Consider the following 144179-nt stretch of genomic DNA (forward strand, 5'->3'; position numbering starts at 1 on the left):
TAGGGTAGTGGGAGGTGGTTCTTACCCACTGCTCTGAGTGCAGTGGCTCCTCTAGGATGACTCCGGATATGGTGTCTTCACAGGGGCAGACCAGCTAGGTGTCAGCCCCAGCAAAAGGGCGGACATCTGCTTTCTATCTTGATGTGTATAAACTATAAGCAGAGTTTCAAGTGACTGTATGAACTATGGTTTGGTTCCCCCTTAAGCAGTCACAAAGACTTGAATTATATGGTAGTTGCATGATTAAGAAGCTGTCAAATAGGCTTCTATAGCAGCTGCACCAGTTTAAATTCTACTAACAACGTATGAGTCCTCAGTTTTCCCCACATTCTTCATTTCCCTTTTCAGGAACCCAAGCATGTGGTGTATCCTTGATGTTCTCCCTTCCATTTGCTAATGGCTAATGATGTTCAATGTCTTTTCATGTGCTTTGGCTGTTTGTAATTCTTTTTTGAAGAAATGACTATCCTTGGCCTGCTTTAATATTTATTATTGCCAAGTTTTGACAGTTCTGCATATATTCTGAATATTAGATCCTTATCAGATAAATGATTTGTGTATTTTTTCACATTCTATGGGTTTTCACTTTGACAGTCTTTTAATACACATTGATGACTTTCTTTGGATTTAACTATGAATTGTAATTTGCCCATTTGTGGAGAGCGCATAGTGCTGCGCCTTTAAGATGGCACTGGTCTCTGCCTTCCGCCACCTGCTGGCGAGGACTCTTAGGAGTAAACAACTCCTTATATGGCAGTGGCAGTTGATCTGGCTTGTCTCCGTGTGTGTGTGTGTGTGTGTGTGTGTGTGTGTGTGTGTGTGTGTGTGTTGGCTAGTCCTAGAGTACTTAAGCCTGGGAGAGCTTTCCCCCAGGGGTCGTCAGTTAGAAGATTGTTCAAAGGTCCTGAATAAACTGCTTGGAGAAGAGCTCGTGGTTGCGTCTTCCTTGCTGGTCGAGGGTGGACGCTACACCCATTTTTTGTCCTTTGTTGTTTTTGGTGTCAAGGATGCTGCCTCATCCAAGGGCATGAACACACACTTACCTTTCTTTTAGGTACTGCATAGTTTTAGAATTTACATTTAGGTCTTTGACCACTTTTGAGTAATGCTTGTGTAGGGTGTGAGGCAAGGTCTTATCTTAGTGTATTTATAACACAATGCCCAAGATCCAGAAGTTTAAAAATAGAAATTCTAATTTCTCATCATTCTGGAGGCTCTAAAAGCACAAATTTAAGATGCCAGAAGGATTACCATCTCTTTTTAAGGGAATGCTGTCATCTGGAATGGCTGCTGTGGCTTCACAAGGAACAGAAGAGTAGAGAGAACTCTTCAGTTCAAGCCATTTGAGAAAGGTGCTAGTCAATTCCCCACTGATGAAGAGAGAGAGCTTTTTTGACTGAGTTACCTTCCCTAACCCATAAATCAACGTAACTATGAGCATTAAGTTTCAGCATGGATTTGGAGGATTCCAAAGTTTTCTTTTTATGTCAGTGTCCTACTGTCCTAGGATTGTCTGATAAACAGACAGTTCTTTTGGTTACTCAGTGATTTGAGCATTCACGTGAAAAGTCAACTCAAGGAAGCATTTCTGGATTCCTATTGGCGAGTGTCATCTCCCATATGTTGAAGAGCATTTTACTAATCACACACGTGTTTATTACCTCCCTAGTTCAACATTAGGAGCTGTATTCCTTCATTTTATCATTCTGAACCCAACATTAGGCAGACTCTTAAAGAATGTTCACCACACAAATGAAATTAACCAGGATAAGAATAAAATCCACAAGAGTGGTGACTGGTGCCTTTAACTACAGAGTACTTCACCGTCTGAGGTGCCTCTGAAATTCTGCATGCCTTCTCTATCAGTAATAGTAACTAATGATTCTGATACCTACTGGGCACAGAACTGCCACCTTAAAGTAGAATGGGTAAGCCATGAACCCAGACAGTTATAAGTGAAAGCAGTAATTACACCTGGGCACATGTATGAAATGGAAACTTAAGAGTTCTTTGGAAAGTCAGTTGGATGTTTTTTTTTGCTGGGGCAAACACATGAAGGAACATTTAACTGAAGTGGACACAGGTGAAAGACTAAGGCAGACTTGTAAAGGAATATTTAGCTGAAGCAGACACAGGTGAAAGGATGTACTGCTAAAGCAAGCATGTGAAAGGACACATGATGGATTCTTTGCTAACCACACATGTACTGGTCCACCATACATTGTGTAGCTGAGTTGCATTTGTTGGGACTCCATAGAGAGAAATGCACCAAAAATCTTCTGGTGGTAGGCTGCAGTTTCTTGCTGCTTCTGAGGACTCAGGCTGATTGGTAGAGTGATGTCAGCTGAGACAGACGCAAATGCTGAGGCAAGACTCACGCTGAGGCATGCATAGAGAACACATGATGTTTGGAAGGTATAAACAGGACGGTGACGGAGGCTGAGCTAGGCTTGCTTATAGAGCCAGCTGTGCAACACTTATGTGTCTCATGTCTTCAGTTCGTTGAGAGAGGCACAGATGAAAACTTCTGGCATTCCTCCTACTGACTTGTGCCAAGGCTGAGGCCTGGCTGTCTCTGCTAGGTCATGTCACCACTGTGGCTAACCCAACTCTACTGAACTCAAAGGTTTTTGTTTTTCTTTTTTGAAGAGGAAAAAGAACTTGAATTGTACTAATGATATGGTTTGGGGTTATTTTCTCTGAAAGACTAAGCTATTCTGTGAAATCTCTGAGGCCTACGATTATTTGTATGTGTACATGTGACTGGGAGTAAATGACATAAGATCTTTTGTCTCTCACTTTGACTTTCATCTTGTTAACTGGTTTCTTTTGCCAAAGACAGATTACTTCAAAGACTATTTAAAATAACACATCATTATTTTTAAAGGCTTCTTTTCTTAATTATTTGCAATGCAAATAGTCCATAGGTCTCAGTGTAATGTTTCAACTGCATAATGGGAAGTTGGTATTATTTTAAAGTCTCTTGTAACAGATACTTAATATCTTTACTGTCAGTGGAAAGAACGGTATATTTTCAAATGCTCTGAAATCACCAAAAGGGACACACCCATCATACCACTAGAAAGTATGGCTTCGAAGAAAATAAAGAAAATAAACAAAACACAACAAGCAAGAGTGCCAAGATCTTCTCCAACCACAATTACTTTTAATCTATGAAATAGTTTCCTTACAAATTAAGTAGTTTTTAGGAGTGACATTTACTATTGATGTGATGTTTGTTAACATGACTGTACTCAGAAAGGAAGTTGGGCTTGTTATTTTTCCAGAAATTGCACAAAGTACCATCATTAAGAAAAGGAGGAGAAAGATTTGTACCCATCTTTTTGGGGCATGTACGGTGAGAGTGAGGTCTCACAGTTGGAGAATCTGTGGATGTTGTTGGAAGAGCCTGAGATGCTCTCTAGCAAGCGGGTAATCCCTCTTCCTCGAACATTGCTGTTAGGGCCCGAAATTTTCACCCCAGATGGATAATAACCTAAGGTAGTGAAAAGACAATAAAACAGACACGGTGATTTTACATGTGTATTGTAATGAGGCACCTTAGTTAACTGGAAGTTATGTATGTATGAAGTGGTATACATACCACTGTAGGACTCTCACTAAGCCACAATTAAAAGATCATGGGCAAAAGGCAAATAAGTGGGTGAAGAAAAATGTTTCTTTTTGTTTTTAAGGCAAGAAACCCCAAGTTCTTTAGGTACCACTGGACATAATGTCATTTAACTGGCTTTTAAAATTTCTCATCTCCCCAAAAGACATATATCACATTGAAACTATCAAACTGTAGTTACTACAAGAAAAACAGAGTTTCTTAGAAATGTCCTGCTTAGAAATCTGAGGAATGCTACATTCCACTCGGGTCAAAAAAAATACATTCATAGTGTTTTAACTGTTGTTTCAAACAAAATACTCAATTCAACAAACTCCCTATATCCTCATGGCCATCCAGAAACATCCTGGGATCTCTGTAAAGTTTAAGGCATAACCCATTTTTACAAACTAAAGGTACTCACCAGTAGATGTGTTTGATCTTTGTTCCTGATTGTAAGAGTTGAAATGACAGAATCCTGGACTCTCAACTCTTAGCTTCTGTAAAGGAACCAGAAAATACCAGAAAAAGTGTTTACTCTTAAACAATTATTAGATGGCCTACTTTAATTCCAGATTACTAAAAATGCAAACATTAAGTATTCCCACAATATTTATCCATGTTTTCTGTAAGGGAGGGACAGGATGGACTCTGGGGACCTCAGAGTCACAGGTTTAAAAGTTTATTTTTTAAAAAATACTAGATTATGGCATTTTTTTTTTTGATACAAGTGAACAGGGCTGGCAAAATGGGCAAAGTGCTTGTGACAAGCTTGATGACCTGAGTTTGCTCCTGGAACCTACATGGTAGGAGGAGACAACCAACTCCTAACAAGTTCTCTGACCTTTACATGCCTACAGACACAGACTCCCTCCCCCATACATACATACACAGACACACACACACACACACACACACACACACACACACACACACACACAGAGAGAGAGAGAGAGAGAGAGAGAGAGAGAGAGAGAGAAAGACAGAGAGAGAGACAGAGAGAGAGACAGAGAGACAGAGACAGAAATGTAAAAAGAATGATTCAGAATAGAGAGAGCCCTGAAGATTCCTGAAAGTAAAATCCAGCAGTCATGTCTTTGGTCAGTGAAAGAACAAGGCCAATATACAAATTTTAAATAGGAATAGAGAACATTTGTTCATTAACATCAGTAAAAGCAGAGAATACAGTAGAAGCAGATGGGTGGGTGAAGTTGTAGGAATATAGAAAATCTTTCTGTGACTGATTCTGCTTTCCTGGAGAAGTAGAAATATCAATATTAGTTACTGCAAGGGTCGGGGGAAGGTGACAGAAGTTGGGAGAGAAATTGGAGTAGAAAAATGATGACAGCCAGGCAATGACAATGAGTTGATGAAGCTGATGGTAAAAGAAGTCTAGGGGGCTGGAGAGATGGCTCAGTGGTTAAGAGCACTGACTGCTCTTCCAGAGGTCCTGAGTTCAAATCCCAGCAACCACATGGTGGCTCACAACCATCTGTAATGAGATCTGATGCCCTCTTCTGGTGTGTCTGAAGACAGCTACAGGGTATTCATATATAATAAATAAATAAATCTTAAAAAAAAGAAGTCTAGAAAGATTACTCATTATGATGGTATTGAAGTTTCCCTTCCCTTTCTTTCACCTTCTCCCCACACCTCTGTGTGTATGTGTGTGCACTCGAGCCTGCTCATGTGTGTGCATGTGTGTAATGACTAAATCCAGAGACTTGTACATATTATGCAAGTACATCCTATCCCTTATTTAAGTCTGAGACCAAACAGTCTCAACTCAGCTGCCTAGGCTACCCTTAAAATTGCTATGCATCCCAGCCTGGCCCTGAACTTGTGATCTTTTTTCCCTAGCCTCCAGAGTGGCTGGGATTATAGTTATTTACTATCATACCTGGCAGCATAGTAGTTCATTCATTTCAATTCACAACTGTAAGGAGTACAGTAGGTGAAGAGCTAGATTTAATGAGGATTAGTCTGTCAACCAAGTATGCTGAGGACATGAGGATTAATGGAGTTTAGATAAAGCAGTAGAAAACAGACTAAAACTGAGGTGGTAAAAAGAAAATACGAACAAGAGGCCACAACTGGAAACATGCAAATGGTGCCCCTGGGGTTGTTCAATGCAGTAGCTCTGTAAGGGAGTATAAAAGAGAGAAGCTACAGGTGAGTGAACTATAGGTCAAACAACTGCTGGTACTGGGTTGCTCAAGGAGGACTGTGGAAGTCACAAGAGGCCATTTTGAGACTGGGAACAGCAGATGATCCTGGGTACAGGATATAATCACGGGAGTATGGACTTACATGGTATGAGATGGGAGGAGAGTAAGAAACTGAAACAACAGGGAGCTGGATTACTTAGTAGAATGTGAAAATAATTTGTTTTTATGGGAAAACTACCTGCGCCTTTGGTTCAATGTCACTCCAATGAGGAGTCACAACTGAAGTGCCTACTGATTCCCCAGCTGAGTTACCAGGGACTGCTGCCTGGATGGCATGAATTTCAAAACTTGGGAATTTCAGGAAGAAGGAAGGTCTGAGGAAATGAAGACACTACCTTGACAACAAGATAGGAAAATATATCTTCACTTGAAAATGACAAGAGAAAAACTGCCTAGAATCAAACTAGAAGGAAAAAAAAAACCCAGATTTTCCACTAAAGAAGTTAAATACATCTGAGGTTTTGTGACAACTGAGGTTTCCTTACCTGGTACCGCCCTGCATCCAACACAACCATTTTGGGTGTCACACTGTTGCTGGCCTCATAGTCTTGCAGTGGTACATGAGCTCCAGTGAGCTGGATTCCAAACAGAGTGGCTAGAGAATTACTGATGCAGTACCTTTAAAAATGAAGACAGATCTCACTAGAGCAATTTTATTTGGTACACTCTAAAAACATTCAGGTTAAATTTTCCAATAAAGAAAGCATCTCAGAGGTATTATTCTAATTTGAAGAAAAGTCTAAAGACTGAGAGAGAAGAAGTGGGAACAGGCAGCATTCAAACCATGAACATTATTACTGGTAAGCAATCTCCTAATGACTAGATAAAGTTTCGGGTTTCCTACAGGGTATGGGAATGAGGGTGAGGATCAGTAGAATTCTCCAATGTTTGAAGACAGAAGCAGAAATAAAACAACCACAATCCTCAGAGCTGAAAAGCATTTGCAGGGAAAGGTGCTGCCAGAGCACCCTGAGACTTGGAGCTTGTCCTAGTGGCAACGTGATACAGCCTGCAGTCACCTGAGAAGAAAGCCTAGATCCAGGAATTGCCTAGTTACAGGTCTGTGGGCACTGTCTTTGTTGCTAATCAACCCAGAGAGCTACATGCAGTTGGCAACGCCAGCCCTAGGCTTCATAAGAAACCTAGTTAAACTGAGCCATCAAGTAGCACTCCCCCACGGCTCCTGTTTCCTGCCTGAGTTCCTGCCCTGACGTCCTCTCAGTGATGGGACTGCGACCTAGAAGTGTAAGCCAAAGAAATTCTTTTCTCCCTTAAGTTACTTTTAGTTATAGTGCTTATCTCACCATCAGAAAACAAACTGGGACAGGGCTGTAGGTGCTGCCACTCTGTAACAAGAACAATGGCTTACAGTTTTAGGGCACCATCACAAGAAAGTGATATCCTTTTTTTTTTAAAAAAGAATTATTTATTTTATGTATATGAGTACACTATTGCTCTCTTCAGACACACCAGAAGATGGCATCAGATCCCATTACAGGTGTTGTGAGCCACCATGTGGTTGCTGGGAATTGAAGTCAGAACCTCTGGAAGAGCAGTCAGTGCTCTTAACCGCTGAGCCATCTCTCCAGCCCAGAAAGTGATACCCTTAATGTTAGCAGGGAACTGCCTCTCCGTAAGGGGCCCAAAAAGGAAAAAAATCTCAGTAAATACCTCTGAAGTGTCATCCAAATTGTTCAGTAAGCAAATGATGTGGACAGAACAGTAAAAGTAACAACAACAACAACAACAACAACAAACAAAATCACCTTTGGTTTTTTTGGACTTCAGTAAGGAAGGTGAACAGACTCTTGGCTGACAAACAAGAGCAACACAGCATGCAGAAAGGACTCCTGCAGAAGACACACAGAACTCCTCCCCATACTTACGCGATTTTCTTGCAAACAGCTAAAGCACAGAAGAGAATATCATTTTCTTCATGCCACTTGCACCTGTACGAGAAGAAGGACTTTAATATACTAATAAGTGGTCGAGGACAGTGTGTATTAGTCTGGATTCCATACCCAGCACAAGGAGAAAACCTGCACTACTTGAAGTAGCTAAGCCAAATTAACTGTTTAAGGGTTTTTTTTTTAAATATGCTAGATTTCCAACTCAACTAGTTGAAATAGTCTAATAAAAAACCTTGATACTATTACTCAAAATTTCTTATACCTTTCACAGTTATTTATTGTTTGTGCTTATTTATTATTGTACTTATTCAATATTGAGTATGCTTATGTGGAGGTCAAAGGGCAACTTGCAGAGTTGGTTTTCTTCCTCTGCCACATGGGTTTCCAGGATCAAACTCTGATGGGCAAGCAACTTTACCCACTCAGCTATCTCAGTGGTCCTCAAAGATTAATACAGATATTAAAGGGTTGTATGTTATCTCCTCCAGTGAAAATTCTTAATGTGAAAACTACACATAATCATATAATTAAATTTTACCTTAAAATGAGAGTTCTAGAAGCATAGTAGTAACTAAAGTTAACACAGTCACTAAACATGGATTGCACACATGTTACCAATAATCTAGGCATGAAGGACACAGAACCGAATGAAATCATCTCCGAACACTTTCTTTGTAGTGGTGACAGAGGATCAAAAGACAAATAGGCATACTTAAAAAGTTCTAAAGAACTATGGCACTGATATGAAGCAGTAGCCACAGTGTGGAAGGGAGTGACCAGCAATGGCCTTGAAAAAGTGATATTTGAATGGAGACAAGAGGAAACCTTAGAGAAGAAATGACCAAAGTCAGACAAATGAGTCAATCCAGAACTACAACCACGGGAACATGCTTGTGTTTTCCTATCTTCTACTAAGACTCAGAATGGTATTGTTAACAATACAAAGCTTGCCTAAACTTAGCAAGAATCGTCATTTGAAACCACAAAAAATGCTATTCAATAACTATAAAAAGTTATTTGTGCCAAGTGAGTTAACTGTAGACTATCTAAAATCAATCTAAAAACTCCTTCTGTATTTCTAAAGACTAGTGATACAATAAATGTGACTCATAAAGCTCTTAATTAAAGATTTAAGAACAAAACTAAGTTTGTAAATAACCATAGAGAATTAGTAAGTGTTACTTTTGGTTATTAGTTTTGCTCCTTGTCTAAATTTCAAGTCACAAGGACCAACCCAGATACATGCTTTCTATTACAGGTCAGATCTGAGATACATTCAGGGGGTGAGGGAAATGTCTCAGAGTTAAGAACAAAATGTTCTTCCAAAGAACAAGCTCAGCTTCTGGCACTCATGTTAGACAGCTTACAACTGCCTACAATTCATCTCCAGGGGGGTCTGAGGCCCTCTGAATGTACAAGCACCCACGTGCACAAACACACAGACACAGATGCATACTTACTTAAATATACTCAAGTATTAAATAATATACAAAAACTTAAAAACCTCAAACCCCAAAAAATGTTTCTAAATCTATGGTTATCCTACTTAAAGTGGTTCTGTTTAATCTGTTTTTACTCACTTATTAATCTTTTTCCACTAAACCATAACAAAACTCTTAAAAACTAGTCTTTTGTAGTTAAAAGAAAAAATACCCTGTACAAAGCTGTCAAAAACCAGATCTGGTTTGCGTTGTTTTAAAAATTATGTTAATTATTTGTATACCAATGTAAGGGAGTGTAGGTACCTGTGGAGCACAGAGGGTAGACTCTCTGGGATAGTAGTTACAGGCAGTGTGAGGTGCCCAACATGGGTTCTGGAATGTGAACTCTGGTCCTCTGGAAGAGCACTATACACCATCCCTAGGTGCCTTGTATACTGGTATCAATTTACTACTGTGTACTCTTTCAAGCTTCTGATGCTGCCTTACCCACATATACACAGTATGAAGTTATTTATACTCCTTTCTATTTCATAAAGTCCTGATGACTGCTTCTGCCCCTATTTCAGATTACACTCTTCCTTCCAAGGAAAACTGTTAGAACTCACATCATCCTACAGTTCTTTAGGGTCTAGTGAGACTCACTCATTGGCCGCTCTTACAGTCCATGTACACCCTTATTCCAGAATCACAACTGAGGCTGCTTTCTAATGGAAATTTCTTCTACTCAGCTTGTATCACTGTCCACAGAAATTCTGTTTCCAAAAATATTCAGATAAAATATTTACCCCATAAAGTATTTCATGGTTTTAAAACCCTTACAATGAAGTAATTCGAAGTTAACTTGTCCCTAGTCTGATCAAACATCACTCTTTGAAAGCTTTTTAAGGTTTCTTAGAAGTCCCTTTATGTAAGAGTCTAGTATCTTCACATATCTCACTGCTGTTATTGGAAAGGAGACTGAGGTTAAGAATTATGTCACACTTGCCCACATTCCTCACAGAACCTAGTGTCTCATGTATTATACAAGATCTGCTAAAATTTTTGTTAAATAAAAAAAAGCTCATTTAATTGAACTAAGGATGAAATTGTAAAGTGATGTCACAATATAAAACCTCACCTCTTAAAACTACTATTGCCAGGGCTTTAAGCTGGAGAATTAAATACATGCATACATTAATTTCTTGTCCCCTAAGTCTTTTGAAAATCACAGTCAACTAGATGCATACAGCAAAGAAGTACAACAGGCTTCTCTATAACAGATCGCTTAACAACACTGTAGGAATAAATGAGGAATGGTGGTTCAAGACACTGCCTTTGTGACCCACAGAATAGGCACAGAAAGATCTACCTGAAGATTTGCCTATCAGAACTTTCCAGTGTATACATACACAGACAAACTAAGAAAGGGATGCTGCAGGTTAGGAGACTGAATTTCTGTTCAAACAGCTGTCACTTCTCTAATGCCACACAAGGGAACAGGTTGACTGCTCTTCAATTCAGGATTCTGCCTCCAGCTTACCAAGCTCCTTTGTTGGTTTCCCCTCTGCAAAGTCTGACTAGCTGGTAGTTCCCACTAAACAAGATGGGTCATTTACTTGGTTTTGGAGTCTCATTTCTAAATATAAACATAACTAAGGAGAACCAGGCATTAAAAGAAAGCCTGCAGCATGAAGGCGGCCATAGAATTTACGTTTCCAAACCAAGGAATAAAAGATAAACCACGGAACAAAAGTGAGGAAACAGCTCATGGTGGACTGTGAAGTTACTGCATGCAGCATGGCATTCACCTCACCAGTCTTCATCATGGACACTGACAATGACTGTAATTTGTGTAACATAGCAACTGTAGGCTGATGTGCTGACATATCCAAACCCACAGCTCTGCCAAGCTTTATTACAGTAATGACAGAGCCTATTAATAAAGGTTCTGCATTGAGTCTCCTTGCTCAGCCTCTGTAAGTGATCTCATCCACACACTGTGGGCTCATCAGATGCTTCACCAGGCTCTCAGAATATTTTAAACTTTATTCTTCATGCTTTGTCATTCAGTTACTGAATCTTAAGCAAGATCTTAAGCAAGGTTTACTGCTTTTTACAAATCTAAAACAACCTACTCCTGTCTCTACTGTCACCATACTAGTCCCAAGTCATTTATTGCCAGCTCATCCAATAATCATAGGCGCCACACTTTCTTATCTCCTTTCAATATATCTATAAAAAACCTTAGAGAGCTAATCAGTTTTCTTTCCTACTTGGTAAAATTACTATTTCTAACAAGCCTCTCTTGGTTTTATCTTCTTCTGCTTCATCTCTTACCTTTCATATTACAATAGTCTTCTTGACCATTAATTTTATAGTCTCCCTTTCCATACACTTCTCATTTGATTTCTTTAGCATTTATTACAGCTAAAATGTTAATTTTCTTAAAATTACATATTGCATGTATCTTTCCTATGTTAGCTTCAGGAAGGCAGGGGTACATTAATTTTGCTATGTGCAGGAAATATGTGCAGTGAGTTTTGTTTTGATGGGGTTCTGGCTGGCCTAAACTCTCTACATAGATTAGGATAGCCTTATACTTTTAACAATTCTCCTGCCTCTGACTCTGCGTGCTGGTGTTAGAGGTATGTGTCATTATGCCTGAGTCAGTATTTGCTGATTAAATAATGGCTGTGCTGCAGGCCACAGACCTTGTATGTTAACCCAAAGACAATTTGACAAGAAACATTAGAACAGGACAGTTATTAAAATTTAAACATTTGAGCCTCTAAAATAGTATGCTTCTTACTACCTTATTACTTAAGTACTAAACTGCATTAATATAAAACCTACCCAGTTTTCCTAGACTTTAAGATAATATGTTATCAGCCATTTACTACTACCTCTTTTAGTAGGTACTTAAAAGCAGTGTTTAAAATTAGTCCTCTGACCTCTATTAATAGTTTATAACTAGCCTCTACAGTTTATTAACCGTACACTCCCTCAAACTCTTACTACTTTTGAAGTGCTCAGTGACAGGTACAGGCATACGGTTACAGCTTTCTCACTACGCTGGCTGCAGTACATGCCATCAGTCTCTCTGAACCAACCCTCTAGCACAGGCCTCCAAAAATGCCTTACAGTAAAGCTATCTTAAATATTGTTGAACCTGTATTTACTAACTGAACTGTATTTCTTCTATTATAAAGACTGTAACTGATGCTGGAATTCATCTTACACAGAAAGATAGTATACAGTTGACATTAAAGTATATGGGATAATTACCATGGTCTAAACTTATACAATATATTTAATTTTTTTGAAAAAAAGTTTTGTATTTTGATCAGTATTTAAGAATTTTAGAAAATATTTTGTCTCTGAAAACTTTTTATTGATCTCTTCTGGTAAGGTGAAAAGGCCAGAACAGAAATATGCACCAAAGGTCAGCTGTTTGGAAAAAAATCCCAGACAACAAAAGGAATCCTTTTTAAAACAAAGTGCTATTTTATCAATATTATAAGTGGCACAGAGGATAATACTGAAAATAAATATAGACACCAGATACTCCTGGATGTAGTTTTAGAAATACTTTGGCCAGTAACTGAAGTAACTGTATTGAGCCTATCCTAACATCACTTACAACATTTTACAGATCAACAAGAACAACAATGACAAAAATCAGTAAACAAGATTCTACACTAACAGTACAGAGGACAGGATACTAAAAATCCTATTATAAAGAGAAAGCTTTATATTGCAATGGAGAAATTTATCAGTCTCTCATTTCAAGTCTTTATCTCAACTGTGGAGTTCAGAAAAGGCTGTAAAGGAAGAGAGAAAAAGGAAACAAGAGTACCTGAGACTAAATTTAAAACCATCCTCACAAAGAGAAAGACCACTCTAGATAAAAACTGACCTAGAGACTTGGAAAAGCAAAGCCCTTGTCTATTAAGAAAGCACCTGTGTAGGGAGCCCTTAGATTGATGGTGATGGGGATCCGAAGGAATAAACTTAAGATCCTGTATGACTAAATAAAAATGGAAAATCAGCTACCTTCCACCAGTCATTTGTTAGTGAGCCTGTATGGTGGTTGCTACACTGACAGAAGAGGGAGCTCTTGAACTGAACTTGCATTCTGTCCAGACAGCTACCCAAGAGACAAAGGAAATAGCAGGCCTCATCCACATAAAGAGATTAGAACATAAAGAAAATAAGAAGACATTGGTAAATTCCAAAAAGCCATGGAAATTCTAACATAACATTCCACATGGAATTAAATGTTCTCACACAAGCATGTGAGGACATGAAAACATACTCTGAATAAGAAAAATTCAGAGATTTTAGAACAATTTTAAAAGTGAGAAATAGAGTTGACTAGACTCAGAAAACAAAACAGGAAAAAAATCGTAAGTAGATTACAAACTGCCCAAAGAAAGAGATTCATCTTAAAAGAGAAACTAGAAACCAGAAAACTGCCATGAGAATAAAAGAGTAAAAAGAGAAAGTAACTAAAGTGAAAGATACTATAGTAGCATGTATTATATAGATTTCCTTAACAGAAATTAAGAGTTGAAGAAAAATTTCTACCTGAGAAAAAGCTCCAAAAACAGATGCCAATTTTTGCATACTGAAATGGTTTATCAGACATCTCATAAAATGGACCTTAAACAACAAACCAAGAGGAGCTACTAATATGAAAGATGGCAAAACAGTAAAGTCTTTAAAGTCTCTAAGCTAAAACATCCAAATAGCTAAAGCTAAGAAAACTATAAGCTTTGCAAAAAGAATATACAACACAATGGAGTTATATTTTCTTAGGAATTCATGGACACAAAGTGTGACTAGAAATCTTAACCATGCCCCCCCAAAAAAACTCAAAAAAACCAAAAACAACAACAACAACAACAAAAACCTAGGAAACACCTTTTAAGTCTCCCTTCAACTTATTATACACCAAGATTCACTGAACTTTTTTATGTACAGACACCTTTTAAAAGCAACAGCTTAATGGACATATAATTCCAATTAGATGCTCTATCAAGAAGACAAAGAGGTAACTGAAGATTAAGAAACTCTGCAGACAAGGTACCACATGTGTTTACTCCCAACACTCAGGACAGTGAGGCAGAATGACTATAGTGAACAAGCACAAGCAGTCACTGTAGATAAGATGGCTCCTGCCAAGGCTCAAGTGACACCGAAGGTCCTCAGCTTAGTGGTTCCTGGGAGGTGATAGATTTATATGGGAAGCAAGGTATAAGGTGTGGTAGTGTATTCTTTTAATTCCAGCCCTCAGAGGCAGAGGCAGGTGGATCTCATGTTTATGGACAAACTGTTCAACAAGTAAGGGACAGTATGATTTCCATATGAGACCTTATGTTAAAAAGGAGGGTGAGTGGGAGGCCTTCAGGTAGTTGAGGGTAGTGCCTGTTAAAACAACTGTTTAACACCAGTCCCCTCCTCTTTAACTTCCCAGTGTTGAGTAGTGCAGTTTGCTTTACCACACACACTCCCATCGCAAGGCACTGCATGAACAGTCACAAAAACAAAAGATCCAACTGATCATAGACTTGAGTCTTCAAAATTGAAACCATCCCTTTTCTTTCTATGGGCTGAAAATCTTGGGTGTTACAATAATAGAAAACTGACTAGTTAACAATCAGTGTAGACCTTGTGGATAGATTCAAATCCTACAACCTCAAAGAGAATAGAATATTCTCATGTGTTCACAGGACAGTTTGTAAAATTGATTATATACTATTATCAAAAAAACATAAATATAAATAATTACCACACTGTTTTTTATATAACAACATAGTTTGGTCTTAATGCAAAGATCTGTAATCTATGAAAAGAAACAGAATCTAGAAAGGCCTTTAATCTATTCATTTAGAAAGCTTACATTTACTTTATTAGATTTATTAGAGAATGAATTAAACAGTACCTATTCAAAATGACATTTCATAATCTGTAGAATGTCACAAAACACTGAAAGTTTAGAAATAAAACTTTTGAGGCTTCCTTCCTTGCAGCTATCTCAAAACATTTAAAAATCTATTTCATCCTATATACTTCCCCCCAAATATACAAATTACCAAAAATACACTGTTAGAATTATGAAGTTTAATTAAACCAGTTTCCATCGAAGAAATAAAAAGAATTCCCCGTCATCAATGTACCAATATTAGACATACAAACCTGTGTGAGAAACATGACACACCTCAACATTATAAAGAGTCAGTTTTCCCCCAAGTTAATTTCTAAACCTTTGTAGGGTTTCAGTTAAATGAGTGACACTTTTGAATATGCATTCTTAGAAAAATGCTAGTGCTTTATACATCCAAAGGCTAATTAAACCAACAAAATGGAGGTGGGACCAACACGGGATATAAACAAGGACTATTGTAAAGGAATGAAAGAAATAACCCAAGTAACTCTGAGAAAATTCCTGTGAATCTATCCTCAGACTAACATCATCCCAGAAATGAGTTCTGAACTGTCATGGTTCCACTAACATTGAAACTTCTGTCAGTGCATCCCAAGACTCAAAACCAGTAAGACATACATACTCAACAGATTTCTCATTCTCAGTGCCGTCTGCCACGGAAAGGAACAAGGGTCTAAGCAACAAGGGTCTAGCAGACAAACCGCTAATCCAAGGGATGAATGGAGCTCTGAAAGATAAAGCTGGAATGTACTAGGAAGCAAAACGCACTCAAGTGACCAGACACTGTGAAAGGACAGAGACCACTGCCTGAAGGAACCTCTTCAGACCACACACGCTATCAGAGTCCAAAACAAATACAGAGTATATACCTCACTGAGTAACACCAGATCACAAGTCTATACTCACATAACAAAGTAAAAATAGAAGAAAAGCCTTTGTTATACAATTCTAACTAAGAAATATTGAATGGACAATGAAAAACCAGTACTTCAAAAGCATGGGAGGGAGGAACACTTACAACTAAATCATCACTGGATGCCAGAACTAGTATTTGACAATTTAAGGAATTTCATTACTCTGCAAAAATACTTTAACTTACTTTTGTCTGGAGACTGAACCTTGGCCTTATAGTATCTAGGTAGCCCTCTAGCTGAGCTCATGTCAACCCATTACGAGGCAGGAACATCAAAGTGACTGATCAAAGGGGACTTCAATAGATCTAAGGCAATTGACTAAGCTGTCAATCAGGAATGGGACAAACTGATGTATGTACAAGTGTGACATATGAAGATGATGTAGCATTTTTTGTGGTATTCCTCCGAAAATGTGTAACCTTAACCTACTCATTAGGAAACATAAGCCGACTCAAACAGAGAAACATTTTATAAAATAATTAGACTTCATTTTTCTTCAAAGAAATGTCAAGATCCTAAGAGACTAAGGGCCCCAGAAGTGGTAGTACATGCCTGTAACACCAGCATTTGGGAGGCTGAAGCAGTAGGATCATGAAGTCCAGGTCAGCCCTAGTTAACACACAGGCACATACATGACCAACAAGTGTTCCAGATGAAAGTACTTGTAAGAGACATGAAGACCATACAATATATGATTCAGGACTGGACTTTACATACTGTTTTATCTGTAAACACATCATGGAAGGACTGGCAACCTATGAACTTCAGCTTAGATAATAGAACTTTGTGTCAATGGCAATATTCTGACTTTGGTAATCATACTACTGTAAGAGAAATGTTAATTCTTAGGGAATATTGGCATACTTAGACACAAAGAAGCAGACTGACTTTAATTTATTCTCAAGTGGCTTAGAAAAAGTGTGTATGTATTTAGAGACAAATCATTATGAAAATGTTAATATGTTAATTAAAGAAACCAAGAGAGTACTGTGTTTATTTTTTATCTTTTTTTTTAGTAAATCTAGGATTATTTCAAAATAAACATTTTTTCAAGTTTACTTATGTATCTTTGTATAAATTATACATGTGATGAAAACAATTTAATAAAACTAAAGTCAAAATAAATCTAAAAGCATTCTTTCATTAGTAGAGAAATTCTAACTGGCAAAACTAGTCAGGTTATTTGACAGTATTTTTTTTGTTTTCAGTATAAAACTGCAATGTTATCTTTCTATCAATTATTGTATGCTAATATTAAAAACAACATCTAAAAATAAGTTTTCCTAGGCTGGAGAGCTGCTCAGTAGTAAAGAGCACCTCTAGAGGCCCTGGGTTTGGTTCCCAGCAACAGTAGACGACCTAACACCTTTGTCTGGCCTCCAGGATTATCAGGAACTCATTTCATGTGCACACAGGCAAACACTCATACACATAAAAATAGTTTTAGACATTTACCAGATTTAACTAAAAAGTACTTCACAAGAGGAAAACAAAACCACAAAACCTAAAACCTAGTCAAAGCCTATTTTCTCAGAATGTAGTTCAGAAAAGGTATCAACATTAGCAAATTACAAAATCATTATCAATACCTGGTGTTGCTAGAATAGTCCCACATGGCCACATCTAGGAGGCTTCGAACCCAGGTCTTAGAGGGCTCCTTGAGGAATTTTTGCTGGTAGATTCCCACTACAAGGTCCTCTACAGTGAGAAGTTCTAGATCTTGCCTTATTTCTTCCATTGGTGAAGAGAAAAATACAATTAGTGAATTTGGGCATTCAGAACACATACATCAAAACAAAAGTATGTATTGTACTTCCTGCAATGAGCCCGATTCCACTTACCTGATGCCCTCTCCATACGCTTCAAACACCAGTTGACTCTGGCTCTATCATCAGACTGCAGAAAAAAAAAATCATTGTTATTTTTCATCTATTTTGGATTATTTTAATTAAGAGTACTTTCAAATTAAGGTGTGTGTAGGACAGACACTAACTGAAAACTATTAAAAATAGCATATATTTGAAAACCCTGTTATTAACTGGCTATATATATGCATACATATATACACACACACACATAGTAACATATATATGTTAATACAGTTTATGAAAAGTCAAATGAGACTTAAGAGTAGGCCAATCAAGAGCTCAATGTTCACATCATGTGATCTGGTCATGGGAATACAATGTGCAGCAAAGTTTAGGACCCAATTCTTGACCACTATCCTAGAGAATTTAGATAAAGCAAAGTCTTTTCTAAATATCTCAAAAGGAGTAAAAGTACGTGACAAAGATAGCTTTGAATAGAAAGTAATCTTGTGTGGCATGTAATCTTCTATGTATACAGAATAGAGTATCCATTTGTTAAACAAAAAAAAAGATATGGCAGGTATTTCAAAAGGGATTTGAAAAAAATAATATACTCAGCTTTTGTAGCCTCCAAAACTTAGGAATTTAAAGGCTATACTAATTTCACAGAAATTAATTCAGTATGTTTTAAAACATACAACAGAAAACTGAAATTCTTTTGGTATCTTTTTAAATCTTTTGGTGTCTAAAAGAGTAATCTTAAAAGAACTTCTTACTGGATATTATTACCTTGCAGTAAATAGGTGGCCAGTTCCCTGGGTTTGGATGAATAAATTTATAGAGGTTTTGTAACACTGTTGCTTGGTCGTGCCCGAATTCAAAGTTTGAAATAGGAATCTTGTGACTAGAATCACCTGAGAGAAATAAAGAGGTGGAAGGTCAACACCTGAGCTACAGAAGACAAGTGCTACCAGTAAGTGTGGGAATAGCATTACAGGTGGAGAGCAGTGGGTAATTCACATGCAAGCATTTGTGCCAAGCTGGTTCTCATTTGATACTTTATACACTTTCAACAAACATGATCACTCTAGAAGGTGGGAAATACATACATAACCACAGAGACTCCCAGAAATAATCAACAATGGAGTCACTTGAACCCATGTTTCTTAGTGACCAAGTCTACAGTGTTTGTATTGTTCCCATGATGCCTTTCAAAAAAATTTTTTTTTGTTAAATAAGGCTGGAGGACTTCATAGTGTAACTTTATTTTCATGTGTGTATACATGTATATGTGTATTTGTGTATATGGATGTTTGCAGGAATTGGGGTGGTGCAACAGGACATGCGTGCACATGCATGTGGAGACCTGAGAGTGCTATCAGGAATCATATTTGATCTCTTCCCCCTTACTAAGGCACAGGGGCTTTCACTCAAAGCCAGAACTTGCTGGTATGGTTTGTCTCTGTCTGAGGCTAGAATCGCTGGCACCAGCCATTTAGGTAAGTTCTGTGGATCTAAACTCCACCCCCTCACATTTGTGCCACAAGCACTTTAACCAGTGAGCAATTTCTCTAGCCTTTTTTACCCATAAAAACTGTTTATAATGTGTTATAAGCATATGCACATGCCATAGCATGCATGTGAGAGTTCACAGGACAACTTACAGAAGCTGATTCCTTACCATATGGATTCCAGGATTAAACTCAAGTATTCAGGCTTAAGCAACAAGTGCCATTATCTCATGAACTATATTGCTGGCCTATGACTGCTTTTTAAAAAATGGTGTATGGGCTTGGAGAGAAGGCTAAGTGGTTAGTAGCACTGGCTGCTCTCTAGAGGACCCAGGTTCTAATATCCCATCATCCATACAGTGGCTAACAACTATTTTTTACTCTAGTTCAGGGGTGGCATGTATGTAATGCACAAACATACATCAGAAAAACACTCATCCACATTAAAAATAGTAAATAATTTTTTAAAGACAGTATGAACTCGCTGCCTCCAGAAAAAAAAATAGAACATGTAATTAAGATGAAGTCTCTCACAAAAAAACATGACTTTGAAGATATTAGCAGTATATACATGTACAGCAGTTAAAACTTATTGATAAAAGATTAAGAAATTAGGAAGTTTCTAAAAGGCTACTTTTAGATCACTTGTTAATGCTAGAGGCAGCTAAATGGCCAAACAACATTCTTAGAACCTATGATTAGAATACCTAAGTCCACTAAGTGCATCCAAAAACAAAAATAAATAAATAAATAAATAAACAAATAAAAGCAAACATTACTTCCTGAAGGAAGGCCTAAGTTACTCTGAAAGTCCTTCTTTTCAAACAGTCTTTGTGAAAAAGCAGGTACACAAAAACAGAAAGGAGACCCAAAACCAAAATTCACAGAAAGGTACCAAAAGTTTCTTTGGTGTGGAAGCTACTGGGTTCAACAAGTGGAATTCTATTTCAACGTACTATAGAGACCAAGGCAATAATGAGGAATTAGGAGCCTGGAATCTTGGAAAGGAAGAAATACAAAGAACTGAAGAAGAAAATATTTAAAACATGAGAAATTACAGAATTTTTAGCAGACTCAGTAAAACTTTTAGATGCTTTTGTTCTACTTGTGTAAATAAAATGTTAAGCTTGGTGATGCTTCTCTGTTATCTCAGAGCTGGGAAGAGTGAGGCATGAAGATCAAGAGTTGAAGGCCAGGATTCAGAAAGTTCCTCTTTTGAGGACAGACTGGTTTAGAGATACTATATAAAAATATTAATAAAATGTACTGTCTTCTGACTTCCACTGCTTATGCTATAAATTTTATGTATACTCCTTTGGTGGTGGTCTGTCCACCCTCTCTCTTTTTATTAAAGAGCTGAGATGAATTACTTGGAAAGGTTGAAGAATAATTTTAAATTATCTCAATCTCTGACCATGCATTAAGTTAATCTTTGATGTTCAATGACTCTAGTTTTCTGCCAGACACAACCATAAACATTCTTTGGATTAATAGTAATATGATCACACACACACACACACACACACACACACACAGAAGGAGGTAGGGGATTGTCTGATAAACACAATAACCAAGAAACTATGAAAAGATAATTATAATACAATTACTGAACACAAGACTGTAAAACAACTAGGTCGCTTCTGTTCGAAGAAATAACAACTTCATTAAATACCTTCTGTAGAACCAGAAACCAAAACTTAAAAAAGGAAAACATATCCCAACCCATTTCTATCATCTTTCATTATAGAAAGTAACCCTGGCAACCAAATAAGACATCAACAGCATCATAAATGTACAGACCCCAAGACAAAGCATGGGAAAGCCAAACTCAACAATTCAGAGACCAATAGTTACCATGTTGAGTTTGTTCTAGAATGCAAAAACAAGTTTTTTCGGCTTATTTGGTTTATTTTTATTTTATTTATTTTATTTTTATTTTATTTTTTGGAGACAGGTTTCTCTGTTGTAGCCTTGGTTATCTTGGAACTCACTGCAGACTAAGCTTGCTTTGAAATCAGAGATCCTTCTGTTTCTGCCTTTGTCTCTGTGTTGAGATTAAAGGCATGAGCCACCAATGCCCAGGATACAAAACAGTTTAACAGTTGGTAAGACTAAGTTGGTAAGTAGCTAATGAATACACACTGGAGCCTTAGAAAGAGCATCCTTATTAAAATATTCATCTGTAATCAAACTAAAAACAGAAGGAATTCTTCACTCTGATAAAAGTGTGCACAGCAAGAATAAGGGCAGTTAGGGAAGAAGAAACTACAGCGAATTAATTGTTGGTGAAACACTACAAACTAGAGATCACAGTCTTCATACTAAGGCAAAACTAAGTAAAAAATCAGAAGACAATCAAACAGCACTTACAAGACAACAAAAAAAGTGGCATGGTGACATAGGCACTTGGGAGGCAAAGGGATTGTCCCAGATATAATGAACCTGTTCTAAATAAGAAATTCTAGGCTAGCCAAGGTGAGACCCCCATCTTAAAAAAAGATCATCAACAATAACCTGATTAATGAAATTATAGACCTGAAGAAACAAGTAGCTCCATGTTCACTGATGGAAAGGCAACATTACGAAGACATCTATTTACCCCCAAATGACCTAAATACTTACAGATAATCCCCATCTATCAACAAGGCTTTTTGTTTGGTGTATGAAAAACTGATTCCAAATTGTAGATGAAAAACATGGGTCAAAAATATAGCTATGATATTTCACAAGGTCAGGGGAGCTATCTAAACATTTCAAACTATTATGCCTAATTAAGAACAGTCAAGGCAACCCCCTCAAAAAACCCAAATCCCATCAGACCAATACAAGAAAACAAGCAGAAGTATGATCTAATCTAAGATTAGATAAGTTGGAGAAAATTAGGTTGTTGACTATATGATGTCAACAACTGGCTATCTGCAGGAGCAAACAATGAAATTAAAGTGCATTTCTCAATTCCAGGTGGAGCAACAACCACCAGATAGAACAAAGCAAACTCTGCAAAGCTCAGAGTAGATGACTAGCCTTCAGGCAGCAAGAGCTGTTTAGATTCACAGTTGATAAAAACTGAGTGGCCGGCTAACTCAAACCCAACCCGCTTACTGAAGGGCACCACCCAGGGCTAGAGATGCAGCTCAACGATGGAGTAAGGCTTAGCATGTGCGAGACCTAGGGTTCAGCACCTTGTACTGAAACTTAACAAAGGCCTCACAGACAGTGGACAATGCAAGGCTCAAGCTGAGAAAAAGCATTTCACACAATTTAACAAACAGAAAGTTCTATAATAAACACATAGAATGTAAGAAAAAAATATTAGTTAAAGATAATGTACTTAAAATTAAGTAAGAAATGCTAATACATATTTATAAAAACAAAATTAAACATAAACTAAAATGTACATATACATAGTAAAACTATTCAGAAAATATTAACACAAAATTTCTAACACTTCTCTCATAAAGACTTTTGTGTGAGAGGGAAGACTGCCAATGGCAATTGTAATGTACTGTTTTTAGCTGACTAGTGGGTACACTGCAGCTCATTAACAGTGTACAATGTAAGCCACGATGCATTTTTTTGGATGGAGATGCATTTGAAAGCTGATGGACCTTTCATATAGAAATCTACAATATGGACTCAAAGCTTCGCTTCTTTTAAAGCAGAACTTCTCTAAAGAAAAATCATTAACTAGTAAAATAAACAGAAGTGGAGATCCTCTCACTCAAGGGAGGAAGGAGAGTCAAGACCTTAGTCCCCAGCTCATACAGAACCTGAAGCACCTCTTTGTGAGGAACCTAAGTGGGAAGGGGTTGTCACTGGAAATGCATACTAAAATGCCTTTCAATCCTGAGACATTTTACTACTCCAACATGGTAAACTATAATCCCATGAAGTAGTCTTCATTTCACTTACACTACCTGAAAGACCAGGCAGCCATGTCTCTGAAATATTTGTTTAGGAAGAAGGTACAAGTGATTCCTGTGGATCACGCTCAGGCCCATCATCTTTGGTGGCAAGCACTTTTACCCAGTGAGCCATCTTGCTAGCCCTGAGAAATCTATGTGCATGTTTGTTGGCTTCTACTTAAATAGAGCACATATCAATATATAAATCTAGCTTAGTAGATTATTCTATGAACCCCAGTCTTCAAATCAGTACACTACATTAGCACAGGCATTTTTAGGTACTATGTCAACACAGCTGTCACTCTAACCATCATTTATCCTATTTAATTGGCACATTTCCCAGGGTTATTTAATTGGCAACTTGAGACAGGCTTAAATTGGCAAGCTCCAAACATTTAAGTTTGTCTGAATGAGAAACACTATGCTGTTTCAATTATCTGGAATAATAAATTAAGAAGTCATTCCCAGCTGTGGCTACAGCTCAGCAGCAGGACCTGCCAAAGTTGATCCTCAGCATGAAAAAAAAAAAAAAAATGTTCCCGGCCTTTAATAAGATATAGATAAGAGAGGCAACTTTTAAAAAGCAAGGTGTTTGCTAATTTGCTTAATGTGAAAATACTGCAAAACATGCAATTAAATAAAATATCTCAAGGTCTGATCATAAAAATAGCAAAGAAATGGTAACAGTGACGATTTCAATAAATGACTGGAAACACAGCAGGAAGGCAATGCATGTATTCAGATGATGAACCAACTGAAATCATATTTTCAAGTTAAAACATGAAAATGAAACCTGAAACTAGATTTCACAAAAAGTGTTAGAGGCTTTTGTTGAGGTTTAAGTCTTGCTCTGTGGCAAAGGCTGGCAGTGAACTCTCTATATCCCATGCTAGCCTCAAGTTGTAGAAGGTCCTCCTGCCTTAAGTCTTAAGTTCTGGAATTACAAGTATAAGCTACTGGACCTGGCTTCATTCATGGGTCTTAAAGACTTATTTTCATTTACATCTTTGTGTTTTGTGTATAGTATGTCTATGAACAGAGTGCAGGTACCTATAGAGGCCTGAAGATCCCCTGAATTAGACAGCTGTGACCATCCTGATGTGGATGCTGCAAACTGAATCCCCATCTTCTGTGAAGTACTCTTAACTGCTGAGCCACCTTTCTCTCTAGCTCCTCCATTTGTTTTTAACTACCATCTACTCACTAGCACAATGGCCTCAAATAACTTAACTTCTGAGAGAGATTTTAAAATGTTTCTGGATGACAGCTTTTTCTATTTCAAAATATATGAGGAGGCATAACTTAAAAAAAAAAAAAAAGAAAAATCTCAAACTCCTTAGTCCACAGTTTCCAACTTTGGTTCCAGGGCAAACAACAGATCTATACCTTTTTTGTTTGTTTGTTTTTTAAATATTATAACCAGACAAATGCAAAATATAATGGGATAATACAAAATATTTGTATTAAAAACAGCATTATAGGGTCAGAGACAGCTCAACAGATAGGTAAAACATTAGCCTTGTAATCCTGATAACCTGAGTTCAGTTCTTAAAACTCGTATTGTTAAACAAACAAACAAACAAACAAACAAACAAAAAACCCCTGGATGTGGCAGTGAGCATCTGTAATCTTAGCACACCTATCTCAAGATGGGAGACAGAGGCAACTGAGAAGCTCATGACCCAACCAGTCTGCTTCACAAGGTGGGGCAACAAACTGACTTCCCAGAGCTGTCCTCTGATCCGTCCGAGTGCATGGGGTGAGGGCATGGTCATGTGTACACACACGCATGTGCTCTCTCTCTCCCAGTTATAGTAGGCTTGACAAACATTTCTATTTCTAATACTTCTACAGGCTAGTTGACCACATTTTAAAGTTAAACTGTACAAGCAGGAATTAAATGGTTCCTTAAACAATATATTGAATGAATCTCAATTTAATGTAAAACTAATGATTTTCATTTTAGTCAAACAGGAAACTGCTTAAAACCTTGTTTCTAGTAATAGTTGAACTCCAATCTTAGATAAATTTAGTCATAGTCAAACTTTTTGGTTACAAAATACTTAAAAGCTTGATTTTTTTTCACCCAAACCTCAAAACTCCTCAAAGTTCCACTCTGAACTTTTCCAAGTATGGATTCTAAAAAACAAAAACGTTTTAAAATAGACATTGCTCATAAGTCTGGATCACCTGAAACTTCTTATGACTTTCCTAAGAGCCTGGCCACTATACCAACAGCTGACCTTGGAAACCCATGGATTTATTAACATTAGGAAAATACAATCATATTACCTTGGAAAGAGAGTTCATGCACAAATACAAGTCAGAAAAACATTAAAAGTTTTGGGCTGGAAGTCCAGCTGTGGCATTGACTGTCTAGCATGTGTGAGGCCCCAGTTCAGTCCCCAATACCACGAGTGTGCATGTGTAGGCTAAAAGTTTTAAAGATCACTCTACCTATCATTCCCTGTAGCTTACATTTCCCAAGTTAATGGAGTAAGTCTTAACAGGGCTCCATACACCCAGTCCTTCTTACTCCAATTTCTTTATACTTACTTGCAGCCTGGCAATGGAATCGAAATCCTCGTGGAATTTCACCTGTAACACAAAGCACTTTATTGAGAAACAGAAATCTGAAGTTGCCTTACTTGTGCTGCAGTAATGTGTCATATGATGAACAAGTTTCAATGTGGGTTATTTTTATTACCTTAAGATATAAAACTAAAACTCATACTGCCCTTTCCTGGTTTTTATTTTCTTTCTTTTTGTCTTGGTGGTGGTTGTTCAAATCAAACATATGATAATTAACAATTTTTATGTATTTTTCAAGCTACTTTTCACAGCAAGTTATTCCTTCCAGGAAAATTATACTAGAGAAAGAAAATTCATGGCAAAGAACTTCTATAGCCAGGATCCAATGGATGGCTCTGAGGGTGGTGGGACATGATATTGCAAGCGTACACAAATTTTTCAGAATGTTGACATTTTATCTTTTCAGTGTTTCACAATACACACACAAAATCTAAAAACTGTATGGCTTGCCCTAAGCAGCAGTGTCCACAAGAATAACATGATTAACTCGGCTGTCCCCTGAGAGTGATCATGTCCAAATTAATGTTAAAGATTTTTCCTCTCTTGATATATTTGCATTTGCTCTCTTGACTTTAAGGGTATTAACTGCTCTCTGTCCTTTGGGAATTGACTAGATTCTATTCTTTGTATCTATTTTGCTTTTCACTTGTTTCTTGAGACAGGGTATAACTGTGTAGGCTAAATCTTCTTGCCTTAGCCCCTGAAAGAGTGCTGAGGTCACAGGTTTGAGTCTCCTCTGGGCTGTTGTTTTGCTTTTAGTGGAACTGAATAGTGGAAAGGAAGTGACTAAGGATGTTTAGCGTACTGGTCTACCTCCATACTGTCTCAATAATTACTAATACTTTACAAATGAGCTAGTTGGTTCGGAAAGGTATTTTCAAGGTTACAAAACAGTATCAGCTTCAAACTAAAGACTACTGAGGTGAGGGATGGGACATCGGAAAGAAAAAGGAGGCACAAAGCAGAAAAATCCCAAGGCCATGGGTAAATGAATGGCAGGTTGTGCATTTTTGAGGTATCCTATCTTCTGAATTCTAATGTTCACTTAAGAGGAAAAGCATCAATCAAACAACATAGTTGGGACTTAAGCATTATGTCTATGCACTCTTTAAGAACTCACTAGCTCTTAAGAAAAACTACTATAAAGCCAGTTTTAAAAACTCATATACTTTTAGAATCTCTCAAATGCTGGCTACTTACCTGGATGGATAAAGCTGTGGAAATCTGCCATAATACCTTCCTGGAGGGAGTATTTAACACAGCCAATTTCACAAGGGAGGAAGCGCTGTTCACAATGAGGAGGTAGCTCACCATGACTAAAAATGTTCAGAAAATAAAAAATGCCTCCAAGGAGAGCTGAAAAACAAAACAAACAGAACCCTAAAACTTTTAGAACTGCTTTTGTGCAGGTATGTATTCTGTGTTTGCTAGTCAATTATAAAAGAGAAAACTCAATTATACCAGGTAAGTAAAAAACTTTGCAATCACATTTACCAAGAATTTAAGTAGTAACCATTCTTTATGTAAAGCAATAAAATTACTCAGTCTTGCAACAGCCTTTCCATGATTCAGCTATAGATTAGAATTAATTTCAGCAAAGATGTAAGTTGTGACATATGCAACAAACAGGTTTGGGAAATAAAGTCCAACAGAACAAATGAAGTAGAACTGTAGCTATTAGTTCTCTGCCTTTGTACTTTCTGTTACTATACAGAAGACCACCTATAATAGAAGAGAAATATGTGGGGCTAGCATTGGCCACTTAAGACCAATGTTAAAAGTTTGTGTTCAACAAACGCAGAACACAATAAAACCAGCTGGAAGGAATAGATAAGGCCCTTTATTAGCTACATTTTCCTCTAAAGTAGTGCAATAATTTATCCTTGCTTCATATCTGCCCACCCCAGTATATTTTAAAATTCCTTATTCTTAACTGGCAAATAATAATAGCAGATCTTGGGCTTCAATGTAATTATAAATTGTGTAATGATTAAAAGTCAAGCTAGCTAACATATTCATCAATCCATAACCTCGTGTTTTTGTAGTCCAACATTTAGAATCTACTCTTACCAGGCTGGGAAACAGGTGAAAAGCCTTATCCTTCTTGTCTACCTCTATAACCTAAGCGTGGGAGCTACAAAGAAATCTAATGTTTAATAATGTATGAAGTGGTAGAAACCATGAGAGAATTTTGTTACAAAAACCTTTCCAGTATTATTTCAACAAATGCAAATTAGTTCAGCCGACATTACATTAGTGCTAGTATATTTAAACCCGTAGAGTCAATGATTCTGAAATGTAGGATCAAATGAACAGAACACATTTTGGGGGTAACATGTACTTGCATGGGTTTGTCCTTGACTGAGGCTATCAGAAGCCAATCTCTAGTGTCATAGTCTCTAGAAGCTGTCCATGTTTCTTTCTTTTTTTTTTAAATAATTTATTTTTTCTCAAATTGTAATTCATTCACACAGGGGTTATAAACACATAAAGGCAGGATGTGGAGAAGGGGAAGACACTGGAGTGTGGGTGTTGAGGGGGAATACAGATATCTTCAGAACCGGGTATCGGCTGGGTGAAGGTTCAGGGGACAGGTCACTATGACTCTGCCTATGACTCACTTGTCCTTATCTAAGTTGGTATTGTCTGCCAAGGCTACCTATTTACAAGGTCTATGACTACTCAGGCTTGTAAATTTCCACAAAAGCTGCCTGTTTACAACAGCTTATAGCCATCTGTTTCAATGTTTTTCCACTGAGACCCAAGACTTGGTGTTAGTATACATGTATGGCAGGCCTATTGCTGATTTTAGGCCTATGGCTGATTTTAGGCCTTCAGTGTGTAAGCAGGGCTGCCCCTGACATCTCCTCCCTTCTCTAAGTATAGAAGGGCTGTGGCAATTCTAATCTTTCGAAGGCAGGGATAGAGGCCTGACCTCCAGTAATTGAAGGGGACCTTGTAATGGCTCCGGTCGCCCTGTCGTCCAGTGAGGCATGAGGGCCATACCCATCCCGATGTCTTTTTCCTGGAGAGGGGATACTTTTGACTTCAACCCCTATGCACTCAGGCTTGTCCCTCAGGGAACCCAGAGAGATATTTTTATCTTTTATTTATATTCCCTTGCAGTGCTTAGCCTCCCAGCCTAAGCAAGAATTCAGATCTTCTGTCAGAGGGGGTTCTGGGTGGCCCTCTCTGTTTGGTCTAGGGGCGGAAGTCCCCTCTTTTAGGTTGGGTAGAGATAGGTTTTGGGAATACCCTGTATAAAGTAACAACCTCATCTTGAGTCTCATGGTCCTCCATAGCTAACTTATGATAATGTATCTGAGTAGGTTTTGCTACCAAATAATTTATCTGTTGTTTCGAAGAGTTAGTCAGCCTATTTGAGGCCCAGGGACCAGCAGAAAAAAGCAAAAAGAACTCAAATAATGGTCCCAAGATGGGAGGAAATAGGGTTGACAACCTTGGAGAGGCTGAAAACCAATTCTTGTACCAGCATTCATCTGTCTCTCTCTCTCTGATTTTTCTTAGGGTCTTCTCTGACCTCTTTCATGCTCTCTTTAACCCTCCCTGTCTTGTCTATGTAAAGGAGACCTTCTTCTTTAAGGGCTGTACACAGCCTTTTCTATTGTAATAGTGATGGATCTTCCTTGGGGATTTGAGGTCTCCATCTCCCAGCACAGGATTATAAACTGGCACTACCACCACTTTTTATACAGGTACTGATTCTTACCACTTCATGGCAAACACTATTTCCATCTTTCCATACCATACAAAACTTTTTTTTTTAATTGCCCAATATGCCATCCAAATTTGAGCGAAGTACTTTAAGGAATACTCTACCTTGATCACTTTTTATAGATAAATTTGACATATCAGGGGGAGAAATACTTGGTTTTGGTACAAGCATGCCTGGCCTCCTCAGTGGTGTAGATACGAGTTTCTGAAAGTAAGAGAATCACTAATCAAACACTTTTGAACAGAGCTATTGCTAGATTCTTTACTTCCCATATTTAAATTTAACAAAGTAACCTCAAAATAGCCTGTGGACTATGTCAGCAGTCCCTCAAGGCTAATGAAAACATTATCAGTAAACACCAGCAGACCACAGCAGTCTATGAGAAGGTAGGTGTAAATAAACAACTACAGCTGAAAGCCATTTGCTCATTCTCCATCATCTCACTTCCCCCAGTCATTAACTACCAAACACCAGGCTGGTGCTCAAAAGAATAAAGAAAACAGAACAAAATCCTAAAGCCTATAATGTTTGTGCCTTCAACTATCACAAAACACACACACAAATATATATACACTTAAGTTTTGTGGAGAATTTTTTCTTCAAATTTTCATTCTTTTTCTTTCTTTTTTTTTTTTTTTTGTGTGCAGACAGGTGCTTGGCTGAACGTGTATGTGTCACATGTGTGCAGCACCAGTGGAAGCCAGAGGAGGGCATCAGAATTCATGGGGACTGGAGTTACAGATGGCTGTGAGTCACCATGTAGGTGCACTGACTTACGGTAAACTGGGTCTTCTGGAAGAGTAGCCAGCACTTTTAGCCAATGAGCCATCACCAGTCCCTTGAGGAGATATGTTTTATAGAAAATTCTGATTAAGAAAAATCAAAGCTCACAAGCACAAAACCTCAAAAATCCACCTGACTTGAGGCATCAACTTAACACATAAATCTACCATACTTAAAAACAACTTGCCACAACTATTAAATTTCAATCCAATGTCACTAACTTAAGAATTAAATTCCAGTATGTACAAACAGAGAAAAACAGAAGAAAAAGACTTCGTTAATGACCTTGTAGTTAAGACTTAGTGGTTTACTCTCCCACCACTTGGGAATTTGCTTAACTTTTTTTTCCCTTTCTTTGTCTGTAGGATCTACAAATGTTAACCCAGGTCCTCACATTTTGTTATTCCAATCGTTAAAGCACTGTTAACAAGCTTGCTTCTAGGAATCATTTAAATAAAACCCAACTACTTTTAAGTACGCTGACTTTTTTTAAAAAGCCATCTAACCGTTAATAGTTGAAAGACACTCTTGGAGGTGGTTTAGTGCAAGTCCTGACCACCAAACCCTTTCCCCCCCACCCCCCGGGGTTTCTGCACTATCTGGAAGCTTCCCAAAGGTTCCTCCGGCTCCACTGTGGCTGGAGTCCAAGGGCGTGCGCGCAGGAGGTGGCTGCCCTTACCTGCTTCTCTGAAGGCCCAAAATCCTTTCCCTGGGCTGCTCTCCACTCTCGAGCCATTTCTGAGTATTTCTCCTTCTCATCCTCCCTCAGGAGCTTTGGGAGAAGAGGGAGACAAGAGAGGCAAGCGGTGAGGCGTCCGTTCCACGCCCCGGTTCTGGAAGGTTCTGTCGGTTGGTCTGGCCTTTGGGCCGTGTCCCCTCCACGGGCACCCGCAGGCCGGGTTCCCACCGCGCCCTCCCCGCTGCCCAACTGCCCGCAGCCTCACCGCCCAGTCGGCCGAGCAGTAGGGGATGGCGTCTGCCACGCGGGCCACCGGCAGGCCTCGCCGGCGCAGTTCGGGAATCTTCTCCTGTACGAAGAAATAGTAGGCATTGCGGCTGGCCCTGCGGTTGGGCATGGCGTCGTCGGGCCTCGACGCCCTCCAGAGACACAGCAAGCAGCCGGCGCCCTCGCCGGGCTCCCGCCCTTAGTAACCGAGCGGAGCCTGCGCGTGCTTTAGGCAGGCCCTTGGCCAATCAGGGCGCAGCGCGCAGCCGCATTGGTCCCCGCTGGGGGCGGGGACAGCCTGAAACTGGAAGATTCCACCTCGTGCGTGGGAGGGTGGAGGAGGCGGGGAGGGAGGAGGAGCGAGGACTAGGTAGGGAGAGTGCTGTGATTGGCTGACTCGCTTGCCTGGTAGGCGGGGATTGTCACGTGGTAGGTGTGGTGCCTTTTTTGTGTATATTGTTGCGTGGGTGTACCGGGTTAGTAGGAAGAGGACTCACAGGTGCTTTCGGTTCCTGGATGTTTCACAGCCAGAACTACCGAGCTTGTGCAAAGCACTGAGAGGGAAAAGGTGGGCACAGTAGGGTGTTTTCAAGACAACAACAATAACAACAACAAACCCAACGTATTTTAAAACTATTATTATTTGTTAGCACTTGGGGAGCTGAGGATAGAACCAGAGTCTCTAACATGCTAGGCTAGCCCTCTACCACGGAGCTATGTTCTCAGCTCCTTCCCCAATTTTTAAAGTACAATTTACAAGTAGACATAAGAAGAAAACATGAGAGGCTAAGATTTCAAAGAACATCCTTGAATAAGGTTTTATAGGCTTTCTCATAAGGTCTGGGTAATTTGGGGAGGGGTCAGTTTTATTAGTAGGTGGCATTTTTGGAGTAATTGTGAAATGCTTTTTTCCTCTTAGTTACTGCTGACTCGAGGTTGAGCCTGTGTATTTAGTAATAGAGTTCTTGTACTGGTTCAAATTGTGCTTTTTGATCTCACCTGGATTTTCTCGATGTACTTCCCAACAAAATACATTTGTGTATTTAACTTACTAAGTTTGTGTAAAAGTAGTTTTTTTTAAGGCAGTTGAAAATTCATTTAAAAATTTTTATCTTTTCAGATAACTGATCAGTTTTTCTCTCCCTCAGTGACACAGATATAGGCCAGATTAGAGCAAATTAAAAGTAGATAACAGGTTTATTAGGAGGCAGCTCTCCAGTGAGTTCACCAGATCTCACAGGTGGAGGTCAGTGAGGTTATGCATCCAGGCAAAAGCAAGGTTTGTTTGTTTGTTTGTTTGTTTGTTTTGTTTTAATGGGTCTTGGGCACGGGGTGATGACATGTGAGTGAGGAGCTGGTATTGTGCCCTTACATGGTCAAAAACTGAGCCCTTGGGCAGGCACTCATGGGTGGGTTGCTGGAACACAAAGGAAAGAGGCGTTTTCTCTCTGTGGGTGGAATTGGTGGAAGCCAGGTAGACAGGGTTTCCCAGCTTGTGAAGGGGCTTAGGAGGGGTTCCACCCTAACAATAGCCTCATTTTTAATGGTTTGCTAGTAATGTTGCTAAAATTTTCTGGTATCGAACCGGTCTAACGTTTATAGTATACTCACTTCTTGAACATGAAACGTTGCTGACACTTTTTTAAAAAAGTTCTTCTTTCTTAGTGGATAATGGATTATTTTTGTGGTGCTTCCTTTAGGGATCAGAGGAAGTTCTGAGTGAGTAGTGTCCCTAAAGAATGTGCTTCGTGGACATGGCAGGGTCATGTCCAAAGATTTACCGGCGACTGGCAAAGTTGTTACCTATATGGGCCAGGCTCAAGAGAAATGATAAAGCTTTCCTGGAGGGAATGAGAACGAATGTTTATGAAGAATTGATTACTCAGTATGAGCGATTACTGTGGCCCCTCGTGGATGTTTACAGTCTGAGACTGCTCACCTACACAGACCTCCTATGGAGACTTGCCTTCTTCTTACCTAATAGACACGTTGAGGTTCCAGATTGCCGAGGTTCTAGGTATCAGCAGGTTAGAAAACTCCCACCGGATCCCAGCTTCACTGTATGTCTGTGTATGCCTATTCTTTCTTTATTCCATCTCTGCCCGTGGTTAGGGAGGGTTCCAAGACTCAAGCCATACATGATCGGGCAGTTTCCTTACTAAATATTGGTATCAGGATTGTTACTGCCTCATAAAATGAATGCCCCTTTTCTCTTAGGATTGAATAAGAGATGGAAATTACTGAGTCTTTAAAAAGTTGGTAGATTTTCTTGTTTAAGCTCTGATACCAACAACCTTTGGAGGGCAGCAGGGGTTTGGGGAGCTGAACCTTGTCGATATCTGACATGGATTGTCTGCAGTTTTCTTCAGCCATATTCTTAGAGACCTATGTTACATTTGAGACTGCAAGTATATTGGTATAAAATTTTGTGAGGAGGAGAGGCTACTGACACGTTTATAAATATGGATGAGACAATTTCTTGACAGGATCTTCTTAAACTTAGCTGCTTGACTCACCAATTCCACTCTTTCCTGAGGGATGGACTTACATAGAGGCTTCTAGATGAATTTATAACAGTTCTATTCATAAAAGACCCAAAGCCATCAACAGGTGAACTGGTAAACTGTGGTATATAAAATGGTAGACCACTGGGGAATCCGAGAAGTTAACTGATTGTGACACTCTACATGAATCCTGAAATGTTGCTAAGTGGGAGAAAGCATGTGTAGAGATGTGCATTCTCTGTGACACAGTGGATACAACTCTTGAGACATGTAAGATCATAATTAGAGACGGCAGATGAGCAGTAGGAGCTAGAGGCCTGGAGGTAGGGAAAGAGTAGAAAACCATGGAAGTGGCGAACTATTTTGTGCTTTGTAGCAGTTACAGGCAGGGTGTGTCTAATTCATCAAATTATATTTTTAGACACACACTCTCAGAAGTTATCATTTTACGTGTATTGGTGTATTTCCTGCATGTATGTGTGTGCGCCACATGCATGCCTTAGAGGGCACTGGATCCTTTGGAACTAGAATTAACATGGTTGTAAACTGCCTTGTAGGTGCTGGGGACTGAACTTAGGTCCTTTGGGAAGAATAGTTGAAACTGCTAACCCCGAATCGTCTCTCCAGCCCCCAAATTGCATGCATTCTGTGTCATACAGTCTAATAAAATTTATTTTAAAGATTGGCATGAAAATAAATGTAACACTTGTTTATAATTTTAAAAAGAAAACATACCATCTCCTTTTTTCTTTCTAATATTATTTAAGGTGCACAAGGCTTTTCATTTTTTTCTTTCTTTCAAAAAGATTTATTTATTTATTTATTTAATGTCTATGAGTGCTCTGTTCTCATGTACACCAGAAGAGGGAATCAGATCCCATTACAGATGGCTGTGAGCCACCATGTGGTTGCTGGGAATTGAACGCAGGTCCTATGGAAGAACAACCAGTGCTCTTAACCACTGAGCCATCTCCCCAGCCCTCTTGCCCCTGCCCCAAGCCTTTTCTTAGTATTTGCTAAGCTGTTTTACTGATCATTTAAATAATCTGAGTTTTGGCTCTATTGAGAAGCTTTAACGTTTTTCTTTTCACCCCCTACTGCTTTAAATGCATTCGCCCTTTCTACTTCAGCCTGTTTTGCATTTCTTTTTCTAGTTTCTGGAATAAAGTATCTTATTCTTTTTAGTGTCTATTTTTATAGGTTTGCTTCTCTCGTTTCTGCTTTAGTTGGATTGATCAGTGTTTCTGGTCTATGTATTTCTCTGCTGACTTCAAAGTTGTCCATTTTGTTTTTCTTCATTCCTTAGACAGGGTGTGGGGATTGAGAGGACAATCAAGCATCAGTTCACCATGTGGGATCTGGAGATCACTGTACAAGCATCTTTAGCTGCTGAGCCATCTCTCCAGCCCTTCCTGAGAGATGGCTTACAGACCCCTTATGTGTGCCCAGTTGTTGAACAGAGCTGTTAACAGAGCAGCCTCACATTTGGTGACCCAGTGGACAGCCACCAAGGGACTCCCACTGCAAAGCGCATCCCAGATGGCTTGAGGAAACTACACTCCAGCTGCACCATGACTGCTGCTGCAGCCATAATTTCTGTTTCAGGAGGTCTCCAGTACAGCCACACCAGCTTACATTAGTAACAAGAACGTCAATCAACTGCAAGGAGGTGTCTCTTCCTGTAGCTGTTCTCACTTAAGATGGGAAGGTTATAGGTGACTCAGAATAAAAAAGCTGACGATTTGGTGCTTATGTAAGGTTTGTGATTGGTGCTTAGGTGGGGCTAGAAGCACATGTGAGGCTGTGATTGGCAGACTCATAATCTATGCATAGGTATGTTACATCTGTCACTGGTGGTATAAGCAGAATGATTTCCACACCTTTGAAGTTCATTTTGGAGGATTTTTCTCCCCAGGGCTGCAGCATTGAGCCCAATACAACATCTCTGAATGGCCTTCGGCTGACATGTAGTCTGTATTATTGGTATCATGGACTGAACAATCAGACTTAACAATAGCAACCACAGAAAAGAGGCAGTTAAGGGGCTCAGACAGCCACTGTGAACTGAGAGCCCTGGTATCCAAGCTCTGAGAGACATTATTGAGAGGCAGCTGAGAGTCCCAGACAGTCACCAAGAGCTGCAGCTACAGTAAGCTAATACTAGGAAGAATGTAAGAAATATTGTGGTAAAGTCTATGGAAGATGACAGTGCACTAAAGGTTAAGAAATCAAACTGTGACTCCAGCCTCTGAGTATTGGTCCTCTAGACCCAGAAAAGTGCTTCATTTGAGCACACCCAACAATAAGCCTTTGTCACTGAAAGCTTGGAGCCATAACCCTCTGGCTCAAGGCTTAGAGCTATCCCTCTCTGCATTAAAAGCCTAGTCTCTTATAAGCCTCCAGAACTCAGGGCCAGTAACATGAAGAGCACTGGTCCCTGCTCCTTGCAGTTGTATTTAGATAAAGCAAAAGAGCCCATAGCTGACCACTTGTGACAGTTTCAGGGTGCTGTGTGTGTGTGTGTGTGTGTGTGTGTGTGTGTGTGTGTGTTTAAACCAATGTTGATAAAGAACCAGCATACAACAAACAACATATCTGAGACATAAAGTTTGGTGAGTTTTGACATTTGTACACATGAGCATCTACATCTGCAAACAATATAAAGATAAAACAATATAAACATCCAGCCCCATTTTGTCATGGCTGCCGCATGCTGCACGGACCTCCCACAGTTCTCTACTCGTCCTTCCTTCTGCCTTTTTCTGTCTTGTCATGTGTACTTTTCTTCCATTGCTATGCCTGCATGTTCACTTGTATTTTCTATGTCGGATGTCAGTCCTACCAACATATTTCCACATCAGATTATTCTGTTTTTATCAGCAGGAGTTAATCGAATCTCTTAAAAATATCCTCTGTTTCTCTACTCAACAGAGCCAGCTGTTCTTTACTTTCCTCCACACTGAATTGAGCTATAATATATAGAAGTTAAAGTAACAACGTATTGTCCTTGTCTAAGCATTTTGTCACCTGAGTCATTTCTGGGTCTGTCTCAACAGGTGGATTATTATTATCTTATTATCATTATTATTATTATTGGTTAATGTCCTACGTCTTTGCTTGGTAATATCTGATCAGAGGCCAGTCATTTTACTTTGTTAAATGATGCATATTTTTATATTCTTGTGCTTTGCTCTAGGGCACGGCTCGTGACTTGGAAACAGTTAAGTGCTCCTTCTGCACCTTGCTCCTCTGCTTTGTTATTTGAGGGCAGAGCAACTGCTAAGACTAATTTTCCCCTCTACTGATGTGACACCCTTTCTGAGGACTCCACCTGATGGCCCATGCATGAATTTGGAGGCTTTTCCATTTTGGCTGACAAGAACACAGACTATTTCCAGCCCTGTGTGAATTCCAAGGATTGTTCCTTCTAATCCTTTCAAGTTGTTCTTTCCCTGGCACTGTGTAGTTTCCTCCCACACGGACGCTGATCAGTATTCAGCTACAGCTTCAAGGGAGATCCTCACCACAGCTCCAGAGAGCTTTTGGCTCGCTCTTTCTTCGTGCTGCTTCCTCTTTCCCGGTACTCTGCTGGCAAACTCTTCTTGCTCTGGCCAATCTGGACACTTGGCTCCTTTTTCTCAAGCCAAGGAGACTCTAAAGCCCCAAGTGCTTGCCCTTCTTGACACTGCAGCAATTGGTGTAGCCAGAGAGCTTTTTCTTTTCTGCTTTTTCAGGGGTAGCTCCCTTGGCTCCCTGATGTCCAGTGTCTGTGGTCATTATTCTATATATTTGACCAGGTGTTTAGTTGTTTCAGGCTGTTGAATAACTCTGTTTTCTGTTATTCCACCTTGATCCAAATGACTTTCTCTTATTTTAACTCTTAAAAAAATAACACTACACTCAACTATTGAATTTTTAGATAGATGGTCAGGACAGAGTATCCTGAAGAGTAGGTGAATTTTAAATGAGAAAAATAGAAAGGAACATGGAGAAAACAATTCCAGAAAAACAGAATGGGATACACAAAGGCTCAGATGATAACAATCTTACAGGTGAAAGCCTACTTTGTAGTAGTAGTATATGATTCTATTCAGGTAGAAAATGGTCTTTGTTGAGGTTGGAATAATGAAAGGGGACTTGGGTGTGGCCATTATAGGAATTCAAATTGTAATCTCAATAAAATGGTCATTTAAGGTTTTATTTTATGTTATTTTAATTGAACGAATGCATACATTTATTGTATACACACATGCTATTTTGATATATGTACACACCATGGAATGACTAAATTGAGCTAGATAACATATATATTACCTTGTGTACTTATTTTATTTTTTTTGTGGTCAGAACACCTTAAATCTCCTTTTAAAACTGCATCTATTTGTTTGGGATGGGGATGCACACACGCCATGGTGTGTAAGGGAAATCAGAGGACAACCTGTGGAAATCTATTCTCTCCTTTTACTATGTGAGTTCTGAGGGTCAGATGTAAGACTTCAGACTTGGTGGCAAAGCCTTTACCTGCTGGACCATCTCTGGACCAGAAACCTATTATTATCTAAATGCTTTTAAGAACACATCATGATATGATTGATAGCTTAAGGTCAATGTTACTGCTTTTTGGAGAATAAGTCAAGGTGGTAAGACTGAGGGCTTGTGAGGTGGCTCCTTGGTTAAAGATGCTAAGAAGCCCGACAACATGAGTTCAACTCATGGTAGAAAAGAACTGACTCTCACAAGTTGTTTTCTCATCTGCACACGTGCACCACGCCTCCGCCTCCTACCGACAAATATGTACAAAATGCAGTAAGAACTGACAGGGTCAGATCTGTTAAGAGGTTCATTCAAGAGTTAAGGGATAAGGGCTGTGGGTGTATCTGTGGTAGAGTGCTTGCCAGCATTCCTGGGGTCCCTAGTATCGCACAGTAAGGAAAGGGAGTCTACATGAATTCTATAGGAGGTGAGAGAATCACAAAGTCAAAGTCAACAACCTATTGAGACCTAAACTCAAAATACAAAACTTGAAATGGACTGGGGAATGTAGCTTAATGTTCTTGTTTAGCATGCTCAAGGCCTTAAGATCCTTAGGGTTCGATTCCCAGTACCTGGAGGACTTAAGAAAGGCTAGGTTGTAAGTGAACCTAGATGGTGGCCTAGGTTAGAAACACGCTGGCAGATATGGAAATCAAGGAACGGCTAGTGTTGTAGTACAGGGAAAAACAGAACTCATAGGTTGCATGTTAAAACAAGAGAAATGGTGTCACCTAAAGGTGTGTGAGGTGTCACGTGGCAAGTGGTGCTTTTACTATGTTCCAGAGGAGCTGGGGGTAGAGGAGAAAATGCTGATGCCAAGGAGGGCCCATATCCTCATATCTCTCACCCTCATTCTTTGATAATTATTTTTTATTTTTTTCATTCTTAAGTCCTAAATAAACACAACTTTACTTTTCAACCAGATCAAATTATGCTATTCAGAAATTTTAGAGGGTGACAGACTTCTGGAGATTAAAGGTACCATTTTGTATACATTAATTTCTAATGCCTATTCTATATTTGAATGAAGATATTAAGTGGCCAAGAGTCCATATAAGCTTGGAGGTCTGGCCTTGAGATAGAATTTGGAAAAAAGTCATGTAAAGAGGCTATTTAGTTCATGGGAATGGGTGAAGTAACCCAAGAAACTGAGGAACACGATCATTTAGAAGCCATAGAAATAAGACCAAGGTGACTAAGAAATAATATAGGAGAAGTGGAAAGAAAATGAGGAGAACTGAGAGATGAGTGATGCCAGCAGGCAACAGTTCATTTACTCAATACAGGTTTAAGAAGAGCCTCCTGAGTGCCCAGTTCTGTTAGAGGCAAAAGAATAGGTTAGATAAAACCAAGGGTCTAATGAGGGAAATAGGCAATAAAGAAATAAAAAGTTATTTTTCTAATTACACGTCAGAACATTATATTGGAAAAATCTGATGAAGAAAATCAGAATAAGGAAATAGTAATGGGCAGAGCCTGAAATTTAAGGTGGTCAGATAAGCCCCTGGATAAGACAATAAAACGTGAACAGACTGGAAGCAACTGGAAAGCCAAACCATGAAATTTCCAGACATCAGTGCAGGTAGGAGGAGCAGCAAGCACTCAGGTGAGATGGGAGTGTGGTGTTTGAACAACAGTAAAGCCACTCCTATAACCAGAATAAGGTGGCAGGTATGGACATAGGATAGTCAATGTGAGTGCCAAGCTGTGTAGGACTTATCCAAGGACGCTTTAAAGACTTAGATTCTAGTCAAGATGAGGGAAAGCCACTAAAGATTGACATAGAAGATATATATATATATATATATATATATATATATATATATATATATATGGAAGACATAATTTTCAGCTAACTGTGCTGAAAAGCACCCAAGAATGCTATAGTGGGTTTTTGAAAATGTGACTGAGTTTCCCCAATGCTGGTTTGTATTAAATGCCTAATATCGTTTGTACACAGCCTCCATCCTGTTTTGATAAAACAATGGCAGTTAATGTTCTTTGAAAGGTATTATATCGGCCTCTCCTAAAAAGTCCATGAGAGTTATTTCATATCTCCCTCACAACTGTAAGAGACAGATTCCTTGATTGGCCCTGTTTGTAGACCAGGATATTGGAGCATAGAGTAGAAAAATGACTTTCCTACACTGACGCTGCTCATGACCCTGAGATCTATGAGAACCTGAGACCCTTTAACACTTTTGGAACAACATGTTTAACACAGACCCTCTAAGATTTTTATGATCTGAAAATTTACAAAGCAAACCAGGAATTTCTGGGTTCCTTCTAGGTATTGCTGAATGTGTTTCTACATTTTGAGTAAATGAACCCCAACTGCCCAGTTCCTTCTACCCACCAAGTGTATATACCTTCAACCTTTTGTTGATTACATGGATTTTGCCTCTTGCATTGTCCAGCAATATTACTCTCAATTCCTATTCATGGTGTCCCATGGCCTACTTTGGATGATTTGTTCCTTCCTGGCCTCTTAAAATTAACACCTCCATGAAGAAGGCCTCTATCTATTTTTTTTCTCTCCTTAACTCATCCTATATTCTATGGCCAGAAACACAATTTGGTGAAACACAAGGCTGATGTTCCTTTTGTTAAAAGTTCTTATGAGTTCCTTTGCCTTGAAGTTCAGACCTGGAAACCCAGTTTCCGTTGTCTGATCTCAGTGTTATTGCCACGCTGCCCATTCAAGCACATCCTCTGGGAAGCAAGCCCCACTTTCACTTCTGTTTGCTGCTTATGTCTCTGCACCTCTGGCTTCCTTTCTGCCAGAAGAGATTCTTTTCCAGTGATGCTTAAGATTTAGATCAGGGGTTACCTCAATGAAAATATTTCTGAGTCACACAAATGATCCATTCCCCCTGTTTTTATTTTCACACCATACCTGATACATTCTTCAACATGGTTCCTGTCACACCATCGTCTTTGCCTCCCTCCCCACACACATGCCTGTGATGCATCTGTAAGTTCTTTGATGGGTTGTGACTCATTCATTCATCTTTGAATTCCTGTTCATCTTTACTCAATAAGTGAATGATTTTATGGCAGGGAGAAGAAGGTGAAAGGCAGGTGAGTATCCTGGAGCAGATGGTAATGAATATTGATTCCTTTCATGTGTAAGGCATCTAGAATTGGCAAGGAGGGGCACAGTGCATACACTTGTGTGAGATGTCTTTACTCCACAATTCCAATATGAAGGTCAAGGTGGATGCTCTCTAAAAGTGTCATTGAGAGTTCACTTGCCCTTTGCTCATTTGATCTACTTCCTTTCATGATGTTCAGTGTCTGTCTTTATGCTCCACCTCACCATCCCTGTGTGTGGGGAACAGAGGAAGCCCGGAGTGAATGTTGACATTGGCTTAGAGGGACAGCAAAGCCTTCCTCTGGTCCACATGTGGATATTAACGGTGTGTACAGAAAATGTCCCTCATAGCTGTCTCTTCCTGGCTATCTACAGCCTAAAAACCACTCCCCCACAGAGACTGCTCCTACAAAGTCTAGACCTTTTAGCCCAATCTCCTTTGTCTGATCTCAGCTTCCCTACAGCATTATTGCCCCTCTGCTCATGTGAACACGCCTGTGGGAAGCAAACTCCACTCTCACTTGTTAGGGCTAAAGCACATTTCTTGATCCAGCAGTAAGCCATAAGTCCTGCCTTCTTGTTTGTACTTAAGAACCCAGACCGTGTTCAACTGTATATAATAAGCATACCGAGCTTCCAGTGTGCTGAGGTTTTAATCAGACAGCCGAATCTAGCCCATCCAAGATTTCTGCCCATGTATGTCTGTGTGCTGTCTCTTTTCCATTCCCACACTAGTGCGGTCAGACCTTGGAGCTATGCTGGATGAGGCATCTACCCATATTCTTGGGAGTGAGGTCATCAGATAATGTATTTTTGTAGCTCCTGTCTAGCACTTGGGTTCTTTCTGTCTATGACTGGGACCAGAGAAAGCCTCTGAAAAAATGCTTAGGTCTCTGAGCAAGAACCTTTCACCCTGTCAAGGTCTAGTGCTCAAGGCACGTTGGGCTTGTGAAATTCAACAGGCCATATCCCCTTTCTTCTTTCTCTTTCAGGCTATCAGACATTGTTCCATCACTGGGATCAGAATTGCTCTGTTCCCCATTTTGGGAGTTGCCAGTGTTATTCAGGTTTCCAAAAGATGCTAATAATTGGAACAGAAACAGAAACACAAGCCAAAATCAGAATGAGGGCTCATAACAGAGAAATTGCCTTACTTCATCTCTGGCCCTGTAAATTACAAACAATTTATGGGCTGAAGTATTAGTCTGTAAGTGTTCCCAGGGCTTCAAATCTTCATAATTAACTTGATTAGTGGATCACAATTGAGACATAATGAGAGCAGGTGTACATTTGGGAGCTTTGTATCTGGCTAAAAATACAGGCCTGACAAAGCACCTGCCCCTCCCCTCTGCCTTTCTCCTTCCTCCAGGGAAGTCCCGGACACTGAATAAATTCGAGGAGGGGCATATGTTCAGTCAAAAACTTCCACATTGTAGAAATAACAGTGTTCAGAAAATTATAAAGAAGATACAAATGAATTAAAATATTACCTTGAGATTATCACTTTTGTTGTTTCATCTTTGTAAAACGTATCTTCCCCCATATTTGAGATCATACTGTTTTGTTCTTTTTTTTCCTGCACATTATTTTTGCTCAGGCCCTTCGGGGAAAGGCATTCAGAGAGCTAATTCAGGAGGAGGGTCTTCTGACCTCAGGTAGAGTACAAAGGTACCATTTAATTCAGCATCCCGTACCACCCAAAGTGTGAGCCTGAGGTAGCAGGCTCTAAGGTTAAACATAACACAAATGCATGAACTATAGCATATTCACCCAGTCTTTTGCTTATGATGTAATGGCCACAGTTCTTGGTAGTTGACAAGGAGGGCATCATGAACTTTGTGTTACAATACTTGTCTTTAAGACTTAAAAAAAAAAAAAAAACAAAGTATCCCTCTTTTACAAAAGAGCTTCCAGATTAAAAATGTGTCCATTTCTAGGAGAGTCCTTGGTTTAGATTTTTTTTTTTGAACTCAGAATTCGCTGGGGATGGTTTTGTCAGTATGAGGATGGGGAGGATAACAAACCCAATAGGTGGCACAAAGAAAAGAAGGAGGAACCAAACTTAGAATTTCTTTTTAAAATGGCATCTGCTTTAAAGTCCTACCTCATCTACTCTTCCGGGAACAAAGATCAGAAAGAGGTAGAAATATAATTTTTATCTGTGTACTTTAAAAAGACCCACGTTAACCAGGATTCATGTGCATGCGTGCCTGTGTGTCTGCAATGGAATCATGTTTTAAAGAGAGTTCAGCTGCATCGTATTTATAACTATGTGTTGCTCTCAGCTCCCAGCTCCCAGCATGGCTCCCTGTGGTGGCTCACGTCTCTATTCTGTGTCCTGGTTTCCGTTCTAAAGCGTGCAGCTTTGAAGGAAGTAGACTACTTGCCCATCCTTTCTCCCCACTAAACCCGATGCTAGTCATGACTTTCTGAGATTCCTTCTCTGGTCCAAGGTAGCATCTTTCTCTGACATGTTGGGATCATTGCAGGAGAAAGTGTGACATGCTGGGGAGCAGACCTCTCCCTTTCTTGTGATCAACCAATCTCTACCCAGAGAACTGCTCTGCCTGGCTAGTGTAAATGGACAGTGAGAATTTAGCCACATTACAGGCTTATTTGCAAATATTAACCACTTTCTAGGAAAATGAAAATAATATTACTTCTCAAAAACTAAACTTTATTGAAAGTACTTGAAGAAGGGATTAAAATGCAGATTTCCAGGTTGTATGATGATTTTGATTTCATTATTTTTAAGTGAACTTGGACTCTCCTTTTTAAACAGACACTGTACAGAAATTCTGCTGCTCCAGGTCCAAAAGAAAAACAAAGGCAATCAGATACTGGGGGTCCTGTATTTCACTGCCTACTATCAATATGACAAACCAATTCTGTTGTCTCAGAGTCCTTTGGGCTGCAGATTTTGGATCACCAGGGATAGCCTTAGTGTTTTCGTATTGACCACAGTGGTGTGCACAGGAGCACAGTGATGTGCATAGGAGCATAGTGGTGTGGATAGGAGAATTGTGGTGTGCATAGGAGCATAGTGGTATGCATAGGGACATAGTGATGTGCATAGGGGCATAGTGGTGTGCATAGGAGCATAGTGGTGTGTAATAGGGGCATAGTGGTGTGCATAGGGGCATAGTGGTGTGCATAGGGGCATAGTGGTGTGCATAGGGGCATAGTGGTGTGCATAGGGGCATAGTGGTGTGCATAGGGGCATAGTGGTGTGCATAGGAGCATAGTGGTGTGTAATAGGGGCATAGTGGTGTGCATAGGGGCATAGTGGTGTGCATAGGAGCATAGTGGTGTACATAGGAGCATAGTGGTGTGCATAGGGGCATAGTGGTGTGCATAGGGGCATAGTGGTGTGCATAGGGGCATAGTGGTGTGCATAGGAGCATAGTGGTGTGTAATAGGAGCATAGTGGTGTGTATAGGGACACAGTGATGTGCATTTAGGAGGGGCACATAGTTCAATTTAGAATGTAGCACAGAGTCCCACCCACTCAGGAACATAGGGGATAGACCACTTCATCTCTCTAGTTGTAAACACACAGTATGATAACATGCAGAACTGAAAAGAGTTCCTGGGATGAAAGGCAGGGGACCTGCATTCTATGATTCACTATGATACAATTCTTCTGCAAGACTCCTGATTCCTGTTGACTTACACATAACACACATTCGAAGGTCATGTTTCTGAACACTCACCTTTTAAATCAGCCCATCTCCCGTATCTCCCCTCCGTATAAACTTTCTCATATGTCTAAGTTTTGCACATGTACAAACATAGGCACACAGCAAATAGCAGAGCATGATACAAATACATCGCTATTTCAACACTGATGTAGACATGCTTTTTGTAGTGGAAAGCACTCATTTTGGAGCCAGATGGCCTGAGGTCAAATTCTAGCTCCACCATTTACTGTCTTCTTGATCTTAAAGGTATTAGTGACAAGAAATCTTGTAAAACACCCACAAACTTGCTTAGAATAAGAAACCGATGGACGTTAAGTACCATCTTAATTTTCTAATTTTCTGGGTGCTAAAGGATACAGTCTTCAAAGTTCTCTCATAGAGCGTATTACTTGGGGGCTCTTAATGGCATACAAATCACTCATTTAAATGAAATAAAAAGACCATCTGTGAAACGTAGAGTGGCTCTAAGGCTTACTAAATATGCTGAAGATCCAGATGCAGGAGACAACTGGGAAACTAGAGAGGCCACACCAGGACTGCAGCTCAGACCGCATCCCTGAGCAGTGCGGCCTCCTGACTTCCATCCACCACTCCTGGCCCTGTCCCCAGAAGCTGCTGCTACCTCTGGGCAACACTGGTTCTCCAGTGCCCCCGCCTCTTGCACTACTTGATCTAGATTCGGAAACCTACGGGTTAAGAGGTCACCCTGGCCATGCCGGGGCCAGGGGCCTACCCTCCAGCTTTGGTGGTCAGGAGGCGACTAGACTTTCTGGCTTCTGTATTTGTAACTATACAAATACACAAAAGGAACCCAGAAGGCAAGTCGTGGCAAAAGGCCACCATTGGGCCTCCTCCTTATTCCGCATGTGTCCCAGTGTATGTCACCTATGCTTTCACATGCATCAGTTCTTAGGGTGAGGGATTTCTGCTCCCGAGTTCACCCACAGTTTTTGGTGGGCGTTCTTTCTCCCTTCTTCTAGCTAGAACATGGATTCCTGCTTCTTTACCGCCACCAACCCTCAACAGCCCAAATCTTGTCCCATCTTTCAAGTGCTAACACACATGTCTCCTTTATTGTGGTCATCAGCCCCACCCCGGGACTAACTTGACTAACTTACTCTTTCCTGAGTCCACCCAGCCCCTTCCCTATCTCTCCTACGATGACACTGGCACATTTTTTTAAATTTTTTTTTTATTTTTATTTATTTATTTATTTTTACAATGAGTGTGCATTATGAAGATGCGGCTCCTCAAGGACAGGAAGTCTATACCATTACTCATCCTGTAGCCTTAGTTCTTAGAGCCCAGGAGAGCCTTAGTATGTATTTACTAACCCAAGCACTAGTTTCTCAGCGCTTTCTCAGTGTATTGTGAGTCCTTTCCAATAGACAGGAGACAGCTCCATTTTAAAAGTGGGCATAATCCATGGAAATGAGCTCTGCAAATGGCGGATGTATAGGTGTAGGCCATTTCAATCCCCCCCCCCCCTCTCTCTCTCTCTCTCTCTCTCTCTCTCTCTTATTGAAAACGCTTTTTCTGTTAAAAGGCCCTTAAGCCACGTGTTTTAACAGAAAAAAAAAAATGTTGCCTAGTGGGTTTCTCCCCTATGGATTCCAATTTGGCTGGGGCTTCTTGGTTCTTTGAATCAGATGCACCAGCCAGGGTACAACAAAAAAACAAAACAAACAAGCAAACAAAAACTACACAGGTCTAAGCCCCAGGAGAAGTTATGCCAAGTCCTTGTAGCCTTTCTGTTCCTGACACCCAGTACAGGTGCAAGGCTGCCAGGAGCATACGAAGATATCGAGTCCCATCCTGCGTGGTGGCCTGAGCAGAGGGTGGACCGCAGCCCCCGCCACATGGTCCGCCCTCGGGGGTGGACTTCGCTGCAAGGCGCTGACCTCCCAGCCCGGAAAGACTGGCACGTGACCGAGAAACTTTGGCGGGCGGCGGCAGCGCGGGCGGCGGCGCGGCGGTCGAGCTCCCCCGCGCGGCGAGCTCTGCTGCGGGGAGGCGCTCGCCCCGCGTCGCGCAGCCTGTGCGTGCGGGAACGGCCCCCGCAGCCCAAGCGGACCCTGGAGCCGGCGGCAGCGCGCCTATCGCAGGCGGCGGCGTCCAGCGCCCGGGGCCGGGCTGCGCGGCCAGCCCCGAGGGCTGCGGCGCCAGGGACGCGCGGGGCCCGCGCTCCACCGCCGCCTGCTGCCTCGAGGTCATCAGGATCCTAGAGTGCCAGCCTCTGCCCGCTTTCCCTACCCTGGATCTGGATGGGAAGTTGGGGAAGATGGATAGGGTCGTGTTGGGGTGGACCGCTGTCTTCTGGTTAACAGGTAAGAGTCCTTTGCTACAGAGACGGATAACTTTATATGTATTCCCACAGTGGTGGTGGTCCACTCCACCCTCGTTTTCCTCCCTTTTGACGGTGTTTAAGCTGCTTAGCCTGTGTGTGTGTGTGTGTGTGTGTGTGTGTGTGTGTGTGTGTGTTTGGATGATGGGGGAGGCAAGGGAGAATGCTCTATTGCAAAGGAACTGGATGGTGGAGATGCAGGTGTTTGACTCACTAGCGCTATGAGGCTGTTCTTAGGATGCATATTTCCCCTCCAGACAATGATTCTTCCTCCTTCTTTCTCTGAGTTTGTTAGGCTCTGAGTCCTGGGCAAAGCCTGGGGAAAGCTCAGAAGGGTTTGATTCATTAACAGCACTGGTTTTCTGGAGGCGGGGGGGCGGGGGGGGGGGGGGTTGGGGGGGGGTCTCCCCAGCTACTTCCCTAGAGGAGGAGGGAGACCCAGGGGCACACTCTGGGGCTCTCTGGCTGGAGGGGAAGGGGTTTGGGAAGATGAAGAACAGGCTTGATTGACCCTGGAATTTAAGGCCTGATCAGTCTTACTGGAGCCATTTGGAAGATAAAAGACAACCCTGTAATAGATCGACGCCCCTCCCCCCAACAAGGTTAATTTGTATGGAGGTTCAGAGGTAACTTCTGGCAGTGCCTCTGAGGCACCTCTTCTCCTTTTGTGAACTTTCTTCCCATCTTCTGGTGCTAGGAGAAGCCCTTGTTTGTAATACTGTTTACAATTTGGCAATTCTGGGTTAAGGAGCAAGTGGTCCTGGGGTGGCCACCTCAGATTCACAGAGTAGCCCCGCTGAAGGAAAAATGGGGCAGGGTGAGGAGGGTTTAGATGGCTGGGGGTGGGTCAGAGACAACCAAAGAGACAGTGGAGAAAACAGAGTTAGGTGTCAAAAGGTCATGCTGATAGTACCAGGTCACAGGCGGAAGAGAAGAGAGCAAATGGCTGCAGGAAGAAAAAAGTTTGTTTCCTCCGGAGCATCCACCAGCTCCATGGGGTGTGATGGGGTGGGGTAAGATCAAGACACTAGGAAAATGGGATCCAGCTTAAAATAGCCAAAGCAAATCACTGGAACGGGAGAAAAGACATGTAAGAAGGAAGAAAGGCAAATCCCCCCTCATTTTTTTACTCTCAGAACGAAATTATCAATTGCCTGAGTTCCTTCCCCATGGCAAATGATAGGCCCTGACTGCTCTTGCCCCCAGCTGGGATGAGGTGGGGGGGCACCCTCAGCAGAGTTAGCCTCTTATCTTGGCTGCTCTGAGTTCATCCCTCCCACATTATTCAAATATGAATCATCTAATTCCAGGGTTTGGCTGATCCACGCTTCTCCCTCCTCTGGCCTCCCGGTGCTTCCCACTGCCGCCCTCCCTCACAGATCCTAACTCTGAGTCGCCTCAGCTGCCATCTTCAAGGGGATGGCTTCTCTGAAGTCAGGCAGGCATCTTAGGAGGTCCAGGAGTCAGAGATGCTTTTCTCGTCGTCCCCCCGCCCCCCTTCATACTGGGTCTGCCCAAGAGGAGTACTCTGGGGACTCACAGAGAGTGGGAGAAGACCATGTGGGCTCTCTAGATGGCTAACAGTTTCTTATGAAATGGAAACCTATTAGTGGAGGGACCACAGGAAATCTAGTTCAGCCCCCCTTGGTTTATAGAAGCAGAGGTGCAGAGAAACAACGGTATGCATATTTGAGTCTGGGGTATCGCCTCAGCCCTCCCAGACCCCGGGCAGACTTCTGTGCGCCAGCTCCACCTGCTTCCCTGCGTTCTGGTGGGAGGCTCTGTTGCTTTATTTTTGTGTGGAGGGAGGGCTGCATTGTCTGTGCCTTCTGCCTTCTGCACCTGGAGAGCTGGCTCTGCCTGGAAACAGGCAACAGGTTACTTATCAGGGTGTCTCAGCTGTCAGATGCAGGGTGATGTTGACATGATGCCGTCGCCTGTGATGCCATGGACTACCCCCTGCCATGCCCTGTCCCCTCCTCCCTGCTGTCAGAGGGGCTGATGGACGAGGTGTCTCAGCCCCTGCAAAGTATGAGGGCGCGAACAATGGCTGCCAGGGAGGGGGGCCTGAGGAGAGAAGCATAGTCAAGGATGAGAGGGGTTTAGACACATTCCTCACACAGGAGCCATAACGAGGAAAGGTGAGACATTTCGGTCCAGCCCAATCAATGAGTTCTCTCCTGAGACAAGGTAAAAAAGGGGAGGGAGAGAGGGAAAAAAAAGCAGATTAAAAATGAGACAGAGCCAAGAACAAACCACATTCATTCTCTCCCTCCTTCTCTTCTCTCTCCCTCCTCCCCTCCCCTCCTCCCCTATTCTCCCCTTCTCCACCAGTCTACTCTCCTGTTTTGCATTAAGGCAGGCTGAGCAATTTCTCATCAACACTTGGGTTCTTCTCCTCAGGCTGTAACGGCTTCTTCCTTGTCTTTCCTTGCTGAAATCCAGTTCTTCTTCCTGCTACATATTTAGCCTCATGATTTCTCATTGTCAGTGTAGTGCTACTTCCTGCAAGAGATTGGTTTTGTTGTTGTTGTTTTGAACAAAACAAAATGCTTCCCAGCTGCTAGTTTAGCAACAGGTGCTCTCTAGCGATGAGACTTGAAGGAGGGCTCGTTCGGTCTTTGTTCCTGAGTATGGAGGACACTCAGGTTCGGCTTCCTCTGGCAGCAGAGGCTGTGAGAAACACCGTGGCTCTACTCTGAGAGAGTCCACTCCATGGACTAGCTATAAGTTTTCCTAGAGACCGTTGAGTGTCTCTGTGATGGAGACTCTTTGCTCCATCAGCTTCTCTGTGGGGACCCTTTCATTCACTTATCAACCCATTCTGAAGGCTTGTCCTCAACCCCTGTGGTTTCTAAAGGCAAGTGGTGAGGCTAAAGTAAGGACACACTCCTTACCCTCAGAGAGGGGTTAGTCTAGTTGACGATTCATGGTTAAAGGTTCTGTAAGAGCTGCATAGATGCTATGGCGCCTGGAATAGGTTATACTCTATCCAAAACGTGGGGCTCTAACCCAAACTGACTCTGAAATGAAGTTCCTGAAGAAGTTATGGCTAAATTGAGAATGTCTCCATGCAGTCAGGGAGACATTGCTGTGTCCTATGCACTGTGCTGGGGTTAATAAGAGTAAGATACAGCCTGTGCCTTCAAGGAGCTCGGTCTGGTGGCAGAGACACTGGTTGTGGGATTGTGGACAATAGTTTTAGCATTATACAAAAGCAGTAAGAGAAATTTTCCCTAAGTATTGTAAGATGACTCAGAAAATCTCCTTACCCAGTGTGGAGGAGGCAGGGAACTATTGGGGCATGGCTGTTACCTGGGCCACTTTGCTATCTGATGACCATGTAAGGATGGTGGTATGAACACTTACGGCGTTATTAATCCTGGGAAAGGAAGACTCTCTTCTAGAGATTGTTGGTACCTAACTTCCATCATCCCCTTTCATGCCTTGTATAGTGCTTACACTCCCTCCCTTCTACGTTCTGTCTTCTTCTCCAGAAGGGACGTTGTTTATACCAAAACTTCTTTCAATCTTTTATCATAGCCGTCTCTACACTCACCTTCCTCAGCCTGGGTGCTTCTCATTGGATTAGAAGACGATGGCTGTTTTATTACCCTTATCGCTGCCTACAGTTTGGACACATGAGTCTGCTGAGTGGCTGATTTACAAAGGTTTGAGTATTGTAAGCTCTGTGCTACTATATGTTAGTAGTTTTAGTCCAAGTACTTAGTGGTTGGTCTAATGTTAGTAGTCTTAGTATGGGAACTTGGTGGATGGAAAGATCCCTAACCTGGGAGTTGAAGGTTGGGTTCACGAACTAGCTCTTCCATAAAGAGCTGTGTAGCTGGGGGCAGATTTATATCTTGGTCTTCTAGTCTATTAGGTGGGTAGTTTCTAGGGTTGCTTTTGGCTGTGTGACTCTGAGCCTGAAGGTTTTTCTCCATTTAATTTTGATGACCTGCTAATACACCTGATAAAGGAAATTGAGTAAATCTCAAGTTTTCTTCAGTGTTTTCCATTCTAATTAATGTTTAGAATGAAAAAAAAAACCCACCAGATAGGAAGGATGATCTGTTGTTGAGATTTTCAGAAGAACAAATGATTAGCACTAAGCTTTTGGAAGTCAGGGTTAGGTGATCAGGTTAGGTAGGGTGACCAGGTGGCCTGAATCCAACCCAGCATGGCCTTGGCATATTCCTCCAATTTCCAGAACCCACTTATCTTTTGCCTCTTTTGGGCATTCATCCTTCCTATTCTTTAGTCAGAAGCATACAGAAAGGCAATGGCTTTTGATGGTTGTTCTTGGTATTTTTGTGCTATGACGTTTTCCTCTGTGTTGAGTGGATTTCATATACATTATCCCATTTGATCCTTATAAAATAAGGTCATTATTACCACTCAAGAAGCCCAAGGCTCAGAAGAAATAAAGGACTTATCTGTCCATGGGGTTTCATTGATTAAAAAAGTTCAGGAGAATTTTCAGAGCGTGTCACCACTTTAGCATAACTTGGTTGTTTCAAGTGCCAGGATCCAAGGGAAGCATTCTGTTTTAGTTTAGGTGGTTCAGACTGTAATTCTTGACTTTAGTGAATGTACGTGATGACTATTGTGGTGTCGTGGGTATCGAGGGTTAGAGTTTATGGAATTCATGGAAACAGTGCAGGGGAAAATGAGAGAGATTGGCTGTTGGTTTTCCTTAAATTAAGTCCTGAGGTGTGCGTGCAAGGGAGAGTGTATAGGGAACACTGCAGAAAGGCAGAGGCTGTGTCCTTGCGACAGAACAGACACTGCTGAGCGTTTGGGACTTGGTGTTAGTGCTCTTCACCAAGACTGTGCAAGATGTGGCTGTGCTCTATGCATGCTTAAGATTGTGGCTATGGAGATCGGTTTTTTGGCTCTCTGAAAATGAAAAGAAAGCATTTTGGATGACTGGAGTTCTTTGTGGGCCAAGAAACAAGAAAGAGCTCAGAAGAACATGCTACTTCCTCTGCTCTCCTTCTGTGTCTGGAGCTTACAGGATACAATGCTCTCCCTTAAATGCAGAGCGCTCACACTGTTACTCCTGTACCCAGCCTTTCCAAGGGAGGAGGGTCTGGGAAGGAATGCTTAATTGGCTATGACTCTCTGACCTTTAGGTATCTCATTAATATGGAGATCTGTCTTGAGGCTCCATGGCCTGTAGTCACACCCTCTACCTGTGAAGGGGCTAGTAGGGGCATTGCCCTATGTGACTGAAGGACACAAATCTATGGAGGGCTGTGCCCTGTGTCAGGAGGCTGGAGTCTGGGAGCCTTGTGAAACACATGCCATCCCTTAGGATCACCTGGGGTCTCTGGCAGTTTCTAGTCTGTGTTCAACCAGAAACCAGGCTGCCTTTCACGGCCCTACATAGAGTTATCACTAACTGATTTGGATTTAAATGCTAGCTTAGTATTTCATTTCATTTGACTTAGACATGCAAAGATCACTCATCTCACAGTGCTGGTTAAATAATTAAAATTAAATCATGTAAAAATTCTCAGAATGACGTTCAGCACATAGTAATAGCCCAGTACTTCTCACAAACCCAGCTAGTCATATTCATTAGCATTTTGATGAAGCATCAAGAAATAAACCCTGATAGCTCACTGTAGTTGATATTTACTTCTTAATCATGTCACATGGAAGCTGCAGCTAGCTGTGGGTAGCTGAATGTTGGTTTGGTGAACTTGACTCGCTACCAATTGTCCTTTACCAGTATGAAAGAACAGACACTAATTGGTTATGTTGTTTTTACAGCGATGGGCAAATGCTTGGAGGATTGGGTAGGAGTATAGAGACAGCGTGTAGAGCCAAAGCACACAAGTGCCTCTAAACTTCTACTTGGACTTGTCTTGTGACTTATCTGCTCATATTACACTAGGCAAAGGAAATCCTGTGGCCCAGTGTATAGTCTGTGGAGTTGGAATGGTACTCGTTCCTGGAGAGACCAATGCAAGATTGGAAAGGGAACGGACAATGAAATCCATTCCCTGGACTACTAACAACTGTAATCTTGTCCTTATGATGTAGCAGAATCTTTAGAAACCTGCAGAATGGAACAGTTGATAACAAAAGCTGCAGATGACTGAATAGGAAATTCTCATGCAAGGAGTTGTGATTCTGCTGTGTTCTGTGGTGAGAGCTGGAAGCAGCCTTTAGAGACAGTGATACTTGAGGAAGTCCTGAAGAATAAGTAGGAGTTAGAAGGGAAGGGAGCTATGGGGAGAAGGAATAAAGAAACGTGCAGAGGAAACAAGCTGTGTAAAGGCTGAGAACCAAGGAAGGACGTGATATGTTTTTGTAAACTACAAATATTTATCTGTGTTTCAAGCCATTTAGTGCTGCAGGAGCAAAGAAAAGAGAAGCCCCTTTGTTCTCCAGAAGGCTAACGGGAGTCTTGAAAGAAAGAGTCAGAGCCAGGGGCATGCCATGATCAAATGTGCATTTCAAAAAGAATATTTGTGCTCAAGGTGGTTAATAGATTAGATATCAGTAAGAAGCCTCGTAAGAGAAGATTTGGTGGGACCTGAACCTATATGATACAGTGAGATAAGAGACAGACATGGGGGCTGGAGAGCTGGCTTAGAGGTTAAAAGCACTGGCTGTTCTTCCAGAGGTCCTGAGTTCAATTCCCAGCAACCACATAGCTGTTCACAACCATTTAAAATGAGATTTGATGCCCTCTTCTGGTCTTCAAGCATACATGCAGACTGTATACATAATCAATCAATCAGAGAAGGAGGGACAGACTGACAGACAGACGTGGACAGACATGATGGTGGAAGTAGGATTGGCTGGATGCAGAGGTTGAGATGGAAGGAATGTTAAGGATGCATCTAGATTTCTAGCTTGGGATTTCTAGGAATCCATGGACATAAATTAATATGAAAAGAGAAACACATAAAGGAGGGGCATGGAAATTCCTCCATCTCTTTTTCCTAATTACATATAACCTGGGCTGCTATAATTAAGAAACCATAAACCATACTGTATTAGTTACTTTATGCAGTGCTCGATAAAATCAACTTATGGAAGAGCTTGTTCTGGCTCACAGTTCAAGGCTAGGGTTCACCATGGTAGAGTGATCTTGGTGGCGGGAGCCTGAGACACAGATCACATTGTATCTGCAGTCCGAAGCAGAAGCAGAGGGAGGTGAATGCTTGGCTCAGCACTTTCTCCTTTGCATGTAGTCTGGCACTCTAGCCCATGGCATGGTTCAGTCTACATGGTGGTTGGTTCTTCCCACCTCATTCAATGTCATTTGAGTAATTCATCCCAGACATGCTCAGAGTCTTACTTCCTCAGTAACTTTAGGTCTTAAAAAGTTGATAATCTTACACATCATACATAGTGACTAATATAAATTATTTTCTTTCTCATTACAGTTTGAATCTGTGAGGCTATAGCTACCATTTGTAACATGTGGCTCCTAGCTGTAGGCTCTTCTCAGCAGGAGGAACAAGGTAAACAGAGTTGAAGGCAAACAGCTTGTTGGCAGAAAGGTGACCTAGAAGCTGTACCCCTTGTTTCTCACTTCTTAAATGTAGTCACATGGCCATAGCTAGCTGCAAGAGAGTCCAGAAAATGTGTAGATCATAATAGTTTGTCTAGCCAAATGAAAACCTGGGAATTCCTGTTACTAAAAAGGAGGAAATGGTTGTGTCTCCCTCTTCAGCAGCCTGAGCTTGAATATGCTTATGTAACACCAAAACAGAGACTAGAGCTATGTATTTGGGCTTGGAGCTCAGGGGAGATCTAGACAGGAAATACAGACAAGTTTATAATGGTTGATAGGAACTTTCTTATATATTTCCTGGCTTGTCTAAATGGCGGAAGTCTGACCCATCTGAAAGAACCAGGATGGTTTCTAAGGTCCCTCTGCATTGCAGGATAAAGACTGACCCCTTTCAGCACTGCTTTGGTTCCACTGGACTAGTACACAAGCTAGCTAGACATCACCCATAATTCAGTTCAGACCTATGGATGATGACACAAGTCAGATAGTTATGTCTGTTTTTTATCTACATGGTGGTGGCAGAACAGGAAAGAGTGGTCCAGCTGGAGACCTAGGAATTATACTTAATGAGTGGCAGGCTCTGTGTGCACGAGCATCAGAGTTATTGGCTGCAAATAATAACTAGGCCATGAGCAAAGCCTACATGGGTGTCATTGACCACAGTCCTATCTGAAATGGGAACATGGTGCTGTACTTTGAGATTCTTAGAAGGAAAACATACTAGAATGCTAGCATTTTTTTAAAAAAGTCTTCAAATGGTCTATATGGTTACCCCAGATAATGGTCTAGTGTAGATGAAGGATTCAGGTACTGGAGCAGCAAAGAAGAGACCCTGGTGTTGGGGTTGGTTTTGTGGGCAGTGTACTCAGATGTTGAGTTCTATACTCCAAGATCAGGTTGCAGTCTAGTCATGTGTGGGAACAGGACCAAGGATGGGGAGGTAGTGGTAATGAGAGGTGATGGGGTCACACGATGAACCCTGGGAATCACACTCCTGAAACCAGCATCAGGGCACAGATCTGAGTTTATTGAGCAGTGCATAAGCTTATATGCAGTGTTTGAGCCAATCCAAGCCCCTACATCCTTGACCAACCATAATTCACCATACCATCATCATGCCCCAATGAAAGCCCTGCTGATGAGGTTACTCAGAAGTGTGTGTGGGAGGGGGAGTAAGGGGAGGGGAGCCATCTTAGATCTGATGCCATGTGTGACAGATCAGGACTCTTTGAGGAGTCACAGGAGCCTGTGGTCCTCACCCTCCCTCTCATATTTTTCCTTCACAAGGTTGACCTCCACATCCTCACAGACATGGGCATTGTATTGACCAATGTGCTGTAAGGAATGTTTCCCAATATCTCTGATTGGTAAATAAAAGGTAGAGCCTGTGACTGGGCAGGGGGAGAGGAAGATGGGACTTCCAGTGAGTAGGGGATCTCAGGTAGGGACCACAAGGGAGAAGGGACAAAGGAGAAGACAGTTGCCCTGAGAATACAGGTGGAACAAAGCAATACTGCTGGGATGTGGGATAGAATAGCTTAGACTCTGCCCAGTTTAGGCTTAGAGCTTGTTAATAAAGATATCAGGCTTCTGTTTTTATTTTTGTTTTTTACAAAAACAAAATTATACAGGCTAAAGTGGTTGTAGAAATGTCCTGCAGATTCCTGGGAACAAAAGGGGGCATAGTAACCCCCCCATAAATTACTACAATACCATGGTTCTAGCCAGTTTATGCATGGAAGAAATCTTTTTTCAAAGAATTTGATAAACTTGGAATCAATGCGTAATGTAGACAACCAAGCTCAGGAAATAGGCGAGTACTAAGATGATGTCTACTATTCTTAGTAAAGACTTTTATTTTTTAACCTTAGTTGATCAAGAAGATGGTTTCTACTTCTAGAAGAAAACTGTCAAGCTGCATTTTCTTTGTCTTTAAACCTTTCACCTATAGATGGACACTGGGCAAATGCTTTGCTCCCCCTGAATACTCAGGGATGCACAGTCTTTCTTTACTTGGTTGGACTATAGACTAACCCCACTGGAGGTATGTGCATACCTTCTATTCATTTGTCTACATTTAGAAAACCTGCCCATTAGTTGTCTCTAAAAATGTCTTGGGAGGTTGAGGCATGTTTAAAATGTGAAAACAGGTGATATATTTCTTACGTTTTAACTTGAAGGCAGCAGAAGGAAGGTTTGAATTACCATATTGAATAAAGACACACCTTAGTAATCTCTAGGGAATAAGAAATTTGTCAAATCTGCTCTGGAGACTTGCAGACCTAAGGGATGGGTAAGCTTGATACAAAGCTTCCAGATGCCTGTCTCCAAGGATACTTGTCTGTGACCTTAGCAGCAACTTTGCTTCTCTAAAGTGGGCGCGTGCTCATCCAGCTGCCTCTCAAAGATACTGGAGGAACGGCTGTCAACAAGTGGAGAGGAACTTGCTTTGTAAAGAAATGAAGGTGCTAAAATAAGAACATCCTTGCTTTAGAGACTGCTTGTGTTACGAGAACACAATTTGTCAGATGTAGAACCCTTCCCTCACATGAGAATTGGGGAAGGCAAATTGGGACCCTGATTCGCAGGCACTGTCTGTGCTTGGAGAGAACTTTCCCTAGTCTGAAAGTAAGCCAAGAGTACAGCCACTATTCTGAGCTGTCTCTGCTGGCTTCCTTCAGACAGCTCCCTAGATTTGAGCCAGAAAGCGTGCTCTGCACTGAGGCCCACCTGCTGTGAAGGCTACTCCGGACTCACAGGCTCTTTGTTGATTCACTCCACATTTTCTTAGACCTCAGCTACATCCTATGGCTTGGCTGGATGTTGGGGTTGTAGGCTCAAGGAAGTCCTGGCAACTGACCTCAGGCACCTTAGGGTAAAACAAATAAAGCAAGTTTAGATTAAATGTACCAAGATATGGAATTTGCCTTTTCTTTGTGTGACCAGTGCTTAATGAAGTGTTTTGAATAGCCTTTGACAGAATTAAAATACCCAAGGTCAATGTTTTCTGGAGCCCAGGGAGACAGAATATGGGAGAGAATAGTTAGTCTAGTACGATGACAGACATAGAAAACTACTTGTGGTCTTTGATAGCTATGTCGTGCTTCCTGCCTTCAGTGATTAACTTTTAAAAGGAGATCTGATCTTTACAGGTGTGCTCTGTAGCACACACACTGCCCTGCCTCCTTTCATTTATTTATTTGCTCTTTTCTCTGCCTTTCTTCAGTTTTCTGGAATACCTACCTTAGTTTGGAGGGTGGACCAGATTCTTTCTGTACTTCTTAAATGATTAAGAAAACTTCAAAACTCATGTTCAGTAAGTTGTCCTCAGTGCCTGAACTCAGAATATCAGCTTTCCTACTGTGTGCTAGCCAGTGACCATAGTCAGGACATCAGACTTCCCACTGTGGACCAGTGCCCAAGCTCAGCATGCCTGTCTTCCCACTGTGTGCCAGCAACTGATCTCAGAATGCCTGTCTTCCCACTGTGTGCCAGCAACTGATTTCAGAATGCCTGTGTGCCAGTACTTGTTTCTGTATTTGCCACACTTCTCCTCAGTGCTCCTCTCTGGCTCCTTTCAGCTATGTGTCCCTATAGAAAATGGATACACATGTACAATTGGAATGTATATGGGGCCAATCATAAATGAGATCTGCCTTTAAATCTTATTTTGTTTACGTGTGTGTGTGTCATGTGTATGTGGGTGCACCTAGAGGAAAAGGTGCATTGAGTCCTCCGGAGCTGGAGTTACAGGTGGTTGAGAGCTGCCCAGTGTGGGTATTGGGAACTGAATTTGAGTCCTTTGGAAGAGCAGCAAATGCTCTTAACTGTTGAGCCATCTCTCGAGACCCATGAATAAGATCTTATATCATGCCAAGGCTTTGGGATTAGGGAATTTTATCATGGAGAGAATGAGGAATGAATAGTCTTTAAAGCAAGAAACTGAACTGATTGGATGATAACAGGTTTAAAAAAGAATGCTCTAGAAAAAAATGTTGAGTATAGATTGGGCTAGAAGTGTGTGTGTGTGTGTGTGTGTGTGTGTGTGTGGTTACTCAGGACACAGTTCTCACACCCAGGTGGTTACACTAGCCATATAAAGTGATGGCTAAGAAGTTTGGAGCCAGTCAGCCTGGAACTCAGCATGACTGTTACCTGCTATGTTCATATGTTAGGCAGGGTATGCATATTCTTAGAGCATCAGTTTTCCATATGTAAAATAAGTGTGATTATAACCCCTAGTTTATAGGTTTTTAAAGAATTCATTAAAATGCCATAGGAGAGAGGCTTATCACATGTCATACAACTATCATCAGGAAGGATGAACTAGAAACCTGGTTATAGTGGGGACAGAGAAAATTCAAGTTAGGAGTCAAAGGCAGTGAGCAGATCACCACAGCTGAAGCACTGGCCTGAGGTATTCATTACTTTAGCCTCATGGTGACCACAGTACCAAACAAAAGCAACTTTAATGGAGGAAGGAAAAATTTATTCCCACTTATAATTTCAATATTGGCATGGAAGGGAGGGCATGGAAGGTGGATGTACCATCATGGTTTCTGATGTGACTCAACTATGCATGAGGAGATACAGGAAACATGCTTCCCTTTAGGAGAAGGATCTGCCGCTGGGGACTGGGAAAAGCCAGTTGAAGTTCTGGGCAGGGTGACCAGGCTGCAAATTAGCATCCCAAATTGGGAACAGTTTCTGTGTGAGGCAAACACAGGAAAAGAACAAGAGATGCTGTCAAGTGGGCACAAGAAATCCAGTCTCTCATCCTAGATATAAGGTTAGACGAGCAGTTCTAGACCCTCAACTTGTGAGGATGGGTTCTGATGAAAGGGGCCAGAGCAGCCTTGGAAATTGAATGCTACTTACCATCGGAATCCGACAAAGTGGAAACAGGGATTATCATTTTAGTGTTAAATCTTAGCAGTCGTGGTCCTCAAACGTCTGATAAATGGACAGTCAAAACTCCTGACCATGTCTTCTCAACCAACCCTGCTCTGTCCTCAGTACAGGGTCCCATTGCACCTGCATCTGTGCCCCTACAGTGGGCATGCATACACGCAGTGCGCATGCATACATACACACACACCACTCTCCATTCTGACTTCTAGTGAATTGGTAAGCATAGTGAGACACCGTCACTGTGGAACTCCTGACATATTCCAGCGTTCTTGTGCATTTTCTCTCTGTTCTTCCCTTTTCACAGCTAGCATCTCATGCCTGACTCTCTGCCCTTGCCTCGCTTGGGGACCACAGCTTCACAAGATACTTCTTGATAGTCACAGCAATACAAACAGCGGTTTCATATCTTCAGTGCTTAATATATATCAGCTGTTGCCATAAGTATTTAGGATAAAATGCCATCTATCCTTTAAACAACCCCGTAAGACTGTTACTATTATTATGGTTTTACTCAGGAGAAATCTGAAGTTCACAGAGTTGAGTAACTTGCCTACGGCCGTGTAGCTGGATTCTAATTTAGGACAGATTTCCAAATTCACGCCTTTAACCACCATGCTGTAAAAAGGGCAAACGTTTCAGAAAATGTATTTCTTATTCTTTGGAGCATGAGTTTATGTGTCTATCATGGAAGACGCTGAGAACTGACTAGCCTCTATTAATAATTGACTAAGAGACTTCAATGGCTTGCCTTCCTAAGGTGGCTAATCTCATTAACAGAACAAAGCTGATGACGAGGTTATACTCAGCAATTATCTGATGAACAAAAACTCAAATTTGACTCTCTCTTTAAAGAAAAAAGAGTAAATAAAGTTTGAAACCTCAAGAACGCTTTTATGTAGCACTCTTTCCCCTTGATGATTTTATTTACCCCAGAGAGGGTAGGAACTGAGATTTTCCCAAGTAGAGCCTCAGCAGGGCACAGGGCAGAGAGAACTGGCATGGTCAGGTGCACGATATGTCCTGGGAATAATGCCCATGCTTCATTACCCAAACACAGTCGTTATTAATTGAAAGCATTTCACCTCCCTGTTCACTTACGTCACCTGGAAGACTGGGATATGAGTAAAGATTTGAAGAATTACAGGGCTGAAAATTGGTTCTGTAACATTTAAGGAGTAACTGTAAAGTCGTGTACGTTTCTATTGCAGGTGTGTGAGTCACGGAGAATGGAATTAGCGACATCAACATTTGGGGTGGGAGACTGCAGCTGAGTTTCCCGACAGACTCATTTGCCCCTTGATGGGGCTGAGCTACAGAATATGGTTATTATCAAGCCTGGTGGTAGGAGATGGTCGCTGCGATGTAGTAGCTTCAGAAGGAGATGTGAGGACAAAGGTGAAAATGGTGGTGGGGTAGTGTGTTCATGTTGTGTTCCTGGGGGGGAAGAGCATTGATACGTACTGGGTAGGTGAGGAACATGGATCTCAGATTGCTACACAGACTTTAAGGCCTTGCCACTAGTATGCGTTGCCAGATGATATTCCAAGCCCTTCCTGTTCTGTGCCAATACTATTTTAATCTACTATGCAATCTATGACTCACCTACTACTTTCCTCTGCACAGCTCTTGAATCTCTCATACTAATAGTCCTATATTTGCTCATCCATCCCCTTAGTTATTCATGGGCAGCCTCCAAGCACTTGGCTGGTCCAAAACACTCTCTGTGTTCACTACCAAGTTCCATGGAATGCACGAATCATTTTCTCACAACAAGAAGGAGGACCTGTGTTTCTGACTGTGCCTTTCACGGAGGAGGGATGCTGCTCTGGAATCAGGAGATGTGTACACCTTGTCCTTGTCAAGGTTGCTTCAATAAAGAGGCACGTTTCTATGAGAACATGTTTGAGCTCTTGGCACCCTTTCTCACCTGTCTCAAGTCTATGCTGCCTTTTGAAAGCAAAACCTTCTGCCCCATGCTGGGTGAGGAGGAGCATGCTTTTAATTCCAGCACCCGGGAGCCAGAGGCAGGTGGATCTCTGAGTTTGAAGCCAGCCTAGTCTACAGAGTGAGTTCCAGGACAGCCAGGGTTACACAGAGAAACCCTTCCTCAAAAAACAAAACACAAACCAAACCAAACCAAACCAAACCAAACCAAAATAAACCAAAACAAGCCCAAAGCCTTCTGCTCCAAGCTACCTGAAGCCAACCTGGTGATTCTTGGAATCAGCTCGGAAGCTCTCCAATCTATCTTCTTGTTCCTTTCTCTGCCTCTCATCACAATTCTGCTTTTGCATCTCACAGACATCTCTAGGTAAGAAACTCTAGACTCTCCCATTTATGTAGGAAATTGTGTTTTCATTGCTTAGAACTTCTGGACTCTAACTGATGAGATCTCATGGACCTTTGTCTCTCAGACTCCCCTTAGTATCTCACTCATTGAAACCCCCCTGTTCTCCCTGATCACCAGATCTCAACTGGCTTCTCTTCTCATTTGGTTTTTAATTTCTTTTCTTCTTCCAGTTACTCTTAAAAGCTGTTCAACCTAGTCTACTGCTTTGGAGCTGAGGTCTCTCTTTCATAAAGAGGCTTCTTTGCTCCATTATTTCCTCCCCTTTGCTTGGTCATCATCTGGAAGGGAAGCCAATTTGTCTTGAAGTTATTCTTCCTGATTTCATCGTTTTTCTATCAAGTATTTGTTCATACCCATGGACTTCATAATCCAGACAATATATTATCATTTCCTGAAGTGGCATGAAAAGAAATACTCACAGAATTGTCACAATAACTGTTTGCAGGAGAATGCTAAGTATGTTGCTAACACAAAGAAAGAAGGGACACCCTGGTCAAAGAAGGCCTTAGAATTGGGTTTTGAAAGTTTTCCCAGGGAAGTGAAGCAAAGCATTCCAAAAAAAAAAAAAAAAAAGGGGGTCAGTGTGTAATAACCTAGAAATGTGGAATAACAGGGGTCACTCGGAGAAACTCTTAAGTTATTTGGTATTTGTTGAGCTTGGTGCTCAAATGGAGTCACTTCAAAGGGGTGAAGCTGAGGGCAAGAAGCTAGATGATGAACTATTAGAATATCTTGCTGAGGTCCCCTTTTGTGGATTCAAAGATGAAATTGAGCATCTCTTCCTCCAGGTGAGGTAGTACATTGTGGCTAGGTGACCACTGGGCAGAAAATGTCTATCTCTCTTGTAGACCTGTACCATTCTTGAGAGGACAGAACTTACAGGTTAGGACAGCTTAGTTCTGTCGAGACAGAATAAGCTAGTCCTTAATAATTCCTGTTTTTCAAACGTCTGTCAGATGATCCTGGGCTCTGAAGACTGATGCTCCAACTTCCCGACTTACTGGAGCTGTATGGGAAGGCAGCTGTCTCTACAACTTGTCTCAGTTCTGGAAGCTGAGTTAGGCTTCCTATAATTTCAGATTATATTGCTTGTTCTCAGATTTCTCACGGGGTTGAAAGACTACTTATAGTCTCATAGCCAACCCAGGCTATTTACCATTGAGAAAATATATTTGAGAAGATAGTTCTCAGATAGTATACAAGCTAAACCAGGACATAACATATGGATAAAAATAAGTCTTTTAAGTTTGGATAGGTGACAGAGTGTCCTATTTAATTGTCAAAGATGATGGACTGGATGTTAGGTGTATCTTTTACTTTTTAAATTACAAAATGGTAATAAAACATAAAAAACAAAAGCACAATGCGCACCATAAAATTGAAAAAAAAAAGAAAAAGAAAAGTGTCTCAGTTCATGACTTTTTTTGTTCTGTTACTTTAAGAAGTTCACGAGATTGTTACTAGGTAGGGACATGGAATGAGAGACAACCAAAAACAAAAAACAAAAACAAACAAACAAAAAAACCTCTTGCCAAATGTGATATGTGATGGTTAGTTTCAAATATGAACTTGGTGAGTCTAGAATGACTGGGGTTATAGCCTCTGGCCATGCCTGTGAGGCTTATGTGGATCATGTCAAGATGGGAAGACCTGCTCATGGTGGGTAGAATTCTTCCATGGGCTAGGAACCTGGACTGTCTAAAGGGAAGAACGTGAGCTATGCACATGTATTCATAACTGTTCCTTCACTGTGGGTTCAGTGTGACTCCCTGCCTCAAGCTCCCGCTGCTCTGTCTTCCTTATCATGATAGACTGTAACCTGGAACTGTGGGCCGGAATAAATGCAAGGACAAGGATGTCGGGAGGGAAGATGCTATTGTGTGGTGAGAGGTGGGGTCCATGGTATGGGTACTGCTCAGACACGTTCCTTCTGTTTTGCAGCCATGGTTGAAGGCCTTCAGGTCACAGTGCCTGACAAGAAGAAGGTGGCCATGCTCTTCCAGCCCACTGTGCTTCGCTGCCACTTCTCCACGTCCTCCCACCAGCCTGCGGTGGTGCAATGGAAGTTCAAATCCTACTGCCAGGATCGCATGGGAGAATCCTTGGGCATGTCTTCTCCCAGAGCCCAAGCTCTCAGCAAGAGGAACCTAGAATGGGACCCCTACTTGGATTGTTTAGACAGCAGAAGGACCGTCCGAGTGGTAGCTTCGAAACAGGGCTCGACTGTTACCTTGGGAGATTTCTACAGGGGCAGAGAGATCACGATAGTTCATGGTAATGATGCCTTTGTTCTGAATCTAGGGTGTGTGTGTGGGAGGTTCAGGGTTTTCCCAGACACAGGGAAAGTTTGTCTCTTATCTGTTTAGTTACTCAAGGAACTGATTTTGTGGGAGACGGGAGAAGCAAGAGCCCTGGCATTTTGCTCTGAATGATAGGGAGGGGGTATGGACAATATAGTACGTAGGAAACACAGACATAAGCTCTGGAGTAGGCTTTCAGAGCCTGGTCTCCAATCTCAGAGATTGTTGTCAGAACTGTTTGAAATGAGTTTTAGCAGAAGAACTCAAAGCAGACATTCTGTACCTCAATATTGCCCTTCCTGCCTCTTTACTGACCCTGAAAAGTGGACTTTCCTAAAAATCCCTTTTCCTAGAGAAGGGATTCATGGAAGCTACAGAGCCAGGAGGACCAATCAATTCCACCCTCTCTTCCACCCTTTCTCCAGCTCCCTAAAGCTTTAGATAAGAAAAGTCACATGTCTTTTGTAATGTGAGTCACAAGTCTCATGACCTATTTGATTACTAAATTATTTGAAGGAATCAATTTATTTCTAGGAACCCAGAATTATTTGGGAAATTACCCTGTACTTAGATGCTACTGTTCAAAGGCATCAACTATTCCTGCTAGAACTACATCTATTTGTGGCTGTACCCTAATTATTCTCTTGCCTTAAGGATGCTAGTTTGTATTATTTTGTTTGAAATGAACTTAGCATTTTCCAATCAGTATCTGGGCAAAGAAATAAAATTCCATAGATGTCCAGAAGGGTGGTCCTGTCCCAGGCCCCATTGTTCAATGCCTTCCTTCCAGAGGACAGAGGTTTAGGAGCAGGTCTTCCTTTTTCTGATAACAGATGCAGATCTTCAGATTGGAAAGCTCATGTGGGGAGACAGCGGGCTCTACTACTGTATCATCACCACCCCTGATGACCTGGAAGGCAAAAATGAGGACTCTGTGGAACTGCTGGTGTTGGGTGAGTGAAAACCAGGGGCAACGTTTTCATCTTAGGCTGCTTGCATCCTGTTCATTTTCTCTCTGCATGCATTAGCAGACTGCATACGTGATTTTTATCTTTCGTGTGTAGACAAGCCTGTTGTTGTAGAATATTCTCCTTCTAGGTTGTAGCTCTGCTCATCACGCCTTGCTTCTGGAAGGCTGTGGCTTTCTTTTGGAGCATTGTGAGAAGTGTTTCTGGTCTCCTGAGTGTCCCTACCTTTCCTACTTTCACCTTTATCCCCGATTTCCCTTACTCTTTCTTGTCTTTTTACATGGTAGCTAATTACGTGAGAGAAGACCCCTGGGGTCTTCCAAGACGTGTACACACCAGTGAGCTCTATCTCCTTTTAGCCTCTACTATCTTTCAAAGGCCTCTGGCATTTTCTTGAACAATTTGTCTTTACTTAAGATAATCACAAGCAAGGTGTCCGTAAGCCAGAGAGTCTAGTAATGAGATGCATCCAATGAGAAGCGCTGTTTGGAGGTGTGCTAAGTTTAACCGGAAGTGTCGGAGTTATTCTCAAGCAAATACTTGTAATTCTTACTAATATTAACTGATTCATAGCTGAAAACTCCTTGCTTTAGCCACTTTTCCTCTTGTGGACTGGAGGAATGTTCAGGGGAAATGATCTCTTTGAAAGCTGAGTGAATATTTTGTGTTTCATTAATGTTGGTTAGATAAACAAACAAACAAACAAACAAACAAACAGAAAACCCAAAAACCAATAACAACTTATATCAAACCAACACAGAAAACAAAAAAATGCCCTCTGTCAATTGTAAAGAAGAAATAATTGAGGATATACTCTCTAAACTGTTTTCAGAAGACATGGTGGTTTTGCGTTTGTTTTTCTTGTAGCCTCCAAAAGTGAGTTGATAGGGCACATCCTAGACTGCCTTGTTTGAAATGTAAATGAAGCTTAAGACTGATTTTTTTTTTATTTTTCCCTCTGTGAGAATCTCGATACCTAGGGATAAAGTGGCATTTTCTATTTAGAATTTTTAGGTTCTGTCATGACTTTGGCAAAGCAATAGCTCTCGTGCCTCAGTCTTAGAGTCTACAAACTGAACTAAGGTAATATTGCTCTTTCTTGTTAGAAGGCTGACTTACACATAATCGTTAGGGCCAACATAGGAACTAAACTGCTGTAGTTTGTAGAAAAGGCAGGGGATATGAATTATTCAACGGAAATTAAAGGTGTAAAAGACTTATTGACAATGTCAAGAACACAGAGAGAGAGACTTGAGCTCTGCTGTGGTTTCTTTTTAAATCAGACAGAATCTAAGAGATACATTTTCCCCTAATCTTAGAACTCTAATAGCCAAGTTTGCAGCAACAAGAAGTTTGTTTGAGCTTTCAGTTAGGTAATTGCGAGCACGGCTATTGGACCGAGGCAGCCATCTGCAGAGAAGTAATTGTGTGTGGAGGGTAAGAAACCACTTTAGATAATTTGGTCCCACCTCAGCAGACGGGGCTCGGGGAATGAATGGATGCAAAGTTTTGTTATCTGAGGATGTACTAAAGTACACATCCCTCTGGATCCAATCCAAGCTAACTGTGGGTGGAGGAGGTCCTTGTTGGGTCTCACAGGGGTCAGCAGCTGGTGAGTGAACAGAAGGCTCAATGGCGGTGGTCACCAGTGATGGGAGGAGAGATGACGAGCAGGGCTCAGTACTGAGAAGAGGTGACCACAAATGCAGGACACTGCAGCCAGAGCCCTACACAAGAGCGGGGCCACTAAACCAATGCACTGGAGGGACGCCTACAGCCCTGCTCTGCTCTATGCTAATTAGAAATTTCTAGAATGGGATAATTCGCCATGGACAATTTTGGACAAGACTACTTATGTCCATTATTTATATGAATTGATTTCAATCTATGAAAAATTTTTGAGCACATTAAAATACCAAGGACCAAATTCTGAATCTTTATCTTGGAGTCCCTTTATAATTTTTTTTTTCAAAATACTGTCACATTAAAAAGAAACTAGAAGTGTTTGGTTGTTATATTCTGAAGACCATTTTGTTTAATAGTCTTTTTTTTTCTTTGAGACCAGGAAAATAACCTGATTTCTGGGTTTTCTGTCAAAGAATGAGGTGGCCTGAAAAGATTACTGGGGTTCATAGCTTGGTAATTACAACACCGTAAACTAGTGGTTGTTGAGGGTTTTTTTTTTTTTTTTTTTTTTTTTTGTAAGGAATGGCTAGAGGATTCATTTTAGTAAAAAGAAGGACTTAAAGGCCAAAGGATGTGCTTTCAATATTTGGAATGAAGGCTTGTACAAGAGGCATTGGAAACATACTCCATGCCTGGCAGGTGGTTCATTAGCAGGAGCAGCGCAGAGCTGGAGGTTGTTGCAGAAGCTCAGATGAAAGGTATGAGATTCTGAACCAGAATAGGAAGTGGAGACACCTTAACCACAGTTCTGAGACCAAAGCAATTGATCCTGGGGATGTATAGAAGGAAGTGAGGGAGATGAATCAAACAGTATGCAAGGATTTCTAACTAGATGGGTAACCAGCCGTCCCATTAACTAAGAAAGAGGACATGGGTGGAAATGCAGATTAGAGAAGAAGAGGGATGAGTTAGGTTTTGGACATGTAGAATTTAAGATGTCTGTGGAACACCAACAGGGCTCCAGGGGTTGTGTTTCATTGGGACATAAACCGATGACATTAAGTAACTAATGTAAGGACTTACCTGGACACAATCATTGGTCATAATCTCCATCTAGGTATATAAGTGATTATTAGTGACAGGTTCATTAGAACCTATGGTTGAAAGCACTAGTTCTGGTTAACTTAAGGGAAAAGAAAAGAAACAAAGGGGAAAAAAAGAATGCACTGGAGAGTATCAAAAGCAAAAGGAGACCTGAAGAGCTTACTTTCTTAGGAAAGAACTTATTAGCCTGTACACAAACATCTCCTAACCTCAGTGACTTTTCTGCCCAGAAGTGTATTTCTACATTTGTTACATTCAGACAAGTAGCTCCCCTCCAAGTGGCGGCATGGGGTTCTAGGCTTCTCTATGGTTTGGCTCTACTGTTAGACTTCTGCTCCCAGCTACAGGCGGGTGGAGATGGGGTGGGAATGGACAAACATATGGATGGCCAACTCTAGCTTCTTAGGATCCTGATCTAGTAGTGACATAGAACACTTCTTTAGTCGGGTTTTTTTCATTCCTTCATTATTCATTCACATTACATCTAGATTGATCGCAGCCTCCACCTCTCCTCCCAGTCCCACCCTCACAAGCCCCTCCTCCTGCTACCCCCTCCCCTTCTCCTCAGAGAAGGGGAAGCCTCCCTTGAGTACTACCAAAGGTACATCAAGTCTCAGCAGGACTAAGGGCATCCTCTCCCACTGAGACCCTGCCAGGCAGTCAGCTAGGGGAAGGGGATCCAATGGCAAGCAAGAGTCAGAAACAGGGCTGGGCAGTGTTGGTGCATGCCTTTAATCCCAGCACTTGGGAGGCAGAGACAGGTGGATTTCTGAGTTTGAGACTGGCCTGGTCTACAGAGTGAGTTCCAGGACAGCCAGGGCTACACAGAAACCCTGTCTCAAAACAAAACAAAACAAAACAAAACAAAACAAAACAAAACAAACAAAACGAGTCAGAAACAGCTCCCTCCCCACTCTAGTTATTAAGGGACCTACATGAAGACGAAGCTGTGTATCTGCTGCAAATGTGGAGGGTCCTGCCCCAAATGCTCTTTGGTTGGTGGTTCAGTCTATGAATCCCTATGGGGCCAGGTTAGTTGACTCTGTAGGTCTTTTCTTTAGTCATTTTTGGAAGAAATAGAAGACCATAACAGTGGCTAAAATAGTAGTTGTTGTCAGCATTGTTAGAGATGCTGTAGGGCTCCTGGCTTTATATTGTGGAAAGTGTTGAAAAATATCTTTTGGGCTCCCTTGGTAGAAAAAAAAAACAACCTTAAATGTTATTTTCCCAACAAAAATAATTAGCCTTAAGAGAGAAATCCCAATTGGCCCAATTAGGTCAGTTGTCCACTGCTCAGCCCTGGGAAGTCAGAGGCTCTTGGGGGATAGTCCACCAATACAAAGAGAGTGAATACCTGAATACCCACAACACCAAGTAAATGTCATCTGAAGTGATGCCAGTGCTGTGCCCACTCACACTGAAAATAAGCTGTAATTCACAATGCTTTCCTGTAATACTTTTATGGGGTAGGAGAATAGCAATTATTCTCCCCATCTTCCAATTAAAGAAAACCAGTGCCTTGCTGTTACGGCTGTACTCCAGGTTTTAAAAGGTGTCAGTGATTAAACCCTATTGCTTTTAATCCCCAATTTTATCTGTTTTCATAATACTACAAGTCCTGTGTATGCTAAGATGCTATAGATTAAGCTATGTACTAAAAATGTGGTTGCTGCTAGGGACTATAGGTCAGGATTTCAACTCACCCCAGGCTTGGTTCCTTTGTTTTCTGCATTTCTTCCTTAATCTCTCTATAACCATTGACCTAGGCCTTCACTTCAAGGACATAGTTGCTCTTGTCTAGATTGAATACCTCCCCACTGAGCATGAGTCACTCCTCCTTCCACCCCATACATCTGAACCTCAGTGGCTATGAAAGTTTGTTCAGAGGTTTCAGAAATATCCAACAATGCATGATTCACAGAAATGGGAGGACAACCACTGTTTCAACATTAAACAGGAAAACTATTCCAAACACCCTTTGCTGTCTTTTTGATGATTCAGAAGGTAAAGTCATTCTGAAGTTGGAAAAGCGCATGGTGTTTTGGTGCTTTGAGATGGCCGTCACTGATACCTTAGAAATATTTAGACAGGGTGGATGCTGGCAGGGCTGCACCAGCAGACAGTCACAGAAGGTGGGATGTCCAGAAATCAGCCATTTAGGATTAGACATTGGTCTGGGAGCAGTGGCAAAGATTGGCTGTCACCATGCCACTGTTTGGGTAGGAATAAAGTTCCCTGGGGCAGCTCCAGCTGGCAGGAAGAAGAATTCACCATTTCAGGAAGGCCCCTGCAGGGAAGTTATTATTTTAAAATCTAAAAGCAGCCTGCCTTGTTCTTACTTCTTTCTGTGTACCATATAAGGGCCTGACCTTTTCTTTCTGATGTCCCTTGTAATAGCTTGTTGTTTAAAGGTCTTTAATTTTAAAAAGGGGACAGAGACCCCCGTGGAGATGAGGCTGAACACTCCTGCCTCTAGCCTGGGATTAGAATAAGAGGACCTGAGCCAAAGGGTGCTTAGCTCAAGCTAATGGTAAATAACAGATTTTTTCACATTTGAAATTATAGGTGGTCGGCAGAAATCACAGAAGCTCCCTCTCTGATGAGCTGTAACACATAGAACAAGTTCAATCCAGGTTGCCTAGATACGAGGAAAACAATATGGCTTTCCACAGGCCTTTCAGTGATTTTTTTTTTAAATTTCATTTCAAAGGCCCCTGGATTTAAAAATTAATTATCCATAGAAGGCAGTTAGTCTCTCAAATTGCCATTCGTTGCTTCGTTTTCAATATTGTTTCTGTTTCAGAAAAAAAAAAGATTTTTCTTATTGATCATACTGTAAACCAAACACGAAAGTAGAGAAGAAATCATCCCCGCTAAGCTTAGTCTTTTGAGCTGTCACGTTTCCTTAGTTATTTTGATCGCCAGGGATGGAGGTTCTAACTAACTTGGGAGTATCTTTTTGCTTAAGTAACAGGCAAACCCCAGGGGCATTCCCAGATTCAATAAATGAGTTCTGGTGGCAGGTCAGTGTGTCACAGAGCCAGTCTGTCCTTGCCTCTCCCTCCTGCTCACTCCTCAGCTCCAAAAGGGCAAGGTCTCTTCTCATGAAGCAATGAGGACCCGGACAGGCCCCTGCCTCAGAAGGATAGCTCTCTCTCTATTCTCTCTGCATAGTTCCTGTAATAGTCTTGTTGGAGGAAGGCAGTCAGCCCCTATTGGGGCTGCAAAGGGAAGAAGAAACCCTTTCCTGAAGGAAACCAGGCAGTTGTTTCCAAATGAAGACGAAAGGAATGCCAGGCAGGCAAAAACACACACTGTTAACATTTTGTGGAATTCATCATCAGTTTCTGCTTCTTTATGGGCCAAATGTAGTGCTAACGGAGGAGGCCAGAAATAGGTGTGCTCTCAGCAGGTCCTTGCAGAGTAGGCACCAATTTGGGATTGATTCTTTAACATAAATACAATGCTGCAGAATTACCTTTGTCTTCCTGTCACTTTCCTATTTTTCCCTCCATCTCCTCCTGGGACCTAAGAATACAGCATAGACTACCTAGACAAGTAAAAGAATGGGCAAGCATGGGTCTTTTTTTTTTTTCTTTCTTAATTCAAGCTATTCACAGTCCTGTGTCTGGTAGAAATAAATGTCTCTGCTCACTGGTATTTTTAAAAGCCATTAAGAACCGAATAACTAATCAATGAATCTTGGGGAGGGGTTATCTCCCACGAGGTGACTTAGGGCTATTTAATGGAAGTATTTCCTAAGATCATGTGGAAATGCCCTAGCACCCACCCCTGCATTCCTGCAGTTCCAGTTTGAATCCCGTCCCACATCCCAGTGATTTTAGCTCAGGCTGTTCAGACAGGCTACTTTTGCCAAGACTCCCCCTCCCCCTTATCTTCCTCTTTGCCAGCCACAGCCTGGTGCTGCTAACCAGGGAGATTTGCCTATTAGAAGGGCCTCAGCTCCCAGAGTTCCCATGGCAACAGCCTCCTTGGAGGTCTTTTGTTGCCTGCTACAACTTTGATCTCAGAGAGTGGCTGCTGCTGTTTCCCTCTGGAAGATTTACAAACAGAGGAAGAAGGGTAAAAGAATTGGGGAAGAAAAAAAGAAGTTTACTCCTGGCAGAAGGGAGAGAGGGAAAAAAAATGAATTACAAGAGCCATCCTCTGGCCCTAAGTTTAGAGGGAGCCTTCAGAACTTCTTAATTCTCTGCATTTCTCTCCCTACATTTCCCTACAGTCTGCAGACTTGACCATGCTTCAGAGTTGGGCTCATCCCTAGCAGGGTGGAAACGTCCTACTTCAGCACACTCCGGCACCTGCAGAATTCTAGATGGGCTGAGATAATCCCAAAGACTCCCATGAATAGAGGGACTAAAATGAGGAGTGGGCTTTTTCTGGCCAATGCTCTAATGTTTTCTCCAACCTCAGTCTTATCCCTGGCCTGGTCTGCCCTAAACTTTCCTTAGACATCTCTGTTTGTTTGTTTGTTTTTATGAAGAGTGAGAAAATGTGTTGAAAGGAAAAAGGAGAGCCAGAGTTTACCCAGGCATCTAACTTGCCTTAGAAACTATAGCTAGGAGGAGAAGAGGTATGAGTCCCTCCAAGACATGGAGCCAAGCCTTTGATGTTTTGCGGGAGCTTCTCTTAGCTTCAAGAACTCATTGCATAGGCCTAATCTTGCTCACTGATAGACACCACAGAGCAGGTCAGTATCGCTTCAGTTCAGATTCCTACTTAAATTGTGATTAAAAAAAATTTAATGAGTATTTTTAGCTGTACTGGGATTCCACACAGTGAAGACACAAAATACATAAATGACTCCATTGTGTCAGTGTTAAAATGTTGTGTTCTTTGTGAAGATAAAAGTTGTGGTTTGGTGGCAATGAAAGAACAGTGAAAAAAATTAAAGTTGTGTTGTGTTTGGATAGTCAATGTCTATGCCATGGATTCTCAATAGAGGGCCGCTTTGCCTTCCAGGAGACGTTTGGCAAAGTTTGGAAGCCTGTTTTGCTTGTCACACTGGCCAGGAGTCACGAACCAAGTGAGTGGAGGATGGGAAGGCTTTGGAGCCCACTATGATACAGACCAACTCACGATACTCACTCCTCTTACTTTACACAACCCAAATGCCAGCAGTGTAAGGAAGTCTGCTTGGATACTGGGTGTGGTCGTGTGAACATGGGATAGAGGCTTGGGCCCAGACAGCCCTTGGTGTACTAACATGAGCTTAGTTTCCCAATCTGTAGAAGAGAGGGGCTGTAAAAGTCACCCCAAAGGCCAATTGTTAAGATAAAAAACCGGTGGATATTAGTTCTTTCTCCTATCCCTTGCCACTCTCCACATGCCCTTCCAGTGTGTCATCCCTAATCTGAGAAAACTCTCTTTAAGGAAATCTATGTTGAGTACTCCTGCTAAATTGTTGGCTTTCCTTAAGCAGATTTAATGGGTCACTTGTGAATTGGCCATTAAGAATAGACTCACATTTTCTCACTGACACCTGAGCCCTCTTTGAAATTGTCCCGATGGTGATAAACTTGGGGTTTATCTGACCCTGCACCCTTCTTGTCTATGGGTTACCTCATTTTGGTTGCTATTGGAAACACCCTATTTTCTGAGGACTTAGGGATGTACAGCTCTCTTCAACTACCTTAATCAAGTGTTGCAGCCCAGCGGAAGAAGGGTGTCTTCACGGAACGGTAGTTGGTCAGAAAATATATCCAAAGATTTCTGACCTGTCACAGCTTTGCTCTGCCCTGCGTCGCTTAAGAAAACAAATGCGACCTGGCAGACGCTCTTCATAAGTACTCAGTCCCTCAGCCACCCCAGCCCAGGCTGGGGCCAAGCTTGCTCTCCCTTCCCTCCTCACAAGCAGCACAGCTCACTATTTTTTGCCTCACTTGTTGCTCATCCCTGTGGGAGGAACAAGGCTTTCAATTAGCGAGCATTCCTGACCACCTCGGTTGCCGTGGTTACCCCGGGTGGCGCTGGAGCAGCTGGGTCAACCCGCGCACTCTCTTTGTGGTCCGTCGAGGGGGAGGGGACTCAGGGCCAGCGCTGGAGTGGGTGGTACCGGGAAATCGGCTCAGTCTCCCGAGGAAAGAATGGCAGTCCCTCAAAGCGGGTCAGGAGACAGTTCCATTTTCTCCAAAGCCAGCTGCCGCTATTCAAAGCATGCAGGTTTGGTTCACACGGGGATGGCGCCTCAGATTTTGTTGAATTGGCTTCCCAGAGAGGGCTCTGGGAAAGGGTCCTTGATGGAAGTCCTTTATACCTCAAGAGGGCTGGGCACCAAGGAAAGGGCAGGAACTCTGGCCTGCATGACCTTTGGAGCTGTGTACCCTCAGTGCCTGCCTGAGACCTCAGGGCCGGTTTTGGTTAAGGAAAGTAGTGGTCCCTGAATATTGGATCAAGCCTGGTGGATATCTTTGTGCTAATCTGTTTAACCCAGCACAATAAAGTGCAAGCAACCACACTGGTCCCCACAAACTCAATTTCCTCCTTCAGTGGCATCCCGCCATCCTCATCAATTTTTGAGTCAATCTAGCTCTCTTCTGCATGCCACCATCTCAGACCAAGTCAAGCATATTATATTACTAATGATATTTTCCATCCATTCACTGTTTGGGGGCCGGAGCTTGGATCGCTAGAGCACTTTGCTCAGCCTAAGTACCCTTGCAATCATTTTTATTATTGTTTATTAGTTTGCAGCAGCGGCGAATGCCTTTTAATTAGATCACACTGTGTCATGATGTATCCAGTGATCATTTTCTAGTTTCAATTGTGAGGGGTGTTGAGATTTTTTTTTCAACAATCTCCAACATTTTCTACATCCGGAAATTATAGTTTCATTATGTAAGTAGAGGGATTCCACAAGCACAAGCTGATTTCAGCCATTCAGTGCAAATAGCAGGAGATTAAGAGGCACCATGATGTCATGGGTGTGTGGGGGGGGGACAGCTGGAGTAAGTAGCTGTATTCCAAGCTCTATTCCTTGCTTGATTTTTAGACAGTTATACAACTTTCCTTAAGATTCTTAATCTCTCTGGTTTTCTGAAGACATAGGGTGGGGGCTGTGGTATGGACTAACCTTTGTGGTCCTTTGCAGCCATAAAATGTGATTTCAAAACGTGTAAGTAGAAGAAGTCAAGGCCTTTGACCAAACTTACAATCCACTGACAAAGAGCTGGAAGCATTTATTAACAGTTAACTGCAGATGGTCTGATGGTAGTCATTTTATAGAGAGAATTCACTGTCAGAATTATTCTCCTCTAAGTGTGTAATTTAAAGTTAACTAAAATATAAAAGACACAAAAGGAAAAAATAAACACAAGAAATGCTTAAATACATAGTTTATAAATATATGTGAAGGAAAGGGAGGCTCTATCCACATTTGTGACAGATAGTCATAAACTATATTTATTGCAAGCATGGTTACCATGGGAATATAGAATAAAATCAGGCATGTGTGTGCCCCTGGGAATTTTCCAAATATATTTGGTATTTTAAATAGCCATAGAAACAACCCTTAAAGCATGGCCATAGAAACATCTTTACACATACGGACAAGGGCCAGAGGAAGGCACCTGCTCTCCTCGGAGATGTAGGAAAGCAATATTTTTGAGGATTGGGAGGAGAAAGAGCAGAGGGTGGATACAGTACAGCCCTGCAGATGGATGCAGAGCATCTGAGGAAAGCTTGGAAGCAGATGATGAGATGTGCACTAAACAGAAAAGGGAAGCTTGGAACCACAAAGCACTGGGAAGGCATTTGCTACCCTCCTGAAGTGAAAGTTCACTCTCACAGTGCCCTGGCTTGCCTGAGAGTGTCTCTTGTAATTTTACTCAAAGAAATGGACAGAGACCACTGTGTTCCAGGCAATACAAAGACAGAAGGACTGCTCTCACCTCACCCTTACACGAGTTTCTTAACACTCTGTCTCTGCCCGCTGGATGCTGAGGAGCCAGATTTAGTCTCCGATATAGAATTCCACCTCTCTTTATACTTGGAATGCTTGAACTATCAGACTCTGAACTGTGACGGGCATAGACAGAAGCGATCTCTTAGGGTAAAATTTATATTCGTATTACATCTCTATAACGGATTCTTTTAACATACACTAGCCTGGTCTGTTTTCACTGGTGTGAGTGAGGTGGCAAGATGTTCTACTGCCTGCAGTACATTCTTGGCACTGAACACTGGCTCCAGGCTGCTGAATGTTTTCCCGTATGTTGAAACCCGATGCATTTGTGGATTGAAAACCAAACCGTTCCTTTATCTTTCCTATTAAGAGCCTACTGGATTGGGTAGAAGATTCTATAATGAGCAACATGTCAGAAGCCTAGGTAGAGGTGTGGCTTATCAAATCATGGGGATTTACTCTTGGAAAGCCTTGAAAGTTCCGATGGGTGAATGAGGGGCCTTCTGGTGTTAGGCTGCTAAGATGCTGAGCTTGGGGTATAGTCCCCGCTCTAATGGGACTTCCAGCCTGCTAACATAGGCACATATAAAGGAATCACTGCTGAGAGATAAATGTTCTGCTGAAGGTGTGTGCAGTGTCCCTGGGGAGCTTCAAAGAAGAAACATCTTACTGTAGCAGCCACACTGGGCTCTGTCAGAACGTATTTTTAGAGTCCTGTAGAGCAAGTAATAAGTACTTGACCAATGCAGTTCAAACACTTGTTTTGCTAAAGATCAAGATAAACTACCTTGAGGGCTCTGCCTACCAAGGAAAGACATTAGCACCTTGGGAGAAATGCTGCTAGGAAATGAGCTATGAAATGTGCAAAGACAAAGCTATGGGAAGGAGATGTAGGAAGTGTAGCAAGGACTATGTCTCTAGCTAAAGCCCCCTGACCAGAGGGATCTTGATGTCCAAAAGGCAAAGGAGATGGCCACTGGGTAAAAGCTTTGTTGGATAAGCATAAGGACCTAGAATTTCTGTAAGTACCAGCTGTACAGACTGCCTATAATCCCAGCTCATAGAAGGCATAGACAGAGGACATCAGAAGAAGCTGGCTAGCTAGATGTGCTGAATCAGTGGGCTCTAGGTTCAAGGGAGAGGCTCTGTCTCAAAAATTAAGGTAGAGAGCAATTCAGCAAGATTCTTGGTTTTTTGTTTGTTTGTTTGTTTGTTTGTTTACATTTTCATATCAAACGATACAATGAGACAATGAATAAAATAAATCACATTATAGCTTGTCAGATTAATAGAAGAAATTGCTATGAATAAAATCTGTGTAGGGCTTTCAGAGCAGCATGACTTTCTTTTACATTAAATATTTTCTTTATTTACATTTCAAATGTTATCCCCTTTCCCGGTTCCCCTCCCCCCCAACCCCTCTATCCCCTCCCCCATCCCCTGCTTCTATGAGGGTGTTCACCTGGGGGGGGGGGGACCCTCACCTCTCCACCCTCGAATTCCCCTACACTGGGGCATTGAGCCTTCACAGGACCAAGGGCCTCTCCTTCCGTTGATGCCCGACAAGGCCATCCTCTGCTACATATGCGCTGGAGCCATGGGTCCCTCCATATGTATTCCTTGGTTGGTGGTTTAATCCCTGGGAGCTCTGGGTGGGGAGGGTCTGGTTGGTTGATAGTGTTGTTCTTCCTATGGGGTTGCAAACCCCTTCGGCTCCTTCAGTCCTTTCCCTAACTCCTCCCTTGGGCCTGATGCCAACCTCTGGCTTCTATGTGCATGTGCACACATGCACAGAAACCTGCACACATATATGTGCCCAAGCACATGTGAACATGTATATACATGTTCACAGCATACATACACACAATCAAAGGAGGTTGACAAAATCAGACACAGCAAGAAGAAAATCCAAGTAACTAAATTAGAGTTTTTACGTTGGTGTTTGAGCTGCATGGGTGGGCATGGCTAGAATGGGCTGGTTTCCAGGAATATGTACAAACAGCTCAACTGGGGATAACTTGGAAGTGGCAGTCTGAGGAAACAGCTGGATTTGACAGTTAGGAGGTAAGAGCTGCAAATCATGCATTCACATGCTCCTTCTCTGAGCATTCATCTCAAGAACCACGTGTGGCTGTGGAGTGTATGCCAGCATGCTATGAAACTGAGGCTTGTATGTGTGCGTGCACAAGCTCTTTGGGTGCTTTGTGCTTCTGGCTTATTCATGTGGAAATTTCCTTAAAGTAATGGATTTTGCAAGCTTTGCAGAAAACTGAGCGCTCACATGAAAGCCATATTTTCTACTGATAGTTTGAGCTGTGATCTGAAAGGAGTAAATATGGCCTTCTATCCACAGGGTCTGCTTCCCCTCTTTCCCTTAGACATGAAAGTGACTTGTAATTACCTCTCTTAAGCTGAATTCTGGAAGAATAACAGTGATTCACAAGCATGGGGAAGCTCTGCTGAAACCCAGACTGTATTTACTGCTATTTTTTCCATTCTTCAAGATCAGACCCTCGCTGGTTGCGCTAGAAGAAACGATAGCACATTCCTAACTGACAGTAGCATTTCTTAGGAATTGTTATGGAAGGAGCTGGAAGCAAAGTGGTTTTCAGAAATATAAGATTGCAGCATAAATTCAATTTTTAAAATGCCTTTAGCTTCAATAAAGTCAGAATCACGGTGCAAAAGCGGCAGAGAGCCATACTTTCCTGCTGTTGACACAGTGGTGGTGTTTGTTATACCCAAACTCGTACTACATCCTGAAGTCTGACGACATTTCATTTCACCCACTTCACTGCAAGAGTCTTTCACCCACGCCTCCCTGGGGCTAACTGCACTCAAGAGCATTCTGGGGAAGCCTTTACCTCTGGAAGCATCAGTTATTGACTGTTGCTTCAGGGAAAATGAGAAGCCTGATATGTGTCTGCCTGTTAGAGCGTCAAAGTTTATGAATTTCCTCTCCATGTTTCTGATACATTCTCTCTTTAGTTGATAGTCTCCAATTACCAAACAATGAAAAAGCCTAGGGTGTAGAACAAAGGTCTCTTCATTAATCTGTCCCCCTATGATGCCCATTCTTCTGTGTCCCCAGAAGTAAGAAAGGCTAAGAGGTGTTGTGTTGTACTGTTGCTTCGGAATCTTAATTTGAACATTGGTAACCAGAGCTGTCATTCTCCACGTAGGAGCAATGTTAGAACACTGTCAAGGAACCTAAATGGCCCCTGGGGAAATCCAGCTTTTGCTGTGTGTATAAACCCTTTGGAGGTTGCAAGCTCACGATCTCAGAGTCTGTACAACCCGCAGATGTATTTTGTTTGGCTTCTCCACTATATTTAAAATATATGAATTAAGTTGCTTAACATTTTTAAAGTTATGGTATTTCACCATCAAATCTGGGGGCTGGTGAACTTGGGTAGAGGCTCCCCTTATGTATTCCCATTGAGCAACAACTGGCTAGAGCCAAACAGTGGTGACCCCATAAAGATTCGGCCATCTGCCACACTGGTTGTTCTCAGTTGTCTCACAGATAGCCAGCTGAGCTCATCTGCACCACCAGCTAGCTCCTACAGAACTTTAGGTTTGAAGTTCTGTTCGCTGAGTATCAGGTTGGAGAACTAAATATGGTATCCAAATCCAGATATTTTCCAAGCAAAAATTGGTGCCTATTAATAATCATATCAAGGCCATGGGCATAAATCAGGACTGTCTCAGAAAAAAAGATATATATATATACATATATATATATATATACATATATATATATAAATACACAAATATATGTATATATGTGTGTGTATAATGGTATATATATATAATGATATATATATATAATGGTATATATAATGGCATATATATAATGGTATATATATCAATATATACATACACACACACACACACACACACACACATATATATATATATATACCATTATATCCCAGTCCTTCCATCTACTATGAGAATACTGAGGCCACAAAGGAAGGAATTTGCCTGAAGTAGTCAACATATAAATCAATGGCAAGGCATTCCTTCCTGCTGTGACCCCTACTGCAGTGTTCTTATGGTATAACAAGTGGAATAAGTACAAAACCATATCCGCTTTGGCCATATGGATATTTTATAGTTGATTGCTATCATTGCCAGATGTGCTGACAGCACATCTGTAATCTAAGCACTCAAAAGGCAGAGGGAGGAGGATCGTGAATCACATGCTAAGCTGGGCTATATAGCAAGACTCTATCTCCAGAAACCCAAATTAATAAAGGAATAAGTAAATAGTCAAAAATTATACACACACATACACCTGCCTGTCATCTATAAAAAACATGGCTAATGTCATGAGACTGCCTACAGATTGGTAGCTTATATAAAGAGCAAATTTATATTATAATTCCAATTAGTTATGTGGCCCACAGCACACGTGGAGATGTTTCAAACACTGGTAGACTTGAGATCTGCAAAATAAGCATAGCCACAGTTTCTTATTTAAATAGATACATATACGTATACATATACGTATACGTATATTGTATATTGTTGGGGGGAACACAACAAAAGACTACCATCAAGCATCTGATAACTGTTATGTTAACAAACCTTGTTTATTCCTCTCTTGGTCATTGGCTATTATATGGTAATGAACACTAAGTGTGTGTGAGCCGTCTAAGATCCAACTTTCTTAAATCCTCGACTATGTGTTTATTCTCTTGTTTCCAAGACACATTTTTAGAGACCATTCTGGATGAGATCATTATTTTAATCATGTGGTCAGATTTTGGTATCAAACTCCATCTTGTCTCTTACCTAGGGAGTCATGTAAGCCTTAGGGGCACCTCTTGGTGTTCTATGAAGGAAGTCTTCCTTTTCTTTTCTATTACTTTTCTCTCATACAATACGTCCTGACCACAGTTTCCCCTCCCTCCACTTCTCCCTGTCCTCCCCCACCACCTCTCCTCACTCCCAGATCCACTTCTTTTCTGTTTCCCTTCAAAAAAGAGCAGGCCTAACAGGGATATCACAAAATAAGATACAGTAAGACCAGGCGCACTCTCATATCAAGGGTGAATGAGTCAACTGAGTAGGAATAGGGTCCAAAGAGCAGGCAAAAGAGTCAGAGACACCCTCTACTCCCACTGTTAGGAGTCCCACAAGAACACCCAGCTATAACAGCTATAAGGTATATGCAGAGGACCTAGCTCAGACCCATATAGGGTCCTATGATTGTTGCTTTTCTGTCTCTGTGAGCCCCTGTGAGCCCTGCTTAGTTGATTCTGCATGCCATGTGCTCAAGGCAGGACACCTTTCTTAATGTCCATTTGTCTTTCCTTCTAAGAGACCTTGCAAGCCTCAGAAGCATCTTCCCATGTCCGCTGTGCACAAATGGAGGGTCAAGAAGAAAGCATTTTTTGCTAAGACTTGCTATAGCAGAGCTGGCCTAAAGCATCAGCCAATGATAATACTCCTTTAGAATATGCATGTAGCTTTCCAAATGTGGACCTGTTGCCCTTGCAGGAAGCTTGACCAGGATGCATGTTACCATGGTATCCTCCTGCTCCTGTGGAGAGTCAAGGGAACAGAGCAAGCGATGATGGCTTTCACTCTACTGTCTTCCTTCAGCTGCTGGGTCCTCTCCTAGTATCCCAGGTGCCTCCCCACCCCCACCTTTGACCTTTGTCAAAGCTGCTTTTTTGGTGGACGTCCTTATAGAAGAAGAAACCAGTGACTTGCTGTGACTTCTAGACTCAAAATGTAAACCACACATTTTGTTTTCTACACTTGATCTTAGCCAGAAGGCTGGGAAACAATAAAGTTATTTACTAAATCAGCAAACCCCATGTGCATAGGCTTTGTTTTTATATGAAAGTCAGACTATAGATGGATGGACAGGAAGGTATGGTATGCTGTGTACCTGTGTGTGTGTCTGTGTGTGTGTGTGTGTGTGTGTGTGTGTTCAATCTGGACTAATAGTACTTCCAAATATACCTCTTATTGCGTTTAGTTAAATGAAATTCATTTGTGTTTACCATGTAGAGCTCAAACATACCAGAGTTTTAAACATCTCTAGATATGTTGTGGTCCAAGTCATTAACTAGATTCATAATGGGAAGTCGTCCTTGGTATAAACTACAACACTGTGGACCTGTGGAAATATGGTGTTCAACAGCTACATGTGGTTACTGAGCCCTTGAAATGACAATATGTTGTGGATACTGGCGTAAGTGAAAAAAAAATGATATTAAGTTCATTGTTTGAGTTCGTGTGTACATTTTTTGATGTTATTACTAGAAAAGATAAAATTACCAATGTTGTTAGCATTGCACTGTCACTGGATGGTGCTGCCCTGGGGATGTTTGCCATGCGCTGAAATAAAGAAGGATTCAGTTGGGTGCCTTAGATGTACCACAGTGACCTTTTATCATCACAAGACAGACGGGACGTTTGCTACTTCCATCCTGGCAGAGCTTTCTATTTTGCTGGCAAAGTTCCAGGGTGGTAGTGATAGCCTGGCCTTTCCCTTGCTATAAGAATATGGTGAAAACATGCAGAGTATCTTCTATAAGTCCGATCCAGCTCGCCCCTCACGTCACCTAGCATCGTATTCCCTGTACAGCTAGCTCTTCACTCCCCAGAGTCCCCGAGGAGCACCTGTTCTGACACCAATCCTGAAGTTTCTATGCAATATCACACAGAAGGCACTTGGGTACATACCACGCCAGCTGTGGGTGCCATATGGAAAAACCATACCATATACATATGTACAGAGTATTTCTGAAGCCAGAAGGAGTGTAGAGGAGTGTGTAGCCAGCCTAGCGTTATCTTTTCATTGCCTTTGAACATTTTAATCATTGAGATATCTTTTAAGCCATAAATAGAACCATGTAGCTAGTTAACTCCAAATATGTACTTTTGTTTTGATATGGACACGGGATGGATTGTATGAAAATGTAGATGGAATGTTTAGATACAGATGGGTTTGACTTTCCACTGAAGTGTGGAGACGGCTGTGTGACTGCATAAGGATGGCGCATGTCAGTCTGCTCACGAGGATTTCTCATTCGGAGGAGAGATTCCCTCTTCCTAGAAATAGTCAGAGATAAGGTCCCCTTTCTGCTTCCACCTAGGGTTGGTCCTCCCTTCCCTTGGATGGCTGCCAAAAGTGCTTGGAATAGTCATTCCCTCTGACCTAGGCCAGCCTCGATGTACCTCTCCTAGCACAGACCATACAGAACAGTGGCCCCATGAGGGCTTGGCACTGGTGGGTGCCAGGAACAGGGCTGCGTTTTCCTTTGGAGTAACCTCTTTCCTTCTTCTTTTCCTTCTGCTTCTTCCAGGCAGGACAGGGCTGCTTGCTGATCTCTTGCCCAGTTTTGCTGTGGAGATTATGCCAGGTATTCAGTCATTTAACCCTGTATTTGCTGTCACTCCATCTGTCTGCTTCTGCGTTAGTCACTAATTATTTGTTTGAATTTGGGGGGGCACATTTATCTGTTTAATGTTTGTTGTCTTTTTCCAGGATGAGCCAATGCCCTTGGATGAGCCTTTTATATACCTTCTTTTCCTAGGTCCTAAAAGAATAATGGGAATTGGGAATAAGTGGAGATGGGGACCCAGTCTCTTGGTGTCATGCATACAGCTTCATTGCTTATCTTGGGGCCCATCTCAGTATTTCACTTGTACACAGATAGTTATATCTCCTTAAGTAGTATTTACTTGTATCCCTTATTTCCTAAATTATATGCTTACCCATTCACTATTATACAACCACGTTACACTGAAGTGCCTTCTGTAACATTACCAAAAACTTTTGTCTTTTAGACTTAGGAAAGTACATGTCTTCCTTCCTGCCAAGCATTCACAGACCCATACTTTTGTATATTTAGACCCTGGAAATTCCCTAGGCACCCGTGAACCATATGTCAAGATCACTAACCCAAATACATATCTGCAAACTCTTCATATAGCTTCAGGTGGAGGTACCAGCCAGACAAACCAATCTGGTGCTAAACTGTAGCTTGTAATTGAAGGAGGTTCAGGGAGAACTAAAATTCAATTATAGAAAGTACGTTACCCGTGAAAGGAATAGCAGAGGGTATAATTAGCTTTGATTTCTGCCGTATCGTTAAGGTCCTCCTAATAGCAACAGAGATATGAAATATTTCTGGCCATTGGCTTTGGATTGATGGAAATTTTAAGAAACATCCAGAGTCTTCGAAATCCAGCGTCACTAGTTGTTCTTCTATGAGTTAATCCAGGCTTTTACCTTTAGTTGGCCAACCAAACTCAGACCTTTTCCTTATTGCTATTATGTTCAAGGACACAGAGAGACATTGTAACCGATCTTATCAAGACTTCCCTCCATTTTTAAGCATTTATTTACACCAATAAAAATCTCACACACAATGTTTCAAAGTATAAAAAAAAAATTGTATCTCCCAAGTCCAAGGAAGAGTTTCTGTATTTTATATCCAGTCATGTTCACCTCAGTTTCCTTCTCTTTGACCCCAAGAACCCCTTCACTGACTTGTTTATTTATTTACCTATTTATTTATTGAGAAGGGGTCTTGTTACTGTAGGCTTGCCTCATCTGGTACTTGCTGTGCAGCCCAGGCTATCTTTCAATTCACAGAAATCCTCGTTCTGAAGAAAGCAAAGAAAGTGCTAAGATTACAGGCATGCTCTGCCAAACCAAGCTCAGACAGCATTCGTTTGTTTCTCACTATAACCTGCTAGTCTTTATCCCTAACTGCTTCAATTCCCTATAGCTGACCTAAACAACCTCAGAGATAAACCCCATCTTCTTAAGTTATTTACTTACAAGACTTGGGCTAAAGCCACTTGCTATTGGTTATCCCCTGCAAGAATGTTCTCCGCACAATTCGAGTCAGACACAAAGTTTTCTCATTCCCTAGTTGAAAAGAGGTTGGCTTGGCCTTGAGTGTATTAAAGATCGATAAATGGGGACTATTCTAAATTACAAGCTGTTTGTTTTCTGTCCTAGGAAATGACAAAGGTCAAATGACTCAACAACTGTTACAAAACTCTTTACATGTAAAAGTCACATTCTCAAGGCCTCAAAGGAATATTTGTGTAATGGGAGGGACAATTAATAACCAAACTTTAAGAAAAAAAAAGTATCAACTGAAGCTTATCATAAAGGGATTTTGAGTGGATGGGTTTCATCTTAATCTTTTGGCTTTTAAGGAAAGCATGGCTGCACCAGTGTGTCCAAGTCTCCAGGAAAGACACGGACTCATCCCCAGCCCAATTGTATGATATTGAGGCAAGTCACCTGAGAGTCATAATCATGTTTATGTAAGCCAGATAGAATTTGCTTCCTTTTAAATCTTTTGGATGGGCAAATTAAAGGGAATTAATGTTCAGCCTCAGACAGAATTATGAAAATTATAGAAGTCGACAAACATATTAGCTGTGCTATTCATCAGTGCTCTGAGCCACTTAATTCTGGCTATGCTGGCAGGCTGGCATGCTCATCTTGAGTGTGATCAAACCAAACCCATACCCTGAGGATGGAGGGCTATATCTCTATTTGAAACTATGCTTTTCCCTCCTCCCCAGCCCCCCTAACCTTGGATAGCTATTGGGGTATAAGCAAGAGTTTTGGACCTCTGCCCAGGAGCTAATGACAAGAAAGGTATCCCAGGAAAGCAGACAAATGCACTCTGAGCCTGGACCACAAAAAGGTGATCTACATAGGTCATGGAGGTACATGGGCCTACCCCAACCTAAAGATTTACAGGTTTTGTTTGTTTGCAAAGGTGGAGTTTCACTTTGTAGTGAAGACTGCTTTGATCTTTCTGTCTCAGCCTTCTGGGGGCTGGAAATATAACAATGGCCCACCATGTAAGGCAAGGATTGTTAACTTATAAACAAGATTGGCTTCATTATAAAAGACATGTGTCTGCAGAATCCATCAGGTAGGAGCGCCACACACAAGACCCCACCCCTCAGCTTTTGTTCTACAATTATTCCCGTTAGGAACTCCAGTCTCCAGTCACAGGGCTGGCTACTTGATGCACCCTAAGAGATACAGGTCACCTGGTTCTCTTTTCTCTGTGCCCTAGCATTTCTCACTCTGAGTACTTCATGAGTCTGGGGCCCCTATGTCCTGGTTAGCTGTCCTTTCTTCCCCAGGTCCTTCCCACTCACCTCTTTTGCAGAGAGACACCCATCCATGTATGCTGTGTCCTGAAGGGGGGCTACCTCGAGTCGATTTCTTTGTGCATCCTTCCAGAGTGGGTGTTTGTCGGCCTGGTGATCCTGGGGATCTTCCTGTTCTTCGTGCTGGTGGGGATCTGCTGGTGCCAATGCTGCCCTCACAGTTGCTGCTGCTATGTCCGCTGCCCGTGCTGCCCCGATTCCTGCTGCTGCCCTCAGGCCTGTGAGTAGGGATCTGTGGGGAGATGTGGAGCCATCCAAAGTAATGTCACCTCTCCATCCGACAGCCATGTGCCCCGAGTTCCTCCTCCACCCCTTACCTCTGGCTTCAGGGAAGACCGTTCTTGTTTTCCGCCTCACCTCCATGCATATCAGTCTCTCTGCATGCGGTTTATCTACATGTGTCATGCATTCCTAATGCTCACGGACATTGCACATGAAAGGAAGGGCAGGATCAGAATGGTGAAGTTTGGCGTAGCGCTGCACCCTCTCCTTGGAGCATTCAAACAGAGAAAACCTTTTGTAAGTGGAATATAAAAACTGTGATTTTCGGCACCATCCAGCAGACACCCATGAGTTCTGTTGACTCATAAGATGAATATGGCCACAGTAAGGATCGGCCCACATTTGGGGATGCACAGGGTTCGTTTACTGGCCAACCCATGAAGGCATTGTGTTTGACATCCCAACCACAAACCAGATACGTCTTAAAAGAGAGAGGCACACTCTATCTTTAGAACCGTTAGGAATGAACAGACAGGGGGTTATGTGTATACCCAGTGCTTGCTTTGCCTCCTGGAAACATCCCTGAACAACCCTTTTGCTAACTCCCTCTGGAGGAACCATGGTAGCTTCTAGACAGGGCAGTTCCAAGCTGAGATGCCACCATGATGGCTCCTAGATCCATTTCAGTGTTGTTCAGTTGCCGGATTCTAAACATTGTAGTTCCTCATATGGCTGCCTGTGTCATGAAGCTGGAGGAATCCAAGGGGAGCGGTTCTGGTGATTCCGGTGAACCAGTTCAGTCCTGGAAGAATGAACATACGTTTGTTTAGGAGCTCCCTTGAAAGAATGGAACCTCAGGAATCCCGGGTATGAGGGTTGTGGAGGGTGGGACTACATAATCTCTCTTGCTCTTCATCTCCCTCCACAGTGTATGAAGCAGGGAAAGCAGCCAAGGCCGGGTACCCTCCCTCTGTCTCCGGTGTCCCTGGCCCCTACTCCATTCCCTCTGTCCCTTTGGGAGGAGCCCCCTCTTCTGGCATGCTGATGGACAAGCCGCATCCACCTCCCTTGGCACCAAGTGATTCCACTGGAGGAAGCCATAGTGGTAAATGTAGTCCCAGACTGCCCCACCCGATGATGGACTTGGGTCCCTCCCTCCTTCCTTGCTGATAAGGACAGTTCTTCAATGATGTATCTTTGGGAAAACAGCGATCTCCATTCCAGAAATAGGGCCCTTCCAGCTGAGGCAGATATCTTTTGGAGTACACATCAGGCTTTCAAGGGGCTAAAGGACACCCCGAGTCTCACTTTCCCGTTCATGTTTTCATTAATGAAAACTATAAAGAGAAGGAATTTGCTACTTAAACTATGACCGTGTGATTAATAGTGACCTCATGCCCACCTAGTGTTCAGGACTGTGGCAGGGAGTGTGAGGGACAGTAGACTGTGTAGAGTATGGTTTCTCAAAGGTGAGAATAGACCTTCATTAAGACAATCAGATCCTGAAGAGTATGGTACTTAGAGTCCAAAGATAAAAGTGCTGGAGTTACTACAGCATCTTCATGGAGGAGATGAGATCTGGACCAGGATGCAGGATGGATGAGAAATATTTAGAAAAACGGTGTGGCCGCTGTCCCAGCGAAGGAAGATCAGTAGGACAGTGGCATCCCAGAGCACAGAATGTGAACATGTCAGTGAGCAGCTTGTCAGGCTGCCTGGAAGAAGACAGAAGGGTTTGCTGGAGACTAAGGTGGGCCTTGATGCCTATCTAAAAGAGCAAGTGAGAGCCTCTCCAGGAGGATTGGTGAGTGGAGAGCCGGCAGGTGGTAAGGTGGGAGAGAGGCTCGGAGACAGGGAACAAAGCTCTGAATACATTGTTCAGGTACAGGAGCATCTGGTTTATGGTGGAAACGGTGGGAGTCGACATGCCAAGTAAATCTGAGAAATACTTTGAAAGAAAAGAGATGTTAGGAAATAAAATAAAGGAAGAAGACTTCAGAATGACCCCAAGATATCCAGCACTACAGATGAGAGTCAGAAATTGGATCATTGGTGAAGAGGGCTGATTAGAGGAACAATCAGCTTTATTAGAGATAAGTAGAGGCCAAGGGGCAAAGCAGAGTGGAGAGGTGGAGACGTGTTGTAATGCAGCTTACCTGGAGGCATTTGATCAGGGTTACAGGGCTATGAAGGTTAAGACTGCATAGTTGACTTCAGTGACAGCAAATTGTATATGTAGGAGGTGAGAAAGGGTACCCAGCCCACATAATGAGCCTCCAGTGCCTGGCTGTGGCAGGAGTGGGTATCCTCAGTGAGTAATTGGTATTTGTGTTTTTCTCTCTTCCCTGAAACTATTAGTAGAATTCTGACGTCTGAGACTGAGGATGAGTCACAAACAGAGAAGGAAAAGCTAATGACGAAGGATATGCAGGGGAAGTAAGAGACAGACGGCACAGTCCATTTCCCTGGAGGGAGGAGTAGGAAAGGAAACTTACTGGGCCATCACACGGCCTTTCAGTTGCTGCTTTCCCTTTACACCTTTACTCTTCATTTAATGGATTATCACAATGGAATAAGGGCTTATCAATAATCTAGCAAGTGTTTCCTCTCTCCACCTTTTTCTTTTTCTTTCTTTTTTTCTTTTTAATGTTTTCTTCCTTTTTTTTCTTTTTAAATAGGGACTTACTGTGTAGCTCTGGCTACCCTGAAACTTGCTGTGTAGACCAGGCTGGCCTTAATCTTTCCTCCATTTCTGCTTGTTGCAGTTTTTCATCATTTTGGCCCTATCCCATCAATACTAACCAATTGCAATGAGAAGTAGAAAAAAAAATGTGTTATGACAAGAATTCCCAAGACTCAGTAGTTGCTGACTTGGCTGCTCACACAGTCTGGTGGCATCCACGCAGGACAGATTTCTTTCTTTTGTGCTGTCCTCTTTAGCACATGCTTCGTCCAGTTGGCTGGCTCCCTTGATGACAGCAATAGTTAGGAAAGGCATCTGCGATGAGCTATGCAGAAGAGAGCCCTGTAGTTAACAACAGGGAGATGAAAAGAGGCGCCCTGACTCCTTAACCCACGATTTACAGCTGCCACTCAGGTCCTTCTCTGTCACTATGACAAAAGGTGGGCTTCTCCTGGGCCGGGCTGGATCCATCCCCTTCAGGTTGTTGGCTGAATACCCACACTTCATCTGGTTTACACCTCCCAGCTCTAACCTTCTGTCTTGGTGTCTCTTTCCTTATACCATTCAAAACGTGCTCCTGTGTCTCCTGTAGGAGTACAGCCATTTGTAAAACACCTCAACATCGCTTCTCCATTCATCCTCCACTCCTCACAGCCAAACTCCCTGAAAGAGCTTTTAATAGTCAATGTCTCTGTTTCCTCCCCTCTCACCAACTCAGCTAACTTCCTTCTTGTTCCTACCAAGCTGCCTGATTGCTAAATCTGATGGCTGCTTCTCACCCCTCAACCTCTCTCCTCTAAAACCCTGGCTGCCCCTGATGCAATCGTCCGTCTGTGCCTCGGCGTTCTGTTCGTTTCTCTGCCTGTTCTGACAGTGCCTCTTTCTTCCTCTGTGTGTCTTCCTGGCATTGGTGTTTTTGCTTGGTCTGAGGTCCGCTCTCTGGAAAATCCTATCTACTCCCAAAGCTTCAGCCATCATCCATATGCTGACGATTCCCAGTCACGACTTTCCAGACTTCTGCTGCTAAGACCCTTAGAGCCAACTGTTTCTGAATGTCTCCAGCTGGATGTCTTACAGGCATTCAAGCCTTAGCCTCTAGGAATTCAGTCTACTGTTCCTCCCCACCACCCTATTTTGCTTTCCTACTTCAAGCCAGAGTCTATATAACTCATCCTAGTGGGTAGCATCATTGTCTGCCTACCAGCTTAAATTCAAACCAGGGAGTCCTTATTTTTCACTCTGCTTGTCCAGTCCGTCACCAAGGCCTTCAGATTATACTTTAGCCTTGAACTGATTTATTTCCCTCCATCCCTACTGTAACTATCTTGGTCCTCACTGCCTCTACTTCCTGCCTTGCTTACTGAAATCAGCTCCTCCCCTTATGCCCGTGCTGAATATACCTGGATTCCATTCATCCTGCTGAGAAAAGAATGGAGTGACAAGGAGGATTTTGAAATGTCATTTTAAAATTAATAGAGATGTGTGTCTATATATATATAGATGCCTACTGTATGTACACAGAATATGCAAATTTTAAGACTCACTTCCCCCACAGTTGAGCTGCTGTCACCCTGGGGGTGGAATCTGGCAGCTGTTCCATCATCCATAAACAGCCTTACTGAGCTCATTAAGATAGGACAGGAAGAACAAGCCTATATCCATGGAAGTACACCTTAGAGACTGCCTGCACAGCGTTTCTAAGTCAGATTTGGTCTAGAAATGGGGAAATTGATTGAAAAAAAAATCCAACCTTAATTAGGTCAAAATAGCAGCCTAAATGACGAGGTTTGTGAGACTGTACTTTGGCATCACAGGTGATTTTCTAATGTCCTCTCTCTAGTAAAGTTAAAATTAGAAAAGGAATAAGAGAGAGGCTGAAGCATGAAGAGCCACATAAACCAAAGGTTTTGGGCCAAGCTGAACTGGAAAACAGAAATAAATCATCCATGACCCTGAGCTGAAACACTACCAGGAAAAAAGTCATTTTCTAAACATGCTGGACTTCGGCCAACAGTCTAGGACATTTCTTATTAAAATACAACCACATTTCAAAGCATTCTCCTGCCTTTAAATTATAGATAAAAACCAACCTGATACAATTCCATGCAGGTTTTTAGTTGGTTAGTTTGGTTTAATACATGTACACACACACACACACACACACACACACACACAAACGCACAGACACACACACCCCCATATATATATATATGAATATGACCTTGGATGGCTTCAAAAGTGTTGTGTAGTCCAAGCCAAGCTAGCACCAACTCAGGGCAATCCTCTGGCCTCAGTATCACATGTACTGGAATCATAGGCATGTGCCACAGCTCATGGCTCTACCTTTTTACGAATCAAGGGATAATCTATAGCTGCCGCTGGTAACACACACTTACAACCTCAGCACTCAGGAGGCAGAGGCAAAAGGAGCCACAAGTTTAAGACCAGCCTGGACTGCATAGCAAGTTCAAAGCCAGCCATTTAAAAAACAAAAAAGTATGAATTTCCCCAGCTCTCAAAGAAATTAGAAAATTGTAGTCTATCAGGATCTTTGCTGGAGGCTTGTTAAAGGAAATAAAATGGATAAGAAATACAGAGGAGTTTATAGAGAAACTGTAACACAGAAAGGAAAAATCACATTGTCAGAGAGGATGGGGAAAGATTTTTCTGGTGACTCATATGCTCTTGAGCACATGCAAGACACAGAGCCAGATTCTATGGAAATGCAAGAAGAATTTAGTGTGCTCTACAATCAAACTTGCAGCTTATAATTTTATATAAAAATATCCACACCCTTTAAGGGAGAATTGTCTTGATTTTTAGCAACTGAAACCAAACAGATGATACCCCAAAAGTCTGAAGAGCAATCCTTTGCCTCTGTCTTCTGACAAGTCAGAAGAGTATAAATCTCTGAAGTCTCCAGGCTGCTGTGGCAGAGACGTCAAAGTTGAAATATTATGGCACAGTGGAGTCTCTTTTTAACGACAGTACTGAAAGCTAAAACTATTCTCTTCCCATGGGGATGTAGTTACTGTATATTCGCAGAGATTGATAACCCGTGCATACAATCTAATCTGTATCATAATGAGGACTGTAATTTTTTCTAATCACACTGAAAACAATCTAAACTGTACTCCCAGCTCCTCCAACTGTGGCTCGGCATAGCTGCTCCCTCTGCCTCCTCTTCTGGGAGACAGTTAGTACCTAGTTACATATAGTAATAGCCATCTCTAACCCATGACCTTTATTTTGGTGTCACTAAAAGTTTGCTGTAAAAGTGTTCCCCATATTAAGAACACCCAGGCAGAGCCAGGGCTGCAGGTAGAGGAAACCCCTTCCTAATGCCTACAGCCATGCTGGTCTTCTTTCCTTAGAAAATGATCACCGATAATGTCAGACACAAAACCTTCTTGCTTTCCCGGGCTACCGTTCAAATCTTCCCTTCCTGGTTAGAATTCTCCAGCAACTCACCCGCATAGCTTCCTATGCCGTACTCTGTAACCCACGAAACACTGCCAGTCACCGTCTCCATTCATTCCTTCACCCATTTGATCATGCCTTCATCCATTCATTTGAACGTGCATGTTTTGAATGTCTAACATGTGCCAGGCTCTGTGCTAGATACTAGAGTTACATAGGTACATAGTAATTGTCTTCAGAGAGATTACGGGCTATGGATTCATATCAACAATACACTTTCCAAAGAAGCTATGAACTGGCTCTCGTAGGCTGGGAGACATTCAACAAATCTTTAGTACTCGTTATATATAAAACACAGTCTTAGGCACATGGAAATCTTAAATTATAATGTCTTCAAAATTTTTTTAAAGAAGATTATAGACGTCTATATAAAGAACTTGGAACAAACTAGAATATATTAAGGCCTATAATACAAATTCAAATCAAATGATTTTTAAGTTAGGAAAAAAAGATTGGAACAGAGAGACAGAATTATAGGAGCCAAAGGACAATCTTTGGATGAGGTAGCATTTAAGATGCCCTGATTCATTCTAGAGCACCCAAGTGTCCTACCAATTTGCTTTTAGCTGTCCCTCTTCTTGAAGTAGTTACATGGAAGCTGAGTCTTGATGGGTCTCTACTCTCTGGAGGTCCCTTCCTAAACCAGCCCCAGCGTGCCCAGAGCCCTGTCTGTCAGCCCTGCACCTCACCATCAGACATAGCCACGTTGCTACAGACATAGCAGTTCTGTGGGATAATTGCGTTTTAATTGAACTGTCTGTACTACTCTGTAAACGCCTCTGCAGAGAGGAAGAATGAGTAGCTTGATAAATCAAATCATTTCTGCTAATAATTCCTTCTGTGTAAGGTTTATGGATGGACCTAACCTCTGGGAGAAGGTGCCGCTGGGAAGTATGTACTGAGAACTCATTCATTTTTTTTTTTCCTGAGTCATTTCACATGTCGAGATGGACACGGCCTGCCCAGTATTCTCTCACATGGAAAGTCTGCACCTGCAAAAGGATGTGTGGGCGGCTTTCTCCTTCAGTGCTTGGGTTGTGATGAGAGCCCTGTAGAATTTTATATTTCAATCCTCCATGTAAAGAGCTTGAGGGCAGAGGCCTTTGCCCACAGACTAATGCATCCAGAGACATAAAACATCTCTTTTATTGGATGCATACACATTCTGTGTTTTCTCTATTCTCATTATGTGCACCACTGCCGGCGAGAAGTCAGGTCCATGCCTCAGACCTTACCCTCCCTGGTGTGGTCTGGAGACCACATCTGTGGCCTACTTTGGATTTCACTATCTTGCTTTCTTCATCTACCAATTTTAAACCAGCCAACTAACCAACCAACCAAACAAACAAAAATAAACCCTGTACCTCCCTCTACACTTTAGAGAGATATGACGTCCTAATCCAGTAAAGCTTCAGCCAGCGAGACCACACGATTCCATGCCCAGTGCTGCCAAGTGTTCTTCTTCATGTCCTAGAATCCTCCTTTGTCAGAGTTTTCAACCACAAAATGCGGCTACTTAAGCCTCCTTTAAAACTTTAAAACAACAGTCCCTACTTAGATGGTCATGAGGACCAACCGTCCTGGTAAACGTCCAGCTGAGTACCTGGCACACTGTCAGCGGCCAGTAAATGTTGTCTAGTTGTCCCCTTTGCCCTGTCTTCATCCTCATTTCTCCCTATTTGTCTGCTCTGCCTGTTGTCTTGTCACCCCTTGGGCTGGTGTTGGGCTAGACTCACGTGATGCAGGGCATAAACAGCCCTTGTCTCTGACATTGGGACTGATAGAGATGTAGGGGATGGTATTGTTTCCCCTGCTTTTATATTATTATTATTATTAATTATTATTATTATTAAAAATACCTGTCTCTAACCACGAAGCAGCAGGTCGAGTTAAATTAGTCACACCTGAAATATGGCATCCCTTTTCTTAAAAGGAAAATGCTAAAGAAATAAACTGGAAGTGTGATTAGAAATCCGTGTGTTGTGCGGCTTGTTTTGTGCCTCTGTGTACTTAGTCTAGAATCTAATATTAGCTCCTAGGCACGCACCATCCAGCTTAAGGGAGGGTTTTTTTTTTTTTGCCATCTCCCAGGCAACTAGAGGCTTTCAGCCTGCCTTTGTGGAGGTCTGTGATGCTTGGAGCTCTGTCTTGAAGTTATGTGCACTTTTACCAAGTGAAGGTGTGGACTTCATGCTAGAGAGTGACGTGTCCTAAGCTGAGAATGGAGTCTCTTTCTCTTCTTGATGGCGTGAGCTTGCTCCTCCGCTGGGACTCAAAATCTATGCAGAGATGAGCCTTTAGTATAGCTGTGGAAGGTCAGACAACAGGAGGGACAGGACAGCAAATGAATAAAAGCACCCTGCAGCGAGTTTGCTTGTTGACCTCCAGGGTCTTCATCCCAATGGCATCCTCTGATAGAGGATCTCAAGTGAACCCCCTGTGTATAAACTGTAGTTTATGATTTCTGGGTGACTGTTCTAACTGAGACCATGGTTTCTGCTTGGTAAAAATGAATGGAGGCCTCCTTTTCTTGCTTTTTCTGTTTTTAGCTCACTCTCCTGTGCTTTCTTCAACAGTTCGCAAAGGTTACCGGATCCAAGCTGACAAGGAGAGAGACTCCATGAAGGTCCTGTACTATGTGGAGAAGGAGCTGGCTCAGTTTGATCCAGCCAGAAGGATGAGAGGCAGATGTGAGCATCTGGTAGTTTCATGTGGTCTGTGCTTCACTGAGGATTTGGTAGCTGAAGAGGAGATGGGGGACATCAGATTTGAAGCTCTGAGCCAGCAGGTGTGGTCGTGACACCATCACAAAGAGTACCTCCGAGAACACGGAAGGGAAGAGAAGGGGATTCTAGTGGAAGTGTGGAGCAGTCATGTGTGGTTTGGGTTGTCTCCTTGTGGGGCAGTCTGTGTCTATTGCTGTGGCCTTAGAGTTCTGGCTTTAAAATGTTTCGTTAGAACAGTCCCCTTATAATACTCTATAAGCAATCCTCAAAACTAGCTACTCAAGATGTGGGATGGCTCAGTCAGTAAAGTCCTTGCTGAGGAAGTGTGAGCTCAGATTCCCCACACTAGTGCAAGCATGAGGACCCATGTTCAGACCCCAGCACCCGTGGGCCAACAGATGACATCTCTAGCCCCCGTCCTGAGCTGGCAAAGACAAGCCATTCTCTGGAGCTCAATGGGTAGGTACCCATTCTATTCAGCGAGAGAGCCTTTCTCAAAACATAAGGTCAAGAATATCAAGGAAGATATTATGTTAACCTCTTGTGTTTACATATATGAGCACATGCTCATGTGCACAGACACACATGCACACTCAAGAAGCCATATTCAGTGTGAGCTTTTTCCAACCTGAAAGGCCCTAGTATTGAACAACTCAGATATTACTTGCCACATGGAGGCTTCAGTGAGAGTGAAAAAAGAAGTCTAAGTAAATAAATCTAGGAAAAAGGCTGGCATCCTTCTGAGATGCCTAAACCCCAGAGATTTGGGGGTAAGCAAAGAGGCTGCACTTCTTGTCAAAGAACCATTTAATTACTAAGTCTGTTGGTGGCAAGGCCCCAACCCTTAACTTATCCAAAGCCCTTGGAGGCTGCAGCTGACACTGCTGATTCTTTAGAGTGGGTTCCAAATTACTGTCTATCATGGGAGGCAGAACAGGGCAGGTCTGACTCGGATGGGCTAATTATCAAGAGGGTGCTGGCAAGCCTGGTAGTGAGGTCACTAGGCACTTTCTTTGAACCCTCTTCTTCTTGGAACCAACAAGAGACTTGATGGAGCTGTTGGGAAAACAGTCCCAGACTAGGGGAACTTTATTCAGATTAAGGACAACATATTCCACCCAGTTTACAATTCTAAATCCATCCTGTCTGGGTTGCAGCCATTGCTGCTTCCTCCCACTTCATGGACTATAAAAAGACCATCTCCAGATTGGAATGTCAGGAATGCAGATGTCACCACACTTGACAAGCTGGTTGTAACCGTGTTGTCATGGATCTCTGTAAGGGGACAGAGAGAGGATCCTAGATCAAGGAGAAGCCAGGCAAGAAATCTCCCAGTATCACAGCTTAGAGGAAAAGTTAATGATGAGGATCCAAAGTAAAGAATGGACCTGAGCGTGTGAGTTATATTGGCTATCTTGATCCGAAAGGGATTCAGAAACTGGCTGGTCTCAGCTGGCGGAGCCTTAGAGTGGAAAGGAGTCATAGAGGTGCTCCTCGTCAGCCTGTGCAGTGTTCAGATGAGGAAGCAGAGGCTCAGGGAGTGCATTGATAGAATTTGAAGAACTCAGATGGGATTATTCCCTATCCTGTGACTCATATACAAAAGCTTTAGAGTTAAACCTAGACTGGTCTCCTCACTGTGATATAACCAGTGCCAGCATGTGGCCAGGGCCAAGACTGGAACTCAGACCACCTAGTACCTGCAGATTGACAGTACAAAGCTGTGTGGACTGACACAGGACTATAGTTCACTCTGGAGGATGGCTCTGTTCTGAAGAGCAGGGAAGATCATGGACTGGGACAGTTTTAACAATCTCATAAAATAGATACCTTGGTATTACAGATTTGTAAGAATTGAAGGTGTGAGGTCCAGGTTCTCGAATTTATTGGCCACTGTGGTTTTCCTCTGTGTTACCCTTATAAGTGGTAGTCACTCCTGGATGCTTACATTCAGGGAATGTCTAGGGCAGGAGTCTGCAAACAGTATCTCCTGGACACAGGTATATATAACAATTTCCTTTTTTAAAGTTTTTAAATAGAATTTAAAAACTTTTATTTTAAAATAAAAGTTTTATTGGAACACAGCCAGGCTAACTGGCTTATAGATGTTCTATAACTTCTTGTTGGATGGCAGGACTGAATGGTTAGAACCAGTATGGCTCACAAAGCCTAAACTGTTTATTCCCTGGCTGGTCCTTTACAGAAAATGTTAGTGTATCCCTGTCCCAAATTGTCATTTTTATATTTGTGTCAAGGGCTACATTGATGTCATGTTCTACTTGGCAGACATTTTAGTGTAACATACACCGGGGACAGCTTGTTACTACAAGTGGTCAAATGGTGATATTTCTTACAATCTGGAGAAATGAAAAAGGTCAAGTATTCCTTGAAATTTAGAGAAAGTTCTGGGCCAACAATATTGTTTTGCAATGCTCTCATCCAGTGGGTTCTAAAGCTTTTTTTTGTTTTGTTTTGTTTTGTTTTTTTTTGTTGTTGTTGTTGTTCTCCTGTATGCCTACTAGAATTGGGACTCATGGGGACTGAGAGGGAACATTCTAGATTTTAACCAATAGTCTGTGAGCTGCTTTCTTTTAAAACAGGCATAAAGGCTGGAGAGATGGCTCGGCGGCTACGAGTGTCTGCTGTGCAGGCAGGAGGACCTTGGTTTAGATCCTGGCATCTGTGTAAAAAGCTGGACATGGTTGCAGTTTCCTGTAACTCCAGCTCTGTAAGGGGGCAGAGATGAGAGGATGCCCAGGGCTTGCTAGTCACCAGCCTAGCTCCAAATTCAGTGAATCAGGTGAACACATAAAAGTCCTCTGGATACATACACATAGACATGCAACACACACATACACACACACACACACACACACACACACACGCACACGACATCATCTTTCTCTTTAAGAGGTTTATGTTTAAATTTTTTTTATAATTTAATACCAAATTGTCAATCATGTGTGTTCTCAGTAAGACAATGCTAGGAGGACCTGCTGTTGTACAAAATTCCTCTGGTCCTCCCAGTCCCACAGGGGATGGAGGAAAGGCAGAGGACACATCTCATCTTGGCTTTACTTTTCACTCAGCAGCAAGGACTAGTAAATGTTGTCTTTAATAATATTTTCGAAATCTCAGTGAAAAGATTTAGAAAACATGTGGATTCAGTTACATCACAAATAGATTCACTAGATTTGTTTAAGTAAAATGAAATTCAATACATTTTAAAGTTTTTAAAATAATCAATATTTCTGTTATTTTTTCCAGCCTACATCATAATTCTGGTCCTAGTTCATAAGTGCTTCTGCACAAAGCTAGGAAATAAGGCAGGGGCCAGAGTTCAAGCTACAGCCCAGTGGACACAAAGGTTAAGTCCGTCTCCCAAACTTCTGGCCTGGCCTCTCATGACCACAAACACCTGGAATCCTTTGATAGGGAGGGGAACAGGTCTACCCAGGTGTCCTGTCCAGCAGAGCATTAAACATGGGTCCAGGGAGATCACCTGAAAGAGGAAGTGGGGAACAGGCCGACGAAAAGAAGGCAATCTGTCTATAGTCTGATCAAATTGCTGATTTTACTTCTTTCACACAGGGATTATATACACAAAAAAGGCAGGATGTGGGGAAGAGGATGATGGAGGAGTGTGGGTGTTCAGGGGGAATACAGATATCTTCCAGAACAGAGTATCAGCTGGATGAAGGTTCAGGGAACAGGTCACTATGACTCTGTCTATGATTCACTTGTCCTTATCTAAGTTGGTACTATCTACCAAGGTTACCTATCTACAAGGTCTATGACTATTCAACCTGGCAATTTTCTACCAAAACTGCTGGTTTACAATAGCTTCTAGCATCTGTTTCATCGTTTTCCCACAGAGACCCAAAACTTTGTGTTTAGCAGGCATGTATGTCAGGCCTATTGCTGATTTTAGGCCTATGGCTGATTTTAGGCCTTCAGTGTATAAGCAGGTCTGCCCCTGACACCTAGGCCTTAGAAGTAGATCTGGTGCTCCTTGGGCAGGGTATTAAACAGCAGGAGCATGGTCTAAAAGGTAAGTGTACTGAAACCAAGGTATATGTCCTCTTTGCCTTGACTTGGAGCTCATTGGAGAACAGAATGGCTGAAGAGCACAGACTGGGCCTTTTCTAAAGCACAGTGTTCATAATGGCTCTAAAGACCCTTTTTGAGACTGGGCCAGCAGTAGGGAAGATGCTATTAGTAATGGCTTTTTCCCCTCCATCTCTTGATCCAACATGGCCTGGATCATTGAAGTTCGTTCACTAAAGAAATTGTATAGGACAGAGAAGAACATTTGAATAAGGGAGATGTACTAGGAGGCCAGCTGCAGACAGCCTGAGTTCTGGGAAGCTTGCCTTAGGTAGAACAAAGACAATTGTCTTCCTATTCCAAGAACAGCATGTAGGAAGCCTCCCTCTCTGTAAGCAAGTTGGGTTTGAGCTGGAGCCAATTCCTGCTGAGTAACACAAATACCACCTGTGTGGATCTACAGTACACACTGGTCAGGACCAAGGCTCCCAGGCAAAAGATTCTGGAATATGTGATCTCAGCCCTTAGCAGCTCTCCCTTCCGTTTAGAAAACTGTGATGCCTGCTTTTGTCCCTGCAGATAACAACACCATCTCAGAACTCAGCTCCCTGCATGATGATGACAGCAATTTCCGCCAGGCTTACCACCAGATGCGGAATAAGCAGTTCCCTATGTCTGGGGACTTGGAGAGCAATCCGGACTACTGGTCAGGTGTCATGGGAGGCAACAGTGGTACCAACAGGGGGCCAGCCCTGGAGTATAACAAAGAGGATCGTGAGAGCTTCAGGCACAGGTGACGGCTGTGAGTGGGAAGGGACCACTGTGTGTCTGCTATTCTGTTTCTATAGACCGGAATATATCTCTTACATATATTACACCCCTGTGATTCCGTGAGTGAGAAGTAATCAGTTAAGCCTTTTTGAAGTGAGTGTCTTAGGCCCCGTAACGAACCCAGACACTCTTCATATGGTTTATCCTAGAACCTTTATAGGTTCCCACCCACCATCTCCACTGCCTTGGTCATTTGTCATAAGAAGGGTAATCATGCTGTCATCTCTTGTAATTAATCCTTATACTTCTAAAAAAGCAGCCACTATTAATGTCGCTATTTTATGGCAAGGAAACAGAAAGTTCCAGATGCTAAGGAACTTGCCCAGGGCGATAAGTCCAACTAACCTTTAATAATCTGTATGACAGACATCTTGATTTCTGAATGGCATGCCTGCACCCATTATCTGTCCTTGGAGGACAGGACGGACACACACACACACACACACACACACACACACACCTTTTCTTTACCCACTGCAGAAGTCTAGGGCCTCCTGACTTAATAGGTAACTTGCCTCAGAGAGAGGAACAGTCCTTTCTGTGTAACCAACTATTACTGTCCCCTGGGACCAGAGCTTTGCGTTGCTGTTTGCTGTGGTTGTGAGGGTGGGTGGAATAAAACGAAACGTGTGGCTGTCACGCAAGGGTCTCATCACAAGTGTTTCAGCACTACACGGATCACAAGATATTTTCAAATACACAACTCCATTCTGGTCTTCCACATAAACTCATGAGAGGGCCAGGATTGCTCTGGCTGGACCCGCAGCATGAAAGGTGCCAAAATTGATTCATCCCGCTGGGCGGAGGGGTCGAGGCTGGGCCCCTGGAACTCTAGGGGTGCGCTGCAAGGGTTCCATGCAGAGGCAGTAACCAGTGACCATCTTCCCGCAGCCAGCCGCGCTCGAAATCCGAGATGCTGTCGCGGAAGAACTTTGCCACGGGCGTGCCAGCAGTGTCGATGGACGAACTGGCAGCCTTCGCAGACTCCTACGGCCAGAGGTCGCGGCGCGCCAGTGGCAACAGCCACGAGGCGCGGGCGGGGAGCCGCTTCGAGCGCTCGGAGTCGCGGGCCCACGGTGCCTTCTACCAGGACGGCTCGCTGGATGAGTACTACGGACGCGGGCGCAATCGCGAGCCGCCGGGAGACGGAGAGCGTGGCTGGACCTACAGCCCAGCACCCGCACGCCGCCGGCCGCCGGAGGATGCGCCTCTGCCGCGCCTGGTGAGCCGGACCCCGGGCACCGCGCCCAAGTACGATCATTCGTATCTGAGCAGCGTGCTGGAGCGCCAGGCGCGGCCGGAGAGCAGCAGCCGCGGGGGCAGCCTTGAGACGCCGTCCAAGCTGGGCGCGCAGCTCGGCCCGCGCAGCGCATCCTACTACGCCTGGTCGCCGCCAGCCACCTACAAGGCTGGGGCCAGCGAGGGCGAAGACGAGGACGACGCGGCGGACGAGGATGCCCTGCCACCCTACAGCGAGCTGGAGCTTAACCGCGGGGAGCTGAGCCGGGGACCGTCCTACCGCGGCCGTGACCTGTCCTTCCACAGCAACTCAGAGAAGAGGAGGAAAAAGGAGCCCGCCAAGAAATCTGTGAGGGCACACCCCGATTTCTCTGGACCTGGGTCGGGGAATAGAGGGAGTTATGGGGTTGCACGGCCCCCTGGCGGGCAATATGGGCGTGGAGGCCCAGTCATCAATTTCACTATATCCAGCTTCAGGTGGAGGGAGTAAGGGTGGGACCCCCAGGGAGAGGACAACATCAACAAAACATAGTTTTAAAAGTAGATAATGTATACGTGATTGTAGGAAAGACTTTCAAAAGGCTCACATCCTTACTAGCCTTTACCCGGGGTTTCTGTGGACTGCATGCAAAATTTTCTCTGCATGCTTACGCAGAGAGCGATGGCTATTTACAAAGGACTGCTTCCTGCTTCTTCCTGTTGAATGAGTGAATGCCGAGTAGTCCATACCTGGCGTGTGTGAAGGGAGCCTTGCTTCTGCTCAGTGCTCTTGTGAATGGACGTGCACAGACTTCATTGCTTTCTCCGTACACTCAAGAGCAGTCTACTTACTCTCTTCCTTCAGCCCCTGGAAGAGCTCTGGACTTCAGAGACATTGGAGAACAGTCACGTGTCCACGGGGGGGGGGTCACCAAAGTACTCCTGCCCCCCACCCCCACTCTACACTTTGGATATCACGCTCCATGCCCAAGAATTTATGTTTGTCAGCTAACCTGACTGCATTTTATTTTCCTCAGCTCTCAGCTGGGCCAGCCTGCCTACTTTCCTGCTGTTTTTCCTTTTCAGTGGAGTTCAAACCCAGGGCCTTGCCCATGCTAGACAAGCTCTCTACCACTGAGCTGTATCCTCAGCGCTGGGCACTGTTTAGTACGCTAAAACAGAGAGCAGGACAATGAACAGGAAATAGGTGCTTAACGTTATAGTAATTCCCCCCAAGCACCTAAGCGTCTTAAACTAGATAAATACAATGACCAAGGAGGGTACCATGAGTGAGGAAGAAACTCTCAGGTGACTTCCAGTGAATGGTACACCATCCACCTGTCAGTATTCTTGAGATAATGTGAAGTTATTCTTTGGCCATGGAACCGAGTTCTGTCTGATGTATGTTGGCTTTAGCATTCTCTGGGCTTTGGGATAATCAGCAGAAATCTAACAAAGTCGAGAGTCAAGATGTGTCTGGTTGTGATCAGGTTTTCAGCTCAGTCTGTGGTTTAATGGTGGGCTCTTTCTGCTTTTCCATAGGGCGACTTTCCAACCAGGATGTCCCTTGTAGTCTGATACTTTTAAGACACCTCTCTGGATGACTGGAAATCAGATGCAGACTATGGAGACAAGACACAAATCTGAGAGCCGGCAAGCCTAGGACCTTCTCTGGCCAGCAACCACCTTGGAAGCTTTGCTGATCTCTGTTTTGGCAAGAGAGCCTCCTTTAAGAAGGCTGGTTTCAAATCTTAGTGCCCATCTATCTTGAGGAACTTACCAGGAAAACACTGTGTGAGAACACACCATGTAATAACCCACCAAGTTTATCTTGCCCCAACCCCCATTTCCTTAGCAGAAGGAAGACTCTGTAGCAGTTCTGAAGCAGGTAGCTTTGGACCCCAATCTCTAGAAATTACCTACACCTGCAGTATGTTTTTCTACGAGTGCTGTTTTGTGCTTAGAGACGGAGGAATTTATTACTACTGGTAGAAGGCCTTCTGCTCACAAGAAAGATAACTTTTTATGCTAAAATCAGAAGGCCTTTAGTGAGCTTAGAGGCAGTGACCTCCTGGGCAATCACAGAAATGGCTTCAATTTGCTGCTCTGACTCACTTAAGTGGCTGGGACAAGCAGAGGATAGCATTTTGAAAAACTGTCTTAAGTGATCTTTCTTTTTCCATTCAGAGGACGTAAACTGCTTTTCATCTTTCTGTTGTACACAGTGACAATCCTAAGTTCCCCCCACCTCCCTGGTCCCTCTCTTCCTTCCCTCTCCTGGTCTTTTCAGGGCTGGTGCCTCTGAGGGTGTTCCACTCCACTCTTCAGTGTGAATAGCTTGTCATCAGGTGCCTTTGACAGATGTTTAAAACACACATTTGAGAGAGGAGAAAAGCAGAAATCGGTGATGCAAGATGAAGAATGGGAAGTGATATGTGGTCTCATTATATTTTGAGTGTGGGTTGTTTTCCCACACTCAGATTTTCTTTCTATTTTTTTGGATTTGTTCTTCACTTAAGAGTTATTTATACCATCCTGATTCTGCTGCTGCTGGGCACCAGGGATGAGGTGTCCACATCTTTTGGCCTCACTGGCCAGCCACTATAGATGTTTTGGGGAGAAGAAAGATACCACTTCCTCAGCAACAAACACTTCCTCTTCCTACCCTTGCAAAAGAATTCATTGATTTTGCCTGAATCTCAAGCTGGACTTTTGTAGGTAAACTGCAAAAGTAGCCACAAACTCCTCTCGTCTTGTGTTCCTGTGGAGGGATTGGTCCTCTTGCTGCCATGGACCCTACCTAATGCACCTCAACTCTCCTACATGGTGAGAGAAGAGCCTGTTCACTATGGTCACTATCTGTGCCCGTTTTATCAACTCTAAGCAGACATGGAAGAACATCCAGCCACGACCAGCAAAAGAACTGCCTAGCTGAGCCGAGCCCAAACTGAGGATCCCCACTTGAGAGGAGAAACTTGGCATTCCTACACGTTCATCTATCATCAAGGATAAACCTCTCATCAGAATATATGGCTCTGATAGGTCACTCACCCAACCTTGGGTGTCGCACAACCTTCGCTTTTGTTAGCAGACTTTTCAGTCTTCATTATTGTGGTGAGACACGTGACTGGGTGAAGTGGCTGGAGCAAGGTGATGCTTGCTATCCCCTCATCCAGTGGTGGTCTGTTCTCTACTTATTGGTCTATGTGTAGCCTCTGGAGAAGGTTGGTCAGCATTTCCTCAGACTTTTCCATGACCACCTGACTAGAATTGCAGAGTCCATTCTGTTAGCATCCATTATACTTCATGAGATTTCCAGAAAGGCCCTTCTGTGTGTGATGTAAGAAGCTGCTGGGTTAGGGTTGTGGGTGGGTAGAATCATTGCTTGGAGGAGAACTGGCCTGTCAAAGAACTTCACGGTTGCTTTAGCCTGCCCTAGATGGATCAGGAGGATACTTCAGCCCAATGCTGGCACTTCCAAGGGCTGGAAGACAAAAGCCATAACTCTGGTGCTGAGTTTTAGACTCGCTAGTGTCCCTGGCCGCAGAAAACCTAGGTCTGATCTGTCTGTTTGGGCTCTAAATCAATATGGCAAAAAACCGTCATTTCTTAATCACCAGCTTTTGATTTCAATCTGCTCAGGCATTTTTGAAGAATACTGGATAGCCGCAGTAGCTGTTGTTATACTGAGCACTGTGCCAGGCTTCTTACCACCAAAGAGCCCCATCGCACAGACTACAGAGACCAAATACATTGCTTTGTAGAGGCAGGGGCATGTATGGGCTTGGGGAAAGCTGGGGGAGCAATAAATTAAAGAAAAAAAAGTTAAAATTGGAAACACAAAGTTCTAAAGACAAGTCTATAGGCTGAAAAGATTTTTAAAATTCAATCTATAGAAGATAACAGGCTTTTAGAGTAACTGGGGGAAAGTGGAGCACAGATTGTTCTTTGTAGGGCTGCATGAATCATGTGGGCTTCCAGACCTTCAGTATTGAGGAGAAACAGTTGCTTCTGGGTATGTGGATAGGAGGTAATGCTGAAGGGAGAAGGCTAAGTTGGCTGTCCTCGGTGCCCCGATGTTTCTTTACACACCCCTTCATTTCTTCTCCAAATACTGTGTCCCGCACAGGAAGTGCCTATGCGTATTAGTCCCTTTCCTGTTTTTCTAGGCATAAAGAAAGTCTTATGTAAGAGGTGATCTCCGTCTACTGATTCCCTACAATTAAGAAGGAAGATAAGTCATCCCCAAGAAAGGATGAGTATATTTTATGCATATGATAAGGAATAGTGCTATGGATAAATTATAATAAACCCAGAGATTTAAAGTTGTTGTTTTTTTTAAAAAAAAAAAAACTTAAATGGGAATATTTTGATATTTAAGTGTTGTGTGTTTGTCCAGCCATCCCATGTTTAGGACATGCTCCGTGATAGGCAAAGCCAGGCTGTAGAAGTCTGAGCTGCAAGGAGGCGAAGGAGAACAGAGAGGGATGAGAAGTGGGGGCTGGGGAGGGCAAAGGCCTGCTGCAGGAGTTTCTGTCTCTGTCTGTGACTCACAGCTGAGTCAGGGACAGGCTGGAGGAGGGAGTGTAGAAGCGGGTGGCAGGAGGGGTCGCCTGGTGCTCAGAGTTCTTCCCTAGGCCATGTGTAGACTCATTAGGAGACTTGGAACTGTATTCAGTTCTCCCACCCAAGCAAGGCCAGGGGAGCTCAGGATCTTGTCCTCCAGGCACTTGTATTTACAGCTTGGGGTGCAGTAGCACCTCACATGGGTTAGGAACCTCATCTCCCTTCTCAGGACCCTCACTCTGCCAGTGATGCAGGGCTGCGCACAGCAGGGTGGGAGGGGGCTAGCACTACATATAAAACTCTGGTTAGATATGCAGCAGTCTTTGAAAGGAGTGGAGTAACAGATACTGTTTTGGTTCATCCACTCTCCAACCCGTTTTAAATAGATGGATAAACCACCATCCCCATTTATGGAGTCACAAACCTGTCAGATCTTCAGATTCCCAACCTATAAGCTTTCCCTGTTGGATCTGTGTTTTAAAAAATTCCGTAAGAATTATTTGCCTAGGGACTGGAGAGAGATGGCTCAGTGGTCAAAAACACCGCTTTAGCAGAGGACCTGAGTTTGGTTCCCAGCACCCTCATGATGCTCACAGCTGTCTGTAACAACAATTCCAGGGACCCACTGATCTTGTAGAGCATCTGGGAGCACTAAACGCACATGGAGCACATACAGGCCATCAAAACACTCAGACACACAAAATAAAAATAAATACATCATTAAAAACTGAAAAAGAAAGGGGCTGGAGAGAAGGATCTGTGATTGCGGGTGCTGGCTACTCTTCCAGAGGATCCACATTCATTTTCCAGCACATGGAGCCTCCCAGCTCCAGTTCTAGGGGATCTGATAATCTCTTCTGGTCACCTCAGGTACTGCACCCATGTGTACAGAAACACGAAGGCAAAATATACACATTTAAAAAAAAAGAAAGAAAGCATTTTTAAAAACTCTGGGTAAAACAACTATTTGCCTGTGGGACTGGGTTTGTGACTCAGCCGGTAGAACGCTTGATTAGCATGCACAAAGCCCTGTACTAGCATGTTCAATCCCCAGTACTATAAACTAGTGGTAGTGGCACGTGCCTATGATCCCAACATTTGGGAGATAAAGGCAGAAGAGTTTGAAGTTCAAGGTCAGCCTTGGCTACATAGGCCAATCTGGGCTGTATAATACTCTGTCTTAAAGAACCAAACAGTAAAAACGATTTAAAAACTCAAGGATTACTGACTGCCGCTGTCAAAAATGCTGTTGGACTGTGCCTTGGAGAATGGTTGGGTGGATCTGGAATAAAGATTTATGCTCTGAACATATACTTTCAGAGAGCCTTGTGGTAGGTGCATTTAGGTTACACTGGATCATACCTCTGGTGCATCCCTATCTCCTGGCCAGGAGTATTTTATTTTATTCCTGTGCTGTGGATTATTTTATTCCAATATCACTGTGAGGTCCCTCTAACTCCCTTGGGGCTTATACTGGTGTGGCACCCAGCAGTCCCAGCTATGACACTGGAGACTGGCTCATCAGAGTCCAGCTGAAAGGAAACATTTAAAAGGAGAGGATTGGAAGCCATGTCCCAGGAGACTTCTTGAGATATTCCAACTCCCAGAATAGTGATGAGTTGTGACAGGCTGAGATCAGACAACAGGAATTACAGGCAATTTTCTTATTCCCTTGCCATCCCGAATCAAACTTAGCTCATGAATAGAAAGAAAGCCATCAGGGAAAAATGGCAAATGTAAATCATTTTTAAAGGGTACAAATTGACAGCTTTGCTAATAACATAACTTTCATGCTAAGACCAAAAGTGGGTGGAGGAAAAATAGCAAAATATATATTATGCCTTTCAACATTGGTTTAATTGCGGCCAGAATTTTATAGGAGTTTGGAAGTGACATATAGAGTATAGGAATCATCCATGGAAATTATAAGGAAATTATAAACAAAATGGTACCTAGTGTTCCCTGCCAGGACCCTACCTCCTAGTTACTTGGGATGGCCAGTGACGCTCAAAGACCCTAGTAGCATCAAAGCTGAGTAAGAAGAAGCTGAGTTGCTTTAAGCAACAGCCTGAGGTTGGCATCGATGGGGCACATTTGTTCTTCACAAGCCCTGTGTTTTCCCATTGTACACAATGTGGAGCAGAGGCTGAATATGCCAAGTGACCACCTATTGCCAAATAGCTTTTAGTCTTTAGATGATCTTTTGGCTGTCTAGGTTCTTTCCAATTTCTGCAGAAATCACAGGCCCAGACTCCAGCTTATTCTCTTCACAACCAGATGGATAGTGAGGAGAGCCCTGACTTGATATTCACTCACAGGCCGTAGGTGAGGAGAAGCTACAAAGGCAGGCATTTGCCACTTCACCTATCCACACGAGGTTCCTTGAAGTCTGCCCTGAGAGGGAGGTGCCTTTGATGGGATGATCTTCATCCTCAGCACCTAGCCATGAGGGGGAAAGGTTTTGACAAATGTGCTGCCACTTTCTGCATTCTTCTCAAAGAGGAATTTCTGAGCCAAGCTACAGACAGATTCATCCAGGCTTAGAATTCCATAGTTGTGGGCAGGAGCTGTCATCTTCACTACATTTTGAGATACATTTTTTTTCAAGGTAGAACTGGGGATCCAGATCTAGAGGGGGATGAAGAAAATGATAATGGTAAAGTTGTGGCAGTTGAACTAAAAAGTCATGTTCGAGGTTTTGGTGGGGCTGACTGGACAGGGGTAAATGTGGTCTGACTCCTTTTATCTGGAAGGTTGGGAAAGATACCGTACCTTCTCTCTTGCAGTGTTCACTAACGAAGATGTTAGACACTACTCCATGAGAAATTTACTTGTGAAAATAAAGACCATGACATCCAAATAGTGGGGTGCAAAGACACCTACTTCATGAGAGTCACCTGCCCAGTTGTTTTTGTGCCTTGTCTGTGACATCAAAACTGAAACGTTTATACCATTGTCACTCATGATTCTTTTCCTATGTCAGACGTACAAAGTGCATTTGATTGTAATGTTTTAAAGTAAATAAAGCATTTCATCTACTTTTGTCATAAAGAACTCAATTATGTTACAGTATTACAGTAAGTGTTCTTTCCAAGATTAATAAAAAAAAAAAAAAAAAAACAAAAACATACGAAGTGACCATGTATGGTACTGGCATTAAGAAGCTCAGTACTTAGTACTGCTATCCAAACAACAACAATTAATGATGATGATGATGATAATGTACACACTCTCCAAAGAATGGTCTAAGTACTGTATTGTAGAGGCAGACGTTGCCAGCTCATGTGTATTCCAGTAGACATTAATGAGCTGCAGGCTGGGTGAATTCTGTTGACACTTGCTGTGACATCAGGACACAGGTAGATGTGGTAGTTGATGGTACCTGGCTCATATTCAAGAGAAGAGCATTTGCCTGACTCTTTGGAGAAGGGAGAGGGAAGTCATTCTGTGGGAGGACATTTTAGTTTCTGAAGAGATTTGGAAACTCCTCAGCACCATAATTAAGGGAAGGCAATTAAAAACCTTTGTGAGCATAAACAGTGGTAACTACCTCCTGGAGCTATTAATCTCTTTGATGGCCAGGCCCTGTCAAGAGATTCCAGAAAACCTGTCCTTGCTTGAAATGTTTGGGCTGAACTCTCTTCTTTTAGTAGTTCTGTTAAAATATTTCCATGTAGGTTTAATTTAAAAATAGACTCTAAAGAGGTTAAATTCTTATGCCTCTTCTGGACTTCCTGCTATTTTGTTAATGTTTTAACTCCATCTTGATTTTTTCCAGTCCTTATAAAATAATATTTTTAAATTTCTCAAGTATGTTTAGAATCTCCCTCCCTTCCCCCATTTCCCTCTATAAATCTTTTCTGGCTACGTTATAGATCTTCTTTATGAACTGTTTTTCTTCCTGAAGGAGATTTTCTTTTGTGCTGGTCCCTTGGTGGGATATGCTGTTGGTTTTGTTGCTGTCAATCACAGTGTCTTGTTATTGTCCCCCAAAGAGAATCTCCCTGATTACAGAAGTCACTTCCCCTTCACCAAACTCAAGTCACCAGTTCGCTTCCTTCTGATTCCCATGGCTGCTTTTGAGACATCTGTCAACTCAATTGCCTTTCTCTTGTCAGCAATCTACCTGTACTTCAGGATGCTTTTCAACTTTGACCTTGTCTCTACTGTTTCAGGTTTTAAAGAACATGCTACTGTGGGTTTCTTTTTGTTTATTACAACTGGGACTGTGCTTCCTCAGTCCGTGGGCTGGCTTTTTATCAAATATGGAAAACTTTAAGCCATTAACACATCAAATATTTCATCTGCAAACTCTCTTTTGACAAATCCAATTAAATGTTTCATCTTTTTGTTCTATTTTCTGTATTTCTTAATATAGTCCTTTTGTTTTCTCTTTGTCTTCAGCTCCCTATTCTGGGTAATTTCTTCATGTTTATCTTACAATTCCATATTTTTCCACCGGCTGATTCCAGTCCCAATTCTAATATACTTTTCAGTTCTGAGTGTTGAACTTAGCTTTTTTTTTCTTTTTTGTACATAGTCATTTTGATTGTGCCTGCTTATTCCCTTTTTATTGGTTATTTTATTTATTTATATTTCAAATGTTATCCCTCTTCCCAGTTTCCCCTCCACACACCCCCTATCTCACAACCCTTTCCCCTTGCTCCTATGAGAGTGCTCCCCTACCCACCCACCCACGTCCACCTCAGCTCCATAGCATCCCCTACACTGGGGAATGGAGCCTTCACAGGACCAAAGGCCTCTCCTCCTATTGATGCCAGATAAGACCATCCTCTGCTACGTATGCAGCTGCTATTTTATTCTTATGTACAATTCCCTTTTATTTCTTTGCAACTATCAATATAATAATATTAAATTTGACAGACCATATTTCAATACCTATACTGTTCTGTACCTTTAATTTTGGAGATTACTAATTTGCTCACTGTTGGTCATCATTTCTTCTGTTTTATGTTTTTTAAAAATTGTGAACATATGTGATAGAACATATCATAATATGTAGATCAAGAAAGATCTTTTCTAATTTTTAATGTACCCCAAATCTGTATATCCAACAAGCAGGAAGTCCAAGATTAAGGGGAAATGGCAAACAACTGAACAGGCTGCAGAGACAAAGGTAACAAAGTATAGTGATTTGTAATAAGATAAAACAGAGTGCTAAGGAGACTCAAATTTACATATGGTTCAGAATTGGATCTTTATAAGAAAATGGCCTTTTAAAGTATATGATAAAAGACTATTTTAGAGGCCAAATGTGAACAGATCATTAATTATGAGGAGAGACTACACAAATTATGGAACTAGACTTCATTCCAGAAGCAAGGAAAGAATAGACCCAAAGTATGAGATAGAATAAGGAGAAACAAAACGATCTGTTTTCCTTCACTTTGGCTAAATCTAATTTGAGTTTTTATATACTTTAAATTCAAAGAAATAAGAAGTAGGGTGATTTTGGAGTCTCCCAGTAGAATAATGCTTACTATCATACTATGCCAGTGAAAGTACCGTTCTCTGTTGAATTGGTTCTCTGCATTTCCTGAATGCCTTTCAGGTAGCCTGAGATGACTCACCCAGTGTGGCAGGAGTAGAGCCCAGCCAAGGGACCAGGATTAGCCTGACACGCCATCTAGTGGCACGCATTCACTGCAAAGCCTGAGTCGTTTAACTTTCCAAGAGTCAGCATGCTGGACAGAGGCAGGCGTGCTTGACGCTTTCACCCTGGACTCTTATTGTTAATGTTGTACGTAAAATTTTACATTCTCAACATTTGCCAGAGAACTTTATAATACTTTCAGGTTTTTTTTCTGATAATAAATTTTGTCTTTAGCCAGAACACTTTTTTAAAAGCTCAATACATTTACCAGGTTTAGATTTTTCTTAAACAGTATTTCTATTTTGTTTAGAATGTATAGCGAAAGAAGATGCTCTGGAACTCTTACATCCTCTGTGGCTGTCAGCGTTGAGTGCGTGGTGGGCAATAATCTCATTGTTCCCTCCCAGAGGGTGTGTGTGCATGTGTTCTTGAATTCTGAGACTGTAATGGGAAGAGCTGTTAATTTTACTCTGTGTTTCCATGCTCTTTATTTCATGATATATGGATCATGAGCAAGACAAAGATGGGATACATGTGGTTCTTGCTAGTTGAAAATCTCCAGTAAGTTTTTAATGATTGGGGTGGTCTACTAGACTTGCTTTGAGGAGGAGCTCCACAGACATTATTGCTTTTATTGATACAAATGTGGGATGTGTTATTCCTAACCAGAAGGTGGTAATGAGGATAAGCTGGCTGAGGCTCATAACCAATCCAAGGCCAGGCATTTACAGGTACTTAATATCTATAATGTATTTTATTGAGGCCAAAGGATATAAAGTTAATCAAGATAGTATAGTTCCTTCCTCCATGAAGCAACATAGGAGAAACACTTGTGTGTACATAGCCTAAGTGAGGAAATAAGTCAACAATTGTAGTAAATACCATGAAGAAAACATTGACCTCTCTTTAGTTAGTATCTGGAAATATACAGGGGTAGGGGTTGACCTTTCCATGTCAGTCATTGGTGTCACTGACTGGCAGACATAGTGTGAGCGTCAGTTCAGTGTTTGATAAGGAGTAAATTTTGGCAACCATGATTCTTGGTATAGAGAGCATAAGGCAAGGCGGCAATCTAATATGTACAGGTAGATATAACTGACAGGAATGGTACAAATCAGCATCTTTCGCTCAAGATACTTGAAATTTTTAGCTGGCTTTCAGGTCTCTTCTTGAACTGTGACTATTCCAAATTTACATGTGTTGTCTGTCAACATAAAACATGAAAGTTTTAAATTAAAGATGTACAAAAAGAAAAGAAAGAAAAAAAGCTGTATGTGTACTCTGCTTACAGGAAGACCGATGAGTCTCAATAGCTCCTGGGAGAGGGAGAATTAGTTTCCTCTAAGGATGTGCTACGTTCCCACATAGGATGTCTAATCACAAGTGCTTGGTTTTTCCTCATGTAGTACCCAGAAGAGTTTACCTTGAAAACATAATATGGAAAATCCTAAACTCAAAACTCACACGGAGAAGCTTATAACCCCGACATGAATAGTTCTTGATACATGTAATATGAGTTGCATGGTATATGTAATATGTTCATTCACATATATCCTTCATACATGATGGGCACTGTACCTGTATCACTCCTACTCCTTCCTCACCCTCCAACTGGTCCCATGTCCCCCCTTCCAAATTCATGACCTCTAATTATTACACACCACATGCGCTCACATTAACGTGTGACCACACCCGCACATGCACTCACATACACACATGTATATAATAAACTTACCAAGTCTTTTTGGCATTGATCATATGTGTGTCCCTAGGTGTCACTATTGCACTGCCACACCTTGCAGGAAGAGCATCATTTGTAGACTGAAGGGTTTGCAGCTGGGTTGGTGTTTCTCCTCCAGTAGTGTCTTCCAGTACCATGAACTAGGCCATGGGAGTGTAGGCTGTAGGTAGGCACCAGCCCGGCTTCTTCTCCATGTTCAATAAGTTATATAGGTGTTGTCTTCAGCAATAGTGCCTTACCATCCGTTTGTGGACAGCAACCAATATAGCCTTGGTAGTAGCCTGGGTTGTTTGAGGTTTCCAAGGGGCCCTTTTGGCTGACAACTCAGATGTAACCCCTTCTCAGTACTGGAAGCTTCATTTGGAGAGGTATCCAGTTGGGGCTGCATCTCCCCTGTTATTTGGTGATTTCATTTAAATTCATTTCATATGTATATATATTTGAAGAAGCTTCTACTGTATTAGGTTTTCATGTGGCTCTTTAAATGGACCTTCTTTTTACTTCCTTCTTTCCTCCCCTCTGAATTTGATCCCCTTGTTCCAGCATCCTTGTCCGTGTATGCATATGTGTGTGCATGCGCATGTGTGCTTTAAACAAAAATGGCCCCCATGGGATCATATATTTGAATGCTTAATAGTTAAGGAGTGGCATTACTTGGAAGGGATTAAGAGTGGCTTTGTTGGGGTAGGTGTGGTCATGTTGGAAGAAGTGTCACTAGGAGATAGGTTTTGAGGTTTCAGGGACCCTAGCCAGGCCCATGTATCTCTCTTCCTGCTGCCTGTGGATCCAGATGTAAAACTCTCAGTTCCTTCTCCAGCACCATGTCTGCCACCGTGCTTCCTGCCATGCTGGTAATGGATTAAACCTCCGAAACTGTCTTGTGTTTTTATGAAATGTCTATGTGTCTCCATCCGTGCGCCTTCCTGTGCTTTTTCTTTACTTCTTTTTTTCTGTTTGTCTTGTCCTCTTCTGGTTTTTTTTTTAAATCTTAGTTTAGTTTATTTCAGATGCCAGATTTCTAGAGAGCAAGAGGAAGAGATGGTATGGATTTGTGTAGGTAAGGAAGCAGAGAGGATATGGGGGAAGCTGGGCGAGGGGAAATCATAATCAGAATATATTGTATAAAAATCTATTTTCAATTAAAAGAAAGGAACATAAGAAATCTTTTGGTTACAAGTGACAGAAAGCCAATTCAGACTAATATTAATTATTTTTAAAGCAGAGGGATTATAAGTGGCTTATTAGAAAGATCTTGACTTGAAGAGTGGAAGACCTGTAGGAGCTGGGCCTGAATCTCACCGAGGGCATCATCACCTGTGTCTACTCACCTCCTGTATGTATACATTGCATCTATGCCTTCTTCCAGAGAGAATAGTCTTTCTCTTCAAGGCAGGAATATGGCCACTAGCAGTCCAAGAGGGTTTGTGAATCTCACCAGACTGGAGAATGACTTTACTTAAAAGAACAATCCTAGTTAGTGATCTACACATATTGAGTCCCATGCTCATATTTTAAATAATTGTAGTGATCAGAAAGAGGCAAATCCACTTACAACCAGGAATGTTACCCAAAGGCTCTAGTATCAAATGCTTTTGGAACTCCTTGGAGACACTGGGAGACAATATCTACTGGGAAATGATCCTTTGATCATTAGGAGTGTTTCCTTTCAAGGGAACTGTGGGTGTTTAGCACGTCTTTGCTTCTTGGCTCATGATGTAGGCAGCTTTGCACAGCTATGTGTTCCTGTCATGATGTGGTAGTCATCAAAGCAAGAGGGTCAATTGACCATGGGCTGGAACTTCCAAAATCTAATAAATGTCTTCTCTTTATAAATTCATTATTTCTAATATTTTTGTTATAGAGATGGAAATCTAATACAGTGGGATATTAACATTTACCCAAAGGAGGTAAAAGATACTAATAGAAATGGGAAAAAGAATGTAACTGCCGTTTCTTTTGTAACGGCCGTCAGGTTCTGCTACTTTGTAAAGGCCGGCCGGTTCTGCTGCTCCGGTCCGCAGGTCAGGGTCTAGCAAGAGAGAGAGTGGGGATGGAGGAAGGGGGAAAAAGGGGTGAGAGACGCAAAAGATAGATAGATACAAGACAGAGTCCGGTGGAGTCTCTTCAAGTCTCTTCTTTATTCTCCTCTCTTCTTCTATATTCTCCTCACTCCTTCTGTCTCCTGACACCTCCCACCTTCTACCTTCTACCTCGCTCTTCTACCTCCTTTCTTCCATCTACCTCCTCCCTTCTTCACTAGAAGGGAAATCCTGGGTATTTATACCCTTTACCATGTGACTGCCCTCGTGGACAATCTCAACTGAAGGCACTATGTCACGTATGCCTTGTAGCCATGGATACCAGGAGCACCTTGCAGCTGGGGGCACTAAACAGTGTAACAAGATGTTTATCAGAGTGCACTCAGCTATTGCAGGCTGTTCAAAACAAGTCTCTTGTCAGGGTATATGGCTCTAGATGGCTATAAAGATGATAGCCATTTTTGGCTAAGAGTCGGCTCCCAACAAAAGAAACCAACAGAAACCCATGTATAACAACAGCTATCCTCTGCTGCTTCTGTATTCTTCTCTTGTGTCATAAAAGCATAAAAAAGCTCCCCTCTGCTTCCAGACTTCTCAGACAGGGCATCCTCACCCAGGTCACCAGGGAGACTATTTCCACTACATCTCAGTGACACATCCCACCAAAGCCTTCCACACATCTGCACACCTTCTTGGTTCCACTCAGCTTGTTTTGGACTTAGAAAGCCATCTGTGTCACCACCTTAGTTAGAGAAACCTTTCATCTCTACCCTTTACTGCTCCAGTGTCTTCATTTCTCCCCTTCCACCACAGGCATCATCTTCTACTGTGTTCACTTTCTACTTTGTTGTCAGAGGCGCCACATTAGCGGTTCTCAGTTTGTGGGTCTCTACCCCTTCAGCAAACATCTATCTCCAAAAACATTTATATAACAATTCATATCAGTATCAAAATTACAGTTATGAAGTAGCAACACAAATAATTTTATGCTTGGGGGGAGACTCATGACACGAGGAACTGTATTAAAGGGTTGCAGCATTAGGAAGGGTGAGAACCACTGTTCTAGATAATTTTGATAAAAATACTGGATTTTGGGCAAGGTGCCTTTCCTGTTCTCAAGTCTCACAGAACAGGAGAATTCTTTATCTCTCTGGTTCTGTGGACTGATTGTGCCCCTAACCCTGGTCCTTTATTCACATGTTGGAACACTGATCCTGAATGTCATGGTCGCAGTCTTAGGATATATAGACCTTTGAGTGGATGTTCTAGTCTCCTTCTGTTACTATCAAACTCTCAGACTGAAAGCAACTTAGGGTAAGAACAAATTTATTTGCTTATAATTCCAGATCACAGTCCATCCTCGAGGGAGATCAGGAAGGGAACTCAAAAGAGGAAGTTGGAGACAGAAGCTGCAGAGGAACACTGCTCTCCAGCTCACTGTCAGGATCATGCTAGCTTTCTTATACAGGCCAAGGCCACCTGACAAGAGTGATACCCATGAGCTGGAATGATGTAGGAACTCCTACATCAATTAACAAAGAAGACAATTACCCATAGATGTACCAAAAAGCCAAGCAGATCTCCTGGCTGATGACTCTAGGCTCAGTCAAGTTGATAATCAAAGCTAGCCAGGAGGTAATTAAGCCATGATGATGTAGACAAGAGAAAGCTTGATTTTTTTTTTTTTTTTTTTTTTTGTCGTGAGGAGGACACAGCAACAGAACATCCATCTATAATCCAGAAAAAAATACTTCACCAGGAGTGTATGAGCTAACACCTTTATTCTGGACTTCCTAGGTTCTAAAATTGTGGGAAATAAATTTACAAAGTTTAGGCTGTAGAATCTGTGACATTTTTTTTTTCCTTACAGAAACCTCAAATGACTAAGATAGTTACCAACCTGTGTTGTCTTTTCAGTACAAGTAGGAAAGACATCCTGAGTTCACAAGAATGTGAGGTTTGTTGTGTTACATTTCCAGTGTCAAACTGAGGGAACATGTATCCCACACCCCCCTTTCTGGCTCCATACCCTTTTGTTTAATTCTCAGAGACAACTCACACCCTTGTGCTTCCTTTTTCATGTGGACAGGACAGTTGGGCAGAATTCTTCCTATGCGTCTCAGCTTTAGACCAAAGTGTCATTTTCTAGCACGATTATGAGAACTACTATATTGATTGGGAATGGATTTGGCCATTGGTAAGTTCCCTCCTGTTGAACTGAACTCACATATAAGATTTAAATCGTAAATTATAACTGAATTAATGTATATGACTTAACTTTAAATTGTAACTGAACTCACATATGTGACTTAACTTGTAAATTATAACTGAACTCACCTGTGACTTAATTTATAAATACATATATATATATGTATATACACATATGTATATATGTATATACATATATATATATGTATATCACCTATATAACTTCTAAAATAGATGTAACTTTTAAATTAAAAAAAAAAGATTTGTCAAATGTTGTATGTGTGTGTACGGGGTGGGGGGATATGCCTTTAATCCCAACATTCAGGAGTCAGAATTAGGTGGATCTCTGAGTTTGAGGGCAGAGCCTGGTCTACAGAGTGAGTTCCAGGACAGCCAGAGCTACACAGAGAAGTCCTGTCTCAAACAACAATAACAAAAAGATTCATTTATTTAATTCACATAAGCAAAGCCTCAAAGTAACTTTACCCACACTTTCCAGAAGGTTACATTTTCTTTACATTCTAGCATTTGATATAGAAATTCAAACAGCATTTTGAACAAACTTTTAGCAAATCTACAGCAGTAAATTCTTATGGGAAAAGGTAATTTATTAAAGACAGCATCCTCTCAAGAAAAGTGAACTCTGTGCTCGGGGCAATCTCCACAGGAGAGCACGAAGAGCACATGTTTCCACATGGTAACTTCAGATCCGAATAACTGAGAAATGAAGTAGGCTTTCAGAATGAGGCAAACTCGAGGCTCTCAGAAAAGACTGGGGAGTCGTCCATTGATTCTTCTTCTCCAAACAGTGGAGGGCTCTGTGCACAGAGCTACTGACAAACTGTCCTTCCTCCTGGCAAAAGCATCGTTCACTCCAAAGCACTTAATTCATGTGGCCAGCTTCTCAAGGATGTTCAAAATGAAACAGAATGCTTTGCTTTTTTTCTTTTAACTTAAGGGGACTCCATTTTAATAAAGTTGTCAAGTATGCCTCATGTTTTAAAATGGAAGACTTGGAGCACTGTAAGAATCTCAAGGTTGACAACTCCTTAGCACGAGCTTATAGCAGAAGGAGGGCAGCAATGGATAGCATCTACATGGTAGACTCAGGCCCTGGACTCATAGGCGGTGATGTCCCTAACTTGATGGGCCCTGGATGTTGGTGAGAAACTCGAGTACCACATACATCATCCAGGAGGGCAAGCTCTAACTTCAAACACAACCCTGTCATATCTTAACTTCCCTCACTGATGACATTCAACATGTGAAAATGTTTTCTACATAGAAAACAGAAAACTCAAACAACCAGTGGTTCGATTGACAGTATATTTTCTGGCAAAGACTGGAGTCTCATTTGTCATTGTCTGGACCTCTGCATCCTGTCTGGTAGTCAAGTGACTTAGGGTGCACACAGGTTCCCTATGACCTGAGCTTGCTGCTTAGCAACAGTTTTTACATTCATTTTCTTCTCTTCCAAGTCCTTGCTGTGCTACACCATGAGGGCCATTTATAGCATGTGAATACATTGTGTAGTGTGTGTGTGTGTGTGTGTGTGTGTGTGTGTGTGTGTGTGGCCCCTTTACTCCAGAATTCCTTCTGTGCCATTTTTGAGCATTGTCTTGAATTGTTCAGTTTGAGTGCCCTGGCCCACCAGGTTCAGCTAAAAGTTCCAGTGCCGTGTTTCCACATTAGTGTGTGTTCTGTAGCCAAGTTCAACACACAAATTAAAAAACTCTTTTCTGTTTATTTATTCACTATTCTAAAAGTTATCTTATTTTTGTTTTAGCTTCTTTTCTGTTGCTGTGATAAAGAGAAAATATGCCAAGAAGAAGCTTTTTTTGCAGGAGAAAGGGTTTTAGTGGACAACTCCAGATGATACTCTATCACAGCAGGAAAGTCAAGGCGGTGGGGACTTAAAACATCTACTCATATCCTGCCTTCACACGATATCCTGCCTGCACACGAGTGATACACACTTGCTCACCAGCTCTGGTAGAGTTAGTGTATGGCCTAGACTATGAAATGGTGCTGTCCACCCTCATGGTAAGTCTTCCCATATCATTCAGCCCAAGTAAGAAAATTCCCGGAAAGTGTGCCCACCAGCCAACCTGGTCTGGGCAATGCTTATTAAAACCCCTTTCCCAGATGAGTCTAGATTAATGGAAAGTTCACAAGTAAAACTAATCATCTCATTCTAGGATGGTACAGAGTGCAGAACAGATTTCCACACACTAGCTTAACTAAACCCACCTGAAGATGTTTCATAACGTTCCTGAAGCCTAATCTTAAAAAGGCTGGCAGAATCACACTCAGAGAGGTCGATTGCTCAGATATTTATCTAGCTGGGTCATCTCTGCCACCACAGATGATGGCAGACACTCTGAGGCTCTTCAGCCTAGCTATATGCTAAGCAGAGTTCACAAATGTTTTCAAGAGGACTTGCCAAGAGACAGTTGCTTTCTCAGTGATATAAGAGGGCAAGATGTGCATCTTAGATTTACTTACCAGCCTCTTATAAGTAAGAGGTTCTGTAATAGCAGGGCAATGCCTGAGGCAGAACATCAGCAGCCAACCTAGGCTTCTCACTCCAACTGAGAATCTATAGCTATGGAGATTCTTGGTGAAACTGATTTGGAAATAAAAAGTCAGTGTGTTCATGCATTGTTGGGAGCCGACTCTGAGCTGAAAGCGGCTATTATCTTTGCAGCCATCTTGAGCCATATACCCTGACAAGAGACTTGTTTACAACAGCTGAACACACTCTGATAATTATCTTGATCCTTTCAGTCAAGGTCAGGCAGTGGTAGCACACGCCTTTAATCCCAGCACTTGATTGATTCAGGAGAGATATAAAAGGAGAGGCCAGGACAGACCCAGAGTCAGAGCTAGTCAGACTTGACGGAGAGTCAGAGGCAGAGAGCAGACAGACTAGTCAGAGCAGACAGACTTCGTCTCCAGACAGACTTCGACTAAACAGACTCGTAAGAGAGCAGACAGACTCAGACTCCGTCTCCAGCAGACAGACTTCGTCTTTGACCAGACTTCGTCTTGTCTCCATTCTTTGCGTCCCTGTCCCCACTCTCTCTTGCTCCCTGACCCTCGGACCGGAGCAGCAGAACGGCTTGCCACAATACTCTCTCTCTCTCTCTCTCTCTCTCTCTCTCTCTCTCTCTCTCTCTCTCTCTCTCTCTCGTGTGTGTGTGTGTGTGTTTTAATCAGCACCTAGACTTGTAACTACTATCCATAAGTCCCCAATATCAAGAGAACCACAAAAGACTAGAAGCTCTCCACTCAAGACATCAGGGTTGAACAACTCAGAAAGACATGGAAGATACAATGCCCAGATAGAGGAGAGGTTCTGGGGCACTGCAGAACAGAACAGAACAGAACAGAACAGAACAGAACAGAACAGAACAGAACAGAACAGAACAGAACAGAACAGAACAGAACAGAGCAAAACGAATGAGCAGAGCAGAGCAAGAACAACAAAAATCTAGTCTCAAGTAGACATGGAATCTGCTCTTCTCCATCATCTCTGAGACTCATTTTCTTTTTCATATAAAAGGCAAATCTAGGTGATAAGTGAAAAGGATGAGGGGCAGCCAGCTCACCTCCCTCTATTTATTGTGTAAAATGACACAGTGGGCAAAGGGGTCACTCAGAGGCCTCTGGTCTGACTTGATCTGTCTCAGAAACATCAGAGTATGGGAGAGGAGAGGGTGAGGCCTGGATTAGGGGATTTGGGAGATGAAAAACAGGGTGCTTTGATGCATAAACACCATTTATGCCTGTGGCTTTTGAGAGGTACATGAAGAGATTTTTAAGGGTTTGTTTGCTGTGAATGCCACACTCTCAGGGATTTTTGAGAGACTGTCAGGATGAAACACTTGGGTCAAACTGATTGTAACAGCATTTAAGCAACCCCCCTCTTAGAGAGGCCTCCATCTTCTCATTTAGCACTAAATAACTTTTTTTTCTTTCACAGCTTCTTTGAGGAGGCATCTATACTCAGCATCAAAACAAGGGAGGGAGCCAGGATGCTCCATTGTGTTGCGATGGGCTTCGGAGGAGGATGCTCTCGAGTCTGCCCAACTGTTCCCAGCTCTAGCTGGCTCTACTTTCCATTTCAACAGGATCTTAAGCTTGTTCCATAGAGCACTCATATGCATTGTCATCTGATCCAAGCTGAGAGAGTAGCCGCCTCCGTTTTACAATGAGAAAAATCAAGACCACAAGCAGGGGAACGGCGTTCTCAAGCTTAGTTTACTAAATTTTTAGCACTGAGTAGAACTGGAGTTAGTATCTACATCTCCTGATCCTTAGTTCCTTAACCACCGTGCACTTAATCCATGTTGTGGAAGCAGATACAGAGGTTACAGAAGCTCATATGAAAGGCAGTCACAGTAAGTGAAGCATCTATTAAAAAAAAAAACATAGCTTCTTGCATGCCTTTTGACATAGCACAAAGCTTCCAACTAGTGAGAGCCGTGAAGAGCCTGCTGGTCTATGGGTAGTGAACAGAGCCAGGATCAAGTCCAAAGAGATATGTGGAGACTGGAACAATGAGACAAATGAACTCAGGAGGTGTCAAGGCAAAGCCTGATTGTTTTGATCTGTGAGAAAGTAGTTCGAGGACAGATGAGGATATACTGGTTCGAATCCTTTCATTTAAGTGGCCTTCGATAGTATTTGTTGGGTAGTCACCATGTCTGTACAATGTTCTTGCCACTCAGGTTACAGCTGTGAAGAAGAGTTAGACAAATGAAGCCTGCTCACACAGACCTCAGCCCCCGGTGAGTAGCTAGCTAATAAAGGGCTGGTTTCCTGAGAAATCGAGTGCCAATAAAAAATAAAGTGAGGTGACAGTAAAGACACTGGATCACAAGGGATAGGATGACATTAGGAGGTGGGTCGGAGAAGACTTCTTTGAGGAGGGGGCATTTTCAAGTTGTTACCTAAAGGAAAAAGAAACGAAGATTATTAAGGACCACTGGGCAGCCTTCCAGGGAGAGAGCAAGCAAGACGCTTGAAGTAAGAATGACTTTAGGGTGTGTTAGGAGCAGAATGGAAGCCACCATACCTCAGAGTCAGTGAAAGAAGAAAGACCTAAGAGCTGCCAGGGGGATTCCAGGGTCCAGGTAAGTGGGTTCTGTTGGTACAATGGTGATGTCCACTGGCCATTCTTCCCAAATCAGTTCTTCTCTTTCCTTGGTAAAGGACTTATTTGGGTACTTAGATACTAAATTTCCCAGAGTTCCTTGCGGTGGGGTGAAAGTACATGACAAAAGCTATTGTCAGTGGAATGTGAGCAGGAAAGATGTGTGTAAGAAGACGCTCATTTCATTGAAGGGAGATTGTGTTTAACTTCCTGTATTACTGCTGCCTTGAGTGGCAAGCATTCAAATAGACAGTGTAGTACTCAGAGGAATGGAGGGACCTCACTCCCACATGACAATGCAGAATTATTGTGCCATGAGCAGTGGTTCATTCCAATTGTCAACATGCCACGACTTAGAATCATCTGAGAGGAGAGCCTCACTTGAGGATTGTCTAGATTAGGTAGAGAACCCCGCCCACAGTGTGCAACACTATTGCATGGGCTGAGTCCTGAGGTGCCCAAGAGCCAAGAAAATTGGCCGGGAGAGATGGCTCAGTGGCTAAGAGCATGTGTTGCTCTTGCGGATGTTCTGGGTTCCATTCCTAGCACCCACACAGCAGCTCACGGCTGTCTGTAATGGCAGTTCCAGAGGATCTGATATCCTCTTCTGTGGGTACTGCATGTGTATGTTGCACAGACATACATGCAGGGAAACACCCATGCACATAAAATAAAAAATAAATTGAACATGTAAATAGCTAGAGAACGTTAACAGCGGGTGAGCAAACTAACAAGGACGCCTGCGCACTCTCTGCTCTTGACTGTCGGTGTGCTGTGACTAGATGCTTGAATTCTTGCCTTGACCTCCCCCCCAAAAAACGATGGACCGTAACTTAGAATTTTAAGCCAAATAAACCTTTTCCTCCCTTAGGCCGCTTGTTGTCACGGTATTTTATCATAGCAACAGAAATAAAAATAGAACACCAGGCTGGGCTGTTAGGTGAGAAATAAATTATCTTATTTAAACTCCAGTACTTGGAGGCCTTCATTACAGCAATATACCTCTTCTTATAATTAAATCCATGAGATGTTTGTCCTTTGTGAAGCTAGAAGCTGCTAGAAACATTCAAACGAATCACTGCCATGGCCCGTGCTTTAAAAAGATCCTTCTGAGTCCTGCATGGAGAACAGATTGCAGGAAGCCAGCAGTGGAAAGAGGGCAGACCTGCTTCGTGAGATCACAGGCTGAGGTGGTAACGGTAGAAAAGGAGATGTTGGGGAGAATATGAACATTTTGGCAGTAGATCAAGTAGGCTGGCTGATTTCTTAAATTGTTGGAGAGGGAAGGGAAGAGGAAAAACTGTGATCCTGAGGTCTCTGTCTCAAATGACTGGTGAGACTTCGGTGGGATTTTCGGAAGTACAGGAAACTAAGCACTGGAGGAGAGGGACTGCATAAACTAGTCAGCACACTAGCATAGACTGGCACGAACAGCAAGGAGAGGAAGCGAATGGCTGGCTGGTTTAGTCTTGTCTGTGAACTCCAGGTTCAGTGCAGATCTTGCCTCTCACCTAAAGTGGAGAGGGACCCAGGATGTCAACCTTGGGCTTCCACACTCATGCACACATATGCTCATGCCCTAGTACACACATGCAAACATGTACACACATACTCACCCAGTCACACAATCACAGACAAGCCATACACTCAGATGTGTGCACACACACTCTTACACATTTAGACACAGTCTCACACACACATTCACAAACTGTCAAAAACACATTGACACATTCATACACAGACACACTGACACGTTTGGACACATACAATAAACTCTAACACAGATGCACATTTCCCCATATATATTCTCACACTTATGCTCACACTCTCTCACTTACACACACTCAGACACACTGCATACCCTGGCACATACACCCACCCACACTCACCCACTAAAGTTCTCCAGATACTTGAACATATATATGTACACAGCCAATCAGATACACTATGAGATTCACAATCACACACACTTGCTAACACACATAAACTCACTCATTGTTTCAAACACTCAAACACTCAAGCTCACATGCTTGCAATTTCTTACACATTGTACACACTCAGACTCATGCTCGTTCTCATAGGCTCATACAAAGACACCTGTGTATGTGCTCACATCTGCTTCACTGCTAAATATGCTCACATGTTCAAATTCACACACACACAATATCACACAAATACACACTCACATGCCCATGTTCACACTTTCACATGCTCACACTCTCATCGCTTGCCTACATTCACACACTTGCACACTCATGTATATCCAGACACATACACTTTCACTCAGCTCTGACTTACACACATAATCACACTCACACTTTTACATTCAAGCAGATCTTCTCTTAGACACACTTATACATTTCCACAGACACAAACTGTTCTCATAGTTTACAGTCTCTCCGACATTCACATTTAGTCACACACTGACACTCACTCACATGCACATGTGCTCAACACTGACACACATTCACACTCAATCAGATACCCACACTCCCACATTCTTACACACCCACATCCGTGCACCCACTCACACATATAAGACAACTCACTTGCTCACTTACACACTCACATTATACACTACTTCACATCACAAATGTGCTCAACACAAACTTCCATAAACCCACATATTCGCAACTCACACCCACTGAACTTGCACTTACAATCTCAATTACACACATTTACACATTCAGATAGATTCACATACCCAAATCACTCATGTACACTAACTCACTGACATACACAAACACTTACAAGCTCACACATTTACACATCTAAACATATACAAGCTCACACATTTACACTATCATACATACACACTCAAAAATTCAAACATACATATACACACACTCTCACAGTCACCAACTCTTGACTCAAACTCTTTCAGACTCAAACACACTTTCACACATACTCACACATGGACACCCTCACACATACTCGAACTTAGACAAAATCATACTTGCACATGCTTTTATACTCACATGCTCACACATTCCCATGCAAAATCTGACACTCAGATTCAACCATATACACATTTATACTCACACATAAACACAATCACACAAATACCATACAAACTCTCGTGCTCACATACCCACATTTACACACTCACCCTCACATGCTAATATACATTTACTAATTTTACACAGTTGCAGACATGTTCATGCATCCCATACACTCAAGCACACTCACACACTCACATTTACACACTCACATATACGCTCATAGACTCACCCTTAGACGCTCATTCACACACACACTTGGATATGTTCATGAACACATATTCTCAAAGTTACTGATTTCTCCATATGCACACACACTCACACAATACACACACACACACACACATCCAGACACATACCCACCATCTCACACACTCACACATACACGTAAACACTTTCCCTTACATACAAGTTTATGTTCGTGTTGCTGATTTCTTTTTCTTTTGAGTTGTGGAGTGCTGAAAAATGATTCCAAGGCAAGAGATGTTTTTTGAGGGGGAAGTTCTCACTACATAGCCTAGGCTGGTCCCCAAGTAGCCTAGGCTGCTCTGCAATGACCACTTTTCCTGTTTATTCCTCCCAACACTGGAGCTATACAAGCCTGTCTCAGTCTGAGAAAGAGATACGTGCATGGCCACAGGAGAAGAGAAGGAACACAGAAAGATTTTGTGTTTGTCAGAAGAAAAATTAATATTCCTCCAAAACTTCACTAGCATCAATAAAGAGGCTCTTCATATTGAAGTGACCTAAATTACAAGTGTGAAATACTGGTGAGCTAATGTGAGCCAGTGACTATGTTTGGTGACACAGGTGTGTTGTCTGTGACTGCTGAATCTGGGCAGCTCTGCAGGGAACCAGGACAGAAGACAGCCAAATAAAAACTCTTGCTGCTCCTGGCCTTTGTGTTCTAGAGATGTAGGTTTCTGTGTGCTGGGGACTGATCACAAAGGTTTCTAAAACGGTTTCCCTTTTGTAAGTCAGCTCTGTGACATTTTGAGAAATCAGGCCTTGAATATGAAAAGCAAATTGGGACAGTGCCGTTGAGGGCAAAGGAAGCGTTGGTCCAGGCAGGATGAGGGAGATGAGAAGAAACAGCCAGCAGCGGTGATGATGAGCCATCAAACGTTTCCCTCACCGCTCTGCCAGGGGGATGGCTCCCTGGTTGAGCAACTTTCTTGCTTGTCATTGTGTGAAACATTTCAAACTTGTTTACAGTTGGGGGCATGGGGATGAAAGTCTTGTGATCATCCGAGAACATCAAATGACTCCAGGTTAATGTGGGTCATGGCTAGGGCTTTAGCCTGAGAGGAAGGGAGCAATTTATTCCACTGTAGATGTTTTCTGACAGAAAAACTCAGGCACAGACATTTAGGGTACTATTCAATTACCGTTTGTCAGATATGCAGAATCTGAACTTCTTTTAGTCCCAAGATTAACAGTAACTGAATGCTCAGAACAGGCCATCAGCACATCTGTTGCTTGCCAGGGTGCTTTTCCTCTTCTCCCTCAACTGTCTTTTCTTTCTGCAGAGTTTAGAGTATTAAACCTAAAGGGTCAGAAGTGAGACGGCTCTTCCTCACTGAAGAACATTATTGTAGCAGCTACATCATAAAAGATACCTTCCCTTTACAAAACACAATTAATATCAGGTTTAATTGTTATGAAGGCAGAACAGAGAAAGTAGAAAATGCAAAGTAGACAATTTAAAAAAAAATAACTTTAGAAGTAACTTGGGAATTATGGGGCTGGAGAGATGGCTCTGTGGCTCAGAATGGGCACTGCTTTCGTAGAGGTTCCCAGTTCACTTCTCTATATCCACGTTGGGCAGCTCACAGCCATCTACAACTCTAGTTCCAGGGGTTCAACATCCTCTTCTGGCCTTGCCTTTGTGGGCAACTATACTTTGTATGCATTCTATCTATCTATCCATCTATCTATCTATCTATCTATCTATCTATCTATCTATCTATCTATCTCTATATCCATATATATATCCATATATATATATATATATATATATATATATATATATACTTTTTTAAAAAGGAAGAACTTAGGAGTTTTAACATGAGTGATCATAAATTAGAATAATCCATATTATCCCACCAAACAAAGATTTATTCTTTCACCTCTTTTCCCTGTATCTCTTTGTGGTCTCATGGTAGGCTTAGGTTTTTCAAAACATACTTTAATTAGGGTTACTGAATGCTTTGACCCCAGTTCTAGTCCTCCCTTCAAAGGAAGGGGTGAAAAGATGGTAAATAGGACAAGGGGATGTGGACTTGTTTAGAAACAGTTCTTTGGGGTGATTCCAATCTCCGTTTGTCAGGATACCAGCAGTCCAGTTCAGTATGTGAGGATACCAAACACAAATCAGCAGAGGCAGCATGACCCAATAGAGACAGCCAGGCCTCTGCCGAATAGGCATGAGTCAGAGGAGCGACCAGGACCAGCCGAGGACACCGTAAGTTCTCTGCCCTGCCTCTCTCAAGTGAAGTGAAGATTGCAAGTGAAGTGAGACCAACGAAGAGTTGCAAAGCTAGCCATGCAAGCAGATTGTCACTGTCTGTTGAGTCCTATTTATACTCTCCCTGAACACCAACATGTCCTTTCATGGGTCTCAGCAAGACACCACATGAGTCTGCATCACATGACACAACCAGAAACTGAAGTGGAAATTTCTAGTTTCTTTGGAGACTCAGTTTTGTCATGTGATATTTTTCTGCAAACTGTCTCATGAGAGGATCTTTTTGCCGAAGCAGACACGTGGGAGGATGTTTTGCTAATAACAGACGTGGTGTTTTTCTAGAGCAGCCTGGGAAAAGGGCATGGGATGTTTTGCTAGAGCGGATGCTTGAGAGAACACATGATGTTTAGAAATGATATAAATATATGGTATTGGTATGCCTTGCCACTCTCTGTTTGCCATCATTCGTCTTTGATGCTGGTTTTTGCTGATGATGCTGAGTGGTACTGGTATGACTTACCATTCTTTCTTGGTCGTAGTTTGTCTTGACTTCATAGTGAGAAAGGCACCAAAAATTTTTTGGTGGTGTTCCAGTGGCTTCTGTCTGCTTCTTCGGATTTGGGCCAGTTGGCAGAGTCTCTTGGTTTCTTCTGGATCAACCTGCCATTGCTGATTTGTGAATGGTGTTTGCAAGTGGATCAAGCTGCTGCTGCTGCTGCTATTGATTCGTGTGAACTGAATCCTGCTGATATCACAGAATGAATTTGCTCCAAAGAAATATTTCTAAACAGATCCCATGTCTTCTGGGTAGACAATGCTGCTCCCAGAAGACATGGGATATTAATTGAAAATTTCAGTGCCAGCAGACATGAAATATCTCCCTACTAATTTTGGTAAGAAAGACCCCAGATGCTCCCAAAATGACATAAGCTCTTGCCATTGTCCTTAGTTGCCCACCCTGGCTAGATGGCTAAAGCCTTGCAGCTGAAGACATCACACACTTTGGTTGTATGACATGGAGAACAATCTGGTACTTACTAGAAATGTCCTCCCCGCTATTTAGCTTTCTAGTACCAGAAGGTGTCACATGGGCTAATGAGGAAGAAAATATGGGCAATGGTCTTATATAGTGCTGGACCCAGGATGCTATAATACTGACCTGCCAGGTGACACTGGCCACTAGACAGAGGTAACTGGTTATTTTCTGATTGGATTTGAGGCCTATAAACAGGAGGGAATTCATGGCTGGTACTGTAACCCGTAAAATCCCCTGGCTACAAGGCCACAGGGCCCACTGGGTGAGGACTAAAAGTTCTGCAACATGAACCCAACCAAAATTTCTCTTATTTTAAGTAATTTATCTCAGATGTTCCATCATGATGATCCAAAGAGGACCAACACACACACACACACACACACACACTCACACATACAGACACATGCATATGCAGGCACACACATACACATGCATGCATGTGCAAAGACATGGACATACGTGCACACAAGGAAGAACCTGAACATACAGGCCTTGTTAAATCTCTTAGTTTGTCAGTCAGATCATACCATCTCATTTTCCAATCATATTTCTCAACTGTCTACTTATCTTCAAATCTAAACATAAAGTCACGTATTAGTTTTCTTAGTCCTTCCCCCTTATTTCCTAAAAGGTTCCATGTTCATATAGCATATTAAAAATCACCCCTCAGACAGGGTCTCACTATATAGTTTTGTCTAGCTTGTAGCTTGCTATATAAACCAGGCTGGTCTCACACTTGCAAAGATCTGCCCATCTCTGCTTCTCCAGGGCTGGGATTAATGACACATACCACCATGCCTGGCTATTATTTCTCTCTTACTAATTTGACTTTCATTATAGGGGCCTCAGCTCTGAGACTAAATTGGAAAGAAAAAGTATTCTTCTATCTCATATGGCATTGAATCCTGGCTTGGTCTCTTCTGTGAACACTTCCCAGGCCCTGCAGGCTGAGTCTGTCAGAGTCACCTCTGGGTTCCACTGAGCGTCAATGGCTCCTTACAGTAAACTGTGTTTTTCTGCATCAAAGACTGCAACACATGACTTGACACAGTAAGTGACAACTAGACAGGCTATTTGAGAATTAAGGAAAAGTGGTTTTGTGATTATAGTGCTTACCGTGTTATATTGAATTGTGTTTGCACACGGCTGGGTGATGAGCTTCTCAAGGACCTATTTCTCTTCACCTTCAAATCCCATGTTCTAGTTCAGTGACTCTGTCTCCATCTCTGACTCCCTTCCTCTCCCTTCTTGCTGTGTGTTTGTGTGTGTGTACACGCACACATGTGCATGTGTGTTATATTCATGTGCATGTGTGTGCCTGAGGGGGACACTTCCCTTTGTAGGCATGCTTGGAAGCTAGACGTCAATGTTAAGTTGTCCCCAGTCGCTTCTTTATCTCACTTTTTGAGACAAGGTCTCTCACTGGGCCTGAGATTCATCACTTCCCCTAAACTGGTTGGATAAAGAGCCTCTGGAATCCTCCTGCCTGTGATCTGCATGTCCCCGCAGTACTGTGCTATAAGTGCGTATAGCCGTGCCTGGCTTTTTACCGTTGCTAGGGGTCTAAACTCAGGTCTTCATGCTTAAGCAGGAAGCATATTACCCAGTGAGTCCTCTCTCTCCACCCATCTGATGAATGCTTTCCTCAGTTACTAGACTACACGAAGCTCTCCGCATGGTTCCAGCTGATATTCCTGGGAGAAGTAGTATATAGACCAGGTACATACACTGTTTCTTCTCCTATTAGCCTTTCGTCCGTCTGCTCCAAGATAAACTTACACTGTTTATTTCTGTTCAAGATATACATAACTGATAACCATGAAAATGATTACCAACCACACAAGGGTTTCCTTTTGACAAGAATGCAAAGGCTTATGGGAAGTTGGCACAGGAATTTCAGGAGAGGCCTCGCTTGATCAGAGGGAAGAATTTGGCTGAGCAGAGAGATTTTCTGGAGTTCCTTAGAGCATATCTCATGTAGGTACCTTTTGGTACATAAGATTAAATCATTTTAGAAATGTGTGATAGTATAGCCACTTTGGAAGATAGTTTGGCTGTTTCTTACGAAACTAAACATACTTTTACCATATGATCCAGCAATCACATTCTTTGGTATTTACCCAAATGAGATGAAAACATATCCACACAAAAATCTGCACGTGGATGTTTATAGCAACTTTATTCATAATTGCCAAAATCTGGAGGCATCCAGGATGCTGTCGGGAGGTAAACAGGTAAAGCACAGTGCATTTAGACAATGGGATAACTGTCTGATGCTTAAGTGATTAAGACATAGAGAGCACATCTACGATGTACGAAAAAGAAGCCAGTCTGGAAGCTACACACGGTAGGAGTCAAACGTAACACAACATTCTAGAAAAAGGTAAACGTACACAGACGTTTGTATCAGCAATTGCCAGGGGTCAGTCTGGAGAGATGAATGAGCAGATCCAGAGGGCTTTCATGGCCATGGAAGCATTTTGTAAGGTAATGGTTGATATTATCATTATACATTTGCCCAAATCCATAAAACTGAATGTGAAGAATGAATGTCCACTAATGTAGACAGTGGACTACAGAGTATAGGTTCATTGCAACAAATGTGCTGTTCTGCTGGAACAGGGTGACAGTGTGGGGGTTACATGTATGTGAACAAAAGAGGGAACTCCAAAATCTGCTCTAAACATAAAGACTATTTAAAACTAGGGATAGACACTGTGGAATAAGGACAGCATTTGTCTGTAAACATCTGTGGTGATTGAGGGGAAAGTAGCCTTCTAGGCTCCATCCCCCGCGTCTCAAGTTGGGCACAAGCACTGCATGCCCATCGCTTGGCACAAGACCTGGTATTTGGTGGTGCTGATTGCCCATGCATACAGGAAGTAAATCTGAGCATTTAGCAATCGGTTGGCTTCCAGGCAGAATGCTTGACTTCCGCCTGACTCTGCGTGCCTTGTGCAGCGTGTCTGTCAGTTTGTACCCTCACTGGTGCCTGATGCTCCAGGTGATTTGTTCAGCCATGGAGCTAGGGTGTGATTCCTATGGTATGTTGAGTTCTTCAGGGCAAGTGATCTGAAAAAAAAAAAAAAAAGGCCTTTTTCATGGAGATAGCACAGAATGGAGAAATCACACGATATGGTAGCATTCTTGACTGATTGAAATATTTCTAGAAGAAGAAAATATTACTGTAGTGTAGTAATAATTATCCAAATAATAAATCCCGGCAAGGGGATGCTACCTGTCCCAAAGGTTTATGTACCCAAATGAAAGAAACACACACAGAGAGAGAGAGAGAGAGAGAGAGAGAGAGACAGAGAGAGACAGAGAGAGACAGAGAGACAGAGAGAGACAGAGACAGAGAGAGACAGAGAAACAGAGAGCCTTTATATTTTAATATGCCTTAAACTACACAATAGCTGGGCCACTGCTTAACCCTCATGGCTGTTAGAATCTACTTCCCGTCAACAATTCTGAGTTGCTACTTCTTCACCTGGTGGCTGTGTTTTTCTGTCCCGCACTCTTCTCAGGCTGACACCTCTCCTCTCCTGCATTCTCTCCCAGCATGGTGTACCTCTCCCTTCTCTCCCCACTCCCAGTTCTAAGCCAGGGAAATCCTAAAACCCACCTCTGTCTGCTCTCCCAGCTATTGACTGTTGGCATCTTTATTTACCAATCAGAACCAACCGGGGGCAGGTTCCCAGAAGCTATGTGTAAACATTCATACAAACAGTTTCTTGAGGAATATAATTAGCATCTGCAATACAGCAAAACAGCTACACAGTTGCTGGTGGAAAACCGATGAGGATTGGTGTCAGCCCAAGGTCTTTCACCCTCTGATAGTTGTGGAAGTAAACAGGTGTGAAAATGTGGTCAGCCTGCTGTTTTGTGAACAGAATGAGCACACACTTGGTGTGGTAACATCAAGCTCTTTGCCATTGTGACATAGCAGAACCCCAGGCAAAGAAATTGGTTTTAGACTTCAGGGTCTGCACTTGAACAAGTCATCATAGCAGGTCATCGGCTAAGCCTGCTGGCTTCCATGCATCGGCTTGTTTTATCTCCGACAATGATTTTTATATTATCGTGGTGCTGGTGCTCAGTATGCCCCACTCCAGACCGCTGCGTGCCTTTCTCCTTAGGCTGCTTCTTCAGTGTTCCTAGCTGTCGGAGTAAAGCAGAAGTTGAGCAGAGGGCCGGAGGCATGTCTTCCCAGACCTTCCCCACTAGATTGGTTCACTGGGGCTACCATAGCCAATAATTACCAAAAATCAGGTGACTTAAAACAACAGAAACTTGCTATGTTTGAAGCCTGGAAGATCAGAAGCCCAAAGTCAAGTTGTTAATGGTTTTTGACTCTTCCTGGAGGCTTTCAGGAAGACTCCGTGCCATATAGGGAAGCTATATGGTGGCTGTTGGCAACATACAGCAGTCCTCAGTCAGTAGATCAACAAACCCCGCCCCGATTTTTTACACCCCCCCCCCCGCCCCGCATGTGTTCGTGTTTCAAATCTCCCTTTCCCTGTCTTATAAGATTACCAGTTCTACCTTGCCATGGTAGGGTATACTTGTTGTCAAAGCTACTTGAGAGGCTGAGGCAGGAGGATCACTTGAAATCAGGACTTATAAGACCTGGTTATATAGTGAGATTCCCATCTTAAGACAAAAGCAAATCCCCTTCAAACCCTAAAATCCCAAACTCTAATGGTGTCAACCTTAACCCCAAGATGATACCTATCGACTATTCACATCACTCAAGTGTTAGGAAAGGCTTTCCTGTCGTGGACTCCCTTTGTAAACTTTGTAAACCTTTAAGGCAGGAAAATGGCCAGGTCCTTACTTAAGGAGCTCCAGCAACCAGACCCTCCCCCTGACCTTTCCAACTGTTATAACACTATTTCTAGCCTCCATAAAGGTTGCAAAGGCCATCTCCTGACCCTCAGCAGGACCCTTTCCAGATTATGCTAATTTTAGGTGAAACATCTCAACAACAGCCACCAATCCCCGAAAAGGAAAACCCATCAATCATTGAACTTCCCACAGAAACCCACCAATCCCTGAACAGGAAAACCTACCAATTCCTGAGCTCCCCCAAGCTCAGGATTTGAAATTCTACCAGTCCTCACTCTGGAAATCTCTACACCATCACTGTTCATTGAGTTCTAGTTATACTTTTCTCCAATCATCCCATGTCCTCCCATAGGTCTTGCCTTAGCAAAACAACATGTGAATCAGCCCCAGAAAAACACCACGTGAGTCTGTATCACCTGACAGAGCCAGAAACTTCCACTTCAAGGTTGTCATCAACTGATACCATTTCGCACAACTGGAACCCAATCTCAGCAGGGATTTTTTGGAGACTGTAGGAACAAATGCCTCCTGATTGAGAAGTGAGGAATCTGGACCTACTCCCTACGCCTCTCACCCCATTTCCCTCTTCTGCTCTGAGGATGTGGGCCCTCTATCATGTTGCATTCGTCCTCTGACTAGCTGTTTTGATTTTTGAAGAGGGTCAGGTTTTTTTATGGTGAACATGTTGGCTTGTACAGGAAGATATTAAGGATACAAGTAAGGCTTTGTCCTAGTAACTGTTCTATTGCTGTGAAGAAACACTAAGACCAAGGCAACCTATAGAGGAAAACATTGAATTGGGGGCTTGCTTGCAGCTTTAGAAGGTCGGTCCATGATCATAATGGTGGAGATACAGTGGCAGCAGGAAGGGATGATGCTGGAGAAAATAGTTGAGAGAAGCTACATTCTGATCCTCAGACAGCATAGAGAGAGAAGGGGGAGGGGCATGGAGATATGAAACCTCAAAGTTCACTCCCAGTAACACACCTCTTCCAACAAGTCACACCTCCTAATCCTTGCCAAATAGTTCCACTAACTGGAGACCAAGTATTCAAATGTATGAGACTATGGGGGTCATTTTCATTCAAATCATCACAGACACCAATAACATTAATTTAAATGTCATTAAGAAAAGGGAAGTTAAGCCGGGCGGTGGTGGTGCATGCCTTTAATCCCAGCACTTGGGAGGCAGAGGCAGGTGGATCTCTGAGTTCGAGAGTTCGACGCTAGCCTGGTCTACAGAGTGAGTTCCAGGACAACCAGGGCTACACGGAGAAACTCTGTCTCGAAAAACAAAGAAACCAAAACAAAACAAAACAAAAAACAAAAACAAGAAAAGGGAAGTTAGATTATATTATATACCCTAAAGTCTTCCTTTTTTTTTCCTGCCCTTGTCATGGATGAACGGCTGGCCATGTAATTACCTAAGCTACTTAATCTGTGTTTTCAATGTAACCTATGTTATGTAATGTGAGGTTAAACAATGTAAGACATAAGATGATATAAGAGTTGAAGCTTTGGATGATTTATATGGTTTTATATGGTTTGACTTGATCTCCTTGGGCTGCATTATCTATGTTTTTAACTAGAGTTCCACATTGGAATTCAACCTAGCACTGGCATAGGTTGAAATATAAATACACAAATAAGATATGCAAAATGTAGTTATTGTAAAAGTTATTGCAGAGGTAAGAATTTAGAAAGAATAGAAGAAAGGTGAATAAGTTATAGCATATTCTTACTATGTCTTTTAATGATGTCTTTACATGGAGAGATGTGAATGGTGTAAACCAGAAAAAGCAATTTCCAGAACTATAGATAGTTCCATTTTGTAGCAATGAAAATTATAATTATGCATAGTCAAAGATACAAATTTGCATCTCTATTATATACACAGAGAAAAAGGATGAATGCAAAGAATAACTCTGGCTATTGCAGTAGAGAGAAGGAAACCTCTGCTGGCTGGTTCTGAAATGCTCACATGGAAATGTGTACAAGATATTAATGAGTGAAAGATTCAAAGTGATCATGAAAACTGTCTTCGTTCTCTATACCAGCTTCTATGTCTCTGATAACTGCTTCCTGTCGATTGTTTCAGAAGCTCTTGCAAGGCGCACAGTCACCTCAGATATACGTCTGTATATTGGTTTCTTGGCACTATACTGGAGTCGATTCCTTTGCCTCTAGAGAACTAAGAGCCGACTCGCTGTTCCCACAGAGACATCATGAGTCCACTATCTGAACTTTCTGCCAGACAACTTGTCCCTGCTAATGGATGTTGGGTGTTTCCAATGTTTCACCTCTTCAAAAGCAGTGAAGCAAAAACATTCTTGTGAATACAATTTGGCTAATAATACTCTGTTATATATAGGGTAAACTTCTGTAGAAGGAGACACACATTTTAAACTCTGACACACATTGCCAAATGCTCCAGAGTGGTCACACCAATATCCATTCCTACCAGCAATCCGTGAGAGTATTTCCTTTCCCCTTCAGCTTTGTAGCTTTGGGTGTCATCTTACAGTTGTGTTTGTCAATCTGGGATGCAAGGAAAAATCCTTTTGTTCACAGTTTTATTTAATGAATCATGAGGGAGATCATGTTCCTTTTTCTCAAACGGAGGCCTTGGACCCTTCTCCTCCTGGATTGAGCATCCTTTGCACAGTGACTTGTAAAGGCCCTTTGAAAACTGAAGAAGTCTGACATGATGTCATTCTATTTTATAGATACAACATTCCAGTTTGTCATTAGTCTTTTGACTCTGTCACATTTCCCCGTGCAACTTTTAAAAGACTAGATGAACAAATACTGTGATTATATTTTTATGACTTCTGATTTTGTTCCTAACTTAGAACAATTTCTTCACTGCAGAAGACAAATTCTTGTGATTTAAAGTATTGTATGCTTAAATCATTAATCCATTAAGCACTGATTTTAGTGGGGAGAGAAATATTTACTTTCAACTTTGTAGAAGCATTTTTATTGCTTGCGTTTTCTAAGATGAGTGTGCATTTGCTTCTATAATTTAAAAAAGTCCAGTAAATCAAAAAAGACAAGAAAGCATTATGACCCACAGGATGGAGCTTGGAGGCAGAAAGGGCAGGCTACGTTAATAGAGGTGTTTATTCAGTACGCTGACCACCTATAATTAATCAGGTGCAGTACTAGGTCCTGATGACATAATAAAAGCCCAGATTCAAGAACAGGCAATGGCAATTAGGAGGAGCAGCACTGATGGAAGTGTTTTAGACTGCAGAGCAATCACCATGGCAACAAGAGCCTGCACCATCACTATGGACATACAGTGCTCGAAATTACGGTTGGCGAGAGAGTGTGACATTGTTGGCAAGGATTTTGAGAAAGGTGCACAGACATGTTATAGACGTTTCAAAACCAGGCTTTTCATTTGCCAGACTGCAGCTTATTGTCTCCCTTTTCCTCAGTGTTCTCTTTTGGGAAAACTAGAGACAAGCTACTTAAAAACCAATGCGGGTTATAAACATGTACCAGCTCGACAAAGTCATTGTGACTCACGACTGTCCCAGCTAGGGAACAACAAGCAACTTTTGACTCAAAGAAGTACCATGTCATAGAACATGCAAGGCATATGCGGTGAGTGTCCTTGCGGCCTGAGTTCTGATCCTGCTGCTCATTGGAGAGCCTGTTTTTGTTTGTTTGGTTCATTTTTATTTTTTGTTTGTTTGTTTTTTTTCAAGACAGGGTTTCTCTGGGTAGCCTGTAGCCATGGCTTTCTATAACTTGCTCTGTAGACCAGGCTGGCCTCCAATGCAGAGATCTGCCTGCTTCTGCCTCTCAGAAGATGAAAAACATGTGCCACCTCTTTTCTTCCTACAGCATCCATAACATTTAAAGCCAAGAGGAAACTGACACATTTGTGTATTGGGCTTGGTTTCAATGGTAAAAATCTGATCAAAATATATTTTGAATTAGCAGAAAATTGCAAAAAAAAAAAGTTACCGTCTACAGATTTCTTGGGTCACATTGACAGTTTTCCTGGGTCACAAACAGCCCCTGGGCCCCAAGTGGGACAAACATACTAGTTATTTTGTTTTGTGGCAGATTTTAATTTTTATGAATACAAGTGAGGTCACATTTATCATGTTCAAATAATAACATCTTTTGACCCCTTCCATCTCTCCTCCCTTCACTGGAAACCTCACTTTCAGGGCCACTAGGGGCTTGAGTACCTCCAGGGCACAGACCCTGTCAGTCAAGGACAATCCTTAAACTTCTGCCATCATGTTCTGTGCCATGCTCCCTGCTGTCTCTGTGGCTCTGTCTCTGTCATCGCTGCCACTATTCCTATACCGTTCAGCTGCCACTTCAGGCTAAGAACTATTGCCATTTCTCTCTTGTAAGCTCGCTCTTCGACTCTGCCCTGGTTCCCCAGCACAAATCAAGACTGATCCATCACACTGAGAGCTTTCCATACTAAATTTCATGGACCTGAGAGGGAAAGGTGGAAGAAGGCCAGTGCATGAAGGCTTATTTTTTGTACTATGCCTCTTCATCCACAAATGGAACTAAAGCCATAACCTTCCAACTTAGTACAATACAGCTGTAGCAAAGGCATACTTGCTGTATTCTTCGAAAGTTTCCATTCTTACCAGGAAACAGTCAAGTGCATCGCTTCTCTGAGAGAGAACCCTCCTTCTTCATCTTGGAGTTAACTAGTGAGATACATGAGTTAATGGGGTTTAGAGATCTGGCACATATAAGGGCAACTGAAGACAGCATCAGCTGCCCTGACTACAGCACACCACACCGTCTCATCTTGCATCAGAGGAGTCCGTGAGAAGCATGCCTGGCCATCTCTAATAGGCTTCACACAGGAGATCCTGTGTGGACTCCAGAGCAAGACTGCTTGGGCCCAAGCACAGCGCTATCAGTTCCTAGCTGTGCACTGGTGGGGAAGCTTCTTAATCTCCTATGATTGCTTAGTATTTCCCAGTGAACTAGGAATGATGACAATATAACCTACTCCACTAGACTGTACTGAGGAGTAAATCAATCACTACCAAACCCACTCAATTGATTTTCTATATCTAGGGATGCTCCTTCCACGGATTCAACCAACTCGAGATTTTAAAAAAAATAGGAATAAATTGGCTTCTTTCTTACTTGTGTCTCAGTTGTCTATTTCTCTTGTCTCTTTGGCTAGTGAAGACTTGGCCAGTGAAGACACTTTACTGAGGAAGAGTGAAGGCTGTGGGCGCCCTTATCTCCTCCTAGACTTGAGAAGAAATGTTCCTACTTCTCCCATCTCAGGACCCCGCTGGCTACAGGTTTGTTCTATGTAGCCTTTCTTATGGTGAAGTAGGTTCCTTCTGTTCTTACTTTCTTCAAGGCTCTTTTATCATAAAGTCATGTTAAAATTTATCAAAGTTCTCTTCTGTATCAATTGGACTAATATATAATTTCTGTTTTTAAGTCTGTATTTATGTGTTTATGTGCTGTATTAGATTTATTGTTTACATGCCTTAAAACAAGCCCTGTATGCTTGGAATGAAACCAATTTGGCCATGGTGTATGATCTTAGAGAAATGTATGTATGTATGTATAATATATACATAGATATATAATTTATTTAACATTTGAGAACATCATGTATACATACAATGTAGTTCAATGTACTTTGATGATATTCACCCGACTCCTCTCCTAACTTCTCTCAGGTTCACCCTGCCCTTTTCAAATTCTGTATCTCCCCTCCCCCCATCTTTAAAGTAATGCACTAAGTCCCACTTGTGTTGCCTAAATACTCATGGGTATGAGACGAGCCGCTGAAATGTGGCTGGCCTACCAGGGCCACTATCCTTAAAGAAAACTTATTCTCCTTCCCCCAAAGCCAACTATCAGTAACTCCTCAGTTGGGAGTGGAGGCTCACGAGCCCCCCCTCACTGCATGCTAGAATATTGACTGGCTTGATCACATGCTGGCAATCACAGCTGCTGTTGAGCTTGTGAGCACAGTGGTCCTGTCATATCCAGAAGACATCGTTTTTATCCTGTCCTTCCTCACCTCTCACTCTTGCAATCTTTTTACTCCTCTTCCACAGTGTCCTTGAGTCTTGGGATGAGGTGCTGTGATACAGATGTCCCATTTGTAGCTGAGCACACCACAGACACTCTCTGCACCTTGACTAGTCATGCATTTGTTGATCTACTTCATAAAGATACTTCTCTTATGATGTCTGAGAGATGCACTATGCTTTTGGTTTAGAAATATAAATTTATTAAAAAAAAGAAAGAAATATAAATTTAAGGGGCTGGAGAGATGGCTCAGTGGTTAAGAGCACTTACTGCTCTTCCAGAAGTCGTGAGTTCAATTCCCAGCAACCACATGGTGGCTCACAACCATCTGTAATAGGATCGATGACCTCTTCTGGTGTGTCTGAAGACAGTGACAGTGAGTACACGCGCATATATAAATAAATGTTTAAAAATATATATATAAATTTAGGGGCCAATTTGATAGTGTTTCCATTTAGCAAAATGATAGTAGTGGGTTCACTCCTGAGGCCTAGTATACGATCTTAATGTGTTCTTAAGTTTGATTTGCAAAATTTTTATTGATAGTTTCTGTGTCTGCATTAACCAGGGAAATTGGTGTAAAGACACAGTTAGAAAACACTTAGATCTGCAAACACTTTTAGTAGCAGAATACAAAAACAACACACACAGAATGAGTAACTTTTCTATGTACCAATAATGAATATGTGAGAAAGAAAGAAAGGATAAAAGAAGTTCTATTCACAATAATTAAAAAAAAAAATTCCTGGGAATGAAGTTGACTAAGTAGGTGAGAGATCTGACAGTGAAAACTTCAAGATTCTGAAGAACAAAGCTAAGGAAAGCACTAGAACAGCAATGTGGCTGGGCGGTGGTGGCGCACGCCTTTAATCCCAGCACTTGGGAGGCAGAGGCAGGCAGATTTCTGAGTTCGAGGCCAGCCTGGTCTACAGAGTGAGTTCCAGGACAGCCAGGACTACACAGAGAAACCCTGCCTCGAAAAACAAAACAAAACAAAACAAAACAAAACAAACAAACAAAAAAAAGAACAGCAGTACGAACCTGTGGGCTGTAGAGTGGCAGTGTGAACCTGTGGGTTGTGACCCCTTTGGAGGTTGAGCAGCCTTTTTCACAGGGGTCTCCTAAGACCAGTAGGCAACAATAGCACAATTACAGTTAAAATAATTTTATAGTTGGAGATCACCACTGAGGAAAGGATTACAGTGTTAGGTTGGTTGAGAACCACTAGCTGAGGAGATGAAAAGAGACCCCACGGTCAATGATAAACAGAATTAATTTCATAGAAATGACTATAGTATCAAAAGTGGTTCACACAATTTGTGTGGTCCCCATCAAAATCCCACTTAACATTTCTCACAGAATCAGAGAAGACAATCCATATTCATTATGGAAACATCAAATTCCCAGAGCAACAAAGGCAACCCTTAGCAGAAAGTACAACACTGGAGGTGTTCCATCTGCTCTCAAATTATATTACGGAGCCTCAGTGACAAAATCATCACAACAGTGGCACAAAACCACACAAAACAGGGCAGAACAGAGGACTCAGAGATAAGCCCACACAGCTATAACAATCTGCTTTTAAAACTTATTTCTATGTATCTGAGTGTTTTGCCTAGACATGCTTGTGCACATGGACATGCTTGGTGCCCTTGGAGGCCAGGAGGCATCAGATCCCCTGGAACAGGAGTTACAGACAATTGTGAGCTACCATGTGGGTGCTGGGAATCAAACCCAGGTCCTCTGACCGCTGTTAACCACTGAGCCATTTCTTCAGCCTTGAGTAATCTATTTTTTGACAGAAAAATATGTAAACATATTATTTGAGGAAAGATAACCTATCCAATAAACGATGCTGGAAAAACAGGATTTGCATTATAGAAGAGTGAAAGACCCATCTCTCAGCCTTCCAAAAATCTATTAAAAATGGAACAATGACCCAAGGCCTTGGATTTTGAAGCTGTGAAGCAATGGTTATCAACCTGGGGTCATTACCCCTTTGGGGGCTAAACAATCCTTTCACAGGGGTTGCATATCAGATAGCCTGCATATCAGATGTTCATATTACAATTTGTAACAATAGTAAGACTACAGCTATGAATTAGCAATATTGAAGAGTCACAGCGTTAGGAAGGTAGAGAACCTCTGTGCTACAGGAAAACACAGTGAAATAGCTCAAGATATCAGCATAGGCAAGGACTCCAAACCCAAGAACCAACAAACAGCACGATATGAAATTTAAAAGGTTCAGCGCAGTGAAACAGTCAGCAGAGGGAAGACAGCCTGCAGCAGTGTTCAAGGCTAAACATTTCCAGATGGGGTCTTTGCCAACTATACACCCGAAGGGGATTAGTGTCCCCTAAAGAAAGAACTGCAAACACTAGCTCTGCCCCCAAGTCAGCCAGTCATTAGATATGTTGATACTCTGAATGGGCAGCCCTGAGAAGAAGATTATATACTTTCAAAAGGCCATTTAAAAAGGGTTCAACATCCTTAGTTATCAGGCAAATACAGATAAAACTGATGTGAATCCATCTCGTCTCAGTCAGAATGGCTATCATAAATCAATCAAACCAAACCAAAATAAAACAAAATAGCTGACTACAAATGCTAGCAAGGATGTAGGGGGAAAGGAATCCTTATTCACTGTTGATGGAAATGGACACTATGCAGCCATCATGGAAATTGTAATGGTTCCTCAAGAAAACTGGAAACAGACCTGTCATGTGACACAGCTGTACTACCCTGGGGCATATGCCAGAAGGGCTGAGTCAATACTTCACGGAGACACTTGTACATTCATGCTTACTGCTGCACTGTTCACAATAGCCAGGAAATTGAATCCGCCTTGATATCCATCAACAGATGAATGAATAAAGAAAATGTGGTCCATGTACACAATGGAGTTTTCTGCACTGTAAAGAAAAATGAAATTATGACATTTCCAGTGAGAGAGGTGGAATGGGAAATCATTATGTACAGTGAATAAGGCAGACTCGAAGACAGGCACCACATGTTCAATCCTATATGCAGAGCCTCTATTTAAAATTACGTGTGTTTGCCTTTGTATCCGTGCGTGTGAGTCACCAAACTAGAAAGGGGATGAGAGAGGGGAGGAAGAACTCTAAGGTGGGGATGGTAATGAATACACGTGTTAAGAAGGCAGAAGGGGATACTTTATAGAGGAGCGTACAGAATGAGCCAGAGTCAGGCAGGGGACAGACACCTGGAAGGCAATGATGGAGGGAACAATTGAAAGCCAAATAGAATGATGTGTATGTATGAAAAACTCCATAATGAAGCCTATTGCTTTATGTGCTGACCTGAAAAATTAATTTTAAAATGTGGTGGGAAGATTGTTTGGCATGTGAAGTCCTGGCTGAGTAAGGATGACCTGATTTTGATCCCCAGAACGCATATAAATGGTGACACATGCTTGTAATCCCAGCACTGGAGAGGCAGAGACAGGAGGATCCCAGGGCTCATTAGCCAAGCATCAGAGCTTAAGTTGCCAATGTGGACAGGTCCTGAAGAAAAACATCTGAGATTGACCTCTGAGCTCTAAATATGCTTTCTGCAGCCACACAGGCATGAACAGAGACACACAGACACACAGACACACACACACACATTCACTCTTACACACCCAGACACAGACATACTCTTACATAGACACACACACATAAAAACACACTTTTACACCCCCCACACACACTCTTACACACCCAGACACAGACACACACACTTACACACCCAGACACAGACAAACACAAAATTATACATAGACACACATACATACACTCACACAGACACACAGGCATGAACACAAACACACATATACACTCTTACACCACACACTCAT

At 42.2% G+C, this 144179-nt stretch overlaps 2 protein-coding genes across 3 annotated transcripts; one reads left to right on the plus strand and one right to left on the minus strand.

The window, feature by feature from the left end:
- Positions 1-3136: 3136 nt before the first annotated feature.
- On the minus strand, positions 3137-31523 carry Mael (maelstrom spermatogenic transposon silencer). Of its 2 annotated transcripts, XM_028761151.1 has the most exons (12): positions 31310-31523; positions 31045-31137; positions 29687-29786; positions 27047-27202; positions 25811-25852; positions 18628-18752; positions 17872-17926; positions 17620-17761; positions 7725-7787; positions 6324-6456; positions 4035-4110; positions 3137-3496 (listed from the first exon to the last, which is right to left on the minus strand). In XM_028761151.1, the coding sequence occupies exons 1-12, from the start codon at positions 31439-31441 to the stop codon at positions 3309-3311; spliced, it is 1305 nt and encodes a 434-aa protein (XP_028616984.1). In that variant the 5' UTR covers positions 31442-31523; the 3' UTR covers positions 3137-3308. The 2 variants fall into 2 exon arrangements, with proteins under 2 accessions (XP_028616984.1, XP_028616987.1); XM_028761154.1 differs by lacking the exon at positions 31045-31137 and having other exon boundaries at positions 3309-3496; positions 31310-31441.
- A 14100-nt stretch (positions 31524-45623) lies between these two features.
- On the plus strand, positions 45624-103425 carry Ildr2 (immunoglobulin like domain containing receptor 2). The gene is made up of 11 exons (XM_028760334.1): positions 45624-45961; positions 47052-47470; positions 64227-64559; positions 65419-65538; positions 83533-83589; positions 86454-86600; positions 87531-87707; positions 95342-95455; positions 100118-100331; positions 101261-101957; positions 103130-103425. Exons 1-11 carry the CDS (start codon positions 45624-45626, stop codon positions 103163-103165), a joined length of 2652 nt encoding a protein of 883 aa, XP_028616167.1. The 3' UTR covers positions 103166-103425.
- The last annotated feature ends 40754 nt before the right edge of the window (positions 103426-144179 follow it).

The sequence above is a fragment of the Grammomys surdaster genome, unplaced genomic scaffold (assembly GCF_004785775.1).
Source record: "Grammomys surdaster isolate TR1022 unplaced genomic scaffold, NIH_TR_1.0 130, whole genome shotgun sequence".
Taxonomy (NCBI): Eukaryota; Metazoa; Chordata; class Mammalia; order Rodentia; family Muridae; genus Grammomys; species Grammomys surdaster.

What these genes read in the sequence shown, in the direction of transcription:
- Mael (XM_028761151.1), bottom strand. Translation starts at nt 31,441, where the DNA reads ATGCCCAACCGCAGGGCCAGCCGCAATGCCTACTATTTCTTCGTACAG. An exon ending in ATCTATAAAAAGTGATCAAG is followed by an intron (nt 27,203 to 29,686) that starts GTAGAGTATTCC and finishes TTTGTTTTTCAG; the next exon opens with CTCTCCTTGGAGGCATTTTT. An exon ending in GGCCACCTATTTACTGCAAG is followed by an intron (nt 17,927 to 18,627) that starts GTAATAATATCC and finishes TTTTTTCTGCAG; the next exon opens with TCTGATGATAGAGCCAGAGT.
- Ildr2 (XM_028760334.1), top strand. Translation starts at nt 45,624, where the DNA reads ATGCTGAAGATCCAGATGCAGGAGACAACTGGGAAACTAGAGAGGCCA. An exon ending in CAGAAGGATGAGAGGCAGAT is followed by an intron (nt 95,456 to 100,117) that starts GTGAGCATCTGG and finishes TTGTCCCTGCAG; the next exon opens with ATAACAACACCATCTCAGAA. An exon ending in AGGAGCCCGCCAAGAAATCT is followed by an intron (nt 101,958 to 103,129) that starts GTGAGGGCACAC and finishes GCTTTTCCATAG; the next exon opens with GGCGACTTTCCAACCAGGAT.